This window comes from Macaca fascicularis, chromosome 1 (genome assembly GCF_037993035.2).
Source record: "Macaca fascicularis isolate 582-1 chromosome 1, T2T-MFA8v1.1".
Classification (NCBI taxonomy): Eukaryota; Metazoa; Chordata; class Mammalia; order Primates; family Cercopithecidae; genus Macaca; species Macaca fascicularis.
The window spans coordinates 118693378-118837556 of NC_088375.1; the positions used below are offsets into that span (position 1 = coordinate 118693378).

The 144179-nt window shown below is 42.7% G+C and overlaps 1 protein-coding gene, 1 non-coding gene and 2 pseudogenes across 3 annotated transcripts; 2 read left to right on the top strand and 2 right to left on the bottom strand.

Moving 5' to 3' along the window:
* Positions 1 to 2668: 2668 nt before the first annotated feature.
* Positions 2669 to 56544, bottom strand: VANGL1 (VANGL planar cell polarity protein 1). 2 transcript variants are annotated; one of them, XM_005542220.5, is made up of 8 exons: positions 56431 to 56544; positions 47092 to 47303; positions 38831 to 38963; positions 34080 to 34687; positions 15668 to 15801; positions 14124 to 14256; positions 12671 to 12905; positions 2669 to 7027 (listed from the first exon to the last, which is right to left on the bottom strand). In XM_005542220.5, the coding sequence occupies exons 2-8, from the start codon at positions 47160 to 47162 to the stop codon at positions 6767 to 6769; spliced, it is 1575 nt and encodes a 524-aa protein (XP_005542277.1). In that variant the 5' UTR covers positions 47163 to 47303; positions 56431 to 56544; the 3' UTR covers positions 2669 to 6766. The 2 variants fall into 2 exon arrangements, with proteins under 2 accessions (XP_005542277.1, XP_005542279.1); XM_005542222.5 differs by lacking the exon at positions 56431 to 56544 and adding an exon at positions 55811 to 56295.
* An 18148-nt stretch (positions 56545 to 74692) lies between these two features.
* Positions 74693 to 74826, top strand: LOC123571131 (small nucleolar RNA SNORA42/SNORA80 family). Its single transcript, XR_006695301.1, has one exon. It is a non-coding gene; the product is annotated as a small nucleolar RNA SNORA42/SNORA80 family (small nucleolar RNA).
* Positions 74827 to 116989: 42163 nt separating this feature from the next.
* On the top strand, positions 116990 to 117873 carry LOC102131938 (tetraspanin-12 pseudogene; annotated as a pseudogene).
* Positions 117874 to 144116: 26243 nt separating this feature from the next.
* The window catches only part of LOC102121831 (elongin-C pseudogene), a 1776-nt pseudogene continuing 1713 nt past the window's right edge, over positions 144117 to 144179 (bottom strand).

A 144179-nucleotide genomic window follows, 5' to 3' on the forward strand; every position in this document is an offset into this window, starting at 1 on the left:
TGAGGTGGGGATTATACTGGAGGACCCAAAAAGGAACAAAATAACTTGGGTGACAGGTACACTATTCCATCAGAGACACTAACTCTGTTACTGACATCACAATGAGAAGAAGTTTCATAGCATAAACCTTATGAATGTGAGTAAATGGGCTTGTACAGATGGTTGCTGGTAGTGTCATTCATTCATGTATATGCTTGAAAAATGCCTCAAAAGAGCCCACTACCCAGTTTATGCAGGAACTCACTCAGGCCTTGTCATACACATATGGTGACCGTGAGCAGAGGCTGGTTGGCCAAACTGCCCCTCCTGGTTACAATGCACAGTATTAACGAATCAGAAAGAACAAAAAAGGTCCCTGGCCACATTTGTACACAAACAGTTATGACTCTGTCAGATAAAGACAGGTGGTTTATCTCTGAACTTTCTAAATTGGTGCTGGACTTGAAATCAGCAAATGTAAAGTCCTTCTAACCAAAGCAATTATCAAATAATCTCCTCTCAAATAAGACCTGCCTGGCCCAGGCCTTTCTGTTTCTCTCAGTAGCATTTCTGTTGAGGAGGGGTCATCTATAATGTGAGTTAAATCACTGAGCCAGTATCTGCCCCCACCCTCATCTTTGCTGGCATCCTGCACTCTGTGCAATAGTTATGGTCGTAAATGACTGTCGGAAATCAAATTTGGTTAATCACGCCATAACTTAGGGGTCTCAGAGGAGTGTGGCATTCAATTAAAGTAAACTATTATAAAAAGAAATTATTGCCAAAGTTTAGATTTTTGTACGTTCCCTTTTTAAAGAATGATGATGAAAAGTAAGTGAATGTTCCATTACCTCTATAACTGAGGGGTGCTGATAAATGAAAAACAACGGTTGCGTCTTTCTACAAGGCCCGTAGAATGGCGATGATGTGCAACTGTCTAAATTCCCTACAACTTGAGTTGAACTAAACTTGTCACCTGCAGATCAGATGCCCAAGTCCCGTCACTAATTCCCTGAGCAACAGTCTCTGGTCCCCACAGACGAAGCTTTCTTAGGCTGAGGGCTTTTTAGAATTAAACACTCCTAAATGATGAGCAACTTTACAACAAATGCCATGCCCACAAGTGAAAGCTCAGATAAAGATAAGCACACACAAAACCAAACAACTGTACATTCAAATAATGTTATCCAAATCCCATTTCAGTGCCAAAAGAAGTGCCAAAGACACTTTTAAGATAAAAACCTGGGGTTTGTCACATTTGTCCCCAAAGCTTAAAATAATGTCTTTCTTCCACTATGACAAGGACAAAACGCTGATGTTTGTAAGCTGAGACAGACATAAATGGTAGAGTCTTGGTGCCATATTGAAAGAAACTTTTCACGGTGCTGCACCTGGCTTTAGGAATCTGTTCTTTTGTTGGACACTCTAAAACAACCCACTAAAGAGACTTATTTAATAGACAAAACAAATTGGGTTATCTACGTAGAAATGGAACAGGACCCGGGAAAACGGGACTTAAAGAGCCCTAAAATTTAATTTTATTCCGAAGTTTTACATTTCTAATCCATTGCATCTTAATTCCTAATGAGATGTCATGTGGAGAGACATGAGCACCATCTTCCCTTTACTGTCTTCCATTGAAAGCAAACAGTAGGGCAGAAAACCATGGTTTGTGCACAACTGAATCAAAACTTACTACATATGGGAATAGAGAAAAATGGTTTTCTGAGCCCTGTTTTACGTCTGCGCTGTCCAAAGTCTTGGACGCAAGTGTGGGAAAAACAGTGGGATGCAAATTGCTTGCTGAGAACACCTATATCAAGGAGGCCAGGCCAGGGACCCCGGCTTGAGATCCCCCCAGGATGGGGCTGTGGACAGCCCCTCTCACTTCAACCAGGGAAGAGGGCTGAGGCATAATGTTGCCATGGCACCAGAGAGAGGCCAGGTCAAGACCCTGCCTACCTCCCTTCACCCAAGGCCAAAGGCACGCATCTTGCCCGAGCCAGCAGAGTGGGAGCAGGTGGGGCCAGGCAAAAGCAAAGGCGGGTTGCCGGAACAACAGCATCCCTGTCTTGCAGCAGGTGCAACACTGGCAGGGCTGGGTTTTCCAGAAAGAAAGGGGATTCTCAAGTTCTTTCCATCAAATATCCTAAGATATTTGCTAGCATAGTGGAGAAGCTTTCCAAGGGACAAGGTGTAAATCCAAAGTGAAAGAAGAGATCCTGCCTCCCAGTGAACTCCCACGCCAGGTTCTAGTTCAAGGATGTGTCTCTAGGTCCTTCCTCAACATCCAGAAGCGCCAAATCATTTAGACCATACTTCAAGGTACAGTGGACTGAGGGCTTAGAATCAAACATCTAGTTTGAAATTCTGTTAACCAGCCATGAGACCTTGGACAAGCCCCTTCCTCTCTGATCTTCCTTTTTTCACCTGAAAATTCAAGATAACTCCTATCTTGAAAGAATGTGGGGATAACAAGGCTGTGTGGAACACGGACTGTAATATACAATACCTGATAAATGTGTTAGTAGCCCTTCCTTTCTTTGACCAAAACACGTTTTCTCAAAATGTGATCCCAAACCGAATTTTCTGAGCATACACTTGGTTAAAGCTCAATACAGCTATTTCAACAGTGTCTAAACTATCTCATTTCACTACTGCACTGAATACCAATCAAGAACGGTGGGCAGAAGAGCAATTCTTATTTTATTTATAATGATATATGACCACAAGTTTACATAGTAGTAAATTCACAGTAGTGATTTTTTTTTGTTGTTTTTTGGTAACAAATCCATAAATCACAAACACTACCCAGAAATACTTAATTCACTTTACAATCGCAGGGTCTCTGCTGCAGGACTATTTAAATAAATACGCTAACATTTCTGTGCTACTTTAACTAACCTATCACTTTTTAAAAATAAAGCCCAGTTTTTAAGTTACCTTAAGAAATATCTAGTAAGGCTTCCAGGGTAGTGAAGTTTGTGCAGTAATTTTCTTAGATCTTGACCTTTCTTTGTTTGTTTCTTGCTGTTTTCAGAGTCCTAAAGCAAGAAAGAGTTTTATGGACTTGCCTGCAGGACAGCAGGCTCCCCAGAAGACAGTGCTGTGCTAAAGCCATTTACTCTAGGGGGAGAAGCCAGTGTCAGTGAGGGAAAGGAATAAAGCAGGGGAGGGAAAAGTCACTGGTTTAGAGTGACCTCCCCAAACACAGGGTTATTAGGTAATCTCTCAAACACAGGGGACTGCAGAAACACAGACACCCTCACACACTCAGCTATATACACATTCACACGTACCTGCTGAGCTATGCACCTATCTGCTACAGATAACACAGATGTTAAGACGTCTGACATGTAAATGTGCTATCCATGGGGTAATACACTCAGAGAAATGCTCATGTATATGGAAATAAAAACGCACAAACAAATATGCATTCCTACCTAGGGATACTTACACAGCAGGGCCCAGATTGGAAGGTAAACCAAGGACTCACTTTTGTTGGTTTCACTGAGTGGCTGGAACATTCACTCAGTACGTGGGTTGGAGTGGCAAGGTAATCAATTTCTGTCAGTCCAATATGCTGGTAGCATCCCACAGAGCTACAGCCCTTAGGTAAATACATGCCTCGAAAGTGATTATGAGAGGCAAAATGGGAGAGAAATCTACCACCAACTACTGAAGAGAAGGGAGGGGTGAGCACTTCATCCGTATCCAACACACACCTGCACAGCCAGTCTCTCCATTAAAAAAGGAGTCCCAAGCCCCAGGCAATGTACTACAACACAGCAAACACACCAGGTCACCTGCCTCTTACCATCTGCTATAAAGAACTTGTCTTCTATGCAGATGTCAAAACGGAAGAACAGAGGCGGGGGTCGGGGAAGGGAGGTGATGAGGGTTGGGCAAAAAATTGGTGGTCAAGTATTTTCTCTAGGGCTTACTTTATGAATTTTAGCTAAAGTATTATGCATTTGACTTAACATTTTGATAATGCAAAGGATTGATGAACTATACAGCTTTAAAATCCTCTCTGAGAATGCATACAGAACTTTTTAACATTCAGTTCATGGACTATAAAAATTGTCCTATCTTCAAAAGTACACATTTAAAAACAAATTGTCTACCAGTTAAAACATCACCAGGGAAGAGAGCAATCTCAGACATAGACTCCTCACTAAGTTCTTTAACACTCAATGCTCTAATTTTAATAATGTAGGTTGAAAATTATAAAAAAATCTATAAACATTTAAGGCAAATGAAATCCTGTCTCCTATAATGTGAACGTATGTTCTACTAGCCTTAGGGCAAAGTTTACCCCCTTTTAAAAAGAATAGCCTACCAGTTCCAAGAATTGAAATAAAAACGCATTGTGTTCAATTGTGGGATGCAGCTTTCTGAAACCTTAAATCTTTCAAATGTCATTTACATTGTTCCCACTGCAACAGTAACTCAAGCTATAAAGAGGTTGAAAGTGCAAAGGCTTTACAAAGATCCTGCATTTTATTTTGTTATTCTTTCAAAAAGAACTCAATACAAAGTCAATGTAAAAAAATCAATACTCAATTTAAAATAGAAACAGTAATTTCTGAACGTCTGACATTCTCCTATGCAAAGACTGGGAGAAAGAGGAAGGGGCAGAGGGAAAATAAATTCTTTAATTTAAACTTTTCTTCACCCTGCTGGGAATGCACATGCCAGAGCAAATGAATCCAGCTTAACCCCTTCTGGACTGGTCATTTAAGATAGGGTTGGAAGAACAGTATTTTAGAATGGTGGTGAACAGTGTCATTATTAACTATATGTACACACACTTATGGCACTTGGAACTGCTCTGTATCCATGACGTAGCAACCTCTGACACAGCCCGTCTCACACTTGCCATCCCTTACCCCATCTCCCAAAATATTTCCTGAGAAAGACATTATAAGGAACTTCCAGTTTGAAGGGATCTAACAGCAAAAACTAAGAACAAAACACCATGGTTCCATGGTATGTGTTTTTTATAAACAGAACCACATAGTTGAATAGTACATCTTGGCTCCCTGCCACACCTATGGGCTCCCCCTTCCTTCTTCTCCAGCATGTCTTTTCAAGCTGAAGGCTGGTGATTGAAGAATGTTGTTTACTTTTTCAGGTACAGGTGTATTACAAAGATCCAAAGCCAATTTTGATTTTTACAATGACACAAAATACTGTACCACTTGTGGAGTGCATGAAGCAGTAAGGGAGTAAGGGGGGGGTGCACACATACAAAGAGTCATCCTGTACTACAGCAAGGTGGCTGATTACCTGAAATACTGGGAAAAACAAGAGTGAACACTTTCAAAGGTTTGTTGCAGATATAGGAAGGCAAATGGAGGCAAAGGCAGCCCAGTGCAAGAGGTCCGGATGGGGCTCCTGAAGGAGCTCCCCTGCAGCAGGGCTCCGCCAGGACGGCTCCTCTGCCCACAACCCAGTGTCTGCTCCCCCAGGGCCAGGGGAAAGCCCACTGAAATCAGCTGTGTTTAACAGACAGACCACAGGTGAATCTTTCTGGACAAGAAGATGGGCTCCCTACTCTCCTTTCCCCAAACTCTGTAGAGCGTCCACTTTCCTTCTCCCCACTTTATCAGCAACTAAGAGTGGGAGCAAAAACCAGCCCCCTTCCTGGTCCTGAGTGGCAGAGGCAATGAGTTGCACAGTGACTGTGGTCAGAAAACACAGGGACTGGAGAGCAGCAGTTGCCAGCATGGTTGGCATGGTTTGGTCTCCCTTGGCAGGGCAGCTTGCTATAATCTTGGGGAGAACTTACCTCCCCAGGAAATGAAGTGGCTCCAAGTTGCACCTGCCAATCCCAGAGTCACAGTGTTAGTCTCCCCTGGTTGGTGTAGAGCAGTGGGGAGGAAAACTGGGCAGTGTGGGGCTCCTGCTGCAGCCTAAAGGGGGCATTTCCGCTGCCTGCTCTCCCTGTGCTTTCCCTGCTGGGCACCCCGCACTTCAATATGGAAACAATGCTGGGACCGACTTGAGTCTTCACAAAGAGCTGGAGGGCACACATGGAGAGCCAGGGCTGCCAGCCAGGTGGGGGCAGGACGGCATGGAGGCCAGGTGGGCAGCTGCAGGGCTGGGAAAGGGCTACCTGCTTCAAGCCAGGAGAGGGGTGGGATCAGAAACAGGGCGTGTAGGTTTTCTCTTTGGGAAAAAAACAAAATCAAACCACTTAATAGCTGTAAACGAGAGTGCACATTTTTTGTTGTGATCTTTCTCTGAAGAACCTAAGGCAACAAAGAACAAAGACGAAGGCAGGTATCTCCTGAACTGCCTATGACTTTCGTGGGTGATGTGATACTGGACATTAACATACACAAATACATATGTGGACGTGTCGTGACTGGTTTCCTGAAACAGAATAAAGATGTGTCCCCTGGAAGTCTACAAGTGGGCTGACCAGAAGCAACGGGGGACGTGGTACTGGACGAAAGGCAGGAACTAGTTGTTGTAAGGCGAGGCTCCCAAGAAGCACCAGCTCCACTTTGGTTTACAGCTGTAACAGAAGCTCCAGGGAACGGCTTCTTGAGAAGTCTCATCGACAAAAGTCAGATGTCATCAGTCATTTTTTTTCAGGGTGGAAAACCCCTGCTTCCTTCCAAATAAAGTGCAGATGGTCAAAGGATACTGGTCAATCATCTGCCAGTTTCAGTCAGCAATGAAGAAGAATTTTTTAAAAAAGACACCCCTCTGGCATAGATATATATCTCTCTATATATTTTCTTCTTTTTTTAATAAAGCCACAAATATAGAACTTTTAAACTGATGTCTCAGACTGTAAGCGAAGGACAAATTTGTGAGATTTGGGGTCTATGAACTCTTCAGAGAGTATGATGAATGGAATTTTCTTCACATTGACTACGAGGCTGAAGTCCAAGCACTTAAGGACGAACACAATTCCATCCCGTAATCCATTAGTCACAGCCTCGTCACTGACAAGCCTCCACTGTGTAGAGAGCCAGCGGTCCTTGTCATACTGCAGGGTGGGGCCCGCACTGAGGTACCGTTCTAGGAAGGCCTGGAAGCAGAGGAGAAAGGCTATTAGGGAAGAACAGCTCGTTTTAAGGGCAGTCCTGGCTAGGCGGCTAACCACTCTCACACCTATAAAGAACCTTTTCCAAATAAACCAGCTTAGACCAGAGCCCAGCTCATCACACTGAATTCCCGTCAGATCCTCACAACTGAGTCATTACTGGGGAGGGAAGACTTCTTGGACTTCTTCACTCCCCTTTACGTCCTACCCACCAAGGGCAAGCATAGTGGTACCCACGGAGGGGAGGGAAAATGGGGTGGCTGGGGTCAGTGTCTGGCTGGAAGCCGTTATGGCTGCATCACTCCATTCCTAGGGTATGGCCCTACTGGACGTGTTTCTCCATGTCTTCCTCCTCCTGAACCAAACATTTCTCAGGGCCAGGGCCATGTCGGGCCCAAAGGAGCAGTCAGGAAATACGAGCTGAATATATTTGCATGAACAAGAATGCATGATCTACCACTTATTGGCAGTGATTCTGCACAAGTCATTTACACTCTCTATTAGTGGATGCAGTGACACTACCTGAGTCACAGGGCTGCCATGAGGATGAAAGTGTTAGCTCTCAAAAAGCACTCATAGCAATGCCTGGCATGGTAAGCAAGCAATGGTTATTCCATGTTGGGCTACGTGGGCACATGGCCAGTCCAGGAGATGTCCAGGCCTGATGCCCCCTTCCCTCTCCTGAGTTCTCTGCTCCAGTGGCACCTGGCTCGATAGAGTTCTGATACATGTGCTGTTCCTCCAGCTAAACACTGTCATTCAGCTCATTCTTCCCTGCCCTTCAAATCTTCTTAAGCCTCCTCTCTTGAACCTCTCAGGCAGATTAACATGTGCTCCTCCAGGTTCCTGTAATCACTGACTCTCGTGTGACCCTTTACTTTCAAAGTGATCGCTGACTTGCGTGTCCGCTCCCCACACTACACTTCACTCTCTTGAAGGGCAGGAAGTATGTTATTTTTTTTTTAAATTTGAATTTCTAATGTGCATAGCACATACTAGGAGTTCAACAGCATGTGAATTAAATCAAATAAATACACTGATTTAGCCATGAGGGGAAGGAAGAATGAAATGAGCCAGTAATACAGATAGAAACATACTGGAATATATCAATCAGGTCCCAGACAGAGTCAAGAACAGATTTTGTTTTGTTGAGACAGTCTCACTCTGTTGCGCAGGTTAGAGGTGGCAGAATCTCAGCTCACTGCAAACTCCATCTCCAGGTTCAAGTGATTCTCTTGCCTCAGCCTCCTAAGTAGCTGGGATTACAGGCACATGTCACGACACCTGGCTAATTTTTGTATTTTTAGTAGAGATGGGGTTTCACCATGTTGGCCAGGCTGGTCTTGAACTCCTGACCACTAGTGATCTGCCTGTCTTGGCCTCCCAAAGTGTTGGGATTACAGGCGTGAGCCACTGCGCCCGGCCAAGAACAGTTTTTAACTAGTATCCTCTTTTTATTTTTGAGGCAGAGTTTCGCTCTTGTTATCCAGGCTGGAGTGCAATGGCATGATCTCAGCTCCCTGCAGCCTCTGCCTCCCATTTCAAGTGATACTCCTGCCTCGGCCTCCTGAGTAGCTGGGATTACAGGCATGCACCACCATGCCTGGTTAATTTTTTTTGTATTTTTAGTAGAGATGGGGTTTCACCACGTTGGCCAGACTGGTCTCGAACTCCTGACCTCAGGTGATTGATCCGCCTCAGCCTCCCAAAGTGCTGGGATTACAGGTGTGAGCCACTGTGCCCGGCCTGGTATCCTCTTTTATTCACACCCTGCTGCCACTGCCAGGTATATTTTTCATGTGGAGCATCTATTGTAAGGCAGAAAGTAAGGCCTTGCATACTCTCACACTGCCAATATAAATATAGCTCTTACGACTCATAAGAAAAAGAAAATAACTCAACAATTGGAGAAATGAAACTGAAACAATAATTTTATAGAAGAATAAATATTATTGGAAAGTTAGCATATAAAAATTTTTCTATTGGAAGGGTGCGGTGGCTCACGCCTGTAATCCCAGCACTTTGGGAGGCCGAGGCAGGTGGGTCACAAGGTCAGGAGATCGAGACCATCCTGGCTAACACAGTGAAATCCCCTCTCTACTAAAAATACAAAAAAAAAAAAAAAAAAAAAAAAAAATTAGCTGGGTGTGGTGGCGGGCACCTGTAGTCCCAGCTACTTGGGAGGCTGAGGCAGGAGAATGGCGTGAACCTGGGAGGCGGAGCTTGCAGTGAGCCGAGATAGTGCCACTGCACTCCAGCCTGGGCGACAGAGACTCCATCTCAAAAAAAAAAAGAAAAAAGAAAAAAAAATTGTTCTATAACATTATTAACTAAAGAAATATAGGCTGGGCGTGGTGGCTCACGCCTGTAATCCCAGCACTTTGGGAGGCTGAGGCGTGGGAGGCTGAGGCGGGCAGATCACAAGGTCAGGAGTTCAAGACCAGCCTGGCCAACATGGTGAAACCCCATCTCTACTAAAAATACAAGAATTAGCTGGGTGTGATGACAGGCGCCTGTAGTCCCAGCTACTTGGGAGGATGAGGCAGGAGAATGGTGTGAACCTGGGAGGTGGAGCTGGCAGTGAGCTGAGATGACGCCACTACACTCCAGGCTGGGCGACAGAGCAAGACTCCATCTCAAAAAAAAAAAAAAAAAAAAAAAAAAAAAAAAAGAAGAAGAAATATAAATTAGAAGAATTAAAACTAACTTCCTCCTCTTAGATGGGCAATGATTTAAAACAATAACATCCAATGTTCCCGAATATGTGGGAAATAAAAAATCTCAGATGTTAGAGGCAAAGCATGCAAAAGGAACACCCCTTAGGAAGGCAATTTGGTAGGATCTACAACGCTGACCTGGCTTTTCCTCTACTTGAAACCTAGGCTTTAGAAATACTTGTACAAACACATATGTAAAAAAGCATTCACCGCAATGTTGTTTAAACCAGGGGTTGGCAAACTTTTCCATAGATGTAAATATTTTCAGCATTTCAAGCCATATTCTGTCACAACTACTCAACTCTGTTGGTGCAGAGTGAAAGCAGCCATAGGTGATACATAAATAACAGGGCATGGCTGTGTGCCAATAAAATCTGATTAACAAATACAACCAGCCCCTAGCTTTGACTAATGAAAACTCTTAATCCAAATGTGCATCAACAGACAATCAGTTGAATAAATCATGGTATTTGGTAGAATAAGATGTAGCTATTACCAGAAATGAGTTTTATCTGTAGTTAGATCTGTATGAGTAAGATCTGTATGTATTGACTTGGAAAGACAGCCAAGGGATAGCTTTAAAAAAAAAAGCAAAGTTTTATATATCTATATCTCTCTACATATATAAAGATAATATACATTATATAGAGAGATGTAGTATGTAAATATCCATCTATGAATGATATATATAGGCTATCAATCAATCAATCAATGATATATATAGGCTGGGGCAGTGGCCTGTAATACCAGCACTTTGTGAGGCTGAGGTAGGTAGATTGCTTGAGCTCAGGAGTTCGAGACCAGCCCGACTAACATGGCAAAACCATGTCTCTACCAAAAAAATACAAAAATACGAAAACTGCCAGGCATGGTGGCATGTGCCTGTGGTTTACACACACACACACACACACACGCACACACACACAGAGATTGAGAGAGAAAGAAAGAGCAATGACCTTATTTCTGTTTTGTTTTCCCAATTCAGCATAAAAAACATCCACAGATATTTGAAAGAATATATACCAACTCCTTATCCGTAAAAACTGTTTTGGGGCGGGGGATGAAAATTTCATTTTCCGCATATGATACTTGTCTTTAATGTTTGGATTTCTATGCCAAAAACAGCTATTATTTTTAATTCAGAAAAGTATAAAATTTTTAAATGAAACAAAAAGCAACCAGGAAACTTTCTAAAATCTTGTAAAAAGAAAAACAACTGTTTTGGTTCTACATGGTACAAGCCATCATTTTATACCTGCAGACATATTTTCCTCATTTGCAACCACAGTATTCACATGTTTCTGAATTCTATTTCTTGTAACTTAGTATTCTAACAGATTATTTAACGATTCAACAGGTGATACACCATAATTTATAAGCCACTGTTATGTTTTAAATTATTTCCCTTGTGGAAGTATTACAGATTGTTTTGCAAAACACCACCTTTGTGTATAATCATGTGTATATATTATTGTATTAAATAGCTTTCCTAGGAGAGAGATTAGTGAGTCAATACAGAAAACTTTTTGGTTTCTTACTATTTCTACATTGCTTTCCTAAGGGTAATTACTGGTTGACAATGTAACCAGCAGGATACACATATAGTGCAACGTATAAACAGAGGTCCTTATAAAAAACAGCTACCAAATGTTACATGCGTGCCACATGCCAAGCTCATCTACTCTCTACCATGCAATTTACATGCCATGTTGCTATATTTAATGTAATTCTTACACAACAACCCTGTCAGAGAGGTATTATTATTATCCTCATTGATACAAGAGCAAACAAGTGTAGAGGAACTGAAAGAGTTAATTCATGTGACATACTTAAAACACTACCTGTCATATGAAGAGGCCAGACTAAATTGCTATTATTACTATTGGTAAAAATAATGCTATTGCTTTGTCAGGCATTTTGGGCGTTACAGAGTTAGTTTTACCGAATGGTCTTTTAGATTATGGTATTTAGCACACTTTAGGGATATTACAAGAAACAGACATGTATCTAATAGAAGGTAGAATAATTTGAGCACAGTCACAAACCAATTAAGTGGGGAGCTAGGATTTGAACCCACCTCTCTGTAGAGAAGTCAATTGTTATATCTTTACTCTATTTTGCCTCCTTGGCCACAACCCTCTATTAGATACCTGGCTGTTTCTTGTAACACTCCTTAAGGTGTCCTAAATATCGTAATCTAAAAGACCACTCAGTAAAACTCATTCTGTAATGCCCAAAATGCCTGATGGCATTTTTTTTTTTTTTTTTTTTTTTTTTTTAAGATGGAGTCTCACTCTGTCGCTCAGGCTGAAGGCTGAAGTGCAGTGGTGCGATCTTGGCTCACTGCAAGCTCCGCCTCCTGGGTTCATGCCATTCTATTTTTTACCAATAATAATAAGAACTATTTAGTCCATCCTCATCATATGACAGGTACCGTTTCAAGCACTTCACATGAATTAACTCTTTCAGTTCCCAAAACATACAAATGAGATAGTTACTAGTATTATCCTAACCAATTAACAGGTTAGGAAACTGAGGCACAGAGCTATTGCCATCTGCCCAAGGTTACACATCTAGTTGGTGGAGGACCCAGGTTAGAATGAATCAGTTCAGCTCCCGAGTCCACAATGCACCCCTAATCACTATTCTGTACTGTCTCCAATCACTATTCCGTACTGTCTGCAAGTGAAATTCTCTCCTCTGTTAGAATCCAGAGGCCTTCAAAAGGCACATTTAAAAAAACAATTGTACTAACATAGTATAAAGTAAGCGAGAATCACTAATTCTTATTACTTGACATTTTAGAGAAGCCTTTCGATTTTATCACTTCTAGTAACACGCTAAAATTCAACTGGCCAAGCTCAGTGACAAGCCAGGATGACGGTGGCAGAGCCCGCCCGGAGCAGCGCACCTTGGGGGTCATGCCGTTGGTGATGCAGAAGGCCAGGTGCTGCAGGATGCTCTCCATGCTGTGGTAGTGCTGCTGCCGGGTGGTGCGCAGGTACTTCTGGAGAGCCCTGGCCATGGAGGGGAAAATGGCCTGGGCGGCCTCCCTAGGGTCCATCACCTCCCCTGGGGCTTTCTGCTGCTCCTCGACCTGGAGACGCTGAATGTGGATGAAGGCCTCTTCCACTGCAACCACCAGCCTAGAAGGTGATGCAACACTAAGTAATTAGGATGGTGCCTGCCACAGGGTGAGTGAATAGAACGACACTTGTCCACCCTGCTGCGGCCTGACCTGCCAACATATTCAAGGCCCAATCATGCTGCTTGCATCCTTCCTTAGCTGTCCCCCAGAGGGGGGAGAGGGAGGAAGGGAGAAAGAAAAGCAACAGCAAAAATAACATGTGGAACAGGGGCCCCAGGCGTCGGGGGGAAGGAGCCCTAGGACTGGGAGATGAACTCTGTTCTCAATTCTGCCACCAATGAGCTTGGGAAACGCACTTAAGTCCTTTTTTCATCTCTGCAATGGTTAGATGAAAAGAGTTCTAAGGCCTCTCCAACTGGCTATAAAAGGCTCTGTACAGAGAGAGGCGGCTGGTGGTGCAGAAGCAGCCCTGCAAAGAAGCAGAGCTGTGTGCTCCCTGGTCCAGCCACCCACACTAGCAGCCCCTGGGAAACAGGAAGAGGCACAGCACACATGATGGAATGCACCTCTGTTCCCTTCAGTGAATATGACCTGATGGTGAACACCAGCAAGGGTCCAGGGCTGCAGAACAGGCCCACTCAAGTGTGGGCAGGGGGCCAGGAGCACCAGCACCACCCAGGAATCTGTTAGAAATGCCATTTCTTGGGCCCAACTCCACACCTACTGAGTAGGGCTTGTGCAGGCAAAGCCTGGAACCTGCATCCTATATTTGAACAGCCCTCCCAGTGATGCTCATACAGGCTTCAGTTTAAGAAACACTGGAGCAAGGTGCACTCCAAAGGTGTCCCCACAGGTCATATTTTTAAACAGAAACCTCATTCTAGCGGTAAAAAAGGAAAGATTAAAAGTCTACAAGAGGCCGGGCATGGTGGCCCACGCCTGTAATCACAGTACTTTGGGAGGCTGAGGCAGGCAGATCACTTACGGTCAGGAGTTTGAGAACAGTCTGGCCAACATAGCGAAACCCCTTCTCTACTAAAAATACCAAATGTTAGCTGCGCGTGGTGGTGGGCGCCTGTGATCCCAGCTACGTGAGAGGCTGAGGCACGAGAATCGCTGGAACCTGGGAGGCAGAGGTGACAGTGTGCCAAGATCTTGCCACTGTACGCTAGCCTGAGCAACAAAGTGAGATTCTGTCTCCAAATAAATAAATACATAAATAAATTAAAAATTTAAAAGTCTATAAGAGGGTACTGGCATCAGGAGGGCAGTATACCTTGCTTTCCGCTTCTTTACTCGCCGTTCATGTTCGGCCTCTTCATAATACAACTCATTGTGGCTTGAGTCCCTGCGCCGAGCAGCTGCAGCAATCATGGCCCGGGACTGGCCAGTGGCATTGTTACTGGGGCCTTTGGGGAAAGGACAGTGAAAGAATAGTGTTAATACCACGAGGCTGGGAAACAGAGCAGAAAACTAGTACTGCAATCTGTCAATGTTGTCTACCCACCCCCTATGAAACACACATACACAAATCCTAAAGGTCACTTCCCAGGAGGGTGAACTGTGCCCCGGATCCGCATTCACTATGTCCAAGGCAAGAGAGCAGAGGAATCTCCCTAAACCCCAATCTGGTCAGTGGAAATGGAAAAAGAACTCAGAAGGGGATGAAGAATGCTTGACAATTAAAATGTTGGCCAAAAACAACACACAGAGTGTGCTGAAGAAGTTACCATCTTGGTTTGGCCATAAGGGCAGCTGGGACATCAAATTTCAGCAACAAGACAATGAGACAGAATGAGAGGGATGGGGAGAACAAGGACAGACAGACAAAAAAGAAAGTCAAAGGACATGAGACACTGAGTCTACAATGGAAAGCAAGCTATGCTGGAATGTCATGGCAGCTATAACTTTTACAGGAAATACCAATATTAATGACCCATTAATGAATACAGACTCAGAAGTCCTGTCCTGTCCTAACCATTGACCACCTTAACTTTTCAGAAACATAGGCAGATTTCCGGCTTTCTTATGGATGATCTACTTGGCTGATGACTTGGTTTCACTAGTGGGAATCTTTGCTAAGTTTTCAGATTACAGATTAAATTTATCAATCCTTCAGGCTTCGTGAGGGAGCTCACACCTCATATAGCCAAAAAATAAACAATTACATAACTGGGAGGATATTACCACCAAAAATTGACACTGTATATAAATCACTTGACTTGTTGACAATATAATCCTCTCCGAGGGTTTGTAAAGTTCTTGCCCTCACCCAATGTACCCAGTAAGAAATGACACCGCATCCTGTTTCTTGCACTTAACCATCTGATACCCTGAAACATAGCTTGGACTTACCCAGCCTGGCCTCCAGCCTCCTGCCACCCACTCAACTCCGGCTCCTAGCCACGAGTAAGAAGTGCCTGTAGGTATCTCACCAGATGCCTGAACTACTGAGATTTCTAGTCTTAATGATTTAGGTAGCTTTCTGAGTCTGTGGGTAATGTGCACAAATTTTGAAAAGCAACCCTTTCCTAATCGCTTCCAATATAAGGTGAGCCTGGCAGAAGGCAGGAAACACACACCACTGCTGTTTTCAATCATAAAATCCCAAAATGAACAGGCTTCCCACATAGGTAGATGGTAAATCAACACTTCTCTAAAAATGTGTCTGCCTACATAAAATACAGAAATTGTTCTGAAACGAGAATGTACCATAAAGGTAGGCCCAGAGAGGAAGCAGAACCAAACGTACCATGAAGCTTAAATAGTCACCCAACTGTGCCCCTATGAGCACTGCAGACACCCTTTCAAGGCACATACCATCTACATTGTAGACTTTCAGCCCGGCCATGTGCTTGGCTGCTCGGAATTTGGAGGCTGTTAGGAGGTTTGGGTTATAGATGGTGAAATCTTTGTAGTAATTTTCTAGGACCACCAGTGCTGCTCGTTGGATACTGAGAAAAAAAGAACAAAATTAATGCAAAGCTTTTTCACTGAATACGCAGGTCCTAAATGACAAATCCTCTTTTGGAGGAACACAACATCAAAGATAATCTCATACAGAAGTCCACTGGGTTCTACCACACCTCTGGTCTCCAGGATGAGAACTTAAAGCTGAAACTAAGCCCCATGGCCAAGTGGCTTCTGTGCCCTCTCCTGGACCTGTGATTAGCCGCATTCCATCTAGCCCTTTGTTGAAAGAGGAAGAAGTTGTAACTCATAACTTACATTTAGTTTTAGGCACCCAAGAACTTTTTCTATTTTTCCTCGGTTTACAAAAGAAGAAACTGAGGAACCCCCCAAAGGGGCAAGAGGCTTACTAATGGTTGCAGGGCTAATAAGTGAAAGAACAAAGTATAGATTCACGTTTCTAAGGTCCTCATTCAAGGTTTTGTTCCGTAGGCCTCGGTGCCCCTGGGTATGAGGAATCCTGGAACTTAAGTTTTATACAGACCAGAACAACTGCAGCCATCCAGGGCAGAGTGTACTTAAGAGGGCCTCAGCCGGGCACGGTGGCTCACGTCTGTAATCCTAGCACGTCGGGAGGCTGAGGCAGGTGGATCAGGACTTTGAGACTAGCCTGACCAATATGATGAAACCCCCTCTCTATTAAAAATACAAAAACTACCCGGGCATGGTAGCACATGCCTGTAATCCCAGCTACTCAGGAGGCTGAGACAGGAGAATCACTTGAACCTGGGAGGCGGAGGTTGCAGTGAGCCAAGATTGCGTCATTGCACTCCAGCCTGGACAACAAGAATGAAATTCAGTCTCAAAAAAAAAAAAAAAAAAAAGAAGGCCTCTACTGAGACCACCTGATCTTTCTGGGTCCCCCTGCCCCTTGGACTGCTATCTCTGGCCTTTGGCAGAGGGGTATGAAGGTGACTATCCATGTTCTGATATTCTAGGTCTCCAACCTATCCTCTGCTTGGTCGTCAGAGAGCAGCAGGAGAACAAAGAACAGGTACCATCAACAAGTGGGAGAGAGGATGTGGGAGGGCACTTACAATTGGAAATGAGTCTAGACAGCAAAAGAATATGCTCTTGGTCTACGGTGCATGACACTTGCCACTTTGAAGAACACCTTGCAATGATACAGCAAGGGCCTGCACATATCTGATTCTCATTTCACCCTCAGTCATTCCAGGTAAGAAAATTGAGGCTCAAAAATCTATGACCTGCACAACAGCATGCAGTCAGTAAGTAGGAGACCTGGAACTCTGATATGATTTACAAACCTCCAAGTTGGGCTTTCCGGTAACATGCAGCCTCTGTGTAACAGTGTACGTGCTGACATCTCCAACCACCACCATGTTAAATACCACAGATATATTTTTATCTTGCCCTTTAGATTTTCCTTTCTAGTACTCTGCTAAGCAGATCGGCTTACAAGGATTATTTGCAGTAGCCGGAGCACCAGGACGGGGCTCCCTTTGATTCCTGGATGACCGCACTGTGTTCCAACACTCTCAGGGTGGCTCAGGGATCTTCACTTCACACCAAGGCAAGGGAGCTCCTAAACCATCTGCTGGAAATTCTGTCGACCCACCCCTTTGGCTCCCCTTGGAGCTCTGCTTCAAGACTTTAACAGAGTTGAATCTGGAAGTCAGTCAGCTAACCTGCTTAAGAGCAGAATCACGGCAAAGCTTTCTGAGTTATATCCCCGGCAGTGCCTGCATTCAGTTGGTACTTAACGTTGTCCTAGATAATGTACAGTCATGTGAGGCTGGGGAACACTATCAGGGGAAATCTGGTGAGACCAACTTTGCATAATGGAAGTAAAGCTAAGACTCCTAACAGCAAATCTGCATTTCAAAAATTTTGATCATTCAATTAACTCAGTTGCTCACTCGTCATTCCATATTTGAGTGCCTGTGTCTGCTAAGCCCTGGGAATATCAAGATAGACAGAAGGAGCTCCTCCTTAGTCAGTACATGGAGCATGAACCCCATGACAGTGAGTGTGCTCTCATGCTGGAACACGTGGGTCTAAGTAACCACGGAGAAGAGCTTCTGGCTGCCTGGGACAGGGTGCAGCCTTCCTGAGGAGGTGGCCTTGTGTGGAGATTTGTGTGTCACGAGAGCTCTTCCTGCAGAAGTCCACTCTGCTTGCCCTGAAAGTCTCACCTAGCAATCTCCAAGTCAATGTGGCTCCAACCCTGTCCTTGCCCCCTGTCCACGGCATTCTCCAGAGAGGCAAGTGTTTTTTTATTCCTACCCCATCCAGATATTCATCGCAACCCTCTCCCTGCTCTCTCTCTCTACACACATACACACACACACACAGACACACACACACACACAGACACACACACACACACAGACACACACACATACACGCTCCCTGGTGTGCCTAGCTCAGCTCTCAGCCCTGTGTGTGCCTTTTCCAGAGTGCCTGGGCTTTGGGAGGCAAGGAGCCCCTCTGCATGGCTGTAAGACTCAGTTTACACACACACACCCACTAGGGTTCAAACCCACTTCATCCCCTCCTCTAATGATACAGAAACATCTCCAGGTCCCTGGATTCCCAATAGAAAAGTATTACCTTGATCTAAATTTAAAAATTAAAAGGCAATCATCAGAAGTTCTCCTCAGAACCATCTCCAACTCAAAACTGTCTTGTGGTTGCTGAGTTTTGGTTTTCTGTTCAGCGAGGCTGTGAAGAGGGGCCAAGGGAATCCCACTAATTCAGCTGGGGCCGGTGAGGGGATGGCTGGGTCGAAGCCTCCTGGCTGTGTCTCTCACCCTCCACCCTGTGAGTGCGATGCACTGTCCCGAGCAGTGGCTTCTGTCTCCAGCAGGGCTCCTGGCCCACTGCCTTCCAGCATGGGGCCTCAGCAGATGCTCTCCAAATGGGCCAGCTCTCCAAATGAGCCAAGTCCACAGCCTACCTGACAGCCCCCTCAGAGCAAAGTCCTGGTGTCCCAGGAAGTGCCCAGGGTGGGGGCGGGTACCGTGAGATGCCAGCCCTGGGTGTCACAGGCACAGCTCTCACAGTCCTCCCAAGGAGTGAGAGGCTTTGCTCAAAAATACCAAACAAAGGGAAAGCGCAGGCGTCCTGCACTCCCTCTGGCTCTGCCCTCTCAGAGAAGCAACGGGATGACTCAGAGCCTGGCCAGCTCCCAGGCTGAGAAGCCAACGCTGGAGCTGAAGGGATCTCAGGGAGAAGTTGATAAACACCTGCAAGAGTGTGCATGCTCTCACCTACAGAGGATGGTCTGTCTGATGCCCAGCATATCTAGCAATATTCGGGAATGAGAATTTCCAAGTAACTAAACAAACACATAACTCAAGTTCACGACTTAAATAAAATGGTTGTGACCTTTTGGGATAAAATCCAATATGCCTTTCTTCATCTTTTATTTTTTGAGACAGTCTCCCTCTGTCACCCAGGCTGGAGTGCAGTGGCATAATCTCGGCTCACTGCAACCTCCACCTCCCAGGTTCAAGAGATTCTCCTGCCTCAGACTCCCCAATAGCTGGGACTACAGGCACGTACCACCACGTCCAGCTAATTTTTATATTTTTAGAAGAGACGGGGTCTCACCATGTTGCCCAGGCTGGTCTTGAACTCCTGAGCTCAAGTGATCCGCCCACCTTGGTCTCCCAAAGTTCTGGGACTACAGGTGTGAGCCACTGTGCCGGGCCTTTCTTCATCGTTTTGAAGAGAGTGAGGTCTGTGATGTATGATTTAAGTCTTCATGATTACTCCAGATGATTACGCATCTTAACACTTAGCTGTGCCATGTACATAATGCAGTGAAGACACTGGGTTCCATCAGGAGGTGGAGGCCATCTATTCCCACTCTGTCCCAGGCTGCAGCAAGTGTGAATAGGTGAGGTTGTTTTGTTTACATTTTTTTCTACATTCTCCCTCGCTACTGGCTATCAGTCATTCCTAATTACTACGCCATGGCCTCGGTCATAGCCCCAGGAGGCCAGGACGCAGGGAGCAGCCATTCCCTCCACCACTGTCAGCGCCCAGCATTCCTCCTGCCTCGATTCCTCTCCACCCTCCAAATATGGAAGGAACCACAAAGCCAACGCAGGACTGCCTTCTTTCAGGAAGCCTTTTCGAATCCTCCAGGCCCCGCTGATCCGTCCCTAAACTTGCAGTATCGAAGATGATGACACGTGACTTGTGATGTCTTCGAGGAAGGTAGTCTTGCCCCTTCAACAAGCTCACCTATGCAAATTCCTGACACACAGGGGACACGTCCTTTGGTTCCTCCATGGGTATATAATACTTGCAGGCTTAGCTTCTCTGTTCATGCAATCTTAGAATTCCCATAGGCCTAAGATCAGTCCTGAATATGTATTTCATAAAATCATGGACTTTCAGAGGCAAAAAAGGGCCCCAGAGATGAACAAAAGCAAATCCTTCTACAAACCCCAATCTCTAGACCAGACAATCTTGGGGAAACATGGGAAGCAAGAAAAATCAAGTTGGTTAGAAACTTGCCCCCTCTGTTATCACCATTACATTCAGAGAGAAACAGGACCCCTGTATTGCTGTCAGGGGGAGCCTGAAGTATAGACTGCAGACTCAGCCCCCTCAGAAACCTGTGACAAGGAGCATTTTCCCAAGATAGAGGACTCTGTGTTCAACTGGTGCCGCGTGCCAACATACCTGCCTAGTCACAACCCCAGGAAAGAAATACCCTCTCCCAGACCACATAGATGTGTGGAAAACAGCACATGAAGGTACACCTAGTTGTGACAGAAATTCACTTGAGACCAATGCATAAAAACCTCCTCAACCGGCTTGGGTCTAGGCTGGTCCAAACTTGAACTCCTGGGAAAGACAGACCAGCAATGAGTCTACATAAAGGTCTAAGGGAATCCGACAGCTACATTTTAATTTAAAACTCACTGCTGACCACATTGCCTACTGGCCTACTTTCTTTGCAAGACAAAGAGGGTGGAATGAGAAACGCTGTGGTCTTTTGTGTCTAATCAACCACGAAAGCACTTCCAGTGTTGTTGACAACTGTTATATGACTGCCATGGCAACAGAGAAGAGGGGCTCGCCCTTGGGCTACATTTCTTAAACAGACCTGGAAAGAAGCATCTCAAAACACAGTTCAAATGTTAATGCACAAAAATCTGAAAGACACATTTTTTAAAGATAAATTCTGAAGGAAAAAATATTAATGCCCTGTATACCTAGACCATCCACTGCCTCCCCATGCTCTGTGCATGTCTGAGTCTGCACAGAGGCTGCAGAAAACGGCACGCACAGTGCAATTGGTACAGACTCTGGCCCCAGACAACACGACTCCAGGCTCTCTCCCTCATTCATTCAACTTGAATGAATTAGTCACTTCTTCAAACCTCATACTCTTCATCTGCAGGATGGGAAGAACAGTACAGAAAACCCTGCTTACCAAGATAAGTGGGCTCCAAAATACTCAGCGGCATAAAATGTCTTACTGAAAAGCTAATGAATTGACTGGGGCAGGCCTGGTACAGGCAGCTACTCAGAACCTCCAGCAGCAGCCTGCGAGATCCAAGTATACCAGGTGCTGGCTGAGGTCGGCATCGCCCTAAGGTAGGTTAAGTCTCATGAGCTTAAATATCCATTGAGATGATTCCAAGTTCTATGACATTCTGAGACTTCAAAGCTAGTTGGCATTTAGACCAGGAAAAATATTGGAGACTTGGGAGTTCGCCCTCCACTTTCCTGCTTCCTAAAGAGGAGCAGCCCGCCTGGTTTAGGTCTATGCTGAAGATGAAATAACACATTTTAAAGTGCTTATTCAAAGTAAATAACTCATAAACGATAGCCACCATGAGCTTATATGGCCATATATGTTGAAGCGGCCAACTTGATCCCATGTGCGCCTGTACCAACCTCCCCCAGAGGCCCACCATGATGGTACTGCCATGGGAAATGAGCCAAGATGGGTCCACTCTGCAGTCTTCCTTAGGGACTGGGGCCACAAAGCTATGCTACTCTTTGTTTTTATGCAGTACTTCCTGCCAACTCTCAGCCTCCTGAAAATCAAACCTATGTATAGGGAGGCATCCACTATAGAAGGAGTACTAGATCCCAGAAGGTCTAGACTCCTGCTACCTACCCTGTAATCCTGTATAAGTCATTTCCCCTTTCTTGGCCTTTTCCTTGGCCTTTGATAAAGAGATAATACTGACTACCGCATGTGGTTGTTGAGAAGAGCAAATGAAATAATGACAGTGAAGGCATCTATAAACTATAATGCATTCTACAAACACAAAATATTACCGCATTACTAATAATGAGCATGAACATTTTGCAGCAGGGATGGGGTTGGTTGATGGCTAGAATATACACATAGTCCCTAGGCACAAAAGCATGACCTCACTTCAATTTATACTGAACCTCAAAATTTTAGAAATGGAAGGAATCTTAGTGTTCACCCAAGCAGAGATTCAAGAATTAGAGAAATCAAGAGTCCATCAGTCCAATCTCCCAATCCATATATCAATTATTTTAAAAAATTATTTAATTAATTTATTTAGAGATGGAGTCTCACTCTGTCACCCAAGCTGGAGTGCAGTGGCATATCTCAGCTCACTGCAACCTCTGCCTCCCAGGTCCAAGCAATTCTCCTGCCTCAGCATCCCGAGTAGCTGGGATTACAGGCACAGGCCACCATGCTTGGCTGATTTTTAGTAGAGACAGGGTTTCGCCTTGTTGGCCAGGCTGGTCTTGCACTCCTGACGTCAGATGATCTACCTGCCTTGGCCTCCCAAAGTGCTGGGATTACAGGTGTGAGTCACCAAACCTGGCCAATTTTTATTTTTATTTTTGAGACAGAGTCTCCTTTGTTGCCCAGGATGGAGTGTAGTGGTGCAATCTCAGCTAACTGCTTCCCAGGTTCAAGCAATTCTCATGCCTCAGGCTCCAGAGTAGCTGGGACTACAGGCACATGCCACCACACCTGGCTCACTTTTGTATTTTGGTGGAGACGGATTTTCACCATGTTGCCCAGGCTGGCTCAAACTTCTGGCCTCAACGGATCCACCCATTTCAGTCTACCAAAGTGCTGGGATTACAGGCGTGAGCCACTGTCCCTGGCATCCATATACCAATTCTTTTTATAAGCTCCCAGATGACATCCAGCCTTTGCTTGAAAAGAAAGTTCATTTTCACACTGAAATGACCTTTCAGTTCTACCACTGGTTCACCCAATGCTTTGTTCTGAACCCAAGTCCCCCCTTCTCGTGAAAGCCTATTACATACTTGAAGGAAACAATTGTGGCCATAAACCACCTCCATTTTAACTCCCTTATTTTGTAGCTAAAGGAACCAAAGCCTAAAAAAATGTGTGCACACATGCACACATACACACAGATGCACACACAGTCCCTTCTATTTCCCATTCATTCACCCTCCTGTGAACTTGATTGTGGCTTCTGCAATCAAACTTGTACTCTTACATGGTATTAAAATCAGAAATTAACATTGAGCTTTAGAGCTCATCCAGACTGTTGCCCTCACACTTTATGGCCTGCAACTTCTCCCTGAGCAGGGAGAAGAGATGAAGACATCCCCTATGGACAAGTCCTTTTCAAGTTTTAGCCACATCTTTTCAAATATGAATTTGATCCCTTCAGCTAGGTCAAGAAAAACAGCTTTCTTCACATGTGGAAAATGTCAAAGAACTTCTTGCATGCTAATTCCCCAAATATATGCCAGGTCATTCTTCTCATTACCTAAGTACATGCTGACAGAAAAAGCACTAAAAAGTTTTCTTGTCATAGAGTAAAATCTGCAAAGATCTCCTTTAAGGGCATGCAGTCACTATCCTGAAAGCCAGCTAAGGATGCTACATTCAGAAAAATCTTAATAACTAGCCTCTCCAACTCCATCAAAAGCAAATGGTGAGCACCTGCTAAGTCTCCAGTACTGTGACCCGGATGTAAATGAAAACTTCCGGGGGCTTACGCTCCAATCAGTGGTGAGCACCACTCAAACAGTAAGTACAGTCAAGTGATCCAGAGACCATGACAGAACATGCACACTAAGAAGAGGGGGATGGTGTTCCCGCTGGGGATCCACAGTGGGGGCAAAGCTGGACCGTTAAGTCTTACAAGATGAATGATGGTCACACCATGGACAACAGGCTGTAAAGCAAATTCCAGGCAGAGAAAGCAGTGTGAGCAGAAACAGGCTGGTATTAATCCTCCCAAACATCCACAATAGAGCAACGGGGTCAGTGTTCAGTCACAGGACAGCACAGCTTGGAGAAACCTGTAGTGGCAAATAGTGTCTCTCAAAATGTGCATCTACCCAGAACTTCAGAATGTGACCTTATTTGGACACAGGATCTTTGCAGATGTTATGTTTAGTTAAGGTAGAGTCATTCTGGTATCCGTATAAGAAAAGAGGTGGCCAGGCCTCTTTGGCTCATGCCTGTAATCCCAGCACTTTGGGAGGCCGACAGAGGCAGATCACTTGAGGTCAAGAGTTCGAGACCAGCCTGACCAACAAGGTGAAACTCCGTCTCTACTAAAAATACAAAAATAAGCTGGGTGTGGTGGCGTGTGCCTGTAATCCCAGCTACTAAGGAGGCTGAGGCAGGAGAATTGCTTGAACCTGGGAGGCAGAGGTTGCAGTGAGCTGAGATCGCACCAATGCATTCACGCCTGGGCGAAAGAGTAAGACTCTGTCTCAAAAAAAAAAAAAAAAAAAAAAAAGAGGACATAACAGAGACCCACACGGAGGAGGTCACGTAATGATGGGGGCAGAAACTGGAGTGACACAGCCGTAAAAAAAGGAACATGAAGGGTTGCCAGCAGCCACCAGAAACTAAGAAGAGGCAAGGAAAGATTCCTCCCTAGAGCCTTTGCAGGGAGCACAGCTGTGCCAACACCTAGATTTTGTACTTTCTGAGAAGCAGAACTTTTAAGCCATCCAGTTTGTGCTACACTCTGTTACTTCAGCCTTAGGAAACGAATGTACTTGAACTTAGGGAAGGAAGGGTGGAGGCAGGCTGGTCAATGGTAACTGAGGCTGCAGATGAATGCAAAGGTGAAAGCGTGGGAGGAAGGAGGGTCAGTGGACAGGGACAACCAAAGGCGGCCAGTACTGAAGGCTGCCCAGGCACTAAGGCCACTAATTACCTACTTTTTAAGGTGTGCCTGCTCTGATGGCTGCATTTTAGGGCCCAAACCTAGGTCTTTGAGAAAATTCTAAAATGCAGAACCCCTAATACAAGTTGATTCAGCTTTCTGTGAAAACCTCCAGCTAGGGTGCAATAGCTGATGCTCTCAGTTTTACCCACCTGCTACTTCCCAGAAGAGTCCGTCAGAGCTAATCTACCTGGATGTATGGGCTTCACTGCTCCCCACACTTGGAGATAAATGACTTCAGTCTGACAGTCAGGACCATTTGTGGCAATATTTGTGTGAGTCCCAGAGAAGAGAATATAATTAGCCCCTGGACGCTGAACGCCACCGCCTTCACTGACAACCAGGCACATGAGTGTTTATATCTCCTGGCCCTTCTGCCTTTTAATTAAAATGTTTGTCTCACAGCTGCATTTGGGAAGTTAGCTTACACAAGTCCCATAGACAATAGGCAATGATCACCTTGGAACTTGAGAAAGACAAAGAGGGGCAAAAACTGGAATTAGCTCATGTTTACTAACAGGTCTCATAACGAAGGCCTGGACTTGGTTGGACTTTCAGGATAGAGGAGGAGGGCCACAGGTTTCTGCTTGAGGTCTTGAGACACAGGAGACTGCCCATTCTGCAAGGGGAAACAGATCAGAGGCTCTGTGTGGCGGCTGAGGCCCGTGGGAAGGCTCTTCCTCGGGCCACCTGGATTCACTCGTGTCCCGGGCCTGCTGGTGCCTCAGGTACACAGAAGTTTCAGCAGCCAAATTCTCTGAACCAATATTTGAAGGCTGGAAAGCATGCCTGGCTTTTGCTTTGAAATTCAAGCTGTGGACAAGCCCTGCAGGGTATCTCCGCTGAAAGATGAACAAGCAGATGGGCAGCCTAGGATATCTAATCCCAGAGCGCCAAGGAAGTGGAATCAGCAGGACTTGGGAATCACAGAATGATCTCCAAAGTGCAGTGTGGGGGACACCCACAGCGCTTCTCCATGAGTCCCTAATAATACCAATAAAACTACACCCAGGGCATGCCTGGAGGACACCATTCTCTATCAACACTGGGAGGAGTTTGTGAGAACCAGAAGTAGCTAACAGCTCATGCAATGACCTGGTTCTTCTGGTCTCAGCAACTAAGCAATACAAGGTTGTTAACATGGACACCCCTCCTGGGCTTAACACCACGGCCCATGGCAGTTCTGAGTGCAGAGACACACTGCTGGTCTCCTGCTGAGCGGCTGAGATAGTTATGGCTGAAGCCCTCTGGCTGCCTTCCCCACAGCACAGAGATGCTGGCAGACCTCCACCACCGGGGCACCTAGGAGACACGCTTCCCTACAAGTGAGGGGCTTGGCTCTGCCACAGTCTGCACGCAGCCCTGCTTGCAGGCCGCGACACAAACCTCGCCACGCTGCCACTTCCTTGCACAGTCCAACCTGCACTGTGCCTCCCCTGCCTGGGATGGGAACTCTGCTCTCTCCACGTCTTAAATTACAGTGATGAATTACACCAAGATAAACAACAGAGCCATGGGGATCAAAGACAGCGGCCTGCTTAGGGCGCTCTAAGAAAAAGATTTAGATATGGACTCGAAACACCTCCACCCGACCCAGGATGCTGGACTGCCTAGTCTCTTCCTCGTGAGTACGCAGGAAGGAGCACACCATGAAGTCTGGAGTCTGAGGCTTCCGGCCTGCACAAGTGGATCTTGGCTCCCCGAAACCCGGGCCGGAGCAGAGCCGAGTGGCAGCTTTGCAGCCGGGGAAAGGAGGCTGCAGGCTGTTTGCCCTCCTGAGCACTCGCACCCCACCACTTTCACACTGTGTCAAGTCACACCCGGCCACTCGTGGTAAGTGTGGAGAATACGGGGCCTGGCCTGCAGCAACAATCCTCCAGGGAAACCAACAGCACAGCATTCAGGGAGTATGACCCATCTCCCAGGGGCTGGGCTCCTAAGGAGACCATGAAAACCAGCTTCACCTTTGCCAGCTCCTTTCCCTGTGAGTCCTCTGGGCCTCGGCGCAAGGCTGTGGGCAGACGCCGTGCGAGGGAAGCCATCCCAGCTGTGGCCGCTGGCAGGAGGCAGCTGAGTAAACACAGGGCTTCAGTGTGCAGCACCTTACACTCTCATTAAAGCCACTTTTAACAGGCACCACAGCACCAAACCACAAACGGCAGCTCCACTCCTGCCTTCAAAATTCTCCCACAGCAAAATAAGGCCTGAGCAAAACCCTCCACACTCTATGTTTTAGCCCTTACTTGCTCTTGTCCTTTGCTTTGCTACGGAGTGGGGCTGAGGACTGGAAGAATATCTTCATTAAAAAGTAATTACAGGAGTACAAAAACACACATTTCTAAAAATGAGATGGCATATGAACCCACGATCGTAGTAACATGAGCCAAAACCACTGATGGTCATTTAAGAATTTTCCCAACGTTGCGGCCACTGGCTCTGGGCTCTTGGAGACCGTTGGTGCTCATCGTGAACACGGGATGGAGGGCGTGGCCCTGCACGAGAGACATGCCTACCAGTAATGTAATCACCGGCTTGGACATTACTTGACCCAGAATCACAAACATAAGATTTCAAAAGGAGCTGGAAATATCCTGGAATTACTGGAGTAACTTTAACCTCCCTAAGAGACTCTCCCTTTGTCACTTAAAACTGGAAAATCAAAGTTCAATCCAGAGAAGCAAGGCCCCCGTACAAGCTGGGAGGATGCCTGCATGAGCTGGAGAGGACAAGATGAGCTCTATTTCAACAGGTCAAAAGTCTCTGGGGTCAAAAGTCTCCAGTGTATGTAATATTCCTGTCTCAGCTCAGGCTGCTGTTATCAAAATGCTACAGACTAGGTAGCTTAAACAACAGAAATTTATTTTCTTACAGTTCTGGAGGCTAGGGGTTCAAGATCACGGCTCCAGCCAATGTGGTTCCTGTTGAGGGCTCTTTTCTGGGCTTACAGATGGCCACCTTCTTTCTGTGGCCTCAAACAGCCTTTTCTAAGGGTATATGCAGAGAGAGCAAGCTCTCTCATGTCTGTTCTTGTAAGGACGCCAGTCCTATGGGATCAGGGCCCCACACTGACTACATTTAACCTCAATTACTTCCTTAGAGGCTACATCTCCAAATACGCCACACTGGAGGTTAGGGCTTCCACATATGAATCTGGGAGGACTACAAATATTCAGTCCATAACACTTCCTTGAATATAATCACAATTGACAATGTGACAATCATAAACTTCCATTGCTTGAAAAGCAATCCAAGGATCATTTCTTCTAAAGAACAGGTGGTTCTGTGATCAGTTACCACGTCTTTGATTAAAAGATCTGTATTAGTCCATTTTTATGCTGCTGATAAAGATATACCTAAGACTGGGTAATTTATACAGAAAAAGAGGTTTAATGGACTCACAGTTCCACATGGCTGGGGAGGCCTCACAATCATAGCAGAAGGCAAAAGGCACATCTTATAGACAAGAAAGAAAATGAGAGCCACCTCTTACAAGGCTTCCTCTTATAAAACCATCAGATCTTGTGAGACTTATTCACTACCACAAGAACAGTATGGGAGAAATCGCCCCTGTGATTCAATTAACTCCCACTGGGTCCCTCCCACAACATGTGGGAATTATGGGAACTACAATTGAAGATGAGATTTGGGTGGGGACACAAAATCAAGGTCTATGGTCAGTGTCGATATATAAGCTACTCTTTCTCAGTCTCAATGAATGAAGCATTTCTGACTCCAAAACTTTGACCCCGAAGCTTAAAAACCCAAATGGTTAAAACCTGCTGGCTGAATTAGGTAGAATGGAGCTTCAGAAATATAAATATGCTACAGAATGGGTCACTGTGGAAAGTTTCCCAGAGTGCTGAGTCATACCTGCTTTTGTGGTTTCTCTGTCTCCCTCCTTGTTGATGACTATCAGCTATCATTTTTCATTGATGTTCATATACCTCCTTAAAGCAGCGCTTTTCCCCCTCAAAACATGTTACTTCTGGGCTTTTTAAGGTATAGAAATCAATAATTAAATTGGTTAGAACTATATGCAAAATAAGAATAAACAGACTCTGAGAAAGAGAGTCCAAGGTGGTTGTGGGAGTCTGCGATATTGACCTTTATGCCCTAGTAGCCTCTGTCTTGTGTCGTCCTCTCCCCTTAAATGTGGGATAGGGCTGTGGCTTGCTTTCACCAAGAGAATGCAGTAGAAATAATACTGGGACAATTCCAGGCCCAGATCTTGAAAGGCCTGGGTGGGAGCTTCTGCTTTTGTGCTCCTGGGAGCCTTGAACTGCCACTTAAGAAGTCTAGCAACCTGGTGAGGAAACAACACGCAGAGGCCATGAGAAGGAGAGAATATATAGGAAAAGAAGGAGGACAGAATACACAGGAAAAGAAAGTCAGCCTTGGCTGACTCACCATGTGAGTATAATCACACAGGCCCATGGGCAGGATCAGTTAAAGAACCTCCTGGCTGAGCCCAATCCATGCTGCAGAATTGTGAGAAATATTGTATTGGTTGTTTTAAGCTACTAAGTGGTGGGATAGTTGTTGCACAACAATAGATAAAAGATATCTTCTTTGAGACATGTGAAGTATAGGAAGTTAAAAAGGTTTGAGCCTTTGGTCAAACTACTGCTATGACTTTAAGGACCAAGCTTTGTCAACTGAGTGAATAAAATAACCAGTGGAGCTAAGGAATGGATCTCAGAGTGCAAGCCATCTTGACAATCCTCCACATTCTCTGTTCCAGCCCTAAGCTCTGTGTTAAGTGAAACACAATAATGTATACAAAAATAGCTGGCAATCAGGCTGGCACATGGGAAACACTCAAAAAATGCTTCTGGGTTTGTTCATGTGTTCCTAAAGCAGTGATGTGAACACGAACCTATCTATTCAGAGGTAGTATGGTGAAATGGGTAAGATCATTCTGGAAGCAGAGAGCCTGGGCTCAAATCCTGGATCCCACAATCACAAATGGGGCCTTAGACTTACCTGACTCTCCCATGCCTCAGTTTGCTCATCTGAAAAGGAGGCTGGCTACCAGAACCTACCTCACATGATTGTTGTGAAAACTGAGTTGCATGTTAAAAGATTAGAAGGTACGGCCGGGTGCAGTGGCTCATGCCTGTAATCCCAGTACTTTGGGAGGCTGAGGCGGGCAGATCACGAGGTCAGGAGATCAAGACCATCCTGGCTAACACGGTGAAATCCTGTCTCTACTAAAGAAACAGAAAAAATTAGCCGGGTGTGGTGGCGGGCACCTGTAGTCCCAGCTACTCAGGAGGCTGAGGCAGGAGAATGGCGTGAACCTGGGAGGCGGAGCTTGCACTGAGCCAAGATCATACCACTGCACTCCAGCCTGGGCAACAGAGTGAGACTCCATCCCCCCTCCAAAAAAAACACAAAGATTAGAAGGCACCTGGCACCCAGTAAAGACTATGTAATTGTTTATCGTTAAGGTTTTCTTTTTCTGTCTCTGTTGTTCTACCATTTCACATTCAACCAGTCAATTACACTAGTGTCTGCGCCAGTATTCACAGTATTTCCCTTCAGAGGTTTCAAAACTGAAAAATGGTTACGATAATTGAATGCCAATTTTTAGGCTCTTCTATTCTTCCGGGTTTCTCCTCAGATAAAGTCATATCAAAAGTCATTAGTCTCTGGTAACATCCTGGAAAAGTTAGCAACTTATTGTGAGAACGGGGTCAAGAAAAGTGATGAGCAAGGTGTGTATGGAAAATGACAAAGCGACTGTGTGAGACACCAGGATGCCGTAGAGAGTGCGGTGGGGTAAGGGGTGTGATGCACAGGAAGGTGCTGATTCCCTGTGACCTTGAGCAGGTCTCTGACCCTGGGGCTTGGGGACCTCAACTGTAAGAGGGGATACCTCTACCCCACCTGCTCTGACCTCTGACAGGGCAGCAAGGAGGGGCAAATGAGTCCAAACCTATGAAAAGCTTTTCCTAACTCCTAGGGCACTGGGCAGAGGGTAGGAAGTATCTCAATCTATTTACGGTCTCTTACTTTCTGCAACAACTTTTTACATTTTTGAAAGTTTTCAAATAAGCCCAAAACTTCATTCCTGCCAACAAGCAGGGCCACAGCAAGTGCCTTTTATGAACTAACGAGAAGCCTATTTTCTTTAAGAAACTAAAGAGTAGACATTCTTTTTGACAATTCTCAAAAATAGCTCAGTCAATTCGATAAAATCATCTTTGAAAACATAAAAAAGAACTCACCATCACTTGGCACCTAAGCCCGATAGGTTGCTGCCACGGTGAAGGCTTTACATAAAGGGAGAGCCGACAGCCTGTGATTCTGCTGGGTCTGATGGAGACCTGCTATTCTGATTTCCGAGGCTTGCTTTGTCTATTCCCGCTCCCTCTTCCCTCCTGTCTGTTTCTACACTTTACAAAAGGCCTTAGAAGTTGTATTTCTGGCCTAGTAACTCTTCCAGCCACTGCTGGGTTCAGACCAGATTTAGCCCAAGGATCGGCGGGTGACCAGGCCCACACAATGCCAGGAGGAAAGGTGCCAAGCCTGCTCCAGCTCTGGCAGACTGGCTGTCACTTGGGCATCTGGCTCTCCCTGAGGGCTCCATTTGTCAGCAAAGATGTCGCTCTTTCCCCAGCCATTCTTTCCACCTCCTAACCCAGGCTCTCCACGAGAGGGACAAAGGGGGCCTTATTAAAGGCAGGGAGAGGAGGAAAACCAATGGCCCTAAAGAGAAGCTGAAAGGATGAGGCTGGGGACCACCTCAAAACACTCTCCCCAGGGCAGATGGGCACTTGCCACCTTTCAGGTCTCCCTGGGGAGCTGGGGTGACTGACTTGAGTTTTTGAAAGCCTGGACAGTTGTTGGTCATGGTGAGAGCAAACTGAAAGGTTTGCAGCAAGCCTGGGAGCCATGCAGCACAATCAGTCTGGCTTCTCCCGTCCAGCTCGGCCCTGACCAGCAGAACTGTGTGGTGAGAGGCAAGGGCTGTTGCTAATTACGTTTTCTGAACATGCCACAGGCATACTTTCCCCAGGCTGTTTGGTTTGTCCCCTCTCCACCCCCACTCAGCTGCAGTGTGCAGCTCAACCAGTCTTACAGGGAGGAGCAATGTGGGAGCCCATGGGGGGAAGTCAGTCCCACCACTCTGGATGACCTATGGTGAGAAGACGCCCTGCCCTTTCCCACCTACACAGGTGGAATTCACACCAACTAGGGCTGAGGGCCAAAAATCAAAACCACCACAGACCTCACTCCTGGCCAGTGTCTTGGCTACTTACATATAGAGCTCCAAGTATCACTCATCTCCACCGTGACCACAGCCGGATTTTTCTCTACTGCTTTAACTGCAGCAAAACCTGTTCTGAGACAGACTGTCTCCTGCTTGGCTTTATTGCTGCCACAATCTGAAATTCTCTGTCCTCCTGTGTTCCCATCACCTATACCCCAGGCCTGTTTCTGCACCTGCCCACCAGACAGCGGTGCACTGGTCTCTTTCCAAGTGACTGTGAGTGTCACAGGTGCTGAGATAGAGCTCTGAAGGCAGCCAGCCTGATGTGTCTGGGGCTCTGAACACAAGATGTTTAACACAAATCTGCTGGTCATTCCCCGATGCCAAACATGGGGAAAGAAAGCCTTCTGAGATGAATACGTGGCAAACGGTGACCTACTTGTCTTCAGAGCCCTACAGGCATCTGTGAAGGACTCAAAACCCCAGATTTCTGGTACACAGACATGTGACTTGGACACCAGTTTCCACCAAGGGTGGCAGCAACCTTGAATGCTAGATTATCCCATCCCCGTAGTACAAGCCAAGCCAGAGGAATGAAAGAGGGTACACACCAACATGAAGACGGTTTGGCAGCGTGGCCTGACTCCAAATACAGGCTGAGCCACCTCCCTGGAGCCCAGCCAAATCTATGACAAAGCCGATTGTTCTGATACCCACTAAGGTGTGTCCTTGCTGATTTTGGCTGCTCTGCCAGCTACATGATCACAGCAGTAATAGGTGCGATGAACTAAGTGCCTACCCTGCCCCAAGCAGGGTACACACATCAGCATATACTGCCTAAGGAGGCAGAGCGCCTGGGAGAGGGTAAAGGCTTTGAAGTCAGATGTCCCAGGCTCTGCATTCACCCAGAGACCATCTCAGTGCCAACTGTGTCCACGCTCCATGCCAGGCACTGAGAATGTCATGAGGTATAAGGGTGGCCCCTGGCCTCATTCATAGTCTGTGGAAGAAAACAGATGGAAAAATAGGCCACTAACCACAAAGTGAGAGATGCCATTATGGGGGCATTCACTCAGCCCTGGCCTCACGACATCTGAGTGAATCCTAAATGAGGCTAGCCATATGTTTTTGTGCAATTACGTAAATTCCGTAAGCCCTAGTTTCTTCATCTGTGACACGGGGATTAATAACACCTAGGTCATGGGGTTCTATGAAGACTAAATATACAATCTATATAAAGTGCTTACCTTGAAGCAAATAAAATGATGGTAATCCCTCTTATTTAACCACAAAATAATGAGATTATGTGCAGAGATTTAAGTATGACAACCCAACTGACTTCTAACTTTTTCTCAGGCATACATTTTCAAAACACTCACGGCTCACACACTTGGAGTCTCTAACCTGCACCTGATTCTTTATTGGAGGGTCCCTGGGATGACCATACAATTTACTGCCCAAACCACGCCTCTGAGGGTGGGGAAAAAAGGAACAATTCACGATTCCACTGGGACAGCATGGTAAATCACATGTCACATTTTGGACAAAATGAAGCTGTTGGTCACTTTATCCATTGTCCATTGGCCAATTTCAGAGTCAAAGTAGGCAGTCATCACTATGCATCTCCTTTCTCCATCATTTTTGGGAGCTGCCAATAACTTTGACCCAGCAAAACCTCAACCCGGGTGAGAGCCAGCAACTGCCCCGCACCATCTAGAAGTCCAGAAACTCAATAAACATGGAAACCCTCCCCACCTTCGCATCTCTTCCCCAAACCAGAAAAGGGTCAGACTCTGGTCCTAGCTCTTGGCATCTGTTGCCACCCCTCCCGTGCTAGACAGCAGCTGTCTCCCAGCAAGGCATCAGCCATCCTTTCTGCCTCCTGGATGTTGCCTCTTACCTCAGGTGTCCCAGGCTGTAGAAGCGGGACTCGCCGTCGGTGGAGCGGACCACCTGCAGCGTGAACATGGGCTGCAGCTGCCTGAGCTCCAGCAGGACGATGGCCAGGTAATGGATGAAGAGGAGGGCATCCACGAGGGAGACTGCATATTGCACAATGCCCTGGTAATTCCGGTCCCGAGAGTCCAAAATGCGGACCCCATAAAAAAGCCAATAGGAAACCACAAAGAGAAAGATGAGGACCAACAAAAGGGCACGAAACACAAACACCCGTGGCATGTCAGCTCTCCGCTTGCGGAAGAAAAGTGCCCAGGTCCCTATGAGCAGAATGAGGAGTTTGAATGCCACGGAGATAAAGAGCCCCTCACAAATTGTGCCACAAGGCTCCAGCTCATCCCTCCACAGGATCGGAGGTAAAAGGATGAAGGCGATAGGGGTGAGGAAAACTAGAAGTCCAAGAAAGGAGGCGACGGTGAGGCCCAGGTAGCGTTTGCAATCCAGCCCCACGCTGTCCTCCATGTCCTTGCTGATCCTGGCAATGTCCTCTTGGGATATGCTGTGCTCTGAGGTGCCTGTGATGGCCGTGGTGGTCTCTCCCCAGTTGTCATCCTGGTGGGGAGAAGACAGTGAGGATGGCACGATGCAGGTCATTTGTAAAAGCTACAAAGAGCAGTGAACATGCAGGGCCCGCCGCATCTACCCAGCCCTGTTCACAAAGGCTTCCAGAAAATGAAAGCTTAACTCTTTAAATATTAGAACTTTTTAACTCAAACAATTTTCATTGAAATTTTCAAAATGTATGCAGTATTTACCTTTTCAAACAGAGAAAACATAATGTGATCTTTCTGTCTGTTTGGGTGATCCATTGACATAACATTGATTATCACCCCCGTGTTGAAATGCCTTGAGAGGCTCTGAGGGCCTGGAGCTGTTTGCCCTGCAATGCGCAATCCAGGTGTTAGACTAATCATATGAGAGCTCATCTATAGAGATAAACCTCCTGCATCTTCTTTCCAATTCACGCTGGGATATAAAGGCTCACCAAGTCCAACTTCTGGAGGTGGGAGTATTACTACACCCTCCAGCAGCCCAGAAGAGCAAAGGGCATAGCAAGGGAGCTCACACCACTAAACAAACCCAAGCTTACCTGCAGCTAGGACTCACATTTTACAATCTCCTTATGGGCCAGGCGCGGTGGCTCACACCTGTAATCCCATAACTTTGGGAGGCCGAGGTGGGGAGATCACGAGGTCAGGAGATCGAGACCATCCTGGCCAACATGGTGAAACCCTGTCTCTACTAAAAATACAAAAATTAGCTGGGCATGGTGGTGCGTGCCTGTAATCCCAGCTACTCGGGAGGCTGAGGCAGGAGAACTGCATGAACCCGGAAGTCAGAGGTTGCAGTGAGCTGAGATCGCGCCACTGTACTCCAGCCTGGAGGACAAGAACAAGACTCCGTCTCAAAAAAAAAAAAAAAAAAAAAAAAAAACTCCTTATGATGTTCACAAGATCCACTTAACAAGTATCAGTGTCAAGCACTCTTTAACAATATTTCTCATGGACCAAGCTAAGCAAATCCAAGAATCCACGTATGGCCATATTGACTTAAAAATTCTTTCTAAAACATGTTTTCATGAGGAACTAAACATCAAGGGCATAGAAACAACCAGGATTATTATAATGTATCTTTTACTTTCTAGCTTCTTGTCTTTTTAAACTTCTAGGCAGTTGCAAGTTAAAGCAATTAGTCTATTCACTTAGCATGACTCAGTTGATAGAATTTTAAAGGATTCTGCTGTTTAAAAACAACTGGCCGAGACGGGTGGATCATGAGGTCAGGAGATCGAGACCATCCTGGCTAACACGGTGAAACCCCGTCTCTACTAAAAATACAAAAAACTAGCTGGGCGAGGTGGCGGGCGCCTGTAGTCCCAGTTACTCAGGAAGCTGAGGCAGGAGAATGGCGTGAACCTGGGAGGCGGAGCTTGCAGTGAGCTGAGATCCGGCCACTGCACTCCAGCCTGGGCGACAGAGCGAGACTCCATCTCAAAAAAAACCAAAAAACCAAAAAAAACAACTGGCAATAATAATGGAGCAACAAGAGAGCAAGGTGCTGAAAAGACACAGGGGGCCAAAGAGGTTTTGCCTCAGAAATTCGTACGTATCCTCTCACTCAGAAAAAAAAAAACGTCAGATGCAGTGGCAAAGTGGTGAAATTAGGACACCAACTTAGAAAAAGCTAGTTGAAGTTAGTAGCTAAATCAGCAAGACAGAGATCGCTCATAACCAAATAACCCCGAATCTAGTCATGACCAAAAAATGTATGGGCTATGGTAAGAAGTGGTGGTTAAGGTCTCAATCCTATGAACTAATAATCCTTCAACTTGGAAAGTTCGAAGTATCACATACACTGAGAGAAATTCCTATTTAAGACGATGGCCAGAAGCAGCCAGGACTGTCGAACATTACTGGTGGAAGTGGACCATGGCACAGTGCCTCTGGAAAACCACTCTGGCGGTTTCACAGAAATTTAAAAATACACTTAAGTACATGGCTCAGCAATTCCACTCTCAGGTTTTATCCAAAAATTAATAAAAATGTACATCCAGCCAGGTGCGGTGGCTCACGTCTGTAATCCTAGCACTTTGGGAGGCCAAGGCAGGCAAATCACCTGAGGTCAGGAGTTCGAGACCAGCCTGGCCAACATGGTGAAAGCCCGTCTCTACTAAAAATACAACAATTAGCTGGGCTTGGGGGCGCGTGTCTGTAATCCTGGCTATTTGGGAGGCTGAGGCAGGAGAATCGCTTGAACCCGGGAGGTGGAGGCTGCAGTGAGCTGAGATTATGCCACTGCACTCCAGCCTGGGCAACAGAGAAAGACTCTGTCTCAAAAAACAAACCAACCAACCAACAAACAAAAACCCAAATGTCCATTCACTAGGAGAATGGACAACAAATTGTGGTAGACTGACACAATGGAATACTACTCAGCAAAAGTAAAAAGAATAAGCTGTTGAAACATACCAAAATATGGATAAATCTCAAAATCATTACGCTGAGTGGGGCGGGTTGGGGGGCAGGGGTGGACCATATGATTCTAATTATATTAAATTCAAAAACAGGCAAAATTAAACTATAGTGATAGAAATCAACACAGCGGTTGCCTTGGAGAGGTGAGGGTGGGGCAGAGGTTGACTAGGAAGGGCACAGGAGAGTTTCCTGGGGTGCACATGCATGCCTAAAAAATGCAGATGTACAAAGGATCCTGTTAAGCTTGAGGTTCTTAGAAGAAAAAGCACCTAAGATGCTTTCATCAAAACCCCTAGATATTCAATAAAGAAACTGAGACCTACAAAGGCTGTGACTGCTCAAGGTAATGGAGCCACTAAAAAATACAGCCTCCAAACACCCATCTCAATGCTTTTCACACCAGATCATCCTTGGGCAACACCAATAGCTTCCCAAAGTAGTTCTCAGATATGAGGTGCAGAGGAGATGCAGAGAAAGAAGAGCCTTTGTTGTAGGCCACCGGCACCTCTGAACCCACATCCGGGAGGAAACTGACCCCCTCATGCACTCCAGGGTGATCCAGTCCTAGGATTGGCCCCACCCAACCATCAGCCATCCCAGAGCCAAGACAGGCAGCACTAAATGCATTTGCTCATTGTTCAGTGAACCCCACGTTCAACCCACAACTGGAGCTTTGAGTCCCAAGAACACCTTGTGTACTCTGAGGAATTCCAGTTCCAGTGCACCTATCTGATTATAAATGCTTACCTGTGTGTATGCACAGGTATGTACAGATGTATGCTTATCTATAGTCCTATATCTGTCTTTACAGCTGTGTATCATACATTGCTTTGTTTATGAGGGGCAAGGCTGGACATGTGTATATATATTTCTGGATGTGCAGAGGGTGTGCAAACATGTTTCTGTGTATAGCTCAGATATTTATTTAAATCAGGTGGGCTGCCAGACAGTTGGAACCTGGAGAAGAACCCACTCAATGGTTTAAAAAATTAATAAAGTGTCAGTATTTCAAAAATACTATAAAGTTAGGATTTCACATAAAATCCGGATTTGCAGCTTTTCTCAAACACTGAATCCCTGAATTCCTGAGCAACAGTAGGTGTCTGGAGCTGCGGGGCTACTGTTTCCTTTACAGAGGCAATGCATTCTCCAGTTAGCCACAGGCTCCTTCACACCACACTACAGCACTCACACTGATGCACTGCACAGACTGCTGTTAACCCAAAGCTTGTTTGATATATTTTTGCCCCCTCTTTTTGATCCAGGGCCTCCTTAATTAACTTACGTTTCTCTACCAGGCATCTGAGTGTGCGGCCTCTGATTTACTGCATAGCTCTAGTAGTAATGGTCAGTCTGGGCTGTCCCACGTTTTTCAAACTTCTTCTTAGGGTTTCTGAGTTTCCTTCTCCCTCTTACACTGTTCCATTGTGAAATGAGCAGTGACAGACTTCAGCTTTTCCCTTCCCTACCCTGTCATCTACCTTGCTGATTTCTTTTCCACACCATGCAAAGCAGGCCAACCAATCATACTTCAGAAGAATCCCCAAGCTACCAAAGGGCAGGACAGGCTGTCCTCAGAGCAAAAAGAGACCACGGGACATAGATAAATTAGCATGCTAGAAAAATAAAGACAAAAACCCAAGAGAACCTAAGGAAAACATTTACAGAAAGGAGTCTTGGTCAAGTGGCAGTGTGCTTAGAGACTACCTTTGATCCTTACCTGAACTTCCTCTGTCCGAGCAGAATCATTTCCCAACAGGGGCTCTCCAGTGGGAGGTTGAATGGTGACAGACTTTTCTGACCCTCTGCCATCTTTATTCCGGGGTGACTTATGTCTCTCTCTAGTTCTCTCCCTGAAAAACAACAACGAGCTAGCACATTTATGCCATGTTAATTAACTCTCTGGGTTTATCAAAATGTAAGTATCATTTTGAATTTAGGAAAGTTCTACACACACACACACACACACACACACACACACACACTGCATCAAAACCCACCCATCTTCACCACACTTCAAAGGGTGCATTGATCTTTACTCCCTACTTAATATTTTCTTTCTGCCATCCCAAGACCCAAAACACTCTTCTTGCGTTGCCATAAAGAAATACCTGACACCTTCATAAAGAAATGAGTTTAACTGGCTCACAGTCCTGCAGACTTTACAGGAAGCATGGTACTGACATCTGCTTGGCTTCTAGAGAGGCCTCAGGAAGCTTACAGTCATGGCAGAAGGCGAAGTGGGAGCAGGCACATCACATGGTGAAAGCGAGAGCAAGAGAGAGAGAGTTGGGAGAGGAGGCACGACACACTTGTAAACAACCACCTGTCACTCTTCCATCAACAGTGATATTTTTTCAAAGCCTAAAATTTAATGTTAGGATTTATGTAGCTAGTTACACTTTATTGTAATAATTACTGATTTGATTTGGTTAAAATTTGCCTTAACCAATTTTCTAGGGCTTTTAAAACTGGGACAACATTGTAGAATATCTAAGCTTTGGTATGTCCAAAAAAATCTGGGACAATTTTCACCCTTCACCTTTGGACAGGAGAAGAAAGGAAATTCAAAGTCACTACAAAGAACTGTTTACTTCTCATTCTTACAGGTTCAAAACTAAGTCATTCCCATAGGTTCTAGCTGAACTTGAAGACATCCATAGAAACAAACAAGCTAGGACAAAAGGCCAAAGACACCAAGGGGGTGGAGAGTGTGTGTGTGTGAGTGCGTGTGTGTGTGTGTGTGTGTGTGTATGTGTGTGTACATGGGGAGGGTTTTAGGCCTCCTGAGGAAAGCAGGCTGCTGCATCATTTTACCCCACAGGAACTTCCTGGGTGGTCTCCAGTGTGATTGTAAGAACTCTGCCTGGGGGTCATTCATGAAATTCCAAAAGGAACCAATCATTGTGGCCAAGCCCAGGTCACAACCTGGGCAATAACCACTTATGGGAACTGGCACTCCTCCTCCCGTTGCCAACAGGAAACCCAGAAGCCCTCACCTCAGGAGCCCCTCAAGGGTCAGTGAGTTCCCTCAGCCTCCTGCCCCCACAGCCACCTTGACATCAGCCCTCCTTCCTACAACCACTCACCGTCGTCATTCCCAAGGTCTCCCAGGCAGGATAGAAGCAGATTTTGGAGACAAACAGATCTTGGTTTTGCCCTACCAGATGTGTGATCTTGCACAAGTTACTCAATCTCTGAAAACCTCAGCTTCCTTATGTATGTAATGGTGACAACGACAACATCACATAATGTAAGCAGTGCTCAGTACAAGGATGTGGAGTAAGTGCTAATGCAGAGTGGCTGTGATTGCTATTACTATTAGCCAATGTCAAAGAACAGTGTCTTGACTTAGTGAGGCAGAGTATGTATACCTTGGAGAAAGAGATGTAAATGGAACTATTAACACACAACCCATCTTCTGTTAACCTACTACTTAGCTTAAGAAAACGTAGATTTCTTGTCAAACTTCTACCTTATCATTATCTCCCTGGGATAAGCATTGACTGATTCCTTCAAAGAGCCAGGAGGCTCCCATGCCAAGGGAATCTTTCAGTGACAACAATTCTATTCCTAGAACATAACTTATAATTACAGTCTGTTGCTGATATAGTTTGGATAGTTGTCCCTACCCAAATCTCGTGCTGAACTGTAACCCCCAATGCTGGAGGTGGGGCCTGGTGAGAGGTGTCTGGATGATGGGGACAGATCCCTCATGGCTTGGTGCTATCTTCACGACAGCGAGTGAGTTCTTGGGAGATCTGGTTGTTTAAAAGTGTGCTGCACCTCCTCTCCCAACTCCCTCTCTTGCTCCCGCTTTCACCATGTGATGTGCCTGCTCCCACTTCGCCTTCTGCCATGACTGTAAGCTTCCTGAGGCCTCTCTAGAAGCCAAGCAGATGTCAGTACCATGCTTCCTGTAAAGCCCGCAGGACCGTGAGCCAGTTAAACCTCATTTCTTTATGAAGGTGTCAGGTATTTCTTTATGGCAATGCAAGGACAGACTAATACAACCGCAAAGTTAGATTCTAAAAATAGAGGTGTTCTGGTCAACTCAGGTGTTTTATTTTAACAAGGCAGCTAGGGAAACAGCCAAATAAGCAGAGAATTTGGTTGTTTACCCAGAGATGCATCTAACAATGCCAATTACCTCACATCCTACCCCAATTTATAGAACACTTTGCTGAATGCTTCACTATATTTCATTCAATCCTAATTATAATCCTATGAAGCCAGTATTATTGTCTTCATTTTACAGACAAGGAAACTGTGGCTCACAGAGTTCAAGTTACTTCTCAAAGTAGTATTATAGTCAGTGGCAGACCTGAATTCAGGTCTGTTGCCACCACTTCTATTCACACCCACTATGGTGCACCGTGTTGAAGAGGAATTGGAAGATTTCATGGCATAAATATTCTCCAAATCATTCTCACACCCTTATACTTTAAAACTATTAGAGCTATGAAATATGCCTTTGAAGCTATTGCTAGGAGTAATAATTGGACCTTAGATAGCACAAAGCTGTGTGCCCAACACTCTGGGCTATCAAAAACAATCACTTCAAAAGGCACCCACTGTGAGAAACCATAAACAATTTGGGAGAGACTTCCCCCGTGTTTAGTCGGTTTCAGAACTAAACTCAGAATAGGTCTAGAACTGCTGCTCCACCAGCCCCGCCACCGGCCAGATGGACAATGCCCCTCTTCTATCTTAATCCGCTTCCATTTTCCCCAACTGCTCTCACATTTATCACTCTCTCGGCCACCAGCCAAGTCACATGCTCACCTAACCCATCTATCTATTCACTAGTCCCATGGGTCAAATCTTGTGACAGCACAAATTCCACTGGAAATCAAAATTCTTTCATTGAGTGCCAATTCCCGGAGCCTGCACCCTACCAGGGCAGAAAGCAGGTGGGGAGACACCCAGAGGTGAAAACAGCCTCTGTTGCCAGCCAGGGTTCCTATCACCAGCCCTCCCAGCCTGGCTCTTAAAAGGCCCAGGAGCACTCAGATGTGAAACAACTGTTTAACAATTCCCCTGATAACATCGGAGGGAAACCAGAGAAGAACCTGTCATCTGATAACCCAAGGAAGGTTTTTCATCCTCCAGAGCCCAAAACCCTAACCAGTGTGTCTTAAACTTTAAAAACTTCTTAAACTTAAAAAACGGTACAGAAAAACTACCCTGGGTATGGACTCAAGTGCAGATTTGTTGACCCCACTCTCAAATAATTTTCTGGAAGGGAGACAACAGAAATCAAAAATTTCCCCAGCATCCCAGGAGACTGCAGGTGGTAAAGGAAACTTGCCCCAAGATTCTCTTCCCCAAATGCTCCTGGGAGGAGGTTGCTGAGTGACTGCTTGGAAGTCTGCTTCTTTGTGAAACGCCCTGTATGTAACAGGGGCTTGATAATGGGAGCCATGAGTGTAATGCTCAGCTGCACAATGTTATAATACACGGCACTGCTTTCTTAAAATAGTATGAAGTGGATGAAGTTGGGAGAAAGGTTCGGAACAGTGTGCAGTCATGACTGAGGGATACCCTGAGCCAAGAGCCTTCCACTCACTGTCAAGTGAGAGTTGAAGGTGAGGCACTTCCTGTCAGCTCAACACTAGCACTGTGCCAGGTACTGGTCACGCTACCGACGGAGCAGGACCTGCCATATGGCTTTTATTAGAAAAAAATTATTAGGAAATTAGAAAAACTTTATCAGAAATCACTGGTCCCAAATTACTGCTCTAAGAAGGTCTCTGAGCCAAGCCAGGACTTCATAGTCACACTCTACAAAAATCCTGGCATTCAGTGACTTCCTGTCTGCAGAACTGCAGGTCACAGTGTGGCCACCTCACTGTAATAGGTACTCAAAGGCTCATCCCTGTAGCTCCAGATGCTACAACTCCAGGGAAAACCTATGGCTGCCAAGCACTGTCTGGGAGAGGGTTCCCCATTGATGAAGACAATCCGTTCACGGCGTCTAAGAGTACGGAAATGGGAGACCACGGGAGTAAACAGACTGCCAAGCCACAGGGGGAGGGGTGTTACAAACACATGTACACATGTGTGTGTTTCCAACTCTGCCTCAGTGGTCTGGATCACCTCTGTGCCTTTGCTGGGCGGCTGTGTCAGCTGCGAGAGTTTTTCTTTGTATCTTTATCTCTGAATCTGTCTCCACGCAACATCTGCCTGTAGGAGTAAAGATAAGTATATCTGTGCGTGTTGTGTGAGGGGCAGGAAGAGCAAGTGGTGGCATGCAGGCAGCCCGGGCATGTGTCTGCACCGCACGTGTGTGAGCAAATGCGTCTGTTTAGGTAGTTCTAGAGCTAAGCCCTGGGGGGTTGCTGTCACCCTCCTCGTTCCAGCTAGAACCCCTGTAATTCTCACTGTTCCCACTTACAGTCAGCATTTCCTGGGAAGATTATTTAGTCCTGTTTCTGTTGTTTGCCTATTTCTATTTGGGGAAAGCTGGCCCCACCGGTTACTCCTCCCTTTCCTTCTCTCCCACAACCCACGACCTGTCCATTCTCTCTGCTGGCTGCTGGGGACCGGCTGGCTGCTTCCTCTGGGCTATGGCTGGGGTAAGAGGGCTGGGCCCTGGGCACACAGACTCTGAAGCAGCCCTGGAACAAAAGCACCAATTCCTCCACTGCCCTGGCGGCCCTCTTTTTGTGCATTTTAGCACATTCGTCACATGAGTCACCCTTCATTTCCCTTTCCAAAAGTAGCATTTCCCTTCTAAAGAAACAAGGTGGGCCCAAAATCTGCTGAGGGCACCTACTAACTTTGGAATTTTAGGCAAATAACGCTGCCCTCTGTGCCTCGATTTCAACACCTGTAAAATGGGGCTACGACCTCCCGCCATTCTAGCACTGCTGTGAGAATAGGAGATAATGGCTATGAGGGAGGGGCCGAGCAGACACCCCCACAGCAGTTAACGTGACTGGCAGCTGCTGTGTTTAAATCAGGGAACTTGTGCTCCGAACCCAAAGGTTAGGTGGGGTCAGCAACAGTCCACACCATTCTCCCAGCAAGTTAACTGGACACCCTCTGGAGACTGCAGGCATCGCAAAACCAGGCCACTGACCTCTTCATGAGAAAAGAGTCACTTGTCATCTGCTTGGAACCTGGCCAGCCTTCTAAGATGATCATGGTATAATCAGGCATATCAAGTTTGGTGCACTTCATTATTCCTCCCTGAGTGGGAGTCTGACTAAAATTACTAAACAGCATGGTCCCACCGCCCCCCCGGCCAGCCCCAACCTGCCTCTTACCCTTCCATTCAAGTTCCCAACAAACCTCTGAGCAGGGCAGCCTTCACAGGAACACTCCTGGGACAAAACACCCTCGGCTGGGCCTGGGGCCTGGGGCCTGCTCTCATGCCTGTGGAGGGCAACCCTCCTGCTTAACATTCTTTAGGCCCCAGCAAAGTACACCACACCCCATGCTCCCTAGGGATGGTATCCCTTGCCCCATAGTTGCTGTGCCCTATGCTGCTGTCAGTTGGAGAATCCACCACCCATAGGTGGTAGTGGTGTTTTTTAAAGAACCCATGGAGTGCACCTACAAATCTCTAATGCTCATCTCCTCTCTCAGAGCTTTTCTCAGAGTAGATATCCAGGAACATTTTTTGAATAATTGATTAAAAGTCTCAGTTCGTATTAATCTTTGCCAAGTACCTTCCATATGGGTCCAAGACTACATTAAAAATTCTGTGTATTGTTTTAATTGGAAGTTACAGTCTCTTAAAGTTACTACAAGGGCATTGGAATATCAATTTCTGGAGGCCCCAAGAGGCCTAAGGAAATAGCAGAGCGTAGCAATGGGCCCCAAAGCGTGAAAGTCAGAACTCGAGTGTAGACAAAAGAGGCCAGAGATGGTTCCCACAAAGGATACTGCAAGCCAGCCTCCTTTATTCATCCCCAAGCACCCAGGGAATCCCAAATTCCTACTTCTGTCATTGTGGTGTGGATGAGGGAAGCCTGGTATTGACAAGGGAACTGGTAGGGCTAAAAAACTAGTATTTTAAAACAGCTGTTTCTGGACTTTTCATAACTAAATCTGATAAGTTTGCCCATCAGCTGAAATGTGTGATTTAATTCTTGTGGCCAGAGGGCTTCTAACTGTCTCAGGAGCTGGGCTCTGCCATGTTACCACAGGCCCCGTCCAGCAGCACCTGCCCCGAGCTCCTTCTGTTTCTCATCCTTATTTGAAAGCCTTACCTGGACTCCAGCAGAAGCTCACTGACATGTTTTCCTCAAATTTTTATAAGAGCAATACATAAAAATGTAGAAAACAATTAAAGTTAAAAAGAAAATACCACCATAGTCCTATACTCAGAGACAGGCATAGTCACCATGTGAATACTCATCATATGTATATGTAACTATTACAGCATACAACATTTTGAATCCTGTTTCTTATAACATGGTCTCATGAACATTTTCTCACGTCATCAAATATCTTTGAGAACCTTTCCTTTATATTCTGTTCCATTCATTTCTAAAAATTACAAAATATACACTTGTAAAAAAACTGAACAAGTACAAAAAGATAAAGGAAAGTTCCCATCAGTCTCTAGCTTCTGCCGAGCCTCCCCCTGTGGATGACCACTCCTAGCAGTTTGGAGTATACCCTCCCAAACCTTTTTCTATGTGAGTAATCCAGATGGGCTTGTAAATCATTAGATATATGTAGCTCGCTGCTGTTTTACAGAACAAAATCTCACTCTGCATTCGGCTGCTTGTATGGGGAAGAGCTCAGTCAGGGAAAAACCACTACAATCACCATTCCCAAGCCAGTGCAGAGCTGGGCCTTTGGGCTGGGGCCAGTTGGTACCTTGGAACACAGCACTAAAATGCCAAGGCCATTACAATATTAATCTAGCCACTGGTGAGTGACCTCCAACCTGTACTGCATTACATGCTTTACAAGCATAATCTCATTTAATCCTCTCAATAGCCCTGTAGGAGAGGACTGCTGTACCCATTTCACAGATGAGGACCCTAAGTAAATGGCAGCACTGCAATTTCACCAAGCACAATTCTAACTGGTACAGTACCACCTATCTGTTCACTGATTTCTTTATTCATTCATTTGCTCTTCTACTTAGCAAACATTCTACAGGTCAGTAACACAGCAGGTCCTAAGAATAGCAGTGCACACCTGCTAATTTTGCAGAGACTGCAAAATTTTGACCAATACCGCCCAGGACAGTGTTTTCAAACCCAAATTTGTTCACCTGAAGATTAGTCAAAGAGAAATAAGGTACCAGGCCAATCCTACTGGTTCACCAAATAAGCCTCATGACAAAGGCATAATGGACAATGAGTCAGCAACTTCGGGTGAAAACCAACAAGCAATGAACACTTTTTAAATCTTCCATTTACATTCTTCATAAAGCTTTCAGGAGAGCTGATACCTATAAAAAATACCTAGAAACCGAGGCGGGCGGATCACGAGGTCAGGAGATCGAGACCATCCTGGCTAACAAGGTGAAACCCCGTCTTTACTAAAAATACAAAAATTAGCCCAGTGTGGTAGCCAGCGCCTGTAGTCCCAGCTACTTGGGAGGCTGAGGCAGGAGAATGGCGTGAACCCGGGAGGCGGAGCTTGCAGTGCGCTGAGATCCCGCCACTGCACTCCAGCCTGGGCCACAGAGCGAGATTCTGAGATTCTGTCTCAAAAAAAAAAAAAAAAAAAGAAAAGAAATACCTAGAAATGAAAAACATTTCCATTGCAGGAAACAACTTTAATTTAAAACCAATTGTGAGAAATTAAAGTCATCAACTCTAATGGTGGCTATAAAATGTAAACTGGTGGCATAGTTACTCCCGAGAATGTTAAATGCTCTTAAAGCTCAGCTTCTCATGCACCAACGGACCCGAGCTCCAGCGCCGAGTCAGTGAAAAGTGAGTGTAGAGAACCTCACCAACCTGTAGGTTTCCCCAAAAGGAAAAGTAGAGTAATGAACAACTTACATACCCTTGTCTGTGAGATTTTTTCGAATGACTTGAATAGTAAGAATATCCAGAATAAGTGGATTCGGTATCCATAGCAATGGAGGGCTTGCCCTTGAGGAAGGAAGGAGCAGGTACTGTTTCTCCTTAGAGGTAGAGAATTTCACCTACCAGACTCCTAAAACCTCAAGGAGTCTGGAAATTAGAAGAGCAGGCACTCTTCAACAGGAACGAATTCTGGGAAAGAGGGAAAAAAACAAGACATTAATCTTCAAAGCCAACCTTAATGGGGCTGAAAGATAAATGACAAAGCCACATCTCCTCTCTGGGGTCTCTATCATGGAACAAGCAAGCGAGGGTGAAGCAGCTGAACTCTAAATGCTCCACCCACGCAGTAACCGGCTTTCCCAGGTGTCTGGGAGGGAGACAGGATAGGTGCTGAGCAAGCTGAACCCCTATCACAGCAGCAGGAAAATGGGAGGCACTCATCCACTTCCTCAGTGCGGCCTGACGCCTGCTCACTGGCTTTAGGAGGTGACTTTCCACATCTCTGGCTCTCCACACAATGCCCAGCCCCCAACTGCCAGTTTGCTGGTTATAAAAACAATACTCAGCGAAGTTGCTTTTAAGGGATTTGGTTATAATTTCCAAAAGTAAATTGAAAAAAAAAAAATCTTCAATCTTTTTGATCTAGTATCCAAATTTCTGAGAATTTATCTTAGGGAACTGATTTCTTTTTCAAAGAAAAATTATTGTTGTCTCATTGTCTATAAATAATAAAATGCTAGAAACAATCTAAATGCCCTCAGAATACAGGAATTGGTAAGGAAAACATGGTTCATCCACCAAAAAAGTATCACATATGTGTAAAATGATCATTATAAAGAATGGAAACTCTTATAATGATAAATTTTAAAAGCAGGATACAGTATTGTTGATACACAGTGCACCAACATTACAGTTACAATCATATAAAATTGCCTTGGTAAGGACAAAGATTTTTAAAGGAGACACAGAAAATAAAAGCAGGCAATTTATTATTTGCAGGCTCCTGGGTCTTTTCCCACATTTTCATTAGATATCGCTTTGCAATAAAAATAAATTGGAAACATTTCCAAGTACATTCCTGAACTCCCACATGCTAAACTTTTTACTTCGAGAAAACCGAGATCCACAAGTTCTGTCTCTCTCTGCACCCCTCACCCCAGAGCTAGTCTCAGCTCAACAGGGTTCCTTCTTCCAGCGCTGGAAGCTGAAACTGCAAACACAGCCAGTGAGATAAGTGTGAAGAAAAAACAAAGGAGCTGTAAAGGCCATACCCTAACCCTCCTGGGAGGAGGCCACGTTTCCCTGATCCCAGCAATGACACGTAAGTCTGGAGGGAATCAGGTCAGCACAAATCGCCACATACCTCCAACACAGCCCCCATAGCCTCCCATCCCACTTAGGGTGTATTTACCCTTACCATTCATTCTTCCTGGGAGTCAGGTACGTTCACTTCCAAGGTCTGCCACCCAGGGCCAGTCTCCTTTGTCCCTGATGCCCTTACTTGCCATTTCACTTCTCCTCTGCCATCAAGAGCCCAAGGCTAGCCCTGGGGAAACCTGAGTTCTAGTCTGAGCCCAGCCACTGTCTTTCTTATGCCTCAGTTTCCTCATCTGTTAAACGGGGTAAACCAACCAGCCACCAATCTCACAGGTTGATCTGAAAATATAACCAGATACAGTTTCCAGAGGTGGGTTCCAATCTCGGGTTTTACTCACTTATTAGCTATCAGGCCCCAGTCAAAATGAGTAAACCTCTTTGAACATGTAACTGTAAAATGCAAACATCAGGGTTGCTGTTAAGACCAAATGAGCTAACAACTTTGAAGGCACCCAGCGCGAGCTCCAGATGTGCTAGGTAAATGAAAGTCCGTGTGTATCAGTACTCCCTTTGCGGGTTCCGAAACCCTTGTTCCTCTGTCTTCCTAATGAGAGAAATGCTTGGAAAGAAGCAGAGCAGATAACAGTCTCTGTGCCAGCCTTCCTGCCACAAAGCTCACCCATGGGTTCACCTGCAGTCAGACAGAATGGAGCTCGCATCTCAGTCCGCTGCCTACTAACTAGCTGTACACCTGGGCAAAGCAATTTCTCCTTGGAGCCTCAGAGATTTCCCAATCCATAAAAAGGAAGCAAGGCAGCCTATTATGGTGGGCGTTTGGTGGGGGAGGTAGCTGTAAAGATTAAATGTGAAAACAAACACAGCAGGCCTTTTTTAAATGCTAAGTTTTGCTCCTCCACTTACCCTACTTTCCTAGAAGACTTCAAGAGCTGAGTCATCTTTTTTTCTGCCTACTGTCTCCACCATTTTCACTAGCAATTTCAATCAGCTTTCAGCACCTCAGTCTCACTTCCTTTCTGCCCTGGGCTTTGCCGTTTTCTCACCTGCTTCATAACAGGCAGCCGTCAACATTAGGATGTGCATCGAAGATCTCCAGCCCTGAGTGAATTGAGATCCTCCCTGAAAGCCCCTCACCCAGCTCTCTGCTGATCTGCAGATTCTAATGTCCAGTTCCCTGGCCCAGAACACTGATTTCCCTCTCTCTTCTAGATTCATAATTAACCCTTCACAACTCCTACACTCTTTCTGCCTTGCATCCCATAACTCTGGATTCCCCAATCCATCCCAACTTCCAGCTACTTTTTGCTAAATGCTGCTGGAGTGTCTCAGAGGCTGGCGGCCCAGGCCCCGCAGATCTGGGCAGACCCAGCTTGGTGCTTCCTAGCTGTGACATCAGGGGGCAGATGTTTGCCTCTCTGAGCTTGTCCAACCCTGCCCCATAAAATGAGGTCATTTAATATTCTCTCTTCCCAGGGTTCTTGCGAGGATTAAACGAAACTGCAAAGGTAAAGTCTCTGGCACATGGTAACCCAAGTTTTATTCCCTTCCCCCTCTGCCAGAGGACTTCATTCCTTGTCCTCATTGAAAACTTGTGGCCACTCATTAAGACAACTCCAGACCTGTCCCTCAAAGGAAACCATGGATCCCAAATGCCCTCCAGGGAAAGGCTTTATCTAACTCTACCAACCACCCTAGTCCGGTTTCCCTCCCACAGTTCCTTCCTGTACTTACCAAAGGAGCGGTCTATACATGCTGTCACTCCCTCCTTCTCCACTGTCACTCCAAATCCCCATCCACAACACTCCACTGAAACAACTCAAAGTTGGCCAAGGATTGCTGTGAGCCAAGTAACATCCTTGTCCTCCTCCCCCAGTGCTTTTTATTTCATTTATTAGTCCATCCACCTCCATATTAAGTGGCATCTACATGACCATGCTAAGCAACACTAGGGCACAGCCATGACAAAGGCACACTGCTTGCCCTAGCAGAGTTTCTCTGTAGCTCGCTAGCCTCCAATTTGATGCCACTTATGTTACTACTTCTCTAACACTCCCTCTCCTCTCCCCTCACCACATTATCCCTTAACATTCAAAACTCTTCTCATTCTTCTCCATCCACAGATTTCCTACGGCAGAAGCTCCTTGAACAGAGCAGCTATGTCTTACCTCCACCCAGGATATTTTGAACATAACAGGTACCCAACAAATACTTACTGAAAGACTAAAACCCAAGGGCACATTTCCTACTGAGATTCTTCTTGCTCCCCTTGGGAATGCCATCATCCCTCTCAAAGGTGCTCTCCAGTATCCTGTCCTGTTCTTCCCAATTCCTCAGCTAAAGCAATACCCTCATCCTATGGATCCAGCCCTGTGCCACCTTCAACACCCTCTCTGACCCTCCCCTCCCTCTACTGATTCACAGCCACCCACTTCCTCCAGGCTCCATCTACACAGGGCTAGACCACTACAAAGCCTCCAGGTGTCCTCACCAGTCTACACACAGCTCAGGCCCCTTGTAAGTCATACCGTTTCTAATAGTTACCAACTCTTATCCTATCCAAGATCTGAGTGAGGATTAAGAGGATGCAATAAGAGGCAAACTGAATAAAATCCAAAGTGAACTCGACTTTGGATTTTCAACAGACTTAATAGAAAAGGATATCCTGAAGCTTATCACTGCAATGATGTATCTATGAGATAGTTCCCTTGCATACACAATAAATTAACAAAACTCATGATAAGGTCAGAAGGAATCCCTTATCAGAAAAGATAATAAAGCAATGAAAAGGAATCAGGTTCCCAGGGTAATAAACTGAAAGACTGTCACAACAGCATGAATGGGACAGTCATATAAAGGTAGGAATATGGCTCCTAGAACCTAGAACTATCTATCACAGTGACCCCTCATATGACTCATATTGTGTTTGGCCCAGGCTGGGCAGCAACCAGAGTGACCTTTTAAATTACAATGCAGACATCACTTCCCTGTTTAAAACCTTTCCATGGTGTCCCACTGCACTTTAAATAAAATACAAAAATCTTTCATTTGGTATGCAACGTCCTGCCCAGCGCGCTAGCTCCCTCCTCCTTCTCTAGCCCCAGCTCCTTTAAGGTAGTCTTAGGGCTTTGGCAGAGCCCAGTATATCTGTTGGTACTCACCCTTTACATGCTCTGTTTTGCCAAATTCCTACTCATCACTCCCTAATTTAAATACTGCTCCTTTCAAGAGGCCTTTCCTGATCCTTCAATCTCAATCAGGCTCTTCTCCAGCACCCTGTACTCTTCCTTTCTATCCAACTTCCAGTGATACATTTGTTTGTGTGAGCACTTATTGTCTAGTTCCTTTACAGGCTGCAAGCTCCATGAGGGCAGAGCCACTTTCATGACTGTCTTTCCAGCTCCTAGGACATTACGGGTACCCTATAAACGTCTGCCGAATGAAGGGTTTTGTGGCAGATCTTAGGACACGAGGCCATAGATTCATTGTGGGAGAAACTTTAGAAATTATCTATTTTAAATCCTTAGTTTTAGAGGTGAAAAAAAAAAAAAAAGATGCAGATATTAGATAGAGCCATGATACCAGAACTATCAAAAATAGAGCTATACTACTGGCTTGCATGGCAGTCCCACTCAGGGGCAGAGTTCATACTCCAGACACACTGAGTAAAAATCAGCAGCAGCCTCTTTCAGCCACTGCCCAAGAGCATCTCGCCTCACCTGTCACCCACCCCTTAAGAGTGCACTGCTTGGCACTGCTTGCGTGGGGGCTGGAGGCAAGTATCAGGGCAGGGCCAGGCTCATCGAACCACATCGCATGCAGGCAAGGTCAACACTGGGAGATAGGTGCACAGGGTGCTTCTGAGTGACAGTGTCTTAAATTCTGGACTTCCTAGGCAAAAATGTCAGAGAGAACCTCCTTTACCACCCTTTATCAAAAGCAAAATGAAGATAAGCAGCCTCAAACAGAATTCTCTCCTAAAGTCATGTTCACTCATATAAAAATCCTACTACTTAAAATGAAAACACAGTGTTTAGCAAATCGTATGAAGGAAATAATACGTTATGATAATGACAGTGGTAAACACAAGCTAACCTTCGCAAAAAGGAAATTATAAAAACATCAACAGCTCTGCCTAGAGCTATTAAGTAATTAAGGGAGCTCTGGTTTGGAAAGTTACTATGTAAGGGGTACAGAGATACGCACTGAATTTAAAGAGACACTTTGCTTCCTATGCAGTAAGTAGATCTATTTCCAAGGAAAAGTGGTATCTGGTACAACCATGCTTATATATGCTGTGTACATTACATTGAATATTTGATTTTTATATAGAATTCTGCAGAGATTATGCTATTAATTATTATTTATATTTTGTCTTGAAGCTAACATTCTTCTTAGGGGTACCCATTTTTAATTAAATGGTACTCAAGAGGAAAATGACAATTGGAATAATTTTGTTTAGAGTCAACTATTCTTCTAGAGAGTAGCAATGAGCCCAGATTGTGGGTTAAGAGCATTCGAATCCTGGCTCTAGTACTTACTGTGTGACCTCAGAGCAAGTTACTTAACTGCTCTCTGCCTCAGTTTCCCTAACTGTAACAACATTTTTTATTTTACTTATAGATCTGTGGTGGGCATTAAATAAGATGATTCATACAAATTACTAGAACAGTGCCTAGCACATGGTAGGCACTCACAACTATCAACTACTACTAGTATTCACTAGAGTAAAATTCCTTCAGTTAGGAAGAACTGAAGGGGTTGTATGGCATAAAACTTCTCTATCATTTTCATTGAACTTATACACATTTTTCTGGTCTCTGCTACCACCTTTAACTACTACTATTAACTATAGCTAAGTAACAAGTGATTTCTATTCTGTTTCTTACAGGCCTCTATTTACCATCCCCAGGTTGGAAGCAAATGTCAGAGAGACCAGAGAATACTGTGTGTGTTTTAGTGGGTTTATTTGGAGGGGCATGGGCCTGGAAAGGAGTGGGCAGAGATGCAGGGCAGATCTATAAAACATTTTGAACTTGTGGTCTATAAACCATCAAATATCATGCAGGTCACTGATGTGAGGATCTTGCTGGGCTTATGGCATTTGTGACAAACCCATTGATTATTTTATTACAACAGCTTATAAATGAATGATTCTGGGTCATTATTTACAAGGAGAGAAAACATTAACATCGTTTTACTTGTTTGGCCAATGATTTCAACTCACCTTGCCAGAATAACTTCTCTCAGCTCCAGTCATGAATTACCCCCAAAACACCTCCAGCAACTGGGTACAGATTTCTGAAGAGCCGTGAATTAACATGTCTGGAGTTACGTGATGTATATTTGAAGGCAAGTGACTCTCTTGTCCCCTGCCAGATATTTAAACTTCAGAAAAATAGATCTCATGAGTACCATCTCCTCTGTAAATCTGATGGTACAGAGTCTAATCACTGCTGATCTGTAAGTGGGATTCAGAAGGACACTGCTAAAGACAACAGAACACGCATGTATCCTTGCATCAAACTTTAGTACTGCTAACATCAAACCAATACTGCTAACAGAAACATGGTCCAATCACAAGCCCACCTAACCATTTCCATCTTAAGGAAAATAGAATAGCATGATGCCCAAATCACATGCCCTATACAGCGAGACCCCAACCAGCTAGCTGACTTTACAGAGATGATGGTAATACTCTAACAGTTTCTAGTTGTCAAGTGTTTACTATGTGTTAGATGCTGTTTAAAGTCACTTACATGTAATATCTCACTTAATCCTCATAACAAGCCTTTAAGGAAAATAAAACATTAATACCATGTTAGTCAGGGAAACCAGACTGACACATGAGCCAGGGCTTGAACGTTGAGAGTCTAACTCCAGAACCTGTGCTCTTAGCTATAGAAAATTGACAGCACTGTAGCAATTACTAGAATTGTTTGTTTATATAGAGGAGTATAAGCAACAATCATAAATTGTCCCAAACCACATATAACCCCACAGAGAATTTTGCAATTTCAACTTCTACTCACAGGTTCAGTGTCCCAAGCATTGTGGGGCATTCAGGAGAAAAGAAATGAATCTAAAATAGTTCTAACTCCTAAGGAGCTCACAGCCCCAATGTGGAGACCTCCAATTAAAACACAATGTGACAAGGGCCCATCCCACCCAAATTGCTAATAAGGCCTAGGGTAGCAAGCACGGTGTGTATATATATGTGTGTTAAGGGGATGATGAAGGGAAGAATGCCTTCTTCATTCAACGCACTTATCCTTCAAACAAAGGGTGACATGGAATTGTTGCTTGGTAAAGAAACTTTAAATTTCCTTTATGGTTTTGTCCTTATGTTGCTTAATACATAAGACAATAAAAATGTACTGCTTGGCAAGCAGTCCTTACAAATATAACACTCTCAAAATTCTTCTCCCATTTTACTTACAAATTAAGTTGCAAGCAAGCCTCACTGCCAACATTGTTGACAGTGAAATTTCACACTTAAGTGTTTTCACTAATTATACTGAGAGACATCAACGTTTGGGAATGTTTAATGCTCATGGATAGGTGAAGCGTGTTCTTTCTTTGAACTGGAAAAAGAAACAGTTTCCTCCCACAAATCAAAGCCCCAACTATATCACATTGATTTAATTCAACTCTAAAAACTCTATAATTAGTGGTTACAGAAAATGGCTAATTACCTCTCCCTGTATTCAGACAATTTCTGCCATCTCACTTGCAGTGCCTGGGAGCTGTGTACTCAACCCACCCACTGAAGGGAGAATGCTAATTAACATTGTTGTTTGGTGATACAAGTTATAATATTTTTCAGCAACCCCGCAAAATTTATACACATGTCAGTGAAAATACCAATTCGTTACAGTTTGTTAGCTTTTGGACTAAAGTGCCTAAGAATACATTCATTTCTAACCAAAGCCAGGTCAAGAGTTTTAACAAAATGCACGGGCCTCTCACACAATCATCATCTTAAGGTGCTCTAATACTTCCTAACGAGCATCTAAGGGAGCTCACAACACCTTCGCAGTGTGGGCATTAGACCTGGTTTGGAGAAGTGAAAACTGAGCAACAGATTTCTCGGCTCCAAGTCTCATCTGCTCATCACCCAGCAGCCAGGCCGCGGCTCCGCCCTACTCCTGCCGCCACCACGGACGCGTTTAAATTTTTATAAAGCTTCACACTTCTCTAGGCGCGATGCTTGGGGCAGTTCAAAGACTGCAGAAGGAAATGAGGTCCTGCCGGTGGCGAAGGCTGCCCCGGCGCGGTGAGATTTCCTCCAGCAGGGACACCTTGGGCAGAGACCCGCCGGGCGCCTCTGCTCCACCCCGGCGTTTTTGAAAGTAAACTCCTACCTGCCTGTTGCGCTCTCCAAGGCGCAACCGGACTCGCCCCCCAGGCCTCCAGGGCCGGCTCAATTTTTTGTGAGCGAGGTGTGCACACAGACCAGCTCTGTCCCGTTTCCTGGCGAAGGGCCAGGCGGTGCCCGGGTCGAGCCCCGCCAGGGGTGGGAACCCCGGTGCGCGCCCGGCTCCCGCCCTGCACGGCTACTGCAGCCGCCCGGTGCCTCCAACGCTCGGCCACTCCCTGCCGGCCTGCCCGCCGCCCCGGCACGCGCACCGAAGGGGCGCACCCCAAAGACCAGCCAGGGGAGAAAGGAGCGTCCGAGGCGTGAGCAGGCAATCCCGCGACCCCAGGGAGTGGGGTGCGGCGGAGATCGCACGGCAGGGCCAGGAGGGGCGCAACGCATGGCTAGAAGAGTGGAGTCAGAGGAAGCACGACCCGGAGCGCTCCGGAGGAGGGGAGGGAGCTCCCGGCCCGAGGCGGGAGCCGGCGACCCGGGGTCGAAGTCCGGCGGGGCGAGTGCGGGAGGAGGGCGCAGGGGCACGCGGGGTCCGAGGTGGGGGCGTCTCCCAGCTAAAGGTCTGCCCCGGAGGCCGCCACCGCGCAGCGCTTGGCCTCTCGCGGGACTCACCTCCGCCCTGGCCGCCCGGGCTCCGCGGCCCGCGGTCTCGGCTCACAGCGGCCCCGGCTCTGCGGCCTGCGCTGGGCTCCTGGAGAGGCAGAGCCCCGCCGCCGCCGCTGCACTGCTGCTTTCCGCTTCCTGTCCCGGCGCCGCCCCGCAGCCCGAGCCCAGCCCTGCGAGCCCGGCGCGGCCGCGAGCCAAGAGCAGCGAGCGCTACCGGCCCCGCCGCGGGCCCGGCCCACCTGCAGCGGAGGGCGGGGCCCGACCGGCGTCCCCCTCAACTCGTCACCACACCGACCCCACACACCCGGGACACACACGGAGGCGTGCGCGGTCACACTCATGCAGACGGTCCAGGGAATGACACCTCCCACACACATTCACCCTCATACACACACTCACACTCTACACAGAGGCGCACAGCCCAGTAACCCACTCTTCTGGGCAGACACACACACTATAAACACACAGCCCAGGGATTGATCTCCAACACCGTCCCCTCCCCCCCCAACGCCCACATACTTGGAATCTTAAACTCACACACACACACACAATCATGCACAAAATTCAAGCCCTTTTGCCCTCACCAGCGCCCCAACCCACATATTCACATGGCTCAGGGACTAACCCCCCAACCCCACTCAACACACACTCATATACACACATTCCAAGAACTGACCGACAAATATCCATGTACACCATATCTCAACCCGTATACACACACTTAAACTCACATGTAGCCCTGGGAATGACCCCACAAATACACACACACACAGCCTGCAAGCCACCACAGCAAGCCTCTCCCCTCCTCCTCCCTTATAAGAGCAGGCACAGCCGCTAGCCCAGTCTCCTAGAAACTGCTGGATGAGCACATCTCTGCAAGCAGGTAGCTGAAGCTTCAGTGCTGATTCCAACCAGGTACTCTTTCCTTTCTGAGCCTTTGTGTCCCTGTCTGAAAAGTGGTGAGGACGCTGATGTCCACCTTGCAGGATTGTGGTGAGGATTACAAAACAGTTGGCAACGATTTTGATGAATATTTGCACTTTTCTTAGTTGTCTTGTGTTGGTAGCATTAGGGTTCCTTACTGATTATCTCCAGTCTAGCCGGGACCCAAAGCTGCTTACGTGGCAGAACTTTACAGTGGAAGCAATGTATGATGAAGTGCTGAATTTCCTAAGAGTTTCTGTAGGAGTATTGCGGGCATTTGGGGTGGGGAAACGCAGGCCCACCCTGACTAACCTTAGTCAGGGAACCTTGGCCCCAAGAAGCCCTCACTCCCCTGATTACCTCTTCCTCATCCCTTCTAGCCTTCATTTTCTCTCGCATATATCACACTTCCTTGAGAAGACACCCATATGTTCAATGTGGCTGATTTTCACCACTCCCAGCCCCCAGGCTCTGCTGCCCCACTCAGTGGCCTAGACCATCTGTCCCCCACCCCCAGCCTCCCAGTAGGCTCCAGAGAGCAGATGTTACTGACTCAGGCAGCCAGGTTCCTATAGGAAAAGCCAATTGTCTATTCACCCAAATCAGCACTCAGGTGCAGAAATGTAGAACATTATAAAAACATGTCTGTCTCATCTCTAAAATGTAGTACTTTCAAAGTTCAAACAGTCCAGGGATTTCCAGTTCTAGTCATGTACCTGAATAGCTCCAATTGACACAGAGATCTTCAATGAGTTTTCAGAAAGTAGTTCTAATTCACTTAGGTTCTTATTTCCAGCCACCTTAACAGATGATGTTTTGTGGGAAAGACGGGTAGTTGCAAATAACCTATTTTAAAATAATAAATTCACCTTTAATACCATTTAGAGGCTGGTCTTGGTGGCTCACACTTGTAATCCCGACACTTTGGGAGGCCGAGATGGGCAGATCACTTGGGTTCATGAGTTCAAGACCAGCCTGGCCAACATGGCAAAACCCCATCTCTACTAAAAATAAAAAAATTAGCCAGGCATAGTGGCAGGCACCTGTAATCCCAGCTACTCAGGAGGGTGAGGCAGGAGAATTGCTTGAACCAGGAGGCAGAGGTTGCAGTAAGCCGATATGCACTCCAGCCTGGGCAACAGAACGAGACTCCATCTCAATTAAAACAAAACAAAACAAAACCATTGTGTGGGTCCTGGGCAAGATGGCCAAATAGGAACAGCTCCAGTCTGCAGCTCCCAGCAAGATCAACGCAGAAGGCAGGTGATTTCTGCATTTCCAACTGAGGTACCCAGCTTATCTCATTGGGACTGGTTAGACAGTGGGTGCAGCCCACAGAGGGTGAGCTGAAGCAGGGTGGGGGCATCGCCTTACCTGGGAAGTGCAAGGGGTTGGGGAACTCCCTCCCTAGCCAAGGGAAACCATGAGGGACTGTGCTGTGAAGAACAGTGCATTCCAGCCCAGATACTATGCTTTTCCCATGGTCTTCACAACCCACAGACCAGGAGAGTCCCTCGGGTGCCTACGCCACCAGAGCCCTGGGCGGCCGTTTGGGCAGACACTGAGATAGCTGCAGGAGTTTGTTTTTCATACCCCAGTGGCTCCTGGAATGCCAGTGAGACAGAACTGTTCACTCCCCTGGAAAGGGGGCTGAAGCCGGGAAGCCAAGTGGTCTAGCTCAGCGGATCCCACCCCTACGGAGCCCAACAAGCTAAGATCCACTGACTTGCAATTCTCGTTGCCAGCACAGCAGTCTGAAGTCGACCTGGGACGCTGGAGCTTGTTGAGGGGAGGGGCGTCCGCCATTACTGAGGCTTGAGTAGATGATTTCCCCCTCACAATGTAAACAAAGCCAGTGGAAAGTTTGAACCGAGCAGAGCCCGCTGAAGCTCCACAAAGCCACTGTAGCCAGACTTTCTCTCTAGATTCCTCCACTCTGGGCAGGGCATGTCTCAAAGAAAGGCAGCAGCCCCAGTCAGGGGCTTATAGATAAAATGCCCATCTCTCTGGAATGGAGCAGCTGGAGAAAGGGGTGGCTGTGGGGGCAGCTTCAGCAGACTTAAATGTTCTTGCCTGCCGGCTCTGAAGAGAGCAGCAGATCTCCTAGCACAGCACTCGAGCTCTGCTGAGGGACAGACTGGCTCCTCAAGTGGGTCCCTGACCCCTGTGCCTCCTTACTGGGAGACACCTCCCAGCAGTAGTTGACAGACACTTCATACAGGAGAGCTCTGGCTGGCATCTGGCAGGTGCCCCTCTGGGACAAAGCTTCCAGAGGAAGGAACAGGGAGCAGTCTTTGCTGTTCTGCAGCCTCTGCTGGTGATACCCAAGCAAACACAGTCTGGAGTGGACTTCCAGCAAACTCCAGCAGACCTGCAGCAGAGGGGCCTGACTGTTAAAAGGAAAACTAACGAACAGAAAGGAATAGCATCAATATCAACAAAAAAGACATCCACACAAAAACCTCATCCAAAGGTCACCAACGTCAAAGACCAAAGGTAGATAAATCCGCAAAGATGAGGAAAAACCAGCATAAAAAGACTGAAAATTCCAAAAACCAGAACACCTTTTCTCCTCCAAAGGATCACAACTCCTCACCATCAAGGGAACAAAACTGGATGGAGAATGAGTTTGGCAAATTGACAGAAGTAGGCTTCAGAAGGTGGGTAATAACAAACTCCTCCAAGCTAAAGGAACATGTTCTAACCCAATACAAGGAAGCTAAGAACCTTGAAAAAAAGTTAGAGGAATTGCTAACTAGAATAACCAGTTTAAAGAAGAACATAAATGACCTGATGGAGCTCAAAAACATAGCATGAGAACTTTGTGAAGCATACACAAGTATCAATAGCCGAATCGACCAAGCAGAAGAAAGGATATCAGAGACTGAAGATCAACTTAATGAAATAAAGCAGGAAAACAAGATTAGAGAAAAAGAATGAAAAGGAATGAACAAAGCCTCCAACAAATATGGGACTATGTGAAAAGAGCAAACCTACATTTGATTGGTGTACCTGAAAGTGTTGGGGAGAATGGAACCAAGTTGGAAAACACTCTTCAGGATATTATCCAGGAGAACTTCCCCAACTTAGCAAGACAGGCCAACATTCAAATTCAGGAAATACAGGGAACACCACAAAGATACTCCTCAAGAAGAGCAACCCCAAGACATATAATCATCAGATTCACCAAGGTTGGAATGAAGGGAAAAAATGTTAAGGGCAGCCAGAGAGAAAGGTTGGGTTACCCACAAAGGAAAGCCCATCAGACTAACAATGGATCTCTCTGCAGAAACCCTACACGCCAGAAGAGAGTGGGGGCCAATATTCAACTTGCTTAAAGAAAAGAATTTTCAACGCAAAATTTCATATCCAGCCAAACTAAGCTTCATAAGTGAAGGAGAAATAGAATCCTTTACAGAGAAGCAAATGCTGAGACATTTTGTCACCACCAGGCCTACCTTACAAGAGCTCCTGAAGGAAGCACTAAATATGGAAAGGAAAAACCAGTACCAACCACTGCAAAAACATACCAAATTGTAAAGACCATTGACACTGTGAAGAAACTGCATCAACTAATGGGCAAAATAGCCAGTTAGCATCATAATGAAACGATCAAATTCACACATAACAATATTAACCTTAAATGTAAATGGGCTAATTAATGCCCCAATTAAAAGATACAGACTGGCAAATTGGATAAAGAGTCAAGACCCATCAGTGTGCTGTATTCAGGAGACCCATATTATGTGCAAAGACACAAATAGGCTCAAAATAAAGGGATGGAGGAATATTTACCAAGCAAATGGAAAGCAAAAACAAGCAGGGTTGCAATCCTAGTCTCTGATAAAACAGACTTTAAACCAACAAAGATCAAAAAACACAAAGACGGATATTACATAATGGTAAAGGGATCAATGCAACGAGAAGAGCTAACTATCTTAAATATATATGCACCCAATACAGGAGCACCAGATTCATAAAGCAAATTCATAGAGACGTACAAAGAGACTTAGACTGCCACACAATAATAGTGGGAGATTTTAACACCCCACTGTCAATATTAGACAGATCAATGAGACAGAAAATTAGCAAGGATATTCAGGACTTGAACTCATCTCTGGACCAAGCAGACCTAATAGACATCTATAGAACTCTCCACCCCAAATCAACAGAATATACATTCTTGTCAGCACCACATCACACTTATTCTAAAATTGACCACATAATTGGAAGTGAAACACTCCTCAGCAAATGCAAAAGAATGGAAATCATAACAAACAGTCTCTCAGACCACAGTGCAATCAAATTAGAACTCAGGATTAAGAAACTCACTCAAAACTTCACTACTACATGGAAACTGAACAACCTGCTCCTGAATGACTACTGGGTAAATAATGAAATTAAGGCAGAAATAAATAAGTTCTTTGAAACCAATGAGAACAAAGATAAAGGTACCAGAATCTCTGGTACACAGCTAAAGCACTGTTCAGAGGGAAATTTATAGCACTTAATGTCCACAGGAGAAAGCAGGAAAGACCTAAAATTGACACCCTAACATCACAATTAAAGGAACTAGAGAAGCAAGAGCAAACAAATTCAGAAGTTAGCAGAAGACAAGAAATCACTAATATCAGCGCAGAACTGAAGGAGATAGAGGCACAAAAAAGCCTTCAAAAAATCAAATAAACCAAGAGCTGTTTTTTTTTTTTGAAAAGATTAACAAAATACATAGACCACTAGCCAGACTAATAAAGAATAAAATAGAGAAGAATCAACTAGACACAATAATAAATGATACAGGGGATATCATCCCTGATCCCACAGAAATACATCAGAGAATACTATAAACACCGCTACACAAATAAACTGGAAAATCTAGAAGAGATGGGTAAATTCCTGGACACATCCACCCTACCAAGACTAAACCAGGAAGAAGTTGAATCCTTGAATAGCTCAATAACAAGTTCTGAAATTCAGGCAGTAATTAATAGCCTACCAACCAAAAAAAGCCTGGGACCAGACAGATTCACAGCCGAATTCTACCAGAGGTACAAAGAGGAGCTGGTACCATTGCTTCTGAAACTGCTCCAAACAACAGAAAAAGAAGGACTCCTCCCTAACTCATTTTATGAGGCTGGCATCATCCTGATACCAAAACCTGGCAGAAACACAACAACAAAGAGAAAATTTCAGGCCAGTATCCCTGATGAACAGCAATGTGAAAATCCTCAATAAATTACTGGCAAACCAAATGCAGCAGCACATCAAAAAGCTTATCTACCATGATCAAGTGGGCTTTATCCCTGGGATGCAAGGCTGGTTCAACATACACAAATCAGTAAACATAATCCATCACATAAACAGAACCAATGACAAAACCCACATGATTATCTCAATAGATGCAGAAAAGGCCTTTGATAAAATTCAACACACCTTTATGCTAAAAACTCTCAGTAAACTAGGTATTGATGGAACGTATCTCAAAATAATAAGAGCTATTTATGACAAACCCACAGCAAATATCATACTGAATGGGCAAAAGCTGGAAGCATTCCCTTTGAAAACTGGCACAAGATAAAGATGCCGTCTCTCACTACCCCTATTCAACATAGTATTGGAAGTTCTGGGCAGGGCAATTAGGCAAGAGAAAGAAATAAAGGTATTCAGATAGGAAGAGAGGAAGTCAAATTGTATCTGTTTGCAGATGACATGATTGTATATTTAGAAAACCCCATCGTCTCAGCCCAAAATCTCCTTAGGCTGATAAGCAACTTCAGCAAAGTCTCAGGATACAAAATCAATGTGCAAAAATCACAAGCATTCCTATACACCAGAAACAGACAAACCAAGAGCCAAAGCATGAGTGAACTCCCATTCACTACAAAGAGAATAAAATACCTAGGAATACAACTACAAGGGATGTGAAGAACCTTTTCAAAGAGAACTGCAAACCACTGCTCAAGGAAATAAGAGAGGACACAAACAAATGTAAAAACATTCCATGCTCATGGATAGGAAGAATCAATATCATGAAAATGGCCATACTGCCCAAAGTAATTTGTAGATTTAATGCTATCCCCATCAAGCTACCATTGACTTTCTTCACAGAATTAGAAAAAACTACTTTAAATTTCACATGGAACCAAAAAGGAGTCCATATAGCCAAGACAATCCTAAGCAAAAAGCTGGAGGCATCACACTACCTGACTTCAAACTATACTACAAGGCTACAGTAACCAAAACAGCATGGTACTGGTACCAAACCAGATATATAGACCAATGGAACAGAACAGAGGCCTCAGAAATAACGCCAAACATGTACAACCCTCTGATCTTTGACAAACCTGACAAAAATGAACAATGGGGAAAGGATTCACTATTTAATTAATGGTGTTGGGAAAACTAGTTAGCTGTATGCAGAAAACTGAAACTGGACCCCTTCCTTACACCTTATACAAAAATTAAATCAAGATGGATTAAAGGTTTAAATGTAAGACCTAACACCATAAAAATCATAGAAGAAAACCTAGGCAATACCATTCAGAACATAGGCATGGGCAAAGACTTCAAGACTAAAATACCAAAAGCAATGGCAACAAAAGCCAAAATTCACAAATGGGATCTAATTAAACTAAAATACTTCTGCACAGCAAAAGAAACTATCATTAGAGTGAACAGGCACCCTGCAGAATGGGAGAAAATTTTGGCAATCTGTCCATCTGACAAAGGGCTAATATCCAGAATCTACAAGGAACTTAAACAAATTTAGAAGAAAAAACCCCATGAAAAAGTGAGTGAAGGATATGAAAAGACACTTCTCAAAAGAAGACATTTATGTGGCCAACAAACATATTTTAAAAAAGCTCATCATCGCTGGTCATTAGAGAAATGCAAATCAAAACCACAATGAGATACTGTCTCACACCAGTTAGAACGGCGATCATTAAAAAGTCAGGAAACAACAGATGCTGGAGAGGATGTGGAAAAATAGGAATGCTTTTACACTGTTGGTCTGAGTGTAAATTAGTTCAACCATTGTGGAAGACAGTGTGGCAATTCCTGGAGGATCTAGAACCAGAAATACCATTTGACCCAGCCATCCCATTACTAGGTATATACCCAAAGGATTACAAATCATGCTATTATAAAGACACATGTACACTTATGTATACTGCAGCATTGTTCACAAGAGCAAAGACTTTGAACCAACCCAAATGCCCATCAATGATAGACTGGATAAATAAAATGTGGCACATATACACCATGGAATACCATGCAGCCATGAAAAAGGAAGGGTTATGTCCTTTGCAGGGTCATGGATGAAGCTGGAAACTATCATTCTCAGCAGACTAACACAGGAAGGGAAAACCAAACACTGCATGTTCTCACTCATAAGTGGGAGTTGAACAGTGAGAACACATGGACACAGGGAGGGGAACATCACAACCAGGGCCTGTTGGTGGGCTAGGGGTGGAATAGCATTAGGAGAAATACCTAATGTAGATGACGGGTTGATGGGTGCAGCAAACCACCATGGCACATGTATACCTATGTAACAAACCTGCACGTTCTGCACGTGCATCCCAGAACTTGAAGTATAATTTTTAAAATGCCATTTATTGTCCATTTTTCTCCAACGATCTTAAGTGTTCAAGCTGAAAAGGTAAGCATTGGAAAGCTCAGGAACTGAATGATGGAGGCCTGCCCTAGCTCAAGGTTACTGTCACCAAGTGGTTTAACCTCATTTGGCTTTTGCCCAAAGTTGAGTGCTCCAGCTTATCTTTAATTAGTAATAAAAGTAATATTGTGGGTGCCACATGCCACTTCTTTGTTTCACTAGTATATATGTTGCAAACTCAATGTGCGAAGTGGGGTACTATGCCCTGGATGATCTCAAGACTGTGTTCCACAAATGCATACAAATATTTCTCCCTTCTCATTCTCACAGCTTTCCCAAATCTTGGTATGATGCCGTGATATGATGATATGTATGTTTTGGTTTTCATCCACGGTGGTTCCTGGCTCACATCTCCTGTGAGATTCTTATTTCCTAAGTGACTAGGGCAGTAAGGATATCTTTTGTTCAAGTATTTGGCTTTTTGTCCTTGATTCCTGAAGCAGCTCTGGAAACAGTTTTAGAGTGATAAAGGTGAAAGACAGTCTTTTGTTATTTATAACAAATGCTTTTCACCCACACCTGAGCTTATGTTAATGAGGCAATTTTTGGGAAGTCCCTAGATAATACTTTGTAGGATTGGGGGAGAGACACTGGTTGTCAGGGAAACCAATCCTGTAGTCACAGGGTTGAAAGGTTCTGCCTGTGGTATTTATACATTATTGAGGAGATAGGATGCAAATAACCAATAGGAAGCAACAAGGTGAACATTCAAATTGAGTGCTGTGGGAATTCAAGCAGGAGAAACTGTTTTCTGTTTGGGAGACCTGCGGAAGGCTTCGTGCAACTGGTGGCTTTTCAACTGGGGCTCGGTGGATAGGAAAAACTTTGGTGGGTAGCTGAGAAGAAAAAATAAACTTAGTTTCTTCCTAATGTGCTCTCATAATACAGAGTTCTTTTCAGATTCCACTGTAGGAGTATTTCCCCACACACCAAGCTAGCAATCAATTCTGCAGCAGACACCAGCTGAGAGGAGAGGGGGGTGAAGGTTAAGCTGATCACAGTGACCAGTGATTTAATCAATCATGCCTCTATAATGAAGCTTCCATAAAAACCCCAAAGGACTGGGTTTGGGTAACTACCAGATAGGCAAACACATGGAAGCTTCCAGGACAGTGAAGAAGAACATATCCATGTGTCTAGAGGGTGGTGGAGCCCAAGTCCACCAAGATGGAAACTTCTGCGTGCCACCCTTCCAGACCTCCTGCTGTGTGTCTCTTCATCTGACTGTTGATTTGTATTATTTCAAATATCCTTTATCACAACATAAATGTTTCCCTGAGTTCTGTGATCCACTGTAACAAATTAATTGAATCTGATGAGAGTGTTGTGGGAACCCTGATTTATAGCCAGTTGGCCATAAGTTCCAGAGTCCTGGACTTGCGACTGGCCGAAGTGAGGGCATTCTTGGAGGCTGAGCCCTCAGCCTGTGGGTCTTGACACTCTCCAAGTCCATAGTGTCAGAACTGATTTGAATTAGAGGATACCCGAGTGGTGTCTCCTGCAGAATTGCTTGCTTGCTTGGTCTTTGGGAAAATCCCTTACACATGTGGTCAGAGAAGCATTCCATGTTGTGAGAGTACAGTAAGAAGAAACTGAGTTTGTTTTTTCTTCTCAGCTAGCCACTGAGATTTTTCCTGTTCATCAAGACCCAATTCAAATGCCACCTGTTTCATGAAGCCTTTCCCAGGTCTCCCAACCAGAAGACAGTTTCTTCTATTTGAATTGCCATAGCACTCTGATTTTTTTACATTCACCTTGTTGCTTTGTATTGGTTATTTGTGTCTTGTTTCCTCAATAATGTGTAAATACCATGTCTTATTTATCTTTTTTCTATCACAGATCTTTTCACATAGTAGTTACTTTCTAAAATACTTAACACATGAATAAATGACTATAAAATATTTTCGGCCCCTGGAAAGTTAATAATTTAACCAGAGAACAATCTAATTACAGAGTTTTTATATATGCATATAAAGGTTGTTAACAGAAGATAATACATAAAATGCTAAATGTATTAAAAGCACACTCTTTTAAAGAAGTTACTTAACCAACCTCAAGAATTATGAATAAACCCCAAATATCAGGAGGTAAGTGAGAAAGGCCTCTGATCTACAAAATAGACTGCAAAGTCTATGCCTTAAAGTGGAGAGAGTTGATAAACAAGAGAATCCGTCATATCCCACTTAGATACTGCTTACACTTAGTTTACTAACAATTCTAATAAACTTTACTATCTGATTCACTATAGATTAGCAACACATCAAAAAGAGAGTCAGGCAATGACCTCAGGAAGACCCCAGGGACTGCAAAGAGGATCACTATGAGGATTGTTTAATTCCAGAGCTCATGCCCTTCTCTTTCGCTCCTGGCACACTACACATCACAGAATAATGGCTAGGGATGCACAGTGCCTTCGTTGTAAAAGGCGAGATGGCCCTTCTGTATACAGTACTCTATTTCAGAAGACAGAGAAGATGTAAAATAAATATCAGAAAAATTTCCATCCAAAATGTTTGAAATGTTAAAAAGTGCCAATTCTTTAAAGGGTCATTTTCTGTAAAATCTACATATGTTGATTTTATGTCTGCTGGTTAATAATGCCAGTGATGAGGTGCTACAGTATGGGTCATTAGTGCCCAGTGAGAGAGTCACACAGGCCTGGATGGTCAGGGAAAGCTTCCCAAGGGAAGATCAATTTGTCCTCACCTTGAGGAAAGAGAAATGGAACAGGCATAGATGGAGGACAGTGGCTGGATCCCAGGTGCTCAGTCTGTACATGTTGAAGAATGGTTCGACAATGTTTCTGTTTGGAGTATGGACCAGAGAGAGGAAAAACAATGCCTGGTATTTACTCAAGGGCAGGGAGCAGGGCAGTCAGGGTCAAGATAAAGGCTTATGCTAAGACAAAGAGGATTCAAATTTGAGTGGCTAGGATTAGAAGGTAGAGAACCTGGAATCCAACACTAATGTTTGGATTTTTTTTGTTTGTTTGTTTTCCTTAAGAGTACGTGCTCAGGCACCACAGATAAACCTGAAATGTTCTTTCCTAGTGTTTTAAAATTTCATTTTTATTTAAGTTTATTTTTTAGAAACAGTCTCACTGTATTGCCCAGGCTGGACTCAAACTCCTGATCTCAAGCAATCTTCCCACCTCAGCCTCTGGGACTATAGGTGCACGCTGCAGTACTTGACTTCTGTGATATCTACTTCTGGTATCTACTATGTGCTAGGCAATATGTTAGCTACTAGAGATACAAAACTAGGTAATGTAACATTGACCAGTGATTCAACAATTAATTCAACAAACATGTATTGAGCACTCACTGTGTACCAGTTACTATTCTAGGCTCTGGGGTTATATTAAAACAAACTAAAGCTTCTGTATTCAGAGAGTTCATATTTTAGTGGGGAGAGATGGACAAATGAGCATCATGTGTAGTATGTCCAATGGTAACGAGTGCTAAGGAGAAAAATAAAGCAGGAAAGAACATGGAGAAGTCGGGTGAGGGTGCATACGGCACTCTCCCGGAGGAACTCAGACACTCCAGGGCGAGACTGCTACATAAATAAAGTCTTGCTATCAAATACCATAGTGCTGATAGTGCCAGTGCTATGACAGAGACCAGAGGCAGGATGGGAGCACTGTGGGAGCACAGAGAGAAGGCCTAGCTCAGTCTGCAGAAGTGGCATGGCTTCACCTAGTTGTGACTCTGGAACCAGAAGGAAAAGGGTGTATTTGGCAGATCAAGGGGGAGGGAGCATTCTGGGCCAAGGCACAGAAGTGTGACAGAAAAGTCCAGGAAAGCACATTTGTGGCTTCCGTGCTAATGGACTTCACAGGCCTGAAGAAACAAGGTGCTGAATGTGGGGGTGTTTTGGGGGAAGGAGAGGCAGGTACAGAGTGTTGAAGCAGGACGGCTCTGTGGGGTGCCTGTTGGCAGTTTGGCATCATGGGAGCATAAGGGAGGATCAGGCTGGGATACGGGGGAGAGGGTGGGGATGGGCCTGGAACAGGAGCAGCGCCAAAGCTCAGAGGGCCCTGCATGGCAGGCTTAGAAGTTTAGATTTTGGCCAGTCGCAATGGCTCACATTGATAATCCCAGCACTTTGGGAGGCTAAGGCAGGAGGATCACTTGAACCCAGGAGTTTGAGACCAGTCTGAGCAACATAGTGAGGCTCTGTTTCTACAGAAATTTAAAAAAAAAAAAAAATTAGCTGGGTATAGTGGCTCATGCCTGTAGTCCCAGCTACAAGGGAGGCTGAAGTGGCAGGATTGCTTGAGCCCAAGAGTTTGGGGTTACAGTGAGAATGAGCTATATGATTTTACCACTGCACTCCAGCCTGGGCAACAGAGTAAAACACTGTTTCCAAAAACAAACAAAAAAAGTTCAGATTTTATCTGGTGGACAATGGGGAGCCATTGGGTTTTTATAGAGAGGGATAAGATGAGCCGATCTGGACTGCAGTGTGGAGAGTGGCTTGGTGGGAGGGAAAAGTAAAGGCAGGGAGACCAAATGGGAGGCTGGTGAGACCATAGGAAGCCCAAAGAGGCCAGTAGGCCTTAGTTAATGCAGCCTTCACAGGCAAAGCTCAATCACAAATGGGGAACCAGGCAGAGGAAGAAGCTCAAGGAGAAAAGGTTAGTTTAATTCTAGGCATGTTGAGTGTAAGGGACCTGTAGGATGTGCAGGTGCAAAGAATAATAGTTCACATTACTGATCGTTCATTATGTGTCAGGCACTGTGCTGAGCATTTCATGTCTTCTTTATTCCTCACTACAACTGATGATGTCGGCGGATTTTACAAAGAGAAAAACTCAAGCACAGAAAGCTTAACTTGCTTGAGATCTACAGCTGTTAACTGGTGGGGCCAGGCTTTGAACCCAGACTGGCTGACCATAGATTCCTCATTTTTGATCCATAAACTATACAGCTTTCTAACAGTATAGATTTAGAACTCAGGAGAAGATAGGCTAGTGATAGTGACTATAGGTTTCAGAGATTCCATATAGCTGGCAATGCAGTAGAGAAAAGAATAAGAAGTGGGTAGAGGAATACAGACCGTGTGAAGCAGAGATAAGACAGGGAGTGTGGCAGGAGCTGTTGTTTTGTTTTGATATGAGCAACCCTGAAACCTTTGTATAGACCAGGGAGAAGCAACCAGACGGGTTCAAAATTTAAGAAGGGGTAACTTGTGGGACAAAGAAGATGTGTGATGGCGAGCACAGGTGGAAAGACTAGCCTTGTACAGATGTGAGACCGCTGGTGAGTGCAGGAGGTCAAAGTGTCTTAGTATTTGCCATGAGGTAGGAGGCAAAAAGCTCTGCCAGAATCAGGAAGGCAGGAGATAGTCAGCCAGGAAATAGAGACAGCTGGGAGAAGACATGTATCTGATGGCTTCTCAGGGCCCTTTGAGAATTTGATTGTCAATGGGATGGAAACCACTGAAAAACTGCACATCCCCCCAATTTTTGCAAACAATTTGAATGAATGGGCCCTTCAAATTGAGAAAATTGCCAAGGGACCAAATTGGTTCCTTGCAGTGGCCCTAGACATAGCAGTCTCTAACGGCTCTTCTGTGTCCAAGAATTTTTATCTTTGATGGGCTGAGTTTGAGGTGAGGGTGTGATGTCCAAGAGCAAACTTGAAAAAGCAGTTGAATGGTGGGATTTTCTACTAAATAGCCTTGCCTGGGTTTGAAAGTATAGTATATAAACAGGAAACAAGCTTGTTCTGTGCAAAGCCACTGGCCCACGGGAGCCTAAGCAAGCAGTCATGGTCTGCGGACCAAGTGCAGTGACTCCCAGGAACACCGGCCACTGGTGTCCCTCCAGGCTTCTCTGCAGGCCCTGGCAGGCAGGCCCACTCCCAGGCCTAGTGGCTAGTGTTACCTTGGGGGTTGGGAGGGACCCAATGTGAGATAGAGATCTCAGGTTGCAAAAGTGGGATCTTGCCAAGACTATAGCCAACCCCTCACTTTGGCAGCCTTGTTATCATTGAAAAGGATACAAGTCAAGCAGAGAGAAAGAGAGTCTGATAAAGACACCAGTCAGTGCATGTGGCCTCAGGGCTACTGGTGCTCCCCAGATGATTCCACTTGCCAGAGCAGTGCAAAGGATCACACTCAGGGCCAGTCATGGGCAGAGCTGCTCCACGCTAATACCACCTTCTAGAGACCTGGAAGTTTCTTCTCTAATGTTTATTTCATCTGTGGCATCATCGTCAGTAATTCATTAACTATTTATGAGAAACATTTGAATAACACACCACATACAGTGTTGAACTAATTATTTGGACTGACACCAGGTGGCATTATTTCCCCAGGGCGAACCAGCCTCCAGAGCTTCTGCCCCAAGCTCAGACTCTTTCTGGCTGTGGAGGAAATGCAGGCATGCAAGGAAGGCCTTGGCTCCTGGTCTGCAAGCAGTCCGCTCCCCCTTCTGAGTTACAAGTGGTCTCCATGGGAGCTGCAGAGGGGAGGGCTAGGTCTGGGCATAGGAGGACAACACAGTTAACCCATCTTAGCAGTCAGGCTTTGTATTAATCATGCGTATTTATTTTCTGGATTTCTGATGCTTTGACATCTGGAGTTCTGCTTCCCAGGACTAGTTAGTTCCTAGTGATAGTAAAGGCTCACCCATAAGCATCCTTGTTGTGCGCAAAGGAATCAATCCAGACCCTGTACCCCAACCAACTCTTTTATTGAGCTCTTGCAGGGGTCAGATACTGGGCCATTATCCCCCTGCCCAAATCATTCCAGGGTCAGGTACCAGACGAATAGAGACTGTCCTTATACCCCAGAGCCTGCTGACGTTATTTAAACTAGCCAATCCTACACCTATTTGCCCTGCTTGGCCTGTTTCTTCCCATAGCAACCACAATAAAAGCTCTTGTTCATGTTTCCTGCCTGCTCTGTCTGCCTCCCGGCCAACTGTGGTGCGTCCCTGTGTGGCCTTGCACAGCATGGCATGCGTTCTCCCCTTAGGAACTATGAGGAACCAACTGTCTTTTCAATGGCAATTGTCTCCTGATCTGTTGACCTCACCATACCCCAGTATAATAAAACCTACTTTTTTTTTTTTTTTTTTTTTTTTTTTTTTTTTTTTAAGACGAGTCTCACTCTGTTGCCCAGGCTGGAGTACAGTGGCGTGATCTCAGCTTACTGCAACCTCTGCCTCTCAGGTTCAAGCAATTCTTCTGCCCTTAGCCTCCCAAGTAGCTGGGATTGCAGGGATGTGCCACCACACCCAGCTAATTTTTGTATTTTTAATAGACACGGGTTTCACCAAGTTGGCCAGGCTTGTTTCGAACTCTTGACCTCAGGTGATCTGCCTGCCTTGGCCTCCCTAAGTGTTGGGATTGCAGGCATGAGCCACTGTGCCTGGCCCCATAAAACCTACATTTTAAAAAAGGGTTTGTATTCAATCTTTCCTGATATGTGAACTATATAAATGAACAGACAGAAGCAATTAATATTTATTGTGTTTTTATAACGTGTCAGGCATTGTAATAGTCTTTTTTATCTATTACTTATTTAATGGTAATTTCCAAAATCAAGTAGGTTAAATAACTTTACCAATGTCGCAAGACAGGCTAAACTCAGGTCTTCTGGTTCTCAGCTCAGGAATTTCCTACCACACTGTTTGTAGATAACTAAGACAAATCTCTTTTCTTCTCCCTTCCCTTCCCTCCCCTCCCCTCCCTCCCCTCCCCTACCCTCCTGTCCCTCCCTCCCTCCTCCCCTCCCTCCCTCCCTCCCTTCCCTTCCCTTCCCCTCCCATCCCTTCCCTTCCCCTCCCTTCCGCTCCCTTCCCCTCCCTTCCGCTCCCTCCCGCTCCCTTCCCCTCCCCTCCCCTCCCTTCTCTTCCCTTCCCTTCCCTACCCTTCCCTCCCTCCTTTCTTTCTTTCTTTCTCTCTCTTTCTTTTTCTTTCTCTGTCTCTCTTTCTTTCTTTTGTGTTTTTTTGAAAGAGATGGAGTCTTGCTATGTTGCCCAGGTTGGTTCAAACTTCTCCCCATCAGCCTCTCAAGTAGCTATGACTACAGGTGTGTGCCACCGTGCCCATCAGATTTCTTTTCTCTTTTCTTTTCTTTTCTTTCTTTCTTTTTTTTTGAAGTGGAGTTTTGCTCTTGTTGCCGAGGCTGGAGTGCAGTGGCATGATCTTGACTGACTACAACCTCCGTATCCCAGGTTCAAGTGATTCTCCTGCCTCAGCCTCCCAAGTAGCTGGGATTGCAGGTGCCTGCCAACACACTCAGTTAATTTTTTGTATTTTTAGTAGAGATGGGGTTTTACTGTGTGGGCCAGGCTGGTCTCAAACTCCTGACTTCGGGTGATCCACTCTCCTTGGCCTCCCAAAGTGCTGGGATTATAAGCATGAGCCACCATGCCCAGCAGATTTCTTTTTGTTGTTTTTTTATTCCCTTTTCTTTCCCTGATTAATGATCACTGTCCAATCCTCACCACCACTTTTCTACCTATCCCTTTCTTAAAAAAAAAAAAAAAAAAAAAAAATTCCTCTGCAGCATTACTTGTTGGTTTCTTCCCCTCCCAGGTGAAAATATGAAATACAAATAAATTACAAATTACAGACTATAACAAATTTTTTTCATTTTGATTACAATGACTTTAAGTTTGGATCTTAATATTTTTATGTTTTTGAGTTTAACAATATAGTCTTCAAACATGTACTTTGTTTTAAATGTTTTTTTAAAAAACATGAGGGCCATGATAGACTAACAGGGCCAGATTTATTCTCCCACCTGAAATAACTATGAATTAGGACAAAACATAGGAAACAACAGGATTCAAGAAATTGGACATCAGGTAACAAAAGACCATGATTCTTGAGAGACGGGAAACAAATTAGGTTTTTCCTACAGTTGTCACAGCTTGCTGTCTAGAGGGATTTTTTAGGTTGTACAGGGAGAGGAAACCCAGGCAGAGACTATTGATCTCCTTGTCTTGAAGAGGGAGGCCTTGGATTTCAAGGAGGCCAAGGAGACTAGAGTTTGCAGGACAGAGTAACAGAGATGAGAGGGCTGCAGAGAAAGAAAACCCTAGAAATCCACAGCAAATCCCCTCAAGCATTCAACCGAGTCCTGTTGAGTGCAGGTGTGTGAGGAGAAAATCCTCTGAACGGATAAGAGAGAACAGTACCTGGAACTCATACAGGAATGTAAATAGTGCCTGTTATGACCAGCCAGGCTGGAAAACCTCAGTTTATGGAGCACTGGCTAGTGTAATCAGGGAAGTATTGCCTCAGTAGTGGGACAAAAAGCCCCCTAGTTGAAACATTGCTCAGGTTGTGCCAAAGAAAGCTTAGAAGCAAGACCTGAAAGTGTCAAACTCTTCTAATAACTCTGTATTACAGAACAAAGTTCAAGAATATTTATGAAATTCACAAATATCTATCACCCAATAAAGCAAATGTACAATGACTGAGATCCTATAAAAATTACCAACCTATAAAGAAGTATACAGTAGAAAGTGAGCCATAACAGGGAGGACAATATATCAATTGAAACTCACAGAACTGACATAGATGATGGAAGTAGAAAAACAGCATCAAAATGGTCATCTTAAATTGTATCTCATATGTTCAGAAATATAGGTGAAAGATTAAACATGTTAAGTAGAGAAATGAAAGACGTAAAATGAACCCAAGAGCATGGTAATGGGTTCATTGGGGGCCCTTCTCTGTGGGCTTTATAGCATACCCAAGCCAGTGTAAACTTCAGCCTTGAACGATTGCCCACCCTCCTTCCCATGGGCTATGAGTACTGAAGGGGGTTGCCCATTGTCAAACAAGCAAAAACATCCAAGTTGAGCTTCTAGAGGTGAAAGTTATAATTTCTGAAATAAAAATTACACTGGATAGGTTAACAAAAGGTAAGGCATTGCAGAAAAAAATCAATAAACTTGTGGACATAGCAATAGAAAGTATCCAAAATGAAACACAGAGGGCAGGCCAGTCATGGTGGTTCACACCCGTAATCCCAGCACTTTGGGAGGCTGAGGTGGGCAGATCACAAGGTCAGGAATTCGAGACCAAACTGGCCAACATGGTGAAAGCCCATCTCTACTAAAAATACAAAAATTAGCTAACTGTGGTGGTGAGTGCCTGTAATCTCAGCTACTCAGGAGGCTGAAGCAGGAGAATTGCTTGAACATGGGAGGCAGAGGTTGCAGTGAGCCAAGATCATGCCACTGCACTCCAGCCTGGGTGACAGAGCGAGGCTATGTCTCAAAAAAAGAAACATAGAAAAAATTTAAAAAGTGAACAGGGCATCAGTAAGTCATGGGTATAATATACAGGTACTAGGGATTTTCCAGGAAGGGGATAGAAAAAATAAATAATGGCTCCCAACTTTTCAAATATCATGAAAATGATAAACTCTCAGATTCAAGAAACTCAGTGAAACATGAAGAAAATGACACCCAAATCCATCAGCATCAAATTGCTCAAAGCTAGTAACAAAGGGAAAAACATCTGGGGGATGAGGGGCACAGGGAATGGAGACATTACATACAGAAGAACTAAGAGAAGAATAACAGCAAATTCATCTTCAGAAACAATGCCAGCATGAAGACAATGGAGTAACATCTTTAAAGTACTGAAAGAAAAAATGTCAGTTTAGCATTCTGTATGATACACTTTTATATCCATTGAAAATATCTTTCAAAAATGAAGGTAAAGTAAATAAATTTTTAGACTTAAAAAATCTGAAAGTATTAATCACCAGCAAGTTTATCCATCTTCTGCAATATCTAATCATTTGTTAATCCCATTCAATGTTTGTTTTTTTTTTAATTTCAGACACTGTAATTTTTATCCTTAAAGTAAGTTTTATTTTGGTTTCTTTTATATCTCATCCATGTTTTTACTTGATTTTTTGAAATAACTATTTTAATGCCTTTGTCTGCTAAATTTAACATCACTATGAATTCTGTGCCATTTTCAGATCATTTATTTACCCCCTTATTTTAGTTAATATTTTCCTGCTTTTCATGTTCAGTAATTTTTTACTAGGTGCTAGACATTGTTAATTTTACCTTGTGTGCTGGATATTTTTATATTTCTATAAATGTTCTTGAGCTTTGTTCAGGGATGCAGTTAAGTTACTTGGACACAGTTAGATCCTTTCAGGTATTGCTTTTAAGATATGGTAGGTGGGACCTGACTCATATTTAGCCTATGGCTCATTATTTCTAAACACTGAGGAAGATCTTTTGGAGTACTCTACCCAATACCCCCTGAATTGTGAGGTTTTCCAGCCTGGCTGGTAGGATTAGGCACTATTCCTAGTCACTGTGAATGTCATGTACTGTTTCCTCCAATCCTTCATCAGTCTCAGATTGTTTCCTCACACCTGTACACTGATCAGTACCCTGTAGAATAAAACTTGTGATGGACCCTCTGCAGATCTCAGTGTTCTCCCTTTGCAGTTGTTGATTTTCTGGTACTGTCTACTGAAAACTCTAGCTACCTTAGTTTCCCTGGACTCTCATCTCTGTCTCCTCATCAGATAGTATCCTAGGCTTTTCCTGGGTTTGCTTTCCCTGAACCAGAGCCAGAAACTCTCCCAAAGGACTATACCTGGGCAATCATGGGTCTCACTTTGTTCTCTGTCTCTCAGGAATCACTATCCTTTGTTGACTAATGTTCAGGGTCCTGAAAATCATCATTTTGCATATTTTGTCCAGTTTCCTGGTTTCTGGAAGGAGCGTAAATGTGGTCACTACTATTCTGTCTTGGTTAAAAACAGATGTCCTAGGTCATTTAACATTAATTATTGATGTGGTTGGCTTTACATTACCACATTGCTATTAGTTTCCTTTGTTTGATTTGTTCTTTTCCTGCCTTCAGTTGTATTAGTTATTTCTTTGATTTCATTTTTTATCTATTGTTAGTTCATTTAGTTATACTCCTTTTTAACTTTTTCAGTGGTTGGCCTTGGGTAGCTAATATACATTTTTATCTTATCATATGTTTCTTTCAACAGTATTATACCAGTTCATATGTAGTATAAGAAACAACAGTATATTTACAATCTCTCCTTCCAATTATTTTGTGCTGTTTTTGTCACATATTTTATTTTATCTTACAAACTGTACAATGCATTGTTATGATTTTTATCTTTAGTTAGCCAGGTATCTCACAATGCAATCAACAAGTAGAATGTCTCTTATATTTATCTTAATGTTTACTTTTTTTGTGCTCTTCCATTCATTGATTATATTCAAGTTTCAATTTGGTTATCATATTCCTTTTACATAAAGAACTTACAATTTAACATTTCTTATAGAACCAAGTCTGCCTTAAATTAATTCTCCTAGATCTTGTTTGTCTTAAAAAGTCATTATCTTGCCTTCATTCTTGAGATTTTTTTTTTCTGGGTACAAAATTCTTGATTGAGAAGGTTTTTTTCTCTTCAATTCTTTAAAGATATCACTTCATTTTTTTTTTTCTGGCTTGTACAGCTTCTTACAAGAAGGTTGTTGTATTTCTAATCTTTGTTTCTCTCTATGTGTTTATTTTCCCTGGCTTCCTTCAAGATTTTCTCTTCATCTTTGGTATTTAGGAGTTTGGCAGTGACGTGTTTGGGTGTTTTAAAAGTGCATCTACTGCTCTGGGTTCCCTGTAACTCTTAGATCTGTTGTTTCATGTATTTCATTTTACTAAAGGACTATTACGTCTTTAAATATTTCTTCCACTTTGTCCTCTTTCTCTTCATCTGGGATTCAAATTACATGCATGTTAGGCCATTTGATATTGTCCTATAGCTTTGAATACTTTGATTTTTTTGTTTTTCATTCATTTATCTCTTTGTGTTTTAGTTTTATTAGTTTCTATTGACCTGCTTTCAAGTTCACTGTTTCTTTTCTCAGCTGTGTCTACTTTACTCAGGGGCTTGTGAGAGGAATTCATCCCTGATATCATGGTTTTAATTTCTAGCAGACACTTTCTCTCATTTCCATCTTTCTGCTGAAATTTCCAGTTCATGCATTTATATTTTCCCATGGAGCCTTTAACATATTATTTAGTTATGTTAAAATTTCTGTCTGATAGTTCCAATGTCTGGATTTCTCTGATTGTGGTTTTGTTGATTCCTTTCTCTCTTGAAGATAGGTTGTTTTTCTCTTGCAATTTTGTCTGTCTTACAATTTTTTTTTTATTGAATGCTATACATCACGTGTAGAGGAACAATAGAAACTGAGGTAAATAGTATTTATACTTTGTTAAGGTTCATAGACCTGGCAGGAAGTTTTGCACAAACCCAGCTACCAGAGCATGAGTCTGGCAAGATAGAAAACACACACAAGTCAGACAGAGCAACTCGTTACTCACCAATAGGCAGCAAGAATCAACAGAAGCCTGGAATCCATGGTGAGCCAAGTCCTCCAAGGCTCAGGAAAGCTGTCCAGAGCAGATGGGGTCTTATCTGCATGTGTCCCACTTTGTACCAAACCTGAGAGACTCCAAAATCATGGCATTCTGGATTTCATTCCCCAGGGGAAACCTGGATCACTGTGCACAAGTGTTGTAGGACATCCTGTTCTGGGAGAAATGAGGAAAAAGCCCAAGCTATTCTGGACAGGTCCTTCTTATCTCAGCATATTGCTTTTTCAGAGCATTGTACTGAATTGCAAGCAAGAGGAGGAAGAGCTGGGTTAACCAAGGTCATTTGGTGACCTGTCCTGCACACCTGGAAATAGAAATGCCTCTTCTACTGTTAGGCCATTAGTGTGTATGTAGGAATGGGAGATGGGAGTTGAGCTAGACTAGTCAGGAACTGAGCTGGTTTGAGCTTCAAATTCTTCTAGCAGTAGGATGTCATTACCATCTGCTTAGTGTGGGTCTGAGGTGCTAGTGAGTTTCTCCTGGTGTTTCTGCTTCCCCCTAAACGTTTCACTGTTCTTGAGTGCTTACACCACAGAAGGGAATCTCTCTTGCTGCTATTCCCCCATCCTCAACAGTAGAGTTCTTGTTACTCAGTGCTAGGCTCATGGTATGGCAGGAGATGTTTTCTTGTCCTGGACTGGCCTCAGTCTTAGGTGGACCCTGGGCACCTGGGACTGGGGATGAAGCTTTACTGATGCTCCTGCACTCCTCATTGTGGCAGGGAAGCTCTGTTTTATATTTGTTGTTAGTCTTGGGTGGAAAGGGACCGCCACGTCCCAGCTGTGCAGTTCTATTCTTGGTATCAGCGTAGGATTCTCGACCCAAGAGGTTTCCTGCCCTCCTTAGGAGTAAAGGGTTTTTGCTTCTACTCTTCCAGTAACAATGACTCTTTGCCCATGTCCTGGGAAATGGTTTCCTACCTTCTCCAGAGAAAGATGGGTTTTACTTCTAATTTTTCTTTTTCTTTTTTTTTTGAGACGGAGTCTCGCTCTGTCGCCCAGGCTGGAGTGCAGTGGCCGGATCTCAGCTCACTGCAAGCTCCGCCTCCCGAGTTCACGCCATTCTCCTGCCTCAGCCTCCCGAGTAGCTGGGACTACAGGCGCCCGCCACCTCGCCCGGCTAATTTTTTGTATCTTTTAGTAGAGACGGGGTTTCACCGTGTTAGCCAGGATGGTCTCGATCTCCTGACCTCGTGATCCGCCCGTCTCGGCCTCCAAAAGTGCTGGGATTACAGGCTTGAGCCACCGCGCCCGGCCACTTCCAATATTTTCTAAAAAGTCATGGTTCAAAATGACTCACTACCTGTTCCCAAATGGCATAATGCTTTTTGCTTCATAGGAGAAAAGAGTCCAGAGAAGTAAGTAAGCAGGCTTTGTGCCTGTCCCCCAGCTATTCATTGCTCATACCATCCCCCTTCCTCCTGCAAGTGAGGAGGCTCTCGCCAGTCTCTGCCTGACCCCAGTCTTTGAGGTTCATGAAGAGCTTGCCAGGGAGAACAAGCTCTGCTTGTGTCTAAAGCCCCCAGCTATTCCAAGCTGACATGCTGGCCCATCCTGGGCCCCTAAGAATTTGCTAACATATTAGTTTACTTTTTCTTACTCGCTTGTTTGGCAACCATGTCTTTTTCCCATGCTCTGCCAAAGGAGAGACTGTATGTGTCCAATCTTGCTTCCGAGGGCCTTGTCCCTCCCTGGAATTTGGTTTACTTGGTGCCTCTCTTTAATGGGCTTCATAAAACCTGTAACTTTGTAGCTTATGCAGCTTTTCCTTATTGTAGAATGGGAACATCATTCTTTCCCACTTTCTTCATCCTGAAAGGAAGTCCCATTTTCTTATCATGGGATTCTCTCTTTTTTCTCAATGACCAGCAGAGGTAAGTTTTTCATTTTATACACAGGAAGCTAAGCTCTCAGAGAAATCTTTTTCCTTTACTGGCAGGTGATGAAGCTGGGACGCCTCAGCTATAATGAAGACCTCTGTGATGGGGGAGCAGGAAGCCATGGAGAAAGCCTGAGGTTCCCAGGAGGTGAGAGAGCATGGGAAGTAGAGATCTGCCCACCAAGAGCTCAAGGGTCACCAAGACGCACACCTCTGTCAGAGGCAAGAATACATCCAGCAACCAAGAACAAAATGCCACTAATATGGTTTGGCTGTGTCCCCACCCAAATCTCATCTTGAAGTGTAGCTCCCATAATTCCCATGTGTTGTGGGAGGGACCTGGTGGGAGATAATAGAATCATGGGGGCAGTTTCCCCCATACTGTTCTCATAGTGGTGAATAAGTCTCATGAGATCTGATGGTTTTATAAGGGGAAATCCCTTTCACTTGGCTCTCATTTTCTCTCTTGTCTGCCATCATGTAAGATATGGCTTTCACCTTCTGCCATGATTGTGAGGCCTCCCCAGCCACATGGAACTGTGAGTCCATTAAACCTCTTTTTCTTCATAAATTACCCAGTCTTGGGTATGTCTTCATCAGTGGTGTGAAGGTTTGGGGAAGGTCTACTGCTGAATGTATGAAATTCCACCATCAAGGATTCAACACTACCATATTCTCCATACTATCTTTAAAAATGCAAACATTGACTGGGTGTGGTGGCTAACACCTATAATCCCAGCACTTTGGGAGATCGAGGCAGGAAGATTGCTTTAGCCCAGGAGTTGAGACCAGCCTAGGCAACATAGTGAGATCCCATCTCTAAAAAAAATAAAAATTACCTGGTGTAGTGGTGCATGCATGTAGTCCCAGGTACTTGGGAGGTTGGGGCAGGAGGATTGCTTGAGTCCAGAAGGTTGAGGCTGCAGTGAGCTGTGACCATGCCAGTGCACTCCAGCCTGGGTAACACAGTGAGACCCTGTCTCCAAAACAAAACAAAAGAAGGTAAAAATAAATAAAATGCAAATATTTTTAGAAAGAATAATATGTTTGATTCTGTTGGTATGGCTTTATATTAGAATAAATAATAGAATAATTCCTGCAACGTCTTCTTCTATTTTAAAAAATGGATAAATAATTGAATCAGAACTGAGTTCAAATCCTGACTCTGCCAGTTATCGGCAGTGAGCACTATGAACCTTTTGTTTGTAGTTTTGAATCATTCGATTATCCATGTCCTCATCAGAAAAATGTGATATTCATCTTACAAGTTTGTTGTGAGGGTGAAATGAGATAATGAACATAAAATGCTTCCCACAGTGTCTGCCACAGAATCACTCCTTTGTACATTCACCAGATGTTTATTGAGCATCTAGTAAGTGCCAGGTGCTGCTCTACATGCTGGGAAATGTTCAGCAGTAAACAAAGCAAATTCCGTACCGTGATGGAGTTCATGTTCTAGAGCAGAGTGATAGAAAATAAATAAGTAAGCCAGCAAGTAAATATAAAATGTGTCAGATGGTGAATGGTTTGGAGAACAATAAAGCAAAGGGAAAGGGAGTGAGGGGAAGATGGGTCACTATTACAAAGTTCTATGGGGCAGTCAAGATGACCTCTTCCACGAGGTGACGTTGGAGCAGAGCCTGAAGGAAACAAGGGGGTGAGCCTTAGACATCCGGGGAGAGAGTTACAGAAGAGGGAAGACTCACATAAAAGTCTGTACCTTGCTTGGCAAGTTTGAGGAACAGCACGGAGGTCAGGGCAGTGGAGCAGAGTGAGAGAATGGGGAGTGGTAGGAGATGAGGTGGAGGCTGAGGGTGGGAGGCAGCACCAGAGGATGCCACGTGTCATGCAGGACTTGTAGGCCATGGTAAGAACCACAGCTTTTGCCTGACACGGGAGCCACAGAAGTGTTATGAGAGGGGAGAGAACTGGTCCTCCTTCCACCCCAGGTGCTATGTGGGGTATTGACTTCAGGGAACAGGGAGATGCAGAAGCAAGAAAGCCATTTAGGAAGTGATTGCAATATAAGGAAAGGATGGCTGTGACCTCTGTCATAACAGGTCAGGTTCCACATAGAAAGTGGAGCTGAAGGATATGCTGATGGCTAGAAAATGGTGTGTGAGAGAAAGGCAAGGATAATTAAGTTGTTTGGCTTGAAAGGCTGGAAGGACAGACTTGCCATTTACTGAAATAAGGAAGAGTATGGGAGGAGCAAGTTTGGAGAGAAGGGGAGATTCGGGTTAGTTTTAGACATGTAAGGTTTCATACCCAAGAGGAACAGTCAAGTAGACAGATGGATATGTGAGTCTGGCATACGGGGGAGAGGACTGGAAATAAAAAATAGACACAGTGAGGCAGGGCAGTATTTGAGGGACCGTTCACTCTTTTTCCCATCTAGGTATGGTTTTAGGAGCAGGTAGAGAAGACCCTAGAAATGAAAGGCCAGACTCTAAATAGGCTCTAGCTGTTCACATCAGGCTCCACCCCTTCCTAGTGTGCCATTTTGCAGGTGATTCTCCTATTTTGAGTTCATTTTCCTGTCCACAGAGAAGGGGTTGGAAAAGACAATCTAAGATTTGGCACACTATGACTTTGTGGATATCTTATGAAGATTAGATACATTTAGAAGAAGAAGCGCCTCAAACTAGCAATTATTTGTGTGGGTTCGTCTCTCAGGCGTCTACCTGAGGAAGCAGGGGAAAGATCCTGAGGGTTAGAACTCACAAAAGCAAGCATTAAAGAGGAGTGAGTGCACACCTGGAAGGATATGGGACATGCTCTTCAGAGTGGAGGGGAGAAAAAGGTGGGCTTTATAGAGCTGCCCAGGGCTGCTCTGAGAGTCAGTATCCCAGGGGCATGGCTGTCCCAGCAACTCTAAAACCCGTTCATTTTGTAGCTCAAACCCAAAAGCTCCATCTTCCTAAGATAATTCACTGCCTTTCCTAAAGGACTGTCTCCCTACCTGAAAGCCCATCACACCTTCAACTGCATAATTCAGAACAGGCTTCCAGTTCTATGACTAACTGAAGGAAGTGGTTCTTTGGCTATAAACCCACCAGTCTGTGATTGGTGTCCCCTCAGAGTGTGTCCATGATGATTCCTTTTCTTGTTTCTTTTTTTCTTTGAGACAGGGTCTTACTCTGTTACCCACCCAGGGTGGAGTGCAGTAACACAATCAGAGCTCACTGCAGCCTTGACCTCCTGGGCTCAAGCAGTCCTCCCACCTTAACCTCTCGTGTAGCTGGGACCACAGGTGCACACCACCACACCTGGCTAATTTCTGTATTTTTTTTTTTTCTAGAGATGGGGTCTCACTATGTTGCCCAGGCTGGTCTTGAGCTCCTGGGCTCAAGTGATCCTCCCACCTGTGCCTGCCAAAGTGGTGGGATTACAGGGATGAGCCACCATGCCAGGCCATGATGATTACTTTTATGTGTCAACTTGACTGGGCTAAGAAATGCCTAGAAGGCTGGGCGCGGTGGCTCAAGCCTGTAATCCCAGCACTTTGGGAGGCCGAGACGGGCGGATCACGAGGTCAGGAGATTGAGACCATCCTGGCTAACACGGTGAAACCCCGTCTCTACTAAAAAATACAAAAAACTAGCCGGGCGCGGTGGTGGGCGCCTGTAGTCCCAGCTACTCGGGAGGCTGAGGCAGGAGAATGGCGTGAACCCGGGAGGCGGAGCTTGCAGTGAGCTGAGATCCGGCCACTGCACTCCAGCCTGGGCTGCAGAGCGAGACTCCGTCTCAAAAAAAAAAAAAAAAAAAAAAAAAAAAAGAAATGCCTAGATAGCTGGTAAGATACTGTTTCTGGGTGTGTCTGTGAGGGTGTTTCAGGAAGAAATTTGAAATTTAAATCAGTAGACTGAGTAAAGAAGATTTACCTTCACCAGTGTAAGTGGGCATTATCCAAACTGTTTAGGCCCAAACAGAGCAAAAAGGTGGAGAAAGGGTGAACTCTGTCTTCTCAAGTGAAGACATTTGTCTTCTCCTGTCCTCAGACATCAGAGCTCCTGGTTCTGGAGCTTTCAGACTCTGATACTCCCTCTGCCCCTGCCCACTTCTCATTCTTGGCCTTCAGACTCAGGCTGGGAGTTGCACTATGGGCTCCCCTGGTCCTCAGACTTTCTGACTCAGATGGAATTCTACCACTGCCTTCCTGGGTTTCCAGCATGCAGATGGCATATTGTGGGACTTCTTGGCCTTTGTAAGTATGGGAGCCAATTCTCATAATAAATTTCCTGTTATATATCTGAAAATATCCTTTTGGTTCTATTTCTCTGAAGAACCTTGATTAATGCAGTGTTCTAATGAGGTGGAAACTTAACCAAGAGAGAAATTAAAGTGTCAGCATTTCAAGTTTTTGAAAGGGGACACTTATAAAACAAATGATCATAAATGAGAAACAAAAGCAATCAAGACAAATTAAGCAAGAATATAAATCAAGCCATGAATACAAGTCATTCTGGGATTCAAGTAAAAATGGTCGAGAATTACACCCAATACATGGCTCAATATGAGTAATGCAGGTACTTCTTCTGCCCACAATCAGAAGATCAGTGGAGTCCTAACTGCAGGCTACTCACAGCAGGGAATAGGATGCCACCTCTATTGGTCCAAGGGAAGACATAGATAAGAATGATCGAAGTCATGGTTCTCACATTCTGGTTTGCATAATTATCATCTTTCACATTTGAAAATTGCTGCATCCATCCCCAGAGATTTAGTGTATCTAAGATGTGGCCTGGGATTCTGCATTTTACAAGCACCTCAAGTGATTCTTCTTTAAGTGATCATTGGCCACCCTTGAAGAAACACTGTTACGGGAGGGGAGGATCCCAGTCAACGAGCTTGGGGGCTGCTAGAGTGTCTTAGTCCATTTTTTGTTGCTTATAACAGAACACTTGAAACTGAGTGATTTATAAAGAAAAGGAATTTATTTCTTACAATTCTGGAGGCTGGGAAGTCCAAGGGCGTGACCTGGCATGTGATAAGGGGACTGTTTAGAGTCTAGAGGTGGTGCAGAGTATCACATGACAAGAGATCTCTCTTCTACTTCTTATAAAGCCACCAGTCCCACTCCCATGATAACTCATTAATCCATCAACTCTTTAATCCATTAATCAATGAATAGACTAATCCATTCATGAGAGCAGAGCCCTCATGACCCAGGCATCTCTGAAAATTCCCACCTTCCAACATGCTACATTGGGGATTGAGTTTGCAATACATGAAACTTGGGGGACACAAAGCATAATAGGGAGGGATTCAGTTATAGGGGAGTGTATTGTAGACAGTGGCGACTGAAGCCTAGCTGTGCAGACAGACCAGCAAGACAGCAGTAGGATCAGGTTGTTAATTGGGCCTGTACAGGCTCATCCCTGGTGGCCAAGTATTGGGTCCATGTAAGTATACATATTCTCAGCCTCCCAAATGGCAGGCAGGAAGGTGGAGGAACGAGGAAGAAATGGAGCCAGGAGGAGGGTATCAGTGACTCCACCTCAGATGAACAGGGAAGGGAGAAGTTAAGAATTTGCTGCTAACCTACATGATGTGCCGACATAATTTATGAGGTGTATGTGCTCATGCGTGAGTTTCAACCATGGCTAACTGAAATGAAAGAGCTTTGTTCTCAAAAGATGCATTTATGAAAACGTTACACTACCCTAGTCCTCCTTGGCTGACCGTAAAAGGACATGTTTTTGAACCAAGAGTCAAATTTTAGAAATAAAACACCCTGTCATGGAAGCTTGTTCATCTAAATGGGAAGAAGCACTCTAAAGGAGTGTGCTGGCATGGCATTTTCTTTAAGTCTTTGGTGCACAAGAGAGGTTAGACTCTAATTACGAACTGGGAATGTGTAAACTTGCCAACCCATGGCTATGAATGAGGCCTCGATAGCTTATATGATCACCCCATGTGGGTGCATCACCTCTAGGTGTGCCAACATGGCATTGTAGAAAAAGTGGGCAATAAGACAGGTAGGCAAGTAATAGACAGACAGGGCACAGATACTGCATCTGTCACACCAGGCAGTAAAATTAGCCATCTTTTTAACCAGCATCTTGGATTGGATTATTCTGTGGAGACTGTGATTTTTTTCCATAGCTTAGGGGAGTGATTTATAACCCTGGACAGGTATATAAATAAGTATATAGATAATGAAAAAGTGGATGTGGATTTCTTCTGAGTAGGTTGGATTATATGGGATTTGTAAAACGTCTTGAAATCATTAAAAATCCATTGCTCTGCTTTGTATATGCTTTGTTTGCTTTCCTGTTTTCACAATGTTTGAAATGGGTAAGAGACTCTGATTTACCATATTACAAGATTGATGTATTAATTTACAAAAATAGCATAATTGCTGAGAATAATTTTGCTTGTTAAGTCTGCCACAACAGGGGCTTCATTTGCCTAGAAAAATCTGATATATTAAATTTGTGGTTGTGGTTGTAGTTGTAAATGTCTAAGAAAATACGATTTTTTTAAAGAAGTGAAGTCAATGTTTAAGAAGGATTTAATCCATTGAACTTAAATTAGTTGAACACTGATCAAAGAGCCAGTATCAATGATTTAAAAATTATTTTTATTGATAAATCTGCAAATAGAGCAAGATGATTTGTAGGTTTAACTTAAAGGTTTAAGATAATCTAGGTTTTAAAATAAAAAGTTTAATATATTGCATATTACCTTTTAAAAATGAACTAAAATTGGTATTTTCCAGGTACAAAAGAGTTTTTTCCCTGTATGAAAAAAAGAAAAGAAAAAAATTATAACTGCATCTTATCAGCCTTTTGCAGAGTTGCTCGAGGTCCTGCCCAACACTGGTTGTTATTGCTCTGATTAATTTCTGCCAGCCATGTGAGTCAAAAATGACATTTCTTTATTGCTTATTACATTGCTATGACTACAGTGAAGTTGAACATCTTTTCATTTTAAACTGGACATTTCTGGTCATCTCAGAATTTCTGCTGAAGCCTCAAAGCTGAAAACAGTAGATGATAAATACTACCTCATTCTAAAGAGAGGCACTGGGCCCATCTTAGGGTTTGCTGAGGGGTGGCTGAGATGATCCAGATTCCCCACCCATCTCAGGACTGTAAAGAGAAAGTAGTGAGTCCTTGAGGGAGGAAGGAGACTCTAAAAGGGAACCAATAGGAGTAGAGAACACTAGAGTTTCTCCTCCTCTCGCCAATGTGGCGGGGCTCCCTTACTCTCAAGTTAAATATGAGCAGCCCAAAGAATGCCAATCTTAGACATCAGAGAAGTATTTTTCTTCAAAGACAGGTGACTGTTATTTTGCTGCCCTGGTTTTCTGTTTTCTGAGGGATGGTGAGGGAGATTCCATGCATCCCACCGGGAGACACAGGGTTCCACTGAAAATGAAGCTTTATAACCACTGTCTCATTTTGGGATCCTCGTGTCAGTGGAACAGCAGGCAAAGAAAGAAGCTGCAGTATTGGTAGGGGTGGTTGGCCCTAGCTACTGTGAAGAGCTAGGGTTTCTGCTACACAATAGAAGTACATCTGGAACCCAGGGATATCCTTTTTATGGCCCAGCAAGCACCCCTCAGAGATCAAGGTCTGAAGCACCACACCAGGCAGGCAAACTTGACCCACTGAGGTGCCAGCTGAGGAAAAGGGACATCTGGGAGTGGTGGGGGTGGGGGCACGGCAGGATGAATATAAGTTATAGTCTGGGCATGAGTTGCAGCAGTGCACACTCTATTTGCTACATCTGTGTATTGTCTGGCTACCAAAGGCTGTGTAACAGCTTGGACATACTGTTAGGCAGGAATCTGAGGTACAGAGCGTAGTTTGTTGGGCCAGGCAAGGTGGCTCATGCCTGTATAATCCCAACACTTTGGAAGGCTGAGGCAGGAGGATCGCTTGAGGTCAGGAGTTTGAGACCAGCCTGGGCAACACAGCCCAGACCCCATCTCTACCTTTTTTTTTTTTTTTTTTTTTTTTTTTTTTAATTAGCCAGGCATGGTGGTGGGCGCCTGTAGTCCTGGATACTTGGGAGGCTGAGGCAGGAAGGAGGATGCCATGAGCCCAGGAGTTCGAGGTTACAATGAACCATGATCACACCATTGTATTCCACCCTGGGCAACAAAGTGAAACCCTGTCTCTCTCTCTCTCGCTTTTTTTTGTGTTTTTGGTTGTATTGGACACCTCTTGAGTCTGGCCTCACATCTTCTCAGCTCACCTTTTTTATGCCAGTCATTGCTGAGGTGACCAGCTGGGCACAGGAATAAACTGACCACATCTGGCTTCCACTGCATTGTGTATGTCTAGTGTTGCATATCTAGCTAGCATACTCTTCCTGGAGTTTCTCTGGCACTGGCCCACAGCCTACGCAACCATTCTGAGGCATGTGCAAACGCATGTGCAAACCTGGAAGTATGAGGGAGTTAACATCCATGAGGCAATCCTTGACTGTATCCATTGAGTCTTCCAGGAAGCAGATGCTGAGAGGGAGGTAGGAGTGCAAGTGGTTTATTTGGATCTAACTCTCATGAAAGGTTAAAAGAAGGTGGGCTGGAGGGGAGAGAAGCAGGACTGGGTAGGAAAATTCTTCAGACCACAATGCAGTTCAGACACCTGTGAGAGAAAACAGGCAAGGCCACACACAGGTTTGGGCAGGGTGAACCTCAAATGGTGAGGCAGATCTGTCAGTCTTAGCCCAACAGAGAGCTTTGGAACAACGATTGCCCATGTTGAGCAGAAATGACAAAGCTCTGGGACCCCCACTGTGCTCACCCATTCACTGGTGCTGCCGCAGAAGAGCATGGCTTTGGTTCAAAAGCTGCGGCATATCCTGAAGGCACTCAGCTGAAGACTTTCAGATAGGTGCCCTTCTTTCAGTTAATTAAGTAGCAAGTTATTTCTTGAAAGGAGATCCAAGCAGTCCACCTCCATGGCTACACATGAACCAACAGGGGAGGGAGCCAGTGGATTAAATGCTCCCCTCCTCTGTCCCTAGGCCAGACAATGCTGCATTCTCCATGGCTGTATAGAGGGTTCCCAGCAAGACTGAGCCCTAGTTGCCTACAGCAATAATTAGCTCAGTAATGTACACTTGGTTTTGCTTTTTCCCTCCTTCCTTTCATCCTTCTTCTAGTCCTTCATGCCTATTCCTTGAGATCACTTCTCAAAATAAATTCTCTGCATGCAAGCCTTGTTCTCAAGCTCCGCTTTTGTGGGAACCCAGGCCGACAGCCAGCTTTACTGGATTTTCAAATTCAACAGTGCCCTCTTCTGATGATATAATGAAGTAGTTCAGTTTCTTTAATGAATGTGTGTGTGTGTGTGTGTGAGACAAGAGAGAGACAGACAGAAGTAGAGAGAGAGACAGAGAGATAGAAATGGCATGCTAATGATTTTGTGATACTGTTCCTGATGACACTTAATTCAGATATTTTTTCCTTCTTTTCTTTCACTACCAAGCCTTTAAGGTATGCCTCCTTCTTCCAAGTTACCTCGCGCTCTCCCCAAAGTTTTTATGGCTCACACACTTTCTAAGGCTCTTTGTTTTGCTCAGATTTACTTAGTCTCAAACGTATTGTCAATATTTTTCTACTAGGATGGAAGGCTCTCCTTCTGATGCTGTACTCTGGGGACGGTATTTATTTATTTATTTATTTATTTATTTATATTTTTTGAGATGGAATCTTGCTCTGTCACCCAGGCTGGAGTGCAATGGCACTATCTCAGCTCACTGCAACCTCCGCCTCCTGGGTTCAAACAATTCTCCTGCCTCAGTCTCCAGAGTAGCTGGGATTACCGGAGCGCACCACCACGCCCAGCTAATTTTTCTGTTTTTAGTAGAGACAGGGTTTCACCATGCTGGCCAGGCTGGTCTCAAACTCCTGACTTCGTGATCTGCCCACGTTTGTCTACCAAAGTGCTGGGATTACAGGTGTGAGCCACCGTGCCCAGCCTCTGGGGACGGTTATTTATTTTCTGCTACTGCTTGGATCTTGTTGCACTTTTCTTACACAAAATCCCTGCTTGATTCTCCACTCCAAAGAGGGCTCTAAAGCTGGGTCTGCTCCTCGTGTAGATTTATAGCCACATATATGTAAATTATCTTCCAATATAGGTGTGGGTTAAGAGTAATATTATTTGTTCTGCTCATTGATCTGCATAGTTTTTGGAGGATGTCTGTAGAGATCTTTCTTTAGGTGACTGTGGTTCGCCTATGAGAATCAAAAGTCCCGATTTAACTTCGGTTCCAGTTTCCTATTTCTTCTTGAGTCAGTATTGAAGTTATAACCAGAAAATCATTATTTCCACATAAGTTTTCAAATTTATTGGCATAAGATGTACTTAAAATACTTGCTTACTATTTTTTAAATCTTTGCTATCGTTTTGTCCCTCTCTTCATTACTCATTTGTTTATTTGTTCCTTTTCTATTTTTTCTTGATCATTCTATCACAGACTTTTCTAAAGTATTTATATTTTGTTATTTATTTATTTATTTATTTATTTTTAAATAAAGACAAGATCTTGCCATGTTGTGTGGCTGGAGTGCAGTGGCTATTCACAGGCACGATTTCTTCCTTCCTTCTTTCCTCCCTTCCTTCCTTCCTTCCTTCCTTCCTTCCTTCCTTCCTTCCTTCTCTCTCTCTCTTTTTCTTTCTCTTTCTTTCTTTCTTTCTTTCTTTCTTTCTTTCTTTCTTTCTTTCTTTCTTTCTTTCTTTCTTTCTTTCTTTCTTTCTTTCTCTTTCTTTCTTTCTTTCTCTTTCTCTCTCTCTCTCTTTCTCTTTCTCTCTTTCTCTCTTTCTTTTGAGCTGGAGTCTCGCACTATCACCCAGGCTGGAGTGCAGTGGTGCGATCTCAGCTCACTGTAACCTCCGCCTGCTGGGTTCAAGGATTCTCCTGCCTCAGCCTCCAGAGTAGCTGGGATTACAGGTGCCTGCCACCATGCCCCGCCAATTTTTTGTACTTTTAGTAGAGATGGGGTTTCACCATGTTGGTCAGGCTGGTCTTAAACTCCTGACCTTGTGATCCACCCACCTTGGCCTCCCAAAGCGCTGGGATTACAGGTGTGAGCCATGGCGCCTGGCCTCTCACAGGCATGATTCCACTACCGATCAGCACATGGGAGTTTAGATCTGCTCTGTTGCCATCCTTGGCCAGTTCACACTTCTTTAGGAAACCAGGTGGTCCCCTGCTCCCTGGAGATCACCATATTGATGCTGAACTTAACGTGAACATCCTGTCAGCCTAGCACACTACAGCCCAGAACTCCTGGGCTCAAGTGATCCTTCTGCATCAGAGCTTCCTGAGTACCTGGGGCTATAGACAGGTACCAACGTGCCCGGCAGTGTTTATATTTTCAATGAACAAACTTTTGGGCTTATTGACTTATATCTTTGTTTTTCATTTCACTAACTCCTTTTAACTTTGTTATTTCTTTCCTTTTTTTTTTTTTTTTGGATTTATTTTATTCCTTCTCTAACTTCCTAATTGGATAGTAACTCATCTATTTGCACCTTTTCTTCCTTTCTAACTTAGATATTTAAAGCATAAAGTTTCCTCTTTTATAGTTGTAGCTACATTTCAAATGTTTTTATATGTGTCATGTTCACCATCATTCACTTTTAAGTTGTCTTAGCCCACGTCCTTTAGAAGGCAGAGCTTGACGCAGTAATGAAGATGATCACATGTTTGGAAAGTATGAGCACAGGGCAGTGAAACTGAGAGAAAAGAGATGAAGCAAGGGAGCGTTTGATGCAGTGTGATGCAGTGCCCAATTGTGCCACATACTACTTCACTATGAACCATGAAAAGGCAATTGTTACCCAGCAGCTGTGTTCACTCAGTGTGTTAAATTTCCCTAGAAAGATTGCAATGAGGGACCTCACCTCAGAGTTAACTGTAGGAGAGTGAAAGAAGGAGAAATTTATTTTCCCAGCTGCCTTTTTCATCTCCCATTTCCCATTAGTCAACATTCATACCCAATTCACACACAATACCCTACATTTCCAGGATGTAGGGCCTTCATTGGTTGCTCGGAAAGCCAGATCCCATACTCCACACTGAAGTGTTTCATTGAAGTCAAAAAGTGTAGGGGCAACCTGGTGTGGTGGACCACTGACCAAGCGACAAAGGGGAGGTAGTTGAGAGACTGAGAAGGCACGCAAGGTTTGTTTCCCAAAACCTAAGTGATATCTAATTTCCAGTGTGATTAATTTTATAACCCATTAATTATTAAAAAGTATGTTTCTAAGTGTTTAAATATATGGATGTTTAAGGCCAGCATTTACAAAAATTGGTTTTATGTGTGTTTGAAGGAAATGTGTATTCCCTAGTTGTTGGATGCGAAATTTCATATATATCCATTAGATAACTGTGTTGTTCAAATCTTCAATATCATTACTGATTTTCCTTCAGGACTGATCCATTAGTTACTGAGAAAGTGTGATAAAATCCATCATGATGGAATAATGCATTTCTGTCTGTACGTCTGTCAATTTTGCTTTTTATAGATCAGGGACATTAGGTACATATAAGTTTAGAATGCTATTTTTTCTGGTAAAGAAAATCTTTTATCTTTTTGTGGTGATTTCTTTCATTCTAATAATGCTATTTGCCTCAAAGTCTATTTTGTTGTTTTTAATATATAAATGCACTACTTTCAAAGGTAACATTTGCCTCACATATATTTTTCCTATTTTTTGATCCTTTTGCATTTGCATTCAGTCTCTCTGTATCCTTAGTTTTTTATTTTATTTATTTATTTTTTTTAGAGAGAATCTCTCTCTGTCACCCAGGCTGGAGTGCAGTGGCGTGATCTGGGTTCACTGCAACCTCCTGGATTCTCATGCTTCAGCCTTCCACAGGTGCATGCCACTGTGCCTGGCTAATTTTTGTATTTTTAGTAGAGATGGGATTTCACCATGGTTGGCCAGGCTGGTCTCAAACTCCTGACCTCAAGTGATCCACCCGCCTCAGCTTCCCAAAGTACTGGGATTACAGGTGTGAGCCACTGCACCAAGCTTGTATCCTTAGTTTTCAGCGGTGTCTCTTAACACATAGATGAATTTCTAAAAATCTTATCTGACAGTCTTTATTTTTTAGCTAGAGCTTTTAAGACATTCATATTTATTATGATAACTGATATATGAATTTCTAACATTTTATAAATTCTATTTCTCTCACTTAAATTATTTTTTTATTTCCTGTCTTCTTCTGAATTAATTAAATACATTTTCTTATTACATTTTTCTACTTCACTAGTTTAAAAGCTTTTCACTCTTTTTCTCACATTATAGTAATCTAGAAATGCTAACATACATACTAACCAGTTAATCAATCTTCTTACTATCCTCTGAAAAAATAAGAGAAGCTCAGAACTCTAACTCTGACCATCCTCCTGCAACCTATGTGCTATTGTTGTCATGCTATTGTCATTCTTTTTCTAAATTTCATGAGGCATTTCTGTGTACTACATAGATTTACTCCATCTTTATTGTTTTATTTTCTCATTCTTTCTCATTCCTCAGATATTTCCCTTAGAATAGTTTTTCTTCTTTTTAAAGAGTACTCTTCAGAATACCTTTTAATGATGGTCTTTTGTGATCAACTCTTTCAGATTTTGTTTGCCTAAAAATGAATTTATTTCATCCTTGTATTTGGAAAGTATTTTGTTATATAATTTTAGTTGTTTTTCTCTTAGCAAATTAAAGATATTCTTCCACTATATTTTTGTCTTGCATCCTTGTCTTTGATCAGATAATCATCTGTTCAGTTGTGAATTTCTGTGTCATCCTTATATGGATTTCTTTTTACTTAATTAGTTTATTTAATAAATACTTAGAGTTTTTTTACTAGATGCCAAGCATTTCCAACTACCGCGCAAATATTAACTCATTTAAATCTCAAAACAACCTTATGAGGTAAGTATTATTAAGTGTCTGCATATGAGGAAACTGAGGCCCAGAGACATTAGGAAACTTTCTCAACATTACATACCTAGTAAGTGGTAGAGCCATGATTTCAACCAAAGCAGTCTGGACATAGAGTTTTCTTTATCAATTTAGAAATATTCATGTTGTTTAACTTCTTGAGTGGGCATTGGTCATTTGTATCTGTCAAGACATTGATTCATTTTATCTAAGTTTTATGTAATGTACTGGCGTAAAGTTTTTTGTAGTATTCCTTTATTATCCTTTAAAATGTATGTAGAATGCACAGCGATTCCACTCTTTCCTTCCTGTAATTGGTAATTGGTGTCTTCGGCTGTTATCTTTATTGACTTTCTTTGCTTGTTTTCAGTTTAATTTGGTCTTCTTTTTTCCTAAATTTTTTGGAGTTAAGACTACTGATTTGAAAACTTTCTTATTTTCTAACATAATTAAAGTTTGAACATGATAAATCTCCCTCTGAGCACTATGTTAATTTTAGTATGTTTTAATTTCATTTTCACTGAGTTTAAAATATTTTCTAGTTTCTCTTATGACTTCCTCTTTGATGCATGAGTTATTTCAATTTTTTTGTTTAATTTACAAATATTTGGAGATTTTCCCAATATCTTTCTGTTGTTGATTTCTAGTTTAACTCCACTGTTGTCAGAAAACATACTTTGCAAAATTTCACTTCTTTTGATTTACTAAGTAAAGTATGTTTTATGGCCTAGAATATGGTCTATCTTGGTGAAAATTTCATGTGTACTTGAAAATAATGTATATTATGCTGTTGTCTTTGTGTGGGGTGTTCTATCAATGTCAGTTAGGTCAAGTTGTTTCAATAGCATTATTCGGGGTTTCGTTTCTTTTTTTCTTTCTTTCTTTCTTTCTTTTTTTTCTTAAGACGGAGTTTTGCTCTTGTTGCCCAGGCTAGAGTGCAATGGCAGGATCTTGGCTCACTGCAACCACCACCTCCCGGGTTCAAGCGCCTCTCCTCCCTCAGCCTCCCAAGTAGCTGGGATTACAGGCACCTGCCACTACACCTGGCTAATTTTTGTATTTTTAGTAGAGACAGGATTTCACCATGTTGACCAGGCTGGTCTCGAACTCATGACCTCAGGTAATCCACCCCCACCTCAGCCTCCCAAACTGCTGGGATTACAGGCGTGAGCCACTGCACCCAGCTCATTCAGGTTTTCCATACCATTGCTGATTTTTTTTCTATTTGTTTTATCATTACTGAGAGGTTAATGTTGAAATCGGCAGCTGTAATTATGGGTTTGTTGATTTCTCTTTTCAATTCTATCAGTTTTTGCCACCTATATTTTGAAGATCTGTTATTAGGTGCATACAAATTTAAGATTGTTATATATTTTTGGTGAATTAATAACCTCTTTATCATTATGTGATCACCCTCTTCATCCCTGGTACTATTCCTTGTTCTGAAGTTTACTTTGACATTAATATAGCCACTTTCATTAGTGTTTGCATGATATATTTTTTCTATCTCTTGACCTTTAATCTATCTGTGCTTTTATATTTAAAGAGGTTTTCTTGTAGACAACAGTAATTGGGTCTTGCTTTTTTTTGAGACAAGGTCTTACTCTGTCACCCAGGCTGAAGTGCGGTGGCATGATCTCAGCACACTGCAGCCTCTGCTTCCCAAGCTTAAGCAGTCCCCCCATCTCAGCCTCCTGAGTACCTGGGACTACAGGTATACACCACCATCCTCTGCTAATTTTTAAATTTTTCATAGAAACGAGGTCTCACTATGTGGCTGAGGCTGGTCTCAAACTCCTGGGCTCAAGTGATCCTATCACCTCAGCCTCCCAAAGTGCTGGGATTACAGGCATGCACCACTGCACTAGGCCTGGATCTGGCTTTTTAAAACTTAATCTGGAAAATTTTGATTTTTAAATATATATATTTAGGCCAGGCATGGTGGGTTATGCCTATAATCCCAGCACTTTGGGAGGCCAAAATGGGATGATGTCTTGAGGCTAGGAGTTTGAGATCAGCCTGGTCAACATAGGGAGACCTCATCTCTATTTTAAAACAAACAAACAAACAAATAAATAGGTGTATTTAGACTATGTATATGTAATGTAATATTTTATCTGACATCATTTTTTATTATTTTAAATTTATCCCTTCTGATGTTATTTTTTTTCCTTTTATAGTCTACATATAGTTAATATTTTACTACTTTAAGTAAAATGTAGAAATCTTACAACCATATATAAATCCCTTAACTCCCATTAAAAAAATAATTTTCATATATATCTCATCCATGTACATTGGAAACCCAACCAGACAATGTTATAATTTTTGCTTTAAACATTCATACTTATGTTAAAGAAATTAAGAGAAGAAAAGTAATCTATTGTATTTACCCATATTTTACTTTTTTCTTAGTTCTTCATGTCTAAAGTTCCAAAGTTTCCTCTGGTGTCATTACTCTTTAGACCAAATAACGTCTTCTAGCGTTTACTTTAGAGCAGGGGAACTTATGACAAATTCTTAGTTTTCCTTTACCTGATAATGACTATATTTTGCTATCATTTCTCAAAGATATTTCCCTTGATATAGAATTCTGGGTTGCTATTTCAAAAAATCACTTTAAAGATGTGCCACTGCCTTCTGGTCCCCAAGGTTTTTGATGAAAACTCCATAGTCATTTGAATCGTTCTTCTATATATGATGTGCTGTTTTCAAGACTTTTTTCCCTTATCTTTGGTTTTCCGCAGCTTATGATGTGTCTAGATATAGTTTTCTTTGAGTTTATCCAGTTTATGTTTTGTCTTTCATAAAATATGTGAAGTTTTTGCCATATTGTGTGTGTATATATATATATATATACACACACATATATCTATACTCTACCCTGCCCCATCTCGTTTTCCTCTCTTTCTGCCACTCTGTTAGACCTTTTATGTTGTTGGCTCACAGGTACTTGGGGCTCCATTCATTTTATAATATCTTTTTTTCCTCTGTTTTTCCTTTCTTTTTTTTTTTTGAGATGGGGTCTCCCTCTGTGACCCAGGCTAGAGCACAGTAGCACAATCACAGCTTGCTGCAGCCTTGACCTCCTGGGATCAATCAAACCTCAGGCCTCAGACCCTGACTAACTAGGATTGCAGGCATGTGCCACCATAACCAGCTAATTTTTCTATTTTTTTTCTTTTGTGGAGAAAGGATCTCAATTTGTTCCCTAGGCTGGTCTCAAACTCCTGGGCTTAAGTAATCCTCCTGCCTCGGCCTCCCAAAGTGCTGGGATTACAGGCATGAGCCATGCTACCTGGCCCCTCTCTTTTCTTAAGGTTGGATAATTTAAGTTTACTCATTCTTTCTTCTGACATCTCATTTTCCTATTAAACCCATCCAGTGAAATTTTCTATTTTGGATATTGCTTTTGTTAATTCTAAAACAGTAGAACTGAGTAGTTGTGATTGAAGCCATATGGTTTGCAAAGCCTAAAATATTTACTATGTGCCTTTTTATAGGAAAACATGACCAATTCCTGCTCTAGGAGATGGGAAACTATTGGGCTGTTTTAAACAGTGAACCAACAAATATATCCCTTTGGCTAGTGTATCAAGAATGGATTTAAGAAGGGGCAAGAGAGTACCAGTAAAACCAGTTAGGAGGCAATTAAAATATCTATGAAATAATGGAGAAAAGCCTGAACTCAAATAGTAGGCAGGATAGAGAGGAGAAGACAGAAGTTTGTGAGGCGAAATCAGCATAAATCACTGAATAGCTGTGGGGAAGTAAGGAAGAAGACCGACTCAAGGATAATTCCCTGTTTTCTAGTTTGGTGACTGGGAACATGATGGTTCCTAAAACAGCTAAATGAAGGCAAAAAAGTTATGATTGTTAATTTTATGTGTCAACCTGACTGCACCATGGGTTGCCCAGACAATTGGTCAAACATTACTCTCAGTACCAAAATCTGCATTTGTCAGAGTTCTCTGGGAGATCTTTGTTTGTTTATTACAGGAAATTGGCTCATGCAATTATGAAGACTGACAAATTCTAAGATCTGCAGTGAGCAAGCTGGAACTCAGGAGAGCTGATGGTGTAGTTCCAGTTCAAAGGCTGGCAGGCTTGAGACCCAGGAAGAGCCAATGTTTGAGTTAGAGTTTGAAGGTAGAAAACAAAAAACAAAAAGAGTGTTTCAGCTCAAAAGCAGTCAGGCAGGAGGAAGTGGGGCAATGGGTGCATGCTCATGGAACTCAATGGTCTCATCATGTTTTCCACCATCCTTAATCAACTGGCTTGATAGAACGGTGGAATTGCCTTTTGAAGATTCAGTTACAGTGCCAGCTAGGTGGCAATACCTTGCAGGGCCGGGGCAAGTTCTCCGGAAAGCTGTGTATGCTCTGAATCGGCATCCAGTACATGGTGCTCTTTTTCTCATAGCCAGGATTTATAGGTTCAGGAATCAAGCGATGAAAATGGGAGTGGCACTACTCACTATTACCCTTAATGACCCACTAGCAAAATGTTTGCTTCCTGTTCCTATGGCCTTATGCTTAGGTGGCTAAGAGATCTTTGTTCCAAGGGAGGAATGCTTCACCAAGAGACACAACAATAGTTCTATTGAACTGGAAGTTAAGAATGGCATTCAGACACTTTGCACTCCTCCAAGTCAACAGCCCAAGAAGGAAGTTACAGTGTCAGCTGGGGTGATTGATCTGGACACCAAGGGGAAATTGCACTACTGCTCTACAGTGGAAGTAAAGAAGAGTATTCTGGAATATAATAGATCCCTTAGGATGTCTCTTAGTATTATGCTCTGTGATGAAGGTCAATAGAAAAGCAAAACAATGCGATTCAGACAAGATTATTAATGGCCCAAACCCTTCAGACAAAAAGGTTTATATCTTCCCACCAGGTAAAGAACCACAAACAGCTGAGCTGCTTGCTGAACATAAGGGAAATATATAATGGGTAGTGGAAGAAGGTAACAAGATATGTATACGTGTGTGTGTGTCTCTGTGTGTGTGTGTTTTGAATAGCTTTGTTTTCCTCCTTATTTTTTCCCCTTATCATGTAACATAAGATGTTTTAACTTTATATCATAGTATTTAAGTATCGTTAATTTTATATGATAGTATTCAAGTTTTGGTATATCACAGAGAAGAGTGAGCATAGCTCAAAGACATTGCTTCTTCCTCTGTGGAAGGGTTTAGTGTGTTTTCTGTTGTACAAAGGATAGTTGTATCGGTGTCGGTGAAATTATGACCATGTTACCATCTTTGTTTGGAAATTAGCATGGTTTAAGTACATGCACATGCATGCCAAGTTGAGAAGGAGTAGACTTGTGCTGGTTAATTTTATGTGTCAACTTGACTTGGCCATGGGATCAAGTTGGTCGAACATTATTTCTGGGTCTGTCTGTGAAGGTGTTTCGGGAAGAGATTAATATTTGAATCAGTAGACTGAATAAAGCAAATTGACCTCCTTAATGTGAGTGGCCTTCATCCAATGAGTTGAAGGCCTGATTAGTACAAAATGTCTGGCCCTCCTGTAAGAGGGAACTTCCGCCTGACTGCCTTGAGCCAGGACACAAACTTTTCCTGCCTTTATGTTTGCATTGAAATGTCAGTTCTTCTTAGGTCTCAAACCCGGCTTTTGGGTGGGAACTCAACCATCGACTCTCCTGGGTCTCCATCTTGCTGACTGCAGATCCTGGGACTCGTCAGCCTGCATTGTTGCATGAGCCCATTCTTTCTAATAAATCTCTTTCCATATATATGTACATCCTGTTTGTCTGGAGAATCCTGACTAATACAAGGTTTGGGATGATGTATAGAGATTAAAAATTCAGAGCTGGCCATGATAATTCTGTGCGTCTGTTCTGGAGACAGAAAGCAACCAGTCAAAAAATAGCAGCTGAAACTCAAGAGACTTTGCCTAAAGATAAGGATTTAGGAGTGTTCCGCACAGTTTTCATAACTAAGTGAGTGCACATTCTTATCTGTGCAAAGCAGACACTTAAGAGGCATGGTCCTTCAAGAGAGTGGTTCTCAAAGTGTAGTCCAGAGACTTGCCTTACAAACTCCTGAGATACTAGCTAGGAAAACACATTATTGGATTCCTCCCCAGACAAACTAAGTTAAAACCTCAGTGTCTGGAGCCCAGGAATTTTTTTGGGGGAGATCTCACCATGTCACCCAGGGTGGTCTTGAATTCCTGGGTTCAACCGATCCTCCTCTCTCGGCCTCCCAAAGTACTGGGATTACAGCCATGAGTCACCGCGCCCGGCCAGGAGTCCTCATTTTGGACAAGCATCCTAGGTGACCATCACACACACCAAAGCCTGAGAAAGTGTGCACTGTAAGAAGGCAAACTGCCTTCCTGGGAAAGCCGCCCGACAGGGTGCAGGAGGGCCTTGATCGCTAGGTGGCGCCAGATGCACATTTACACTAATTTTCCAGTGCTGTGGCTTCCTCTGCCAGCATGGAAAAGGAAGTCTCATGGGGCTCCCAGGATTTCTGCCAGCACCTCCTCAAGGGGAGGGAAATACAGAGCTAGCAGGCTGACTAAACTGTAGTCACTGGCACTATCAATCACCCCCACAAGGGTCTGCCTAGAGGAGGCTCCAGTTATTGGCAGAGCGTAAATAAGTAGAATTCTCTGCAAAGCCACCCATTTTGAGACACAGTGATCCAGCAGTCAGTCTTGGGAAGTAATGGTGTAGATTTCCCAAGACCCAGTCAGGGGCAGAACTGTGAGAGGCCAGAGGTTCCCCCATTTCCCAGACCACCACCACTCCCAGTCAGTGTATCCTCAGAGAGGACAGAAGCAACCCCTTCTTCTGTCCTAGGAGACCTGATGGTGCTGCAGTGGTGCCTAACACTGGCTCTGCCTGCCCCCTGTCTCTAGGCTCAAACAGTCTCCCAGCCTCTAACAGAACTAGAAGCCAACCTTTCCTCCATCCGCTGCTTTCCCCCTTGGTCCCCAGCACCTCACGCTTGAACTGTTTCCACAGCAGTGACTTGCATGCACTCCCGAGTCTCCATGACCTCCCACTAGCCTGCACATATCCATGCTGGAGCTTCAAGCACTACTGTTGAGAAGTCACACCCCTTGTCTGGCATTGAGGACCTGCATCTTCTGGCTTTTTGGTATCAGACTGTTGGAGCTCCTTAGGCAGAGAAGCTGATGGAAGGGGACTGGGGAGTGAAGAGGAAGACCTGGGGGCCACTGGGCCTCTGGACAAGCACAAGGCTTCTACTGGATTCTCTGGACCAAGGACAGCCATAGGGTCTGAGAGGCAGTAGGTCAGCTCTGTGTCTGGTTAGACTGGCTGAGGCCACCCAGCTGCTCCCAACCCATCCAACTAACACAAAGCCCAAGGGGCATCACTTCTACTTTTCCTGACACAGAGACTCTCTATGTCCTGAGACAATCCTCACAGTTATTCTAGCTAGCCTCTCTTTCCTCAGGTCCCTATGCTTCAGTCTTGCTCTTCCCATATTCGGGGCCCCAGAAAGCAACTCACTGTCCAGGCAGGGATGGCAGCACTCCTGGGGCCCAGGGCAGAGTGTGGGAATCCGTCCTGCAGTAATGGGACTTGGTTGTGATCCCAGAGTCAAGGAAATGACCACTTACAAACTAATAGGAGACAGGCCTAGAGTGGTTCCAAGGCTGGGGAAGTCTGTGGAAGGAAGGACTGGGGTCCTTGAGTCCTCACACCCAGATCCAAGGGCACCTACCTTGTGTTGCTACAGCCAGTTCCCTTCTTTTCACATTCACAGCCTGCTACCCTCAGACATACCACATATTCCCTCATATCCATCGGCACCTGGAGGGCCACATCAGACAGCCAGGTGTGGAAGAGCAGGGCTAGGAGGGCCCGAGTCTCCCCTGCCCAGAAAGCCTGAAATGTGAGCCCTATACTATCTTCAAATGTGATTATTCAGTTATACATTTTTTTGTCAAATCATTAATTAATAATTTATAAATTGCCCATTTTATGATCTCATTATAGCTTTTATCCATTTCTTTAAAATGCAGCAGAAGCTTCAAGAGACAGAATAGAACTGGGCCATTCTCAAATCATGAAAGGCCCTGCCGTAGAGGGTCCCAAAGAATCCAACATGGAGCAGGTGCTTGGGTCGAACAGTCCTAGCTTGTAGCTCCTCCTCTCCCCTCCCTTCTTCTCCTCTCTAAGGGAACCTCTTGGGTTAAGAGAATCCCACACAATAAATTCTGGTCTGGCCTGGACTCGGGACAGCCCAACTTTCCCTTCACTTTCTCTAGGTGGGTGGGCCAGCTCTTCTCTAACACACAAGGAGACTGTGTTCCACCAAAGAGGGGCTAGGCCTCATAGCCCAGCTTCCCTGGGCTCAGCAGCATCTTCCCTGCCAAAATCCACACACAGAAAGCACTGGGGTCACCGCAGAGCCTTCTCCAGGAATAAACTCCTAGGCTGGGCGCAGTCATCTGGGGCACCCAGGGCCTCAGAGTCCCCAAAACACATATACCTATCTGGGAAAAAATCACAAATCATGGGCCCTGACCTCTAGAGGTAAAAGCCTTGGCAAGTAGAAGCAACCACTGGGGATTCAAAATGTGTCAAAGGACAACAACCAGGTCAGGCAGCTCTTTCACTTACTAACATCATAGGCCCTGGGGATCCCAGGGAGGAAGTGATGATAATAATACAATAGCTACCATTTACTTTGTGCCAGTAACAGAGCTAAATGTTTTATAGACATTATCTACTTAAATCTTAACAGCCAAACTAGAATTTGGATATTGTTTTTCTCACTCCATAGATAAGGAAAATTGAGGGCTAAGAGAGATTAGGTAAACTTGCTGACTCACCCAAGAGAAAGGGATGGAGGATTCCAGCCCAGATCTGCCTCCCAAGCTTGTAGCACTAGGGTTTCATATCCTTATTTTTGGGAGAAGTGGGACAATCTCCCTGCCAGCAAGCAGACTGTGAGTGGGTCAATACTACCAGGCTAAGAGGTAGCATTGTCAAGAGCCTAAACTTGACCTACTTATTCCTAGTTTGAAAATCTGATCCCCTTGAAATCTCAATTCAGATGCTATCTCTCCTGTTAGCACAAGCCATCTCTTCATTAATTCATTCGTCTGTCACTTAGTCGTTCATTCATTACTTGGTCATTCATTCAGTCGTCCTATTTTCAGCTCCTGTGTTGTGTCATGTGTTGCTCTTTGCCCTTGGGTCGAAGAGTCTCTCAGGATAACTCTCAGGATAACTAAAACCTCTCAGGATAACTAAGCCTCTCAGGATAACCAAAAACATACAAGTGCATTGAGAATCTGGGAGGGAGAGGTCTTCTGGATAGAGAAGGAACAAGGGAAGGCTTCCCTGAGGAGGCATTTGAGCTGGATCTGGAAGAATGTTTTGGTTTGGCGTGGAAATCCTTCTGATGGAGAGGTTTAAGTAGAGATTTTAGGTAGAGGAAACAGCATACTACTGTTGCAGAACTTTCTCTTTAGTTCAGCTAAAACTGGGCTCTTGTCACAGGACCAGGAAAGATTAGGCTTGTGAACACATAGAAGGGTGAGAAAATGGGATTTATTGGGTGAAAAGGAAAAATAACTCTCAGCAAAGCAACAGAGTTCTGCTAGCAGGTTTCCCATCTCATAGATTGAGTCCCAGGTCACCACACAGGAACAGGAGAGGCCAGGCTCCTCCCCACTGCAAATGGCACAAATTTCCTGAGGTTCCACCCCACTCTCCTAGTGCACAGGTGGGCATTATTCAGAAAGAATAAATCGGGAAAGGGTGAGCTTCATCCAGAACTGGCAGTCTGGTTTTTCAGCCTTCAGGCTATTTTAGGCTTGAAGGTGGGGTTTGCTGGGGAGTGCAGGGAATCCTTGGCTGCCTCCTTTATCTATCGTTACCCCCTCTAAAAAAGTACGTTTAACTGCTGTTAGAATAAGGATAAGCATGAAGATTGATCTTGATTGCTTCCTGCTGACAGGGGGTGATGTTTTGGGAAAACAGCAGTCAGATCTCCCTCAGAGGCCTATCTAAGGGTCCCTGGAAGAAGGGGCCATCATCCGAGGTTCTGATTGCATGACTGTTTGGAGTTTGATGGCCTGAAGGTGAGAAGAGACAAACCGTGATATTAGAAGACATGTATCAAAATGAAACAAGTGGGGTGGTTAAGTACAGCTCAAAAATTCCAAGGCCTTTCACCAGTTTGTATGGGGATGGGGAGGGGGCAAAAGCCTGACTGGAAAAAAAAAACTTTACCTTTTTGCTGGCATGTCAGGCTTCTGGGTTCCCTTCCCCTAGCCCAATTCTAACCAGTTTAAGGCTTGGGAAATTAACTTTTCCTAGTTTGGAGGATGCATCCAAAGGAATATCTCGTAGAATAGAGATACAGTTACTTATCAGTGAAGAGAGGGAAGAGGAGAAAGGAGAAAAATAAGAAAAAGGAGAATTAATTTTTTTCAAAGGAGTCCCAGGGATTCAGGATGCATTCAAAAGGGGTACAGACTGAAGATGAATGGCTATTCATCTAGAAGAAGGGGAGCAAAGCATCCCTGGCTCCCTTCTTTTCCTAGTGAATACCTGGGGTACATGAGGGAGCGAAAATGAGGCATTCTTCTTTCTTTTCATCATCCTTTTATCACCACATCCCGGTGACCATGACAGGGTGCTAGCAATGGGTATCAAAGTAGCTTTCACCCATGTTAATGGGGGGCCTAAGGGGTGGGGGTATCTGCTCTTACCCACATACACCCAATCTCTCCTGTTGTCAGTAGCCTTCGAATTCCCTAGATTTCATTTATGTGATGGACACTAGTGTGACCTTTATCCATGAAATGGGAAGCTTGGCTTAATTGGCAGGAGTCAGTCACACTTACCTGCACTCTGTCTTTTAACCTCCATTATTGTCTGCCTCTGGATCCCTCCGATTCAGTTTTCATTTCTAGGGCTTTGACTGAAAGCTTGGAATTGAGTTTGGAACAAAAATGTGTCTTGTGGTGGGGAGTTGGGAGGGTTGTATGGACTCCTTATCATAAGCTGAATACTAAGGTGAAGCTGTGGAATTGTGTCCTCCTCCAAAAAGAGAGAGGAAAGGATGTCTTGTGACATGCCCAGATAACTGGTGGCTATAATTATGCTTGCTAAGATTTGCTAAGATTTGGGTGCATGGGGCCTGACTTCGGTTAGCACCCTTGGTCTTACTTTCCCAAAAAGGAAACCTCCAGGTGATGGGTACCCTATTTATTCACATCATCTGGGAGGATTTGCAGGATGATTACTCAGAACTAGAATATTGATCCAGATTTTTCTATCATCCATCCCTTTTATTCTTTCTGAGCTGCAGCCAGAAATTGCTAGTTGGTTCACAGGAACAAGCACAGTTAGTCTAAAATGTAGGCAAAAACTTAAAAACAGATAAGGAGTCTAGAATCTAATGACAAATGTATGATAAGTTTTGAAATATAATTTCTCTCTCTCCAGTCCCCATTTTTGTTACAAAAACAAATCCTGATAGGACTGACTTCTTTGCAAAATAGAAGTTAGTCTTATACTTGGCCTGATTATTTGTATAAAGTGCAGCAAGAATAATTATTTCTACATAAGGCTTTTAGATTGGCTTTGATGAAACTCTGGTTCCACAAGGAATCACAGATAAGACCTTTTAAAGCCAAGCGCAGCCATGGGTTTTTTTCCTTAAGTACCTGTGAGTTGGGTAATCCTCTTTTCTTAAGGTCCCAAGATAAACTTGGAGCTCCTGGGCCTGTCAGAAAGTGATATTCTTTACTTACCACAGATCAGGAACCCTGTACAGGGACTGCATAGACAAGGGTAGGAGGCCAGTTTTCCCAAGGGGCTTTTATTGGGTCTGAAAGTTGAACTTGACTCCTTAAAGGGAAGCATACCTTTCCAGTTAAAGCCTTGGTAAAACAACCAGTTTCTCCAATTGCATCCAGTTGCAAAGGAAAATCGATTCTTATTGTACTGATGCAAACAAATATATTGCCATAAGTTAATAATATGCACAACTAGTTTCCAAATTGTGGAGAAGCAAGACAAAGAGAGAGAGAAACAAATATGCTCTAAATTTTATTCACAGGAGTATAGCTTACTCAATTATTAAAAGCCATAAATAGTTCAAAATAAGTTTCCTTGACTCTGAAAAACGTGACGAGGATTAGCAATATTCCAAACAAAAGTCAAAAAGATTGCTTCAGTGTTATATTTCAGTCCATTTAGCTAACTCTTGTTTTGCTTGATATTCATGAACATTTTAGCTCTTCAAGAATCCTGTGTGTTTTTTCTTTATTCAAGTGTCAAAATCTCCAAACTTATCAGAAACTTGTATTCAAGAGAACCGGTCAGAGTCCTATAGCTTATTATAAGCCATTTTTGAAAAGGATCAAAACAAGACAGCAATTGTCTGTGAATAACAAAATGTCCAGGGTAGTTGCAGTTAGAAACACAATTGACAAAGAAGTTTGGTTATCTCTGTGGTTTACAGTAACTTAACAACCTTAATTATAATTGATAGCATATACTTTAGACATTAGAATTTTAAAAATCTCATACAATTGTAAAACATATATTAGTATTATTCACCAAAATATAACCAAAAGAAGATTGAACACTATTTTGGCAATCCCATGTAACTAAACATGTTCAATAATCTTGTTTCCCTCTCTTCTGGATACTTCAGGGGCCCTCTGTAGCATCCAAAAGCCAGGCATCAGGAAAGACAATTTTGAAACTGAAGTTTGATTTCGGGAAGGCTGTTAAATATGTTAGAGGTTTAAAACACTTGCTGTTATGAAATAGAATTCCAGATTACCATTTATTTTGCCAAAATGACTCAAAATTTTAAAAAGCAAAAACCTTTTATAATCTTTTACAAATTTTGCTAAAGAGCAGATTAGTGCCTTCAGATTACCTTGTTGTGCTTTTATTTCAATGCTCAATTTACAGAAAAACCATGTAATACCATTTTGAATTTAGTCAATATGTTCACACATGAAATTTTTTGCAAGATTAAATTTTAACAATCCTTCCATCATTTTGTTTCAGACATTCAGCTTTATATTATCTAATTAAAAGCAAACCTTTAACGCTAGATAAGAATTTACATTTCCATGCCTTCTTATAATCTTTTACAGAAAACTCGTCTTACTGTTCTTACACACTTAACATGTAAATCTATTTCTAGTAGTTTCAATTACATGTTATAATGGTAACTCCTAGCAATTGTAACTTTACTGTAAAACCTCGTAAGTTTTTAAAATTGCATGCTAGGTGCAGCCAAGGTTTGACTCCTTCCAGCATAATTAAGGGCATGGTTAATTCCATATGTCCCAGTTCTTACCATTGGTGAAGCCAGCAAGTTGAAAATTCTTAAAGGCACTTTATAACCTTAAAACATTTAGCAAACCTAGTATTTTACCTGCATAATTTAGTTTACCTATTTACATTTTGATATCTGCATTTTGCCAATAATTTTTAAAGCTGTTTTTATTTCTCAAAGATTAAAGTCATGTGAACTAAAAGGTACCAGAACTTTTATTTTCCCTTTAAAAAATATTTGATCCGAGCACTTGTATTCCTTTAGGCTGATTAATTAGAGCTCTTTTTTATAGACATCACATACACAACACATATATAACTACAGAGACAGGCAGAAGGAAACCCAGCAGCCATAAGATTTTTTTGTTTGCCAATCTCCTAATTGGATTATTGGCCTCTGAGTGGAGCCCTTTAAAAGACAGTGTTAGGAAAACATTTCGTTTTTAAGGCCTTTTAATAGACAGCATAACTTGGAGTCAAAAACAGATTTTGAGAGGGATTGATCTGCCTTTAATTCCTGGGGTTTCATGAGAAAAACAGAGGTCTCTCTCCTCTTGTGCATGCATGAAAAGTGGCAAAGTAAAATGGAGAAAAATGATTCAGTCAACCAAAAAAAAAAAAAAAAAATCTTTTCCAGCAAAACAAGGTTGAAGTCAAGAAAAAGATAAAAGTCTTTTAAATATACCTATATCTTGCATATCCACTTTTAATTAAGCTGAACACTCTTTAAGAAAATCCATGTAAATCCCCTATTACCTGACTTTAGCCACTTGCCACACCAAGTGGCCAATAATTCTGGCTTTCAAATTTTATTAAAGGCTCAGAGAAAGGAAAATCCAAGGTGGTTCATGGTGGAGGGGAAGAGAATCAACAAATACAGAGGTTGCACAAATATCAAACCAGAAAGGACTCATACCCTAAGCCAAAAGTGAATGCAGCTGCCATTGTGAAATGGGGGAGGCTAAGCAAAACATTGCTACATAGTTACAGGTCATGCTCTCAAGGATGTAAAACAAAATGAAAGCCTACAGCAAACTTTGCTACTGACCATAGAAAAAGTCATGCAAAACACACCAGATTGGCTACACCTTAAGACCAACCTCACAAATTCTTTTTCAAAATTAAAACTTTACAGAGAATATAAACAGTGATAGTTGGGGTCCTGGCCTAGTAAAACATTTTCTAAAAAGAAAAAAAGCCTCTAACATAAAAGTTAACTGCTGACAGGGTAGAGAAAAGGAAAAGGAAATTAAAGTGCAGGGTTGGAAAGATGCCTGCGGGAAGAACCTCTTATTCATATGCCATTGGGTTCCTCCAATATGGAGAAAACTTAAGAGGGGAGTTGAGGAGCCACTGGTTCACTCATCCATCCCAAAAAGAGAAGGGAAAGACCAACATTCCCTACCCCTGGGAGCAATGTGTGGTGGGGGCATAATTTCCTCTACCCTCAGAAGAAGTCCAGGGACAAAATGGCTTAGACGTGAAAGGAAAAAAGATTTTTTGGTTTGTAGGTTACTCCCCCTTCCTCAAGCCCCATATTGGGTGCCAAAAATGTTGCGGAACTTTCTCCTTAGTTCAGCTAAAACAAGGCTCTTGTCACACAACCAGGGACGATTAGGCTCACAGACACATATAAGGGTGAGAAAAAATGGGATTTTTTGGGCAAAAAGGGAAAATTACTCTCAACAACGCTAGAGAGAATTCTGTTAGCAGCTTTCTCACCTCACAGATTGAATCTCAGGTAGCTGCACAGAAACAGGAGAGGCCAGGCTCCTCCCCACTGCAAATGGCATGAACTTCCAGCGGCTCCACCCTGTCCTCCCAGTGCTCAGGTGGGTATTATACAGAAAGAATAAGTCAGGAAAGGGCAGGCTTCATCTGGGACCTGCAGTCTGGTTTTTCAGTCTTCAGGCTGTTTTAGGGTTGAAGGTGGGCTTTCACCAGTCCTGGGGGCAGGGGACACTTGGCTGTCTCCTGTCTCTGTCACTACAAGGTCAAACCCAAGAAACTGTCTCCACCAGACTTCACCTGTGCTACCTATACATTTGAGCAAATCCTTGTCTTCTTAAGGTCCGAAGCTTTCCAGGAAGTGATCTTCCTTACTGCCTTTGAGAATGGGACCTTTTAAAGAAGGACCATATTCCCAGGGGGGATTTGTATGCACCAGCTCTATAAGTGAAGTCAACCCTTGCTCCTCAAAAGTGGCTGATCATGCTGAATTCAGTGAGGATTATTCTAAAATGTGACACTCCAGCTAATGCTGCACAATTTGTCCAATCATATCCTGGTAAGAACCTATGTAGATAACTATGTTGCCACAGAAAGCAAGGGGACTCAGAATTTAGAATTTCTTATCTGAGGTTCAGGAATAATCAGGCATCATTTTAAAATTTTTACTTGAGTTTACAGATATTGAGTTTATTAATTTTTTTGGATCCAGAAAGCTCAGAAAGAGATAGAATACTTATCTATATCTATCTATCTCTATATCTATGTCTATATATCTATATATTCTACATATACATATGGAAGACCACTAAAACAATACCAACAATATAAAAAATAAACAGTTATCAAAAAATTTCCTTCATCAGTTTATTCAGTCTTATGTAATTAATTTTTGTGTTAGATCTTGTGTTTGCAGTCTAATTTCAAGAAGCTGTCTATTTCTAGACTAAAAATGATTCTGAAAATTCCAACTCATCCCACTGCTGTGGTATAAAAGTTGTCTAATCAATGTCAGCACAGCGTCTTGGACCTAAAAGACTATTCTTTGAAGTATTCATAGTTTGCATAGTCCTTTTTCTCAAGGCAGGCACTGTGATGTTCTTTTTTGAAGAAACAAATGCTGACCTGTAGCTTTGAGCAGAAACTTTAAGCAAGTATCTGGATGAAACAAAAGCTATCTGTAAATAACGAGACAGGCAATTCTATGGACCAAACTATACAAATGGAACTGACCCATGACTGCAGCAACCAGCCTGAGAAGCAACCTACTTTCTGTAGCAACCAGTCCAATAAATCAAATGATAGCCCTGGAAGCAACTGTCCTCAAATGGCCAGGACTTGATTCATAACTGATAGTTTCCCTAATTTTCACCCCTGCTACCAATTTTAGAACCAACCAGAAAAAGCCAAGTATGTTCCCCAGACGAATCACACAGGATTCCCCACTTCCAGCTGGCCCACCTACAACTTCCCCAGGCCAACAGCCTTTAGTCAGGGCACTCTTGAAGCCTTCCCTCTTCCCACTATAAAGCTCTCTTACTCCTCTGCCTTTGAGTCTCTGTCAAAATGCAAGTGGTGGTGGCTGACTCCTTTGCTATAGCAAGCTCAGGATAAATAGGCTTTGCTTGTTTTCATTTGGGTTGCCTCCATTCACTTGCATAACAGAGGCTTAATGGCTGCAGTTATTTTATAACTTTTTTTTTTTTGAGACATAAATTCATTCTGTTGCCCAGGCTGGAGTGCAGTGGTGCAATCTCAGCTCACTGCAGCCTCTGCCTCCCAGACTCAAGCGATTCTCATACTTAACCTCCCAAGTAGCTGGGATTATAGGCATGTGCCACCACGCCCGGCTAATTTTGTATTTTTAGTAGAGATGAGGTTTCATCATGTTGGCCAGGCTGGTCTCCAACTCCTGACCTCAAGTGATTCGCCCATCTCATGCTCCGAAAGTGCTGGAATTATAATCATGAACCACTGTGCTTGGTCTATTTTATAACTAATAATTTTCAAACCTAAAAGTTCTGATGAATGTTTCATAAAATAAAAAATGCAACTGTTGAGGAAATTTGGTTCTTTCAAGGCATGTAAAAATTTTAAAAATCTTGAGGTCAACATGTAATTATCCTGAGACATCATTTTTTTTTTCTGAGAATATTAATTAAAAAGATTCAGTAAGTATGGAGTAGGGGCAGGGCTAGACATTTATATTTTTTTAAAACTCCAAGAATAGTCTGATCTGCATCCTAACTTGAGAGCCACTGGCCTAGAAGATGCTTTACTCAAATTAAAGAAGTAAGATTGTGGCCAATTAAATATTTCAATAATATATAAAATTATTACAGATAAGGTTGACCTAATATCAGACAAATTACCTCTAGGACTCTGACAAATATAGGAAAAGGCAGCAGAGCTATATCATTAGACTTTTGATTGGTGTTATTCTGAGGGTAAAACATCCTATTACAGGTCACTTCCAAGATGGCTGAATAGGACAGCGCCAGTCTACAGCTCACAGCGAGATTGACGCAGAAGATGGGTGATTTCTGCATTCCCAACTGAGGTACCTGGTTCATCTCATTGAGACTGGTTGGATACTGGGTACAGCCCACAGAGGGTGAGCCGCAGCAGGGCTTGACATTGCCTCACCCAGGAAGCACAAGAGGTCAGGGGAATTTCCCTTTCCTAGCCAAGGGAAACCATGAGTGACTGTACCTGGAGGAACAGTACACTCCTGTTCAAATACTGTGTTTTTCCCATGGTTTTCGCAACTGGCAGACCAGGAGATTTCCTCCAGTGCCTGGCTCAGCAAATCCCAAGCCCACAGAGGCTTGCTTGCTGCTAGTGCAGCAGCCTGAGATCCACCTCAGATGCTGGAGAGGGCAGGGGTGTCTGCCATTGCTGAGGCTTCAGTAGGTGGTTCTATGCTCACAGTGTAAACAAAGCAGCAGGGAACCTTGAACTGGGTGAAGCCCACCGCAGCTCAGCAAGGCCTACTGCCTCTCTAGATTATACCTCTGGGGGTAGGGCATATCTGAATGAAAGACAGCAGACAGCTTCTGCAGACTTAAATGTCCCTGCCTGACAGCTCTGAAGAGAGCATGGTTCTCCCAGCACAGCATTCAAGCTCCAATAACAGATAGACTACCTCTTCAAGTGGGTCCCTGCTGCCCATGTAGCCTGACTGGGAGACACCTCACAGCACATCAAAAAGCTTGTCCACCATTATCAAGTTTTCTTCATCCCTGGGATGCAAGACTGGTTCAACATATGCTAATCAATAAAGGTAATCCATCACATAAACAGAACCAATGACAGAAACACATGATTATCTCAATAGATGCAGAAAAGGCCTTTGACAAAATTCAACCAGCCTTTCATGCTAAAAACTCTCAATAAACTAGGTATTAATGGAATGTATCTCAAAATAATAAGAGCTATTTATGGTACACACACAGCCAATATCATACCAAATGGGCAAAACCTGGAAGCATTGCCTTTGAAAATTGGCACAAGACAAGGATGCCCTCTCTCACTACTCCTATTCAACATAGTATTAGAAGTTCTGGCCAGGGCAATCAGGCAAGAAAAAGCAATAAAATGTATTCAATTAGGAAAATAGGAAGTCGAATTGTCTTTGTTTGCAGATGACATGATTGTATATTTAGAAAACTCCATCATCTCAACCCAAAATCTCTTTAAGCTGATAAGCAACTTCAGCAAAGTCTCAGGATACAAAATCAATGTGCAAAAATCACAAGCATTCCTATACACAAATAACAAACAGAGAGCTAAATCATGAGTGAACTCCCATTCACAATTGCTTCAAAGAGAATAAAATACCCAGGAATCCAACTTACAAGGGATGTGAAGGACGTCTTCAAGGAGAACTAGAAACCACTGCTCAACGAAATAAAAGAGGACACAAACAAATGGAAGAACATTCCATGCTCATGGATAGGAAGAATCAATATCATGAAAATGGCCATACCGCCCAAGGTAATTCATAGATTCAATGCTATCCACATCAAGCTACCACAGACTTTCTTCACAGATTTGGAAAAAAACTACTTTAAATTTCATATAGAACCAAAAAAGAGCCCACATAGCCAAGACAATCCTAAGCAAAAAGAACAAAGCTGGAGGCACCACACTACCTGACTTCAAACTATACTATAAGGCTACTGTAATCAAAACAGCATGGTACTGTCTACCAAAACAGAGAGATAGACCAATGGAACAGAACAGAGGCTTCAGACATAACACCACACATCTACAGCCATCTGATCTTTGACAAATCTGACAAAAACAAGGAATGGGGAAAGGATTCCCTATTTAATAAATGGTGCTGGGAAAACTGGCTAGTCAAATGTAGAAACCTGAAACTGGATTGCTTCCTTACGCCTTATACAAAAATTAATTCAAGATGGATTAAATACTTAAATGTAAGACCTAAAACTGTAAAAACCCAAGAAGTAAACCTAGGCAATACCATTCAGGACATAGGCATGGGCAAAGACTTCATGACTAACATAACAAAAGCAATGGCAACAAAAGCCAAAATTCACAAATGAGATCTAAAACTAAAGAGCTTCTTCAGAGCAAAAGAAATTATCATCAGAATGAACAGACACCCTACAGAATGGAAGAAAATTTTTGCAATCTACTCATCTGACAAAGGGCTAATATCCAGAATCTACAAAGAACTTAAACAAATTTACAATATAAGAATAAACAACCCCATCAAAAAGTGGGCAAAGGATATGAACAGACACTTCTCAAAAGAAGACATTTATGCAGACAACAGACATATCAAAAAATTCTCATCATCACTGGTCATCAGAGAAATGCAAATCAAAATCACAATGAGATACCATCTTATGCCAGTTAGAATGGTGATCATTAAAAAGTCAGGAAACAACAGATGCTGGAGAGGATGTGGAGAAATAGGAATGCTTTTACACTGTTGGTGGGAGTGTAAATTAGTTCAACCATTATGGAAAACAGTGTGGCAATTCCTCAAGGATCTAGAAATAGAAATACTATTTGACCCAGCAATGCCATTACTGAGTATACACCCAAAGGATTATAACTCATGCGACTGTGAAGACACATGCACACGTATGTTTATTGTAGCACTATTCACAATAGCAAAGACTTAGAACCAACCCAAATGTCCATCAATAATAGACTGGATAAAGAAAATGTAGCACATACACACCATGGAATACTATGCAGCCATAAAAAAGGATGAGTTCATGTCCTTTGCAGGGACATGGATGAAGATGGAACCATCATTCTCAGTAAAATATCACAAGGACAGAAAACCAAACCACTTGTTCTCATTCATAACACATGTGTCCATGTGTTCTCATTGTTCAATGAGAACACATGGACACAGGGAGGGGAATATCACACACTGGGACCTGTCGTGGGATGGGGGCTGGGGGAGGGATAGCATTAGGAGAAACACCTAATGTAAATACGAGTCGATGGGTACAGCAAACCAACATGGCACATGTATACCTATGTAACAAACCTGCATGTTCTGCACATGTACCTTAGAACTTAAAGTATAATAACAATAAAAAAGAGAAAAAATTATATTACAGTAGCAAGGAATATTGAGAAATATCCAGGGAGTTCTCATATAATATATAATTTTGGAAATATTTATACAAACATCATTTTACCTATGCAAATGTATGCATTTGCATATCATTTTACCTATGCATTTACCTATGCAAATTTAGCCTAGGGCAGATTGGGTGTCTTTTCTGATTTGACAACTCTTTCCATGTAACTGTTATAATAGACGGACATCAAATAAATCTAATTATTTCTGGCTGGGCATGGTGGCTCACGCCTGTAATCCCAGCACTTTGGGAGGATCATGAGGTCAGGAGACCAAGACCATCCTGGCCAACCTGGTGAAACCCCGTCTCTACCAAAAATACAAAAAATATTAGCTGGGTTTGGTGGCACATGCTTATAGTCCCAGCTACCCAGGAGGCTGAGGCAGGAGAATCACTTGAACCCGGGAGGCAGAGGTTGCAGTGAGCCGAGATTGTGCCACTGCACTCCAGCCTGGCAACAGAGCAAGACTCCATCTCAAAAAGAAAAAAAAAAAAACTAATTATTTCTAATATCTTTCTTTTTATAAGCTAAAAGAATAAATCTTTGTGATTTTCCAAGGAACTAGAAAAATAGTTTTAGGTATAAGAGAGATCCTGAAAGTTTTATTTTTTTTTCTGTATTTAGAATCCAATTTTGACTAGCTACAAAAAGAATTTGTAAGAGGAAATTTGGACACTGGGCTAAGATAGTCTCCCGGGTAACTGAGAAACTGTACTTGGCTAAGTATTTAATCAAAAAGACAATAAAATATTTAAAAGTAAACATAGAAGGTGACATGAATTGAAAAACAACTTAGTTATTCTGTAAGTGAAGAATCTTCGTTTGGTTGTTGTTATTTTTAATAAAAGTCTTGATAAAGTCAATATAAAGTTCAGAAAATTATTTTGGTAAGACCCAGAACCTTTAATATAGGTAGATTATAAAGAAGATAAGGAACGGTCTTTCATGTTATAGGCAAATAAATGCATTTGTTAGTAAAGCAAGAAGTAAACCTATCAACATGCAGTGAATTTTGCTATAATTTTAACACATTTCATAGCTTTTATTTCATATGTGGGTATATTAAACCAAAGCAAATAAATTTAATTTTATAAGTTTTGACTTGCATTATGTGCTTTCATATTCTGAAACAAATTGACACTTAAAGAGCAGTTCTCTCTCAGGAGTCCATGAGGCCAAAAAACAATATAATAATACTAAAATGTTATTTATGTTAACGTGCAATGGATTTATCATTGCTATCTTTAATGAATCAATCAATAAATGAGAATATTAAAAATGTCTTAGTTTTAATTTCCAATGTGGATAATACTGACAGTTATAATCCACATATATAAATGCTCTTTGAGGTCTGGGGTAGGCAGCCTCTAATGATCAACAGTGATCCTGACTCCTGGTATTCACACCTTTGTGTAATGTTCTCTTCTTGAGTGTGAGCTCATGTATTGACTTACTTCTAATGAATCATCTATGGCAGAAGTGATGGGGTGTCACTTCTGATATTAGGTTCAAAAAGACTGTGACTTCCTTCTTGGGTGCTCTCTCTCACTCCCTGGCTCACGCATTCTGAGGGAAGCCTTCTGCCATGTTGTGACCTGCCCTATGGAGAGGCTCATGTAGCAAGAAAGTGAGAGAGGCTTTTGGCCAACAGCCAGTGAGAAACTGAAGACCACTGCCTAATAGTCCATGATGAACTGAGTCCATCTGACAACCACATGAGTGAGTTTGGTAGTGGATTCTTCCCCAGTTGAGATTTCATATGAGACTGCAGCCCTGGCCAGTGACTTGACTGCAAACTCATGGAGACCTTGAGCCTTCCAAAGATAGAAAATCATTGCACACTCTTACAACAAGAGATAAAGGCCTTTCTGAATTAGACATATAAAGACACACAGAGCACTTTCACCTTCAAGAATAAACAGAAATCCAGGAGAAGCATTCTTGCCCCCATGAGCCTCTGCCATGCACCCCAACTGTCTGATTGAAGTAGGGCATGAAACCCAGGGCTGATGATTGCTGCTGTTTTGACAATGAGGATATAATCTGGTGAGAGGAGGGGGGCTTCTCCCTCCTGGGGCTCATAATGGCCAGAGAAGATTCCATGCACTGCCTGCTCTCTGCCCTCAATTTGCTTTTTTGGTTAATGTTCATCAGCGTGTTGGCAGTTTTTGCTTAGATGAGGGACTACCTAATAATGTTCTGACTTTAACTGTAGAAACAAGGTGGAGGAGAGGATATCTTGACCTACTTTCCTATGACTCACCTGGTCATGATTGCTATTTGCTCTTTTCCTTATTATTGTGGGGATGTCAGGATATTGTGGAACAGAGAAAAAATCCTGTGCTGCTTGCGTGGTACTTTGGAAGTTTACTTGTCATTTTTTGTGCAGATCTGGCTAGTGGCATTTGGACATATGAAGAGAAGTGATTCCAGTACAGTGGTTAGATGTAGTCACTTTGAAAGTCAGAGTGGCAAATATGACTTACCTGGATACCAGTGGCTTACTCATGGTTGGAAGGTTTTCAGTGGGAGTTTAAGTGTTGTGGAGTGGTATGTTTCAATGACTAGTTGGAAATGACAGAGACGGACTAGCCCCCAGAATCCTGCTATGCTAGAGAATTCCCAGGATGTTCCAAACAAACCCACCAGGAAGATCTCAGTGACCTTTATCAAGAGGATTGTGGGAAGAAAAATGTTTCCTTTTGAAAGGAACCAAACAATCACAGGCGCTAAGGTTTCTGGGAATTTCCATTAAAGTGACATAAACCTGGCCATGATTCTCACCACGACTTAGCTCTGGGCTCTGTATTATGAGAGAAGGGAGCCTGAGACAGACCAAATGATATTCCTGAAGCTCCTCTCAGCAACCCATGTCACTCAGTAAAACTGTCGAAACCAAGCCTGTCAAGGATCTTTGAACATATATCCTTGGCAAACAACTTTAATACACCCTTTGAAATGGAGTAAACACTAAGAATGCCAAAGAAGGAAACTACAAACTTGTTTTATTGGACTTGTGAATTTTTGAGTACACACTTAACTGTTTCAGAAATTTGTAGAAATAAACATGTTGCTATAAAAGAATGCCTGGGCATATAATTTTCTACCCTTATAAATGAAGAAAAAAGTTATTATGTTATGTCACCAGCTGGACACTAATTGATGCCCTTTATAATGCTTAGGACAGATGTAATACCCACTTTATAGCCTGTGTAAGACTTTTTACAGAACACAGTTATGTTTTGAGGTAGCATGGTTTGATCAACATTTCTGCATCCATGTAGATAAGCCACATATGGTGGGACTGGAACTACAGTAAATGTTGATTTACTTCTACCAGGTAGTATATAAAGTACCAATCAACTGCTAACATAAGAAGGCAAACAGTAATAATGACTTTTATTACTTGGTGATATATGCTTTTGAGTGTGAATAGATTACACAAAAGAAAACTTTTAAGATTGGTGAATGTGAATACCTACATGTGATTTTTGCTGGTTACTAAAATATTCTTACCACTTGTAAGAGCAAACTAATACATTGTCTTAAAGTAATCAGGGACATATGCATTTATAAGCCTGTGTGAAGTCTTTATAATTCAATAGATTTCGGTTCTTATAATGTTAATAATAACAATTGTAAAAAAGATAAATTTGTCCTGTATAGCACCATTATTTTTAGCCTTTTCTGTCAACGGAGTTTTAAAATTCTGTTTTGGGTTTATATAATAGTACATGCATAATTGTGAATTCAAATACTTAACCACTAATTTTGAAAATTACCAGTGTGATACACAGGATTCATTATTCAGAATGTGGTCTGGTCTCTAGGAAGTATTAACATGAAAGTTATCACACAATTTAGTTGATTTAGCAAATACCTGGATGCTATTTTTCTCCCAAACTAAGATTCTTTTTGACACTAAACACACACATGAATTTTAAATTTATTACATATATTTAAAGATAGTGTCTCCCTCTGTCACTCAGGTAGAGTGCAGTGGCATAAAAATCAGAGCTCACTGTAATCTCAAACTCCTGGCCGCAAGTGATCCTCCCATCTTGGCTTCCCAAAGAGCTGGGATTACAGGTATGAACCACTGTGCCTGGTGGACACTAAATGCTTTTTAAGAGAGTTTATATTTGCCTTCTCCAAACAAGAAGCAACAGTCTCCAAGTCAATATAATCCCACAGACAATGGTGTTCTTTTTCTCCAGAAAAAAAATGCTTGTGAGAGTCATTAAAATAAGTGACCATTTAACTAGAGATTATCCTTATTTCCCTGATAGTATGTTGATATGGTTTGGCTCTATGCCCCCACCCAGATCTCATGTCAAGTTGTAATCCCCAAGTGTTGGAGGAAGAGCCTGCTGGGAGGTGATTGAATCATGGGGGTGGACTTCCCTTTTGTTCTCGTGATAGTGAGTGAATTCTGACAACATCAGATTTTTTTAAAGTGTGTGGCACTTACACCCTCACGTACTTTCTCTCTCCTGCTCTGCCATGGTAAGACATGCTTGCTTCCCCTTCTCCTGCTGCCATGATTGTAAGTTTCCTGAGGCCTCCCAGCAATGCTTCCTGTTAAGCCTGTGAAACTGTGAGTCAGTTAAACCTCTTTTCTTCATACATTACCCAGTCTCAGGTATTTTTATAATAGCAGTGTGAAAACGGACTAACATATATACTGTGGTGAATTACACAGATTATTACCTCTTTTTGCAAGAGCAAATTATATTTATTTGAAATGGGAAGAGGGCATTTTGTTGCATTTTGTGTATTATGTTTATTTTCCAGAATACAGAAAGAAAATTAAGTGTTAATAAATGCTTTCTAGAGAGTAACAAAAAATAGACACCAAAACAAAAATGTCACAAGTACAGATATAAAAAATCTCTTTTTCTTCTCAGTGTGCCTCAAATACTTAGTTGATTTCAGATAAAAGTGGACAAATAAAGGAAAAGGGTGTCAAATGGGATTGTCATCTCTCTCAAAAGAGAACAGATGTCGGTCATCTATCCAGAAAAATAACCCAAATTGTGAGTGCATAAAACCAAATTCTCAATTATTGCTGCTACCAGTGGAGAATAACTTTTTGATCAAAAAGTTTGTTTGGCCAAAAACAAAACAAAAAATTCAGGAAAGATAAAAAAAAAAACCTGGAGAAAGGGAGACTTAATGTAATAATGTCATTAACTCTTTGCTACTGGGTTTTCCATTAGTAGTAGTTTGCCTTCATAAAGCTGTTTGCTTCCTGAGTAAAACTAGCCATGGAAATTCTGCTTAGCCCACTGGTAGAGTCTGAGGTTCTCTAAGCAGTGTAATCTTGGAATTATGTATTCAAGAATCTATTCTTTGAAATATTGTATTACTCTGTTTTCATACTGCTGATAAAGACATACCCAAGACTGGTCAATTTAAAGAAGAAAGAGGTTTAATGGACTCACAGTACCATCCATGTGGCTGAGGAGGCCTTGCAATCATGGCAGAAGGTGAAAGGCACATCTCATATGGTGGCAGATAAGAGAAGAGAGTTTGTGCACAGAAACTCCCATTTTTTAAACCGTCAGATCTCGTGAGAATTATTCATTATTATGAGAACAGCATAGGAAAGTGCCGACCCTATGATTCAGTTATCTCCTACCAGGCCCCTCTCACAACACGTGGGAATTATGGGAGCTACAAGATGAGATTTTGGTGGGGACACAGAGTCAAACCATATCATTCTGCCTCAGCCCCTCCCAAATGTCATGTCCTCACATTTCAAAACCAATCATGCCTTCTCAACAGTGCCCCGAAGTCTTAACACATTCCAGCATTAACTCACAAGTCCACAGTCCAAAGTCTCTTCTGAGACAACGCAAGTGCCTTCCACCTATGAACCTGTAAAATCAAAAGCAAGTTAGTTACTTCCTAGATACAGTGGGGGTACAGGCATTGGGTAAATACAGCCATTCCAAATGAGAGGAATTAGTCAAATCAAAGGGGCTACAGGCCCCATGCAAGTCCAAAAACCAACCCAGCAGTCAAATTTTAAAGTGCCTTTGACTCCATGTCTCACATCCAGGCTACGCTGATGCAAGAGGTGGTTTTGTATGGTCTTGGGCAACTTCGACCATGTGACTTTGCAGGTTATAGCCCTCCTCCTGGCTGCTTTCATGGGTTGGCATTGTGTGTCTGCGGCTTTTTCAGGTGCACAGTGCAAACTGTCAGTGGATCTACCATTCTGGGGTCTGGGGGACGGTGGCCCAGTTCTCGAAACTCCACTAGGTGGTGCCTCTGTAGCGACTTGCTTGAGGGCTCTGATCCCACATTTCCCTCCCATACTGCTCTAGCAGAGGTTTTCCATGAGGGCCCAACCACTGCAGTAAACTTTTGCCTGGGCATCCAGGCATTTCCATACATCCTCTGAAATCTTGGTGGAGGTTCCCAAACCTCAATTATTGACTTCTTTGCCCTTACAGGCTCAACACCACATGGAAGCTGCCATGGCTTGGGGCTCCCACCCTCTGAAGCAACAGCCCGAGCTGTACCTTGGCCCCTTTTAGTCACAGCTGGAGTGGCTGCAATGCAGATCACCAAGTCCCTAGACTGCACACAACAGAGGGACCCTGGGCCCGGCCTGGGAAGCCATCTTTTTCTCCTAGGCCTCCAAGCCTGTGATGGGAGGGGCTGCTGTGAAGACCTCTGACATGCCTGGAGACATTTTCCCCATTGCTTGGGGATTAACATTCATTAATTAACTCATTGCTTATGGAAATTTATGCAGCAGGCTTGAGTTTCTCTTCAAAAAATGGGTTTTTATTTTCTATTGTATCGTCAGGCTGTGAACTTTCCAAACTTTAATGCTCTGCTTCCCTTATAAAACTGAATGTTTTTAACAACACCCAAAGTCACCTCTCAAATGCTTTGCTGCTTAGAAATTTCTTCTGCCAGATGCCCGAAATCATCTCTCTCAAGTTCAAAGTTTCACAAATCTCTCGGGCAGGGGCAAAATGCTACCAGTCTCTTTGCTAAAACATAGCAACAGTCACCTTTACTCCAGTTCCCAACAGGTTCCTCATCTCCATCTGAGACCTCCTCAGCCTGGTCCATATTGTTCATATCACCATTAGCATTTTTGTCAAAGCCATTCATTGAGTCTCTAGGAAGTTCCAAACTTTCCATATTTTTCTCTCTTCCTCCATACTGTTCCAACCTCTGCCTGTTACCCAGTTCCAAAGTCGCTTCCACATTTTCAGAAATCTTTTCAGCACCACCCCACTCCTGGTACCAATTTACTATATTAGTCTGTTTTCATGCTACTGATAAAGACATAGCCAAGACTGAGAAAAGAAAGAGGTTTAATGGACTTACAGTTCCACATGGCTGGGGAGGCCTCACAATCATTGAGGAAGGCAAGGAGGAGCAAGTCAAATCTCACATGGATGGTGGCAGGCAAAGAGAGAGGGCTTGTGCACAGAAACTCCTGTTTTTAAAACTATCAGGTCTCGTGAGACTTATTCACTATCATGAGAACACCACAGGAAAGTCCCACCCCTATGATTCAGTTGTCTCTCACTGGGTCCCTCCCACAACAGGTGAGAATTATGGGAGCTACAAGATGAGATTTGGGTGGGGACAGAGCCAAACCATATCAAATATCAATAGTTGAAAATTATTGATGCAAACCTTTCCATGGGGCTCTGAAACTTTCCTTAGTTGAAAACACAGCTTCTAAAAGCCTTTTAGCTGTTTGGCAAGAATCAGAGTAAAACAAAAAGTATTTGTAGATGAGAAACACTAGAAGGATGAGGCCAATTATATCATAAGAAAGGAAAGTAAAATTCCCCATTGGGGTACAATACAGAACTTTTTTTTTTTTTTTTTTTTTTTTTTTGAGACAGGGTCTCACTCTGTCACCCAAGTTGAAGTGGAGTGGCATAATCCCAGCTCACTGTGGTCTCAACCTCCTGTACTCAAGCAATCTTCCCACCTCAGTCTCCTGAGTAGCTGGGAAAAAAGGCGCGAGCCACCATACTTGGCTAATTATTATTTTTTTGTAGAGATGGTGTCTCACCATATTCCCCAGGCTGTTCTTCAGTTCCTGGACTCAAGCAATCCTCTTGTCTTAGCCTCCCAAAGTGCTGGGATTACAGGTGTGAGTCCCATGCCTGGCCTATAACTATTTTATATACATTTGATCAACATTTTTCCTTGAGGATAAAAACATAGTGAACACACTGAAAAATCTCCAGGGCCTTCACATAAAGCATATTGTTTTTGAAATAGTTTTGTTAACAATATTTCACCTATTCAAACTTAATTCAGGGAGGGCTAAGTGTTTTCTATGATTTAATAATTCTTCCTCTGCAGTGTTTTGTTTTTTGTTGTTTTTTTTTTTTTTGAGACAGAGTCTTGCACTGTCACCCAGGCTGGAGTGCAGTGGCACCATCTCAGCTCACTGCAACCTCTGCCACCTGAGTTCAAGTGATTGTCCTGCCTCAGCCTCCCAAGTAGCTGGGATTACAGCCTTGAGTCACCACACCTGGCTAATTTTTTGTATTTTTGGTAGAGATGGGATTTCACCATGTTGGCCAGGCTTGTCTCGAACTCCTGACCTGAGGTGATTTGCCCGCCTTGGCCTCCCAAAGTGCTAGGATTAGGATTACAAGCATGAGCCACTGCACCCGACTTTTTTTTTTTTTTTTTTTTTTTTTTGAGACAGAGTCCTCCTCTGTTGCCCAGGCTGGTGTGATCTCGGCAGCCAACTGCAACCTCCATCTTCCAGGTTCAAGAGATTTTCCTGCCTCAGCCTCCTGAGTAGCCAGGACTACAGGTATCCACCACCATGCCTGGCTAATTTTTGTATTTTTAGTAGAGAGGCGATTTCACTGTGTTGGCCAGAGTGGTCAAACTCCTGACCTCAGGTGATCTACCTGCCTCAGTCTCCCAAAGTGCTGGGATTACAGGTGTGAGGCACCTCACCCAGGCTCCTCTGCAGCTCTTACAATAAATGCTGAGCTGGTTAAGAAATATGAAGCATGCCAAATGAACCTAATTATTTCTAACATCACTCTTAGTTATAAGGTAAAATAAAAGAATTATGGCTATTTTCCATGGGCCCTTGGGGTTATCCTTTTTTTTTTTTTTTGGTTTTTAAAATTTTAAAATTTTAATTTCTAATTTTTGTGGGTATACAACAGGTGTAAATATGTGTGGGTTACTTGAGGTATTTTGATACAGGCATGCAGTGCATAATAATCACATCAGGGTAAATGTATCTACCACCTCAAGCATTTATCCTTTGTGTTACAAACAATCCAATTATACTCTTCTAGTTATTTTTAAATGTACATTTATTTTTGACTATAGTGACACTGTTATGCTAACAAATACTAGATCTTATTCATTCTTTCTATTTTTTTGTACCCATTAACCACCCTGACTTCCCGCCTACCTACCCCACTACCCTTTGCAGCCTCTGGTAACCATCCTTATACTCTCTCTGAGTTTAATTGTTTTAATTTTTACCTCCCACAAATCAGTGAGAACATGCAAAGTTTATCTTTCTGTTCCTGGCTTATTTCATTTAACATAATGACCTCCAGTTCCAACAATGTTGTTGCAAAAAACAGGATCTTATTCTTTCTTTTGGCGGAATGGTACTCCATTGTGATTAACTACGATATTTTCTTTATTCATATGTTGATGGACACTTAGGTTGCTTCCAAATCTTGGCTATTGTGAACACTGCTTCAATAAACATGGGAGTACAGATAACTCTTTGATATACTAATTTCTTTCCTTTGGGGTATATACCTAGCAGTATATTGCTGGATCATATAGTAGCTCTATTTAAGTTTTTTTGAGGAACTTCCAAATGTTCTCCACAGTGGTTGTACTAATTTATATTCCCACCAACAGTGTACCTGTTCCCTTTTCTCCACATCCTCACCAGCATTTTTTTTTATTATTATTATACTTTAAGTTCTAGGGTACATGTGCACAATGTGCAGGTTTGATACATATGTATACATGTGCCATGTTGGTGTGCTGCACCCATTAACTCGTCATTTACATTAGGTATATCTCCTAATGCTATCCTTCCCCCCCATGTCCCTCCCCACAATAGGACCCAGTGTGTGATGTTCCCCTTCCTGTGTCCAAGTGATCTCATTGTTCAATTCCCACCTATGAGTGAGAACATGTGGTATTTGGCTTTCTGTTCTTGTGATAGTTTGCTGAGAATGATGGTTTCCAGCTGCATCCATGCTCCTACAAAGGACACGAACTCATCCTTTTTTATGGCTGCATAGTATTCCATGGTGTATATGTGCCACATTTTCTTAATCCAGTCTGTCATTGATGGACATTTGGGTTGATTCCAAGTCTTTGCTATTGTGAATAGTGCCACAATAAGCACACATGTGCATGTGTCTTTATAGCAGCATGACTTATAATCCTTTGGGTATATCCCCAGTAATGTGATGGCTGGGTCAAATGGTATTTCTAGTTCTAGATCTTTGAGGAATCACCACACTGTTTTCCACAATGGTTGAACTAGTTTACAGTACCACCAACAGTGTAAAAGTGTTCCTATTTCTCTGCATCCTCTCCAGCACCTGTTGTTTCCTGTTTTTTTAATGATTGCCATTCTAACTGGTGTGAGATGGTATCTCATTGTGGTTTTGATTTGCATTTCTCTGATGGCCAGTGATGATGAGCATTTTTTCATGTGTCTGTTGGCTGTATGAATGTCATCTTTTGGGAAGTGTCTGCTCATATCCTTTGCCCACTTTTTGATGGGGTTGTTTGTTTTTTTCTTGTAAATTTGATTGAGTTCTTTATAGGTTCTGGATATTAGCCCTTTGTCAGATGAGTAGATTGCAAAAATTTTCTCCCATTCTGGAGGTTGCCTATTCGCTCTGATGGTAGTTTCTTTTGCAGTGCAGAAGTTCTTTAGTTTAATTAGATCCCATTTGTCAATTTTGTCTTTTGTTGCCGTTGCTTTTGGTGTTTTAGACGTGAAGTCCTTGCCCATGCCTATGTCCTGAATGGTATTACCTAGGTTTTCTTCTAGGGTTTTTATGGTTTTAGGTCTAACATTTAAGTCTCTAATCCAACTTGAATTACTTTTCATATAAGGAGTAAGGAAAGGATCCAGTTTCAGCTTTCTACTTATGGCTAGCCAATTTTCCCAGCACCATTTATTAAATAGGGAATCCTTTCCCCATTTCTTGTTTCTCTCAGGTTTTTCAAAGATCAGATGGCTGTAGATGTGTGGTATTATTTCTGAGGGCTCTATTCTGTTCCATTGGTCTATATCTCTGTTTTGGTTCCAGTACCATGCTGTTTTGGTTACTGTAGCCTTGTAGTATAGTTTGAAGTCAGGTAGCATGATGCCTCCAGCTTTGTTCTTTTTGCTTAGGATTGTCTTGGCAATGCGGGGTCTTTTTTGGTTCCATATGAACTTTTAAGCAGTTTTTTCCAATTCTGTGAAGAAAGTCATTGGTAGCTTAATGGGGATGGCATTGAATCTATAAATTACCTTGGGCAGTATGGCCATTTTCACAATATTGATTCTTCCTATCCATGAGCATGGTATGTTCTTCCATTTGTTTGTGTCCTCTTTTATTTCACTGAGCAGTGGTTTGTAGTTCTCCTTGAAGAGGTCCTTCACATCCCTTGTAAGTTGGATTCCTAGGTATTTTATTCTCTTTGAAGCTATTGTGAATGGGAGTTCATTCATGATTGGGCTCTCTGTTATTTGTGTATAGGAATGCTTGTGATTTTTGCACAGTGATTTTGTATCCTGAGACTTTGCTGAAGTTGCTTATCAGCTTAAGGAGATATTGGGTTGAGACAATGGGGTTTTCTAAATATACAATCATGTCATCTGCAAAGAGGGACAATTTGACTTCTTCTTTTCCTAACTGAATACCCTTGATTTCTTTCTCTTGCCTGATTGCCCTAGCCAGAACTTCCAACACTATGTTGAATAGGAGTGGTGAGAGAGGGCATCCCTGTCTTGTGCCAGTTTTCAAAGGGAATGCTTCCAGGTTTTGCCCATTCAGTATGATACTGGCTGTGGGTTTTTCATAAATAGCTCTTATTATTTTGAGATACATTCCATCAATACTGAATTTATTGAGAGTTTTTAGCATGAAGGGCTGTTGAATTTTGTCAAAGGCCTTTTCTGCATCTATTGAGATAATCATGTGGTTTTTGTCTTTGGTTCTGTTTATATGCTGGATTACCTTTATTGATTTGTGTATGTTGAACCAGCCTTGCATCCCAGGGATGAAGCCCACTTGATCATGGTGGATAAGCTTTTTGATGTGCTGCTGGATTCAGTTTGTCAGTATTTTATTGAGGATTTTTGCATTGATGTTCATCAGGGATATTGGTCTGAAATTCTCTTTTTTTTGTTGTATCTCCGTCAGGCTTTAGTATCAGGATGATGTTGGCCTCGTAAAATGAGTTAGGGAGGATTCCCTCTTTTTCTATTGATTGGAATAGTTTCAGAAGGAATGGTACCAACTCCTCCTTGTACCTCTGGTAGAATTCGACTGTGAATCCGTCTGGTCCTGGACTTTTTGGTTGGTAGGCTATTAATTATTGCCTCAGTTTCAGAGCCTACTATTGGTCTATTCAGGGATTCTTCCTGGTTTAGTCTTGGGAGAGTGTAAGTGTCCAGGAAATTATCCATTTCTTCTAGATTTTCTAGTTTATTTGCGTAGAGGTGTTTATAGTATTCTCTGATGGTAGTTTGTATTTCTGTGGGGTCAGTGGTGATATCCCCTTTATCATTTTTTATTGCATCTACTTGATTCTTCTCTCTTTTCTTCTTTATTAGTCTTGCTAGTGGTCTATCAATTTTGTTGATCTTTTCAAAAAACCAGCTCTTGGATTCATTTATTTTTTGGAGGGTTTTTTGTGTCTCTATCTCCTTCAGTTCTGCTCTGACCTTAGTTATTTCTTGCCTTCTGCTAGCTTTTGAATGTGTTTGCTCTTGCTTCTCTAGTTCTATTAATTGTGATGTTAGGGTGTCAATTTTAGATCTTTCCTGCTTTCTCTTGTGGGCATTTAGTGCTATAAATTTCCCTCTACACACTGCTTTAAATGTGTCCCAGAGATTCTGGTATGTTGTATCTTTGTTCTCATTGGTTTCAAAGAACATCTTTATTTCTGCCTTCATTTCGTTTTGTACCCAGTAGTCATTCAAGAGCAGATTGCTCAGTTTCCATGTAGTTGAGCAGTTTTGATTGAGTTTCTTAGTCCTGAGTTCTAATTTGATTGCACCATGGTCTGAGAGACAGTTTGTTATAATTTCTGTTCTTTTACATTTGCTGAGGAGTGCTTGACTTCCAATTGTGTGGTCAATTTTGGAATAAGTGCGATGTGGTGCTGAGAAGAATGTATATTCTGTTGATTTGGGGTGGAGAGTTCTGTAGATGTCTATTAGGTCTGCTTGGTGCAGAGCTGAGTTCAATTCCTGGATATCCTTGTTAACTTTCTGTCTCATTGATCTGTCTAATGTTGACAGTGGGGTGTTAAAATCTCCCATTATTATTGTATGGGAGTCTAAGTCTCTTTGTAAGTCTCTAAGGACTTGCTTTATGAATCTGGGTGCTCCTGTATTGGGTGCATATTTATTTAGGATAGTTAGCTCTTCCTGATGAATTGATCCCTTTACCATTATGTAATGGCCTTCTTTGTCTCTTTTGATCTTTGACGGTTTAAAGTCTGTTTTATCAGAGACTAGGATTTCAATATCTGCTTTTTTTGTTTTCCATTTGCTTGGTAGATCTTCCTCCATCCCTTTATTTTGAGCCTATGTGTATCTCTGCATGTGAGATGGGTCTCCTGAATACAGCAAACTGATGGGTCTTAACTATTTATCCAATTTTCCAGTCTGTGTGTTTTAATTGGACCAGTTAGTCCATTTACATTTAAGGTTGATATTGTTATGTGTGAACTTGATCCTGTCATTATGATATTAGCTGGTTATTTTGCTCGCTAGTTGATGCAGTTTCTTCCTAGCATCGATGGATTTTACATTTTGACATGTTTTTGCAATGGTTGGTACCAGTTGTTCCTTTCCATGTTTAGTGCTTCCTTCAGGATCTCTTGTAAGGCAGGCCTGGTGGTGACAAAATCTCTAAGCATTTGCTTGTGTGTAAAGGATTTTATTTCTCCTTCACTGATGAAACTTAATTTGGCTGGATATGAAATTGTGGGTTGAAAATTCTTTTCTTTAAGGATGTTGAATATCAGTCCCCACTCTCTTCTGGCTTGGAGAGTTTCTGCCGAGAATCTGCTGTTAGTCTGATGGGCTTCCCTTTGTGTCTAACCCAACCTTTCTCTCTGGCTGCCCTTAACATTTTTTCCTTCATTTCAACTTTGGTGAATCTGACAATTAGGTGTCTTGGAGTTCCTCTTCTTGAAGAGTATCTTTGTGGCGTTCTCTGTATTTCCTGGATTTGAATGTTGGCCTGCCATACTAGGTTGGGGAAGTTCTCCTGGGTGATATGCTGCAGAGTGTTTTCCAACTTGATTCCATTTTCCCTGTCACTTTCAGGCATACCAATCAGATGTAGATTTGGTCTTTTCACATAATCCCATGTTTCTGGGAGGCTTTGTTCATTTCTTTTTACTTTTTTTTCTTTACACTTCTCTTCTTACTTCATTTCATTCATTTGATCTTCAATTGCTGATACTCTTTCTTCTAGTTGATCGAGTTGGTTACTGAAGCTTGTGTATTTGTCACGTAGTTCTCGTGTCATGGATTTCATCTCTATCAGTTCTTTTAAGGTCTTCTCTGCATTGATTATTCTAGTTATCCATTCATCCATTCTTTTTTCAAGGTTTTTAGTTTCTTTGCACTGGTTACATAGTTCCTCTTTTAGCTCTGAGAAGTTTCATCAGCTGAAGCCTTCTTCTCTCAACTCATCAAAGTCATTCTCCGTCCAGCTTTGTTCTGTTGCTGGCAATGAGCTGTGTTCCTTTGGAGGGGGAGATGCGCTCTGATTTTTTGAATTTCCAGCTTTTCTGCACTGCTTTTTCCCCATCTTTGTGGTTTTATCTGCCTTTGGTCTTTGGTGATGGTGATGTACTGATGGGGTTTTGGTGTGGGTGTCCTTTCTGTTTGTTAGTTTTCCTTCTAACAGTCAGGACCCTCAGCTGTAGGTCTGCTGGAGTTTGGTTGAGGTCCACTCCAGACCCTGTTTGCCTGGGTATCAGCAGCGGAGGCTGCAGAAGATAGAACATTGCTGAACAGTGAGTGCTGCTGTCTGATTCTTGCTCTGGAAGCTTTGTCTCAGGGGTGTACCCCGCCGTGTGAGGTGTGAGGTGTCGGTCTGCACCTAGTGGGGGATGTCTCCCAGTTAGGCTACTCAGGGGTCAGGGACCCACTTGAGCAGGCAGTCTGTCTGTTCTCAGATATCAACCTCTGTGCTGGGAGATCCACTGCTCTCTTCAAAGCTGTCAGACAGGGGCATTTACCTCTGCCAAGGTTTCTGCTGCTTTTTGTTTAGCTATGCCCTGTCCCCAAAGGAGGAGTCTACAGATGCAGGCCGGCCTCCTTGAGCCGTGGTGGGCTCCACCCAATTCGAGCTTCCTGGCGACTTTGTTTACCTACTTAAGCCTCAGCAATGGTGGGCACCCCTCCCCCAGCCTCACTGCCGCCTTGCAGTTAGATCTCAGACTGCTATGCTAGCAATGAGGGAGGCTCTGTGGGTGTGGGACCCTCTGGGCCATGTGTGGGATATAATCTCCTGGTGTGCCATTTGCTAAGACCCTTGGAAAAGTGCAGTATTAGGGTGGGAGTTACCCGATTTTCCAGGTGTTGTGTGTCTCAATTTCCATCACTAGGAAAAGGAATTCCCTTCCCCTTTGTGCTTCCCAGGTGAGGTGATGCCTCGCCCTGCTTCAGCTCTCGCTGGTCGGGCTGCACTCGCTGACCAGCACCAACTGTCTGACACGCCCCAGTGAGATGAACCCAGTACCTCAGCTGAAAATGCAGAAATCACCCATCTTCTGTGTCGCTCAAGCTGGGAGCTGGAGACTGGAGCTGTTCCTATTTGGCCATCTTGGGCATGCCCCGGGGTTATCTTAATAATAGTTCTAGGTATAAATAATATTCTGAAAATATTACTTTTTATTTGTTCTAAATGTAGGGCCTGATCTTGGGAGAGCAAATTCAAGAAGGTTGTAGGAAGAGAATTGATCACTTGATGTAGAGAGGGTCTTGGGTGACTGAGGAGCAACATTTAGCAACTTAACTTAATTATAATAAAATATTAAAAAATAAACCAAAGAAAATAATACAGCTCCACAGAAACTTAGTACTTCTATTTTTTTAAATAATCATAAAGTCAACAAAGACACAGGAACTTATTCTAAGACATGGAATTTTTTATCTGTAGGCAGATTGCAGAGATGATAATTAATAACCTTTCACATTGTTAATGAAATCGTTAATCAATTAACCAAGAAAGCAGGTCCATCAAAACTGACCAAAGTTTGTCAAAATTTTAGTGGAGTTCATAATTTCTTTTCAGACTCAGATGCTTTAAACTGAGGCAAATGCAGTTCATTCTGCTTGAGCTTTGTCCTTCATTATGCTCTTTCTTCCTCTGCCTGGAAGGAACTGTTACTTTAGGACTATTACTTTTCATTTGAAAAATAAACATACAGGTTATTTTCCTTGTTACTATTGTTCTGATATAGTTTTAGCCACCTATATTATTATTACTTTCAATCAAAATAATTAATTTGTTTTGCAGAAAATTGGGAAAATTCTGTCATATACAAGGATTTTAGCAGATCATCAAAGATCTTGAATACACAAAGCACAACTTTCTTTTTTCTTATTATTATACTTTAAGTTCTAGGGTACATGTACACAATGTGCAGCTTTGTTACATATGTATACATGTGCCATGTTGGTGTGCTACACCCATTAACTCATCATTTACATTAGGTATATCTCCTAATGCTATCCTTCCCCCCTCCCCCCACCCCACGACAGGCCCCGGTGTGTGATGTTCCCCTTCCTGTGTCCAGGTGTTCTCATTGTTCAATTCCCACCTATGAATGAGAACATGCAGTGTTTGGTTTTCTGTTCTTGTGATAGTTTGCTGAGAATGATGGTTTCCAGCTGCATCCATGTCCCTACAAAGGACATGAATTCATCCTTTTTTATGGCTGCATAGTATTTCATGGTGTATATGTGCCACATTTTCTTAATCCAGTCTGTCATTGATGGACATTTGGGTTGGTTCCAAGTCTTTGCTCTTGTGAATAGACAAAGCACAATTTTCTACCACCACCCAATCCTTTTACACTTTCTCAAAGTGGCAAAAATGACCAAAAGATATAGCTGCTCTATTGCATATGAAAATAAGAATCAAAAGAAAATAAATTAAAATTGTTCTTAGTACTCAATGCTTGTAGCCAATATTTCCCTTTTATTCGCTCATTTTAATATTAGTTCTATGGTTTCTAAGACCTTCAAAATTATGTTTAAGCTGACATACAATGAAACATAATTTCTGCTGATATTAAAAGTTTGCTTACCAGAGAAGTTGAGATTCCATTGCAACTTGGAAGCCACTCTGAGAACTAACAAAAGATGTACCTGGACTTAGGCAGCCCATGGGGTGCATGTCTCATGCAGTGCAATTCACCTGACTCCTTCAGGAGAGTCACTGGAGCAGCTTAGTGGATGATCTCCAAAAGTGCTAAGATAGTCTCAGAATGGCAAATTCATGACTCTCATGGAAATTTAAAATAAACATGTATCAACACATTATATAACTCTTTAAATAAAGAGGAAACTGGTAAGATATTAAAATCAGTTTATATCAAGATTTGACCTCCAATGATTCACAGCCTTTGTGGGGCAAAATCCATTTACACAGTTATAGACAGGAATCATTTTTACTGCTATGGAAGAAAACACTTTTGTTTGCTTAAAGAAATTTTTATTAAAATTTAAAAAGGGTAAACTATACTGATAACATTATTTTTTATTGATATATAAAAATTATACATATTTATGGAGTACATATGATAATTTGAGATATGCATGAATGTGTAATGATCAAATTAAGGTATTTAGAATATCCATCACCTCAAACATTTATCATTCATTTGTCTTGAGAACATTTCAAATCTTCTCCCTATTTTCTTTTTTTTTTTTTTAGACAAGGTCTTGCTCTGTCACCCAGGCTGAAGTGCAGTGGCACCATCTCAGCTCACTGCAACCTCCACCACCTGAGTTCAAGTGATTCTTGGCCTCAGTCTCCTGAATAGCTGTGATTCCAGGCATGCACGACCATGCCCAGCTAATTTTTATATTTTTAGTGTTGGCCAGGCTGGTCTTGAATTCCTGACCTCGGGTGATCTGCCTGCCTTGGCCTCCCAAAGTGTCGGGATTACAGGCATGAGCCACCGTGCCCAGCCTCTCCTCCCTATTTTGAAATACAAAATAAACTGTTGTTAACTATAGTTACCATTTTGTGCTACCAAGCACTAATAATTTATTACTTCTATCTGACCATATGTTTGTACCCCCTAAACAACCTCTCTTCATCTCCCTACCACCTTTTCCAGCCTTTGGAAACCATCATTCTACTCTCTACCTCCATAAGATCAACTTTTTTTAGCTCCCGCATTTGAATGAGTGCATACAAAGTCTGTCTTTCTGTTCTTGGCTTATTTCTCTTAACATAATGATCTCTAGTTCTGTCCATGTTGCAAATGACAGAATTTCAACCTTTTATTATGGATGAATAGTATTTTATTATGTATAGATCACATTATCCATTTATCTATTGATGGACACTTAAACACTGATTCTCTATCTTAGCTATTGTGAACAGTGCTGAAATAAACATGGGTGTGCAGGTATTCCTTTGATACACTGAGTTCCTTTCCTTTAGATAAATACCCAGTAGTGGGATTGCTGGATCATAGGGTAGTTCATTTTTAGTTTTTTAGGAAACTTCCATATTTTTTCCATTATGGCTATACCAATTTACATTCCTATCAACAGTGTATGAGAGTTCCCTTTTTTCCACATCCTCATGAGCATTTGTTATTTTTTTTGTCTTTGTAATAATAATCATTCTAACTGGGGTGAAATAATATCTCACTGTGGTTTGGATTTGCATTTCCCTGATGATTAATATTTTGGGGCATATTTTCATATATCTGTTGGATATTTTGTATCTCTTCTTCTTTTTGGAGACAAGATCTCACTTGCTCAGTCACCCAGGATAGAGGGCAGTGATGTTATCACAGCTCACTGCAGCCTCAAACCCCTGGGTTCAAGCAATTCTTCCACATTAGCCTCCAAAGTCCCAGCCCCACCATTCAGTATGATGTTAGCTGTGGATTTGCTATATATGGCCTTTATTAGGTTGAAGTAGTGTTAGTCTGTTCTCACACTATAAAGAACTACCTGAGACTGGATAATCCATGAAGAAAAGAGGTTTAATTGAGTCAGTTCTGCAGGTTGTACAGGAAGGATGGCTGGGTGGCCTCAGAAAACTTACTGCCATGTTGGAAGGCAAAGGGAAAGCAAGCACCTCTTAACCATGGCAGAGCAGGAGAGGGAGAGAGTGAACAAGGAAGTGCTACACACTTCTAAGCAACTGGATCTCACTTACTATCATGAAAACAGCAAAGGGGAAATTCACACCTATGATCCAATCACCTCCCACCAGGTACTTCTCCTAACATTGGGAATTACAATTTGGCATGAAATTTGAGTGGAGACACAAAACAAAACCATAGCAGGTAGGTTCCTTGTATGCCTGAATTGTTGAGAGTTTTGATCAGGAAGTGGTGTTGAATTTTATCGAATGCTTTTTCTGTTTTTATTGAGAGAATCATAAGGTTTCTGTCCTTCGTTTGTTGATATGATGTATCACACAACAAATTTGTGTGTATTGAACCATCCTTGCATTTCTTGGATAAATCCCACTTGGTCATAGTATATTATCTTTTTGATGTGTTGTTGAATTCAGTTTGCTAGTATTTTGTCAAAGGTTTTTGCATCTGTGTTCATCAAAGATATTGGCCTGTCGTTTTATTTTTTATTATGTCCTTATCTGGTTTCAGTATCAGGGTAATGCTAGCCTCATGGAATGACTTAGGAAGAATTCCCTACTATTCTTCAGATTTTTGGAATAGTTTGAGAAGAATTGGTGTTAGTTCTTCTTTATAAGTTTGGTAGAACTCAGCAGCAAAGCTGTCTGGTCCTGGGCTTTTTTGTTATTGTGGGATAATTTTATTACTGATTCAATATTATTAAATGCTATTAGTCTGTTCAGGTTTTCTATTTCATCCTGGTTCAATCTTGGTACATTTTATGTATCCAACGATTTATCAATTTCCTCTAAGTTTTCCAATTTGTTAGTGTATAGTTATTCATAATGGTCTCTAATGGTCTTTTGGATCTCTGTGGTATCAGTTGTAATGTCTCCTTTTTTCTGCTTTTATTTGAGTCTTCTCTCTTTTTTTCTGTTACTCTAGCTAGTGGTTTATCAATTTTTTTCTTTTCAAAAAAAAACAATTTTTTATTTAATTAATCCTTTGTATTTTTAAACTTTTTTTTGTAAGAAAATATATTTGAAGCCTTTATTTACAAAAGCTCTAAAAACAAATAACACTCTTTGTTTTGTAAATAATCTTTTGTTTAAAAAGGATTACCCAGTTACAGCACTGTAATATCATGAATAAAGAATGTACAAGGGAGACAAACCAATGTGGCTAACATTTGGAGATTTGCTAATATTACTGATTGAAGTGTAGATAACACACATCATAACTTGTAGTCCGTCATTTCAGGGTAGAGTTAATGATTACCAAAAAGCCTTCCTACACATGCTCTGGTCTGGTCACATGTTCTGCATGGCTAAATATTTCATAATCTCTTTTGTCAATATATATAAAAATAGATTGCAAAGATATACACACACTAAAAAAACAAGCATTACACTCCTCAGGTAATTTTATTAGCTCTCTATATAGATCCATATATATATATATGGATATGTATATATATTGTATTTTGTTGTTTTGTACCAAATTTCTTCATTATTTATCTTTGTAGCAACTATGAAAGCACAATTTTTGTCTTTAATTTGGTACAAAATATACCTAAAGACTTGTTATCTTTGGATTTTAATAAAATTGATTTGTGTAACCAACAAATCAAGAGCATCATAAGTATGGCTACAAAATGAAATAAAATAAAGGGTAAACAGTGTTGGAATAAAAGGAAGCAGATCAAGGGAAGTGTGCTATCATAAAATAACTGTAGCTTCAACATCTTGAGTACCAGTTTCCTGACAGATACTAAACATCCAATCACAAAGAATTTTTCCTGAAGGGTGTAAAACTGGTTTGAAAATTCTTCAGTCACAGAGCAGCCTACACATGCCAATTAGAAACTGACAGACACTAGAAGCACTTGGAAGATTCAACGCTGTGTACAGAAACAGCAGTTATTAAGCTCCTTAGTAGTTTCTTGTCTTTCTTTTTATTGGTTTCACTGTATTGACAGTTGCACAATGAATGTGCTATATTCTGTGGGTCAAAAACAAGTAAATACTGTGTGAAGTTGGCAGATGGTCATTTTTCCAGCTAAGATAAAGAGAAAACAAAATTTCTGATAAAATAGAGGTTTTGAGTCAGAATCACTCTCTAAAGTGCAAAATTGATGGTTCACAATCTCAAATAGCTAAGATGCCTGTAGAATGGAATGGAGAGATATGAAACAGGGAAATAAATTACAGTCAGTGCTAGTTAATTTAGGAAAAGGGAAAAATAAACCAAACTCGAGTAGGTAAAGTTTATCAAAATATTCAATACGATGTCTCTTTCCCCATTAAATTATATTAAATTAAGGCCAAATTTAACCTGACTGTGTTTCTTTTTCTTAAGATCTGAGAGAGGAATGGTCATACTTAGTACTGAAAGGCAGACAATAAAATGGGCCATGAAAGGTGGGGGAAGGTACTGTCTGTTGTTCAAGGGATTCAACAGAGATAAAATCTATATATAAGCATGTGTGTAGCTCGAAATAAAATAAAAATAAAAGGACTGTTTCATGTCATGACTGTTTCCAGGTGTGGTTGCGAGACCTATTAGAGAATTCAGGAGTGATCCTGACTATCAATATCAACTATTGGGGTGTAATGTAGACTTGTTAAAGATAATTCAACTAGGACTGACATTTATGAATGAGCAAGGAGAAAACCCTCCAGGAACTTCAACTTGGCAGCTTAATTTTAAATTTGATTTGACAGAGCACATGTGTTCCCAGCACTCTATAGAGCTACTAACAACATCTGATATCTAGTATAAAAAACATTGGGAGGAAGGAATTGAGACCTAGTACTTTGCTGAACTTATGACTTTGGGAGTGCTCCTCTATGAAGGGGTCAAATGGTTGCTATTTCATAGCAGTTATGACTTTGGCTATAAATAGATCCTTGAGGTGCATTGTTAGGTTGTTTATTCGAAATTGTTCTACCCTTTTGATGTGGGCATTTATTGCCATAAACATCTCTCTAGGCACTGCTTTTACTGTATCCCATACCTATGGGATATGGGTATATTGTATTTTCATTTTCATTTGTTTCAAGAATACTTTTGATTTACTTCCTAATTTCTTCATTGACTCCATAGTCATTTGGGAGCATGTTGATTCATTTCCATGTACTTGTACAGTTTTCCAAGTTCCTCTTGTTATTTATTTCTGGTTTTATTTCACTGTGGCCAAATAAGATACTTGATATAATTTCAAGTTTTAAAAATTTGTTGCAACTGGTTTTATGGCCTAACATATGGTCTACACTGAAGAATGTTCCATGTGCTGCTGAGAAGAATGTACATTCTGCATTTGTTTTATAAAATGTTCTGTAAATGTCTGTTGGGTCCATTTTTCTAAAGTGCACTTTATGTCCAATGTTTTTGTTGATTTTCTTTCTAGGTGATCTGTACAATGCCGAGAGTGAAATGTTGAAGTCCCCAAATATTATTGTATTGTAGTCTATCTCCCTTTAGACTTAATAGTATTTGCTTCTTTATGTATCTGGGTGCTCCAAGTTTGGATATATATATATATGTGTGTGTGTGTGTGTGTGTGTGTATATATATATTTATAAATATGCATGCATTTATATGTAAATAAATTTACAAAAATATACATGTACAAAATGTACAAAAAATATAAAAGATATATATTTAGAATTATTATATCCTTTTGCTGAATTGATCCCTTTATCATTAAATAATGACCTTTTTGTCTCTTTTTACAGTTTTTTACTTAAAGTCTATTTTATCTGGTGGGAGTATAGCCCCTTCTGCTCATTTTGAATTTCCATTTGTGTGAAAATCTTTTTCCATTTCTTCACTTTTAGTTTATATGTGTCTTTACAGGTGAAGTGAGTTTCTTATAGGTAGCATATAATTGGGTTATGTTTTTAATCTGGTCAGCCAGTCTACAAATTGTAAGTGGGGAATTTAATCTGTTCATGTTCAAAGTTGTCACTGATAGGTGAGGACTTACTTCTGTCATTTTGTTAATTGTTTTGGGGTTGTTTTGTAGATCCTTTATTCCTTTCTTTGTCTCATATTGCTTACTATTACAGTCTGGTGGTTTACTGTAGTAGTAATGTTTGACTCCTTTCTGTTTCTCATTTGTATATCTGCTGTACCAGTGAGATTTATACTTTCATGTGTTTTCATGATGGTAGATATCATCCTTTCACTTCTAGATATAGGACTCCTTAAGCATTTCTTGAAGGATCAGTCTAGTGATGATAATTTCTCAGTTTTTACTTGTCTGTGAAAGGCTATTTTAGCTCTTTTAATATAGCATAACATTTTTTACTAGCCTGTGAAGTTTCTGTTGAGAAATATGATGTTAGCCTGATGGAGATTCTGTTATATGTGACTTGATGCTGTTCTCTTTCTGACTTTTGAATTATTTCTTTCTCTTGGACTTTTGACAATTTGACTATAATGTGCCTTGAAAAGAACTTCCTGGGTTGAATCTATTTTGTGATCTTTGAGCTTCCTATATCTGAATGTCTACTTGTCTTGCAAGACTTGGAAAGAGTGTTAGTCCATTCTTTTGTTACTATAAAGGAATACCTGCGACTGTTAAATTTATAACAAAAAGAGGTTTAATTGGCTCACAGTTCGGCAGACTGTACAGAAAGCATAGTGCCAGCATTTACTTCTGATGAGGCCCTCAGGAAGCTAACAGTCGTGGCTGAAGGTGAAAAGGGAACCAGCATGTCACAAGGCAAAAACGAGAGCACGAGAGAGAGGGGGAGGTGCCACACTCTTTTAAACAATCAGATCTTGTGTGAACTCAGAATGAGAACTCACTCATTGTCTTAGGCTGTCCTTGCATTGCTATAAAGAAATACCTGAGGCCGGGAACAGTGGCTCACACCTGTAATCCTAGCACTTTGGGAGGCCACAGGGGGTGGATTGCCTGAGCTGAGGAGTTCGAGACCATCCTAGGCAACTGAATTATAAAATACCAAAATTAGCTTGGTGTGGTGGTGTGCGCCTGTAATCCCAGCTACTTGAGATGCTGAGGCACAAGAATTGCTTGAACCCAGGAGGTGGAGGTTGCCGTAAGCTGAGATTGTGCCACTGCACTCCAGCCTGGGTGACAGAGTGAGACCCTATCTGAAAAAATATAAAGAAAAAAGAAATACTTGAGACTGGGTAATATATAAAGAGAAGAGTTTTAACTGTCTCACAGTTCAGCAGGAACTACAAGAAGCATGGTGCTGGCGTCTTCTTGACTTCTAGGGAGGTCTCAGGAAGCTTACAATCATGGCTGAATGCAAAGGGAGAGCAGGCATGTCACATGGCGAAAGCAGAAGCAGGAGAGGGAGAGCTGTGAGGAAGGTGCCACACATTTTAAATGACCAGATCTTGTGGGAACTCACTATTACAAAGACAACACCAAGCCATAAGGCAAATACCTCCTAGGCCCCACTTTTGACACTGAGGATTACATTTCAACATGAGATTTGGCGGGGACGATCATCCAAATGATATCAGTAAGTTTTCAGCTATTATTTTGTTAAATGGGTTTTCTATGTCTTTGCCTCTATCTTCTCCTTCTGGAACTCTCAGAATTTGAATATTTGGTCACTTTATGGTGTCCTATATGTATGTCATGCAGCCTTTTCAGTCCTTTTCTTCTTTTTTATTTCCTTTTCTTCTTTTCTTTCTTTCTTGTTTTTTTTTTCTTTTTTTTTTTTTTTTGGCGGGGGGGATGTCTGACTAGATTACTTCAGAAGACCTGTCTTTGAGTTCAAAAATTCTTTCTTCTGTTTGAGCTAGTCTGTTGTTTATGCTCGCAGTTGTATTTTTTTATTTCATTGATTGATTTCTTCTGTTTTAGGATTGATGTTTGTTTCTTTTCAATAATATCTATGTCTTTTTTGAATTTCTCATTCAAATCATGAATTATTTTCTGGATTTCTTTGTATTATTTATCTGTGTTCTCTTGTATCTCACTGAGTTTCTTTAATATTATTATTTGGTATTATTTTTCAGGCATTTCCTAACTTTCCTTTGAGATCTGTTACTGAAGAATTATTGTGTTCCTTTGGATGTGTCATGCTTTCTTAGTTTTTAACGTTTGTGTCTTTACACTGATGTCTGTGCATCTGGTGTAACATTCACTTCTTCCAATTTTATAAATTGGCTTTCATCGGGAAGATTTTTTACTTATAGATTTATCTATAGTGTTGGTCAGGCAGAGTGCTTCGGCTTTGATTCTGCACATGTGCAGTAGTGTAATTTCCATGTGATTTCTTCAGTGATAATCAGCATTAGTGAAATTTGTGAGTTCCTCAGTGGCTTATACTGCAGTCGTTAGTGAAGGTTATGATGAAGTTTTTCTGGGCATGGGAATATTAGGTGGGCTGATCCTCAGGCACCAGTGGTGGCAGCAATGGGCAGAAAAGGCTGTTCTCAGGCCCCTGTTTTCAGTGTCCACAGGTGCTGGCAGTGGTGAGTGGGGTGAGCCAGTCCCTAGGCCCATGGATAATGTGTGTGGACGCTGGTGCCAGCTGCATCAGGTGGAGCAGATCGATTCCCAGGTCCCTGGAAGGTGAGTATGGTACTGGTGGCCCATATATAATATATATATGAAGGGGTGGATCCCTCATGGCTTGATGCTGTCTTTGCAATAGGGAGTTCTATGAGGTCTGGTCATTTAAAAGAATGTGGCACCTTCCCTCCCCAACCCTCTCTTGCTTGCTCATGCTTTCACCATGTGATGTGGTGAAACACACACACATACCCTCACATGTGTGTAACATATGTATTACATATATATGCAAACATCTGTCTATATATGTTACATATTTATATATGTAGACATCTACTGCACTGGGACTGACGAGAAGGCTGTAGAACATGGTTCTGGGATGATGCGATGAAGCAGCAACCAGATGATGTCATCAGGGGCCCAGGCTCTGTCGGCTTTCCTCTGCTTATCTCCATGGGTGGCCTTTACCAGCTGGCTTTTCCTCTCATGGTGCATCAGGCAGCATGTCATTACGTAGCACACTACTTGGGGTCTCTTGTCCTCTGGCTTCTGGTTGGGTTTGACAAATAGAAGACTTTAGCAGAAGATTTAAAGAGTGAGCATGGGCTTGAGAATTCCCACAATCTGTTGTCTATAAGCTGGAAGGCCAGGAAAGCTGGCAGTGTAATTTATTCTGAGCCCCAAAACCTAAGAACCATGGAAGCAAATAGTGTAAGCCCTGGTCTGAGTTTGAAAGCCAGAGAACCAGGCACGCCTATGTCCCAGGGGCAGGAGAAGATAGATGTCCTAGCTAAGACAGAGAGTGTGAACATTTGGGAAGAGATATTTGTATTACTATCAATTTTCTACAATTTAATCTCTACTTAGATAGCCTAGTTAGGCAATCAAAGGCATACAACCCTATAGAATCAGATCATCCCTGAAGGCCCTACTAGACAAGGCCAGCGTTTCATGGAAGACACTGCTAGTGATTACTTTTCTTCATTTTCAAATCTTTGACAAGTTTTTCTCCCTGAGAAGCTAGGATGCTTTTGGAAGAGTTAACATGTATGTGTGTATGTGTGTGTGTTGGGGTGGGGGTGGGTATTTATGTATCACCAATTAGACCAGATTATGAAAGCCTTCTCTGGCATGCTAAAAGATCTGGGCTTTACTCTGTGAAATAATGAGGTTCTGAAACAGGGAAGTGACATGATCACTATATATATTAAAGTGATCACTCTAGTATCAGTGGAGGATAGTTTGAGAAGAAAGAGATAGAGGTTGGGAGTCCAGTTAACAGGTTGGTATAACGGTTCTGAAAAAGAATAACCAGATAATTCAGTAAGGGGATAAGATGAAGAGTTTAAGGGGTAAAACCAAGGTATTGGTTTAAACAAAAAGTTTAAAACCAAGGTAAAAACAACCACACTTGGCAAAGCATTAGGTTTAGGAGTCCAGGCATAGGATGTATCAAAACTACTTAAGATTTCTAGCTTGTAGCCATTGTTGGAGTCTGGGAATACAGGAGGATCTGTAAGTTCCAGAAAAATAAATTTGGTTTTAGACATACTGCATAAGAGAAGACCTAGAAACTTTCAGTAGCAACATCTAACAGATAGTTGAAAATACGGGTGGGAGTTAAGGAGAATGGTAGGTGCTGAGAATTAGGTGTTAAAGCCACATGAATAGATGCATTACCTAGTGAGTAAGAAGAGAAGACAGTGGAAAGTGAGTACTGGCAAAAAGGAAAAGGAGCTCTTGAAGGAAGTCAGAAAACAGTGTTCACCGAAGGAGGAGCATAATGGAATAGTTCTTTCCTCTGACCCTTCATTCTACCACTTGGGAAATTTATTACTGCAAAGGTTTGTAGGTCTAGTCCAGTGAGACAGAATTCATGCTTAACAAGTTAGTCAAAGCAGATTTGTTACTGACAGATAAACAGGAAAAAAAAAAAAAAAAAAAAGGAAACCAAGAATTTGGTCCAGCAAGGCTCAATACAACTTTCCAGGGCAGGTGGAGCCTTGTCTGCCCGTGTTCCATGTCACTCTGCAGCTGGGAGACCCTGCAATCGCTCTGCCATGGGTTTTATACCCTGAGCATTTCTGGGCTCACCGAACACAAGGATTTCAAAACATCCTGTTCTAGTAGGAACAAGGGCAAAGTTTGGGTTGTTCTGGACAGTTCCACTTCATCCCAGGACACTGCATTCTGTAAGTAACAAGGGAGAAAGCTAGGTTGGCCAACACTGTCTGGGTACCTGTCCTCCTAGATTAGCATGCACTACTTTTTTGAGAACTATTTGTTGCTATCTCTCTCTTAACCAACTGCATTTCCACTGTATAACTCCTCTAGCATGGAGCCTTGAACACACCTGCCATTCAATGCATGTTGAGTAAATTAATGAAAAGAACTATGAAACAAAAAGGACATTAGAGAGAATTGCTAAGCCACGTAGGATAAACTGAGAAAATGGTCCACTAGAAATGTCTAAAGAGAAACATCAGACCCAGCTAGAAAACTATGGGATTGGGGTACAGACACCCCAGGGAGGCACCAATAAAGATGGGGACAAACAACAACTAATGCAATTCTCCATCAGGCTGTCAGAGTCTGCTGGAACGATGATGTCAGCAGGTGGCCACAAGCCAATGAATTGCCTTTTCATCACTTGTGTAGTGTCGATCCTTGCAGGGAGGCTCCCTTAGAAAGGAACTAAGGCTCCTTCTTCTGAGTCTGCCCACCTGGTGAGATCATTGATTGCCCAGAGTACTGACTCATTATCACCAATGAAGACGGAATGGTATCCAACTCACCAGGAAACTTAAGTTCTTACTTTTGATTTCACCCTTGTGAACAAGAAGATTATTAGATTCTTGGTCAATGTAACAATTTACTCACCCTCTATTTCCCTTGCCTGTTCTGTTACCGATTGACGCCCTTCTCACTTTACAGTCATTGTCTAGCACTTTAGAAAGCAGATATGAAGATAAAGAAACTTTATGTTACATCATTTTATATTCTTGGTTTCATAATTTAAAACAGCGTTTTAAAGTAGGGATTTTATATTTGTTGGTTGCCAGCTTTCTGCACTGTTGCATTGCTCAAAGGTTAACTTTTGGTACTTTTAAAAATTATTATAATTTATTTAACAATCTAGGAAGTTTACAGTCATCAGCAATTCTGGTGCAATCTGAGGTGCAGTTGCGAA

Coding starts and splice junctions, on each gene's coding strand:
- VANGL1 (XM_005542220.5), bottom strand. CDS start 47,162: ATGGATACCGAATCCACTTATTCTGGATATTCTTACTATTCAAGTCAT. Junction 15,802..34,079: donor TACAGCCTGGGACACCTGAG/GTAAGAGGCAAC, acceptor TTTTTTTCTCAG/TATCCAACGAGCAGCACTGG. Junction 12,906..14,123: donor GTAAAGAAGCGGAAAGCAAG/GTATACTGCCCT, acceptor ATCACCTTCTAG/GCTGGTGGTTGCAGTGGAAG.